This window comes from Macaca nemestrina, chromosome 20 (genome assembly GCF_043159975.1).
Source record: "Macaca nemestrina isolate mMacNem1 chromosome 20, mMacNem.hap1, whole genome shotgun sequence".
In the NCBI taxonomy this organism is placed as follows: Eukaryota; Metazoa; Chordata; class Mammalia; order Primates; family Cercopithecidae; genus Macaca; species Macaca nemestrina.
Window position 1 is genome coordinate 56,440,157 of NC_092144.1, and position 121,896 is coordinate 56,562,052.

At 49.3% G+C, this 121,896-nt stretch overlaps 2 protein-coding genes, 1 long non-coding RNA gene, 1 other non-coding gene and 1 pseudogene across 16 annotated transcripts; 3 read left to right on the plus strand and 2 right to left on the minus strand.

Moving 5' to 3' along the window:
* The first annotated feature begins 18,827 nt into the window (after positions 1-18,827).
* On the plus strand, positions 18,828-22,095 carry LOC105478572 (large ribosomal subunit protein uL11-like; annotated as a pseudogene).
* A 5,893-nt stretch (positions 22,096-27,988) lies between these two features.
* Positions 27,989-33,078, minus strand: LOC139360359 (uncharacterized). The gene is made up of 3 exons (XR_011617690.1): positions 32,961-33,078; positions 31,331-31,463; positions 27,989-29,484 (listed from the first exon to the last, which is right to left on the minus strand). It is a non-coding gene; the product is annotated as an uncharacterized lncRNA (long non-coding RNA).
* LOC105478571 (IGF like family member 1) lies at positions 31,463-34,570 on the plus strand. 2 transcript variants are annotated; one of them, XM_011736026.3, is made up of 4 exons: positions 31,463-32,460; positions 32,775-32,828; positions 32,941-33,184; positions 33,498-34,569. In XM_011736026.3, exons 1-4 carry the CDS (start codon positions 32,436-32,438, stop codon positions 33,499-33,501), a joined length of 327 nt encoding a protein of 108 aa, XP_011734328.1. In that variant the 5' UTR covers positions 31,463-32,435; the 3' UTR covers positions 33,502-34,569. The 2 variants fall into 2 exon arrangements, with proteins under 2 accessions (XP_011734328.1, XP_011734327.1); XM_011736025.3 differs by lacking the exon at positions 31,463-32,460 and having other exon boundaries at positions 32,475-32,828; positions 33,498-34,570.
* A 36,677-nt stretch (positions 34,571-71,247) lies between these two features.
* Positions 71,248-121,550, plus strand: LOC105478682 (hypoxia inducible factor 3 subunit alpha). 12 transcript variants are annotated; one of them, XM_071087201.1, is made up of 16 exons: positions 71,824-72,699; positions 78,139-78,329; positions 79,458-79,603; positions 82,547-82,631; positions 82,972-83,084; positions 83,479-83,687; positions 87,059-87,165; positions 87,404-87,551; positions 95,562-95,680; positions 96,896-97,086; positions 100,444-100,548; positions 104,843-105,114; positions 107,946-108,063; positions 112,014-112,095; positions 116,724-116,882; positions 117,832-121,550. In XM_071087201.1, exons 1-15 carry the CDS (start codon positions 72,074-72,076, stop codon positions 116,840-116,842), a joined length of 2,631 nt encoding a protein of 876 aa, XP_070943302.1. In that variant the 5' UTR covers positions 71,824-72,073; the 3' UTR covers positions 116,843-116,882; positions 117,832-121,550. The 12 variants fall into 12 exon arrangements, 11 of the variants coding, with proteins under 11 accessions (XP_070943307.1, XP_070943306.1, XP_070943309.1 ...); XM_071087200.1 differs by having other exon boundaries at positions 116,724-116,876; positions 117,832-117,937; XM_071087206.1 differs by lacking the exons at positions 71,824-72,699; positions 116,724-116,882 and adding an exon at positions 71,248-71,298.
* Positions 80,688-80,793, minus strand: LOC112426080 (U6 spliceosomal RNA). Its single transcript, XR_003017349.2, has one exon. It is a non-coding gene; the product is annotated as a U6 spliceosomal RNA (small nuclear RNA).
* Positions 121,551-121,896: the final 346 nt, after the last annotated feature.

Below are 121,896 nucleotides of genomic sequence, written 5' to 3' on the forward strand. Positions count from 1 at the left end.
CTGAGGTCAGGATCTTGCACTTACTCGCCAGAAAAACAGAACCTCCTTTCACTATGGGCAGAGTTCAAGTTCCAAACCCTGAGGATCAGTTCCACCAAGACAGAGCTGGGCTCCAGTGCCAAAGACAGACCTGTCCCCAGACAGTGGATAGGATAGGGTGGGGGACTCCGTGGGGCTGGTGGAGGGATTGGACAGCGCTGTGTGCAAAGGCTTTTTTGACACCTGGAGAAGGAGCAGGGACAGGAGCTCTGGACTGGCCCTGACCGCCCTCCCTGCTTCCCAGCCTCTGAGAGCCCCCTGTGCTGTCATGATCTCCCTCCACTGTCTCACCCCGGGCCTGACTCAGCCACCTGAGAGACCAGGCTCAGGCCAAGGAGGGTTGGCTGGACTCCTCTCTCCTCGGGACCCAACCCTAATCCTCACCCAAGAAACCTGCTTTCTCCCACCAGTGTCTAGGGCTCTGCCTGCCTTGAGCCATCCCAGGAAATGCCTGGAACCATGGTTTGAGAGATGAACCTCATTATTGGAAGATGTGTTGGGGCATCTAAGTCAGTAGCACTTAGGCAAGAAGGAAGCCAGGCCATGCCTGCACCCTTCTTCATTCCTTAAAAAAATTTTTTTTTTAATTGAGACGGAGTCTTGTTCTGTTGCCAGACTGGAGTGCAGTGGCGCGATCCCAGCTCACTGCAACCTCCGACTCCCAGGTTCAAACGATTCTCCTGCCTCAGCCTCCTGAGTAGCTAGGCCTACAGGCATGTGCCACCATGCCCAGCTAATTTTTGTATTTTTAGTAAAGACAGGGTTTCACCATGTTGGCTAGGATGATCTCGATTTCCTGAACTCGTGATCTGCCCACCTTGGCCTCCCAAAATGCTAGGATTACAGGCATAAGCCACCGCGCCTGCTCTAAATTTTTTTAATTTTTATTTTTTATTTTTTGAGACAAGATCTCGCTCTGTCACCCAGGCTGCAGTGCAGTGGTATGATCTCAGCTCACTGAAACCTCCACTTCTCGGGCTCAGGAGATTCTCCTGCTTCAGCCCCTGAGTAGCTGGGTCTACAGGCCCATGGCAGTACGCTCGGCTAATTCTAATTTTTGTATTTTTTGTAGATACGGAGTTTTGTCATGTTACCCAGCCTGGTCTTGAACTCCTGAGCTTAGGTGACCCACGTGCATTGGCCTGTCAAAGTGCTGGGATTACAGGTGTGAGCCACCACACCCAGCCCATTTCTTTTCTTTTCTTTTTTTCAGGGTCTCACTCTGTTGCCCAAACTGGAGTGCAGTGGTCTGATCATGGCTAATTTCAGCCTGGAACTCTTGAGCTCAAGCAATCCTCCTGCTACAACCTCCCAAGTAGTTGGGACCACAGTTGTGTGCCACCATGCCCAGCTTTTTAAAAAAAAATTTTGTAAAGACTGGATTTTGCCATGTTGCCCAGGTTGGTCTTGAACTCTTGGCCTCAAGCAATTCTTCCTCCTCGGCCTAAGTGCTGGGATTACAGGCATGAGCCACCATGCCCTGGCCACGTCTTCATTCTTGTTGGCTTTGCTTCCCTGGAAAAATATAAATTCTGCCTCAATATGTGACTCACCACAGTCACGAAGGAAGATTTCACAAGGCAGTTCATAAAAATCTGTGCAGTGCACACTAACCCATTTTTGTGTCCATTTTTTGAATTAAAAAAAAATTGTCTATGACGTACTCAAGGAGTTATACCACCCAATAATACGTTGCCACCCTTAGTATGGAGGACAGTAATCTTTCCCAAGCTGCAAACGGGCAAGCCAGGAGAGCAGGGAGCAATGGAGAAAGAGAACACGCTGTCTCCTCTCCACAGGGGAGGAGGGGACTGCAGGCCCCTCATGACTGCACCATTACCCAGCTGCAGGCTCAACCCTCCTCTCCAACCTCCTCACAAGAGAGATGCAGGGATGTTCTACAACCATAAATCCGATCACTTCCATCCCCTGCTTAGGCCTGGGCCATGCTCAGTGCCCTCAGGATAGACTCTGGAGTTTTCCAGGGGCCCATAAATGCCCCAGCCTTGCTGCCCACTCCAGTCTCCTCTTCCTGCCTTGCATTCTGGCCTCTCTGGGTTCAGCCTCACCGAAACAGGCACAGTTCCCATTCATTCTTGAAACAGTAGCTCAGACGTCTTCTCCAAGAAGACATCGCTGGCCTCTCAGGCTGGGTCGGGCAACCACTGTGGGCTCCCAAACCTTTCCACTTCCCCAACCCAGCCCTGACTCTCTGAGTCATCAAGGCCTGAGGACAATCTGTGTTCCCAGTGATGGCACATGGCCCGCTATTATGTCTCTGCTGCATCCTCAGCAGCACGTCAAGCAGGGCTGGGCCCACAGATGGCCCTCGATGACTGTTTATTATTAATACCAGGTGGTTAAATATGTCACCTCTTGTTCATCCAGAAGACAATAGAGCCACAGGGCCTGGTGAGCTCCATTTTACCTGGAAGGCACCTGAGGCTCACAGAGGCCAAGTCTCTCCTCCTGTTGCACCCAGCGATTATCTGAGACCCAAGCCTCTCTGGTTGCAGAGCTGGACTCTCAGCCAGCCCCATGCTGGGGTGGGGGGTGGGGAGCTTGGAGGTGGGGAGCTGGGTGCCTTGGCTGTTTGCTATATAGGGTGATCATCCCCTATGGTGCAGAGAGTGTGGTCAGGTGTGGGAGAGGCCAAAGGGACCCTGGCAGCACTTGTGCATGGTACAAAGCCTGGGAACCACACATGTCCCCCTGGCAAGGAACAAAGGGGTTTGTTAAAGGCCATTAGACAATCCTGGAATCTCTGAGCAGGGTTTGGGGTGGAAGGAGAACCTTGTGTGTGACACCAGTGCAAACTTCCACATCCACCCCCGGGGCTGGGCTGATGATGATGCCTCAGCTTCTACCTGGGAGACACCAGAGCTGGCACCATGGGCAACTCGGGAGCCAACCATGGAGATTTTCCTGAATCCTCAACTCCTGGTGGGTCTGGACACCACGTGGCTCCCCCATCACAGGATCACAGGATGGTCTCAACACCTCACCTGCTGGACTGGGCCCTCACACTGATGCACATCTAGAAGGGGACCAGGTCGTGGAATAGCCCCAGGCCTGTGCCTGGGCTCAAGACTCACAGGGTCAGATATAAAGCTGTGTAGACATGTGAGTGTGGGAGGTAAGGACCCAAAAGCGTCCTGCAATTTCCTGTTTTCTTTCTTTCTTTTTTTTTTTTTTTTGAGACAGGGTTTCACCCCTGTTGCCCAGGCTGGAGTGCAGTGGTGCGATCTCAGCTCACTGCAATCTCGATCTCCCTGGTTCAAGTGATTCTTATGCCTCAGCCTCCTAAGTAGATGGGATTAAAGGCATGTGCCACTACACCCAGCTTATTTTTGTATTCGTAGAGACAGGGTTTCACCATGTTGGCCTGGCTGGTCTTGAACTCTTGAGCTCATGCCATCCATCCACCTTGGCCTTCTAAAGTGCTGGGATTACATATGTGAGCCACCCCACCTGGCCTCTGATTGAAATTTTTTATTGAAATTCGGGCCGGGCACGGTGGCCCATCCCTGTAAACCCAGCACTTTGGGAGCCCAACACAGGTGGATCACAAGGTCAGGAGTTCAAAACCAGCCTGGCCAAGATGGTGAAACCCCATCTCTACTAAAAGTACAAACATTAGCTGGGCATGGTGGTGGGTGCCTGTAATCCCAGCTACTCGGGAGGCTGAGGCAAAGAATTGCTTGAACCCAGGAGGCCGGGGGTTGCAGTGAGTCGAGATCGCGCCACTGCACTCCAGCCTGGGTAACAAGAGCGAGGCTCCATCTCCAAAAAAAAAAGGAAAGAAAAAGAAAAGAAAGAAATTCAAATGTGGGGTTACTATGGTATTCAGTACATCTATATTGTGTATGCTGGATAGTTTTCATAAACACATTGTGATAGATTTCCCGTGTTATGGCTCATTTCTAGGGTCCCAGCATAGAGGCACCTCATGGACCCCTGCCAGATGTCACGCGAGTCCATGTGAAGAGAGTCCACCAACAGGCTTTGTGTGAGCAACAAGGCTGTTTATTTCACTTGGGTGCAAGTGGGCTGAGTCCGAAAAGAGAGTCAGTAAAGGGAGAAAGGGGTGGGGCAGTTTTATAGGCTTTGGGTACGTACTGGAAAATTACAGTTAAAGATGGTTATCTCTTGTGGGCAGGGGTGAGGGTCACAAGGTGCAGGGTGGGGAGATCATGAGACTCATTGTCCAGGGGAGGAATGTCACAAGGTTGGTTGATTAGTTGGGGTGGGGCAGGAACAAATCACAATGATGGAATGTAATGTTTTGTAGTTCTTCAGCTGCCTCAGGCCATCTGGATGTATATGTGCAGGCTTGGGCTCAGAGGCCTGGCATTCCCGTCTTCTTATATTAATAAGAAAAACAAAACAAAATAATGGTAAAGTGTTGGGGCAGCGAAAATTTTGGGGGGTGGTATGGAGAGATAATAGGCGATGTTTCTCAGGGCTGCTTTGGGCGGGGTTAGGGGCGGTGTGGGAACCTTGAGTTGGAAAGATTAAACTGAAGAAAGATTTTGGAGTGAGGGGTGATATTGTGGGGTTGTTAGATGGAGAATTTGTCATATAGAATGATTGGTGATGGCCTGGATGTGGTTTTGTATGAATTGAGAAACTAAACGGAAGACACAAGGTCTGAATAAGAAAAGGAGAAAAACAGGTTTTAAAGGACTAAGAATTGAGAGGACCCAGGACATCCAATTAGAGAGTGTCCAAGGGGAGTTCAGTGTAATTATTTGCTTGGTTGGCGAGTTTTTGGGCTCTATCCTTGAGTTTTTTTGTGTTGTCATATACCAGGCCAGATTGATTTAGGTAAAAACAACACTCTTCATTTAAAAATATAGAGTCAGCAACGGCAGCAAAAGCCAAAATTGACAAATGGGATCTAATTAAACGAAAGAGCTTCTGCACAGCAAAAGAAACTACCATCAGAGTGAACAGGCAACCTACAGAATGGGAGAACATTTTTGCAATCTACTCATCTGACAAAGGGCTAATATCCAGAACCTACAAAGAACTCAAACAAATTTACAAGAAAAAAACAAACAACCCCATCAAAAAGTGGGCAAAGGATATGAACAGACATTTCTCAAAAGAAGACATTCATACAGCCAACAGACACATGAAAAAATGCTCATCATCACTGGCCATCAGAGAAATGCAAATCAAAACCACAATGAGATACCATCTCACACCAGTTAGAATGGCAATCATTAAAAAGTCAGGAAACAACAGGTGCTGGAGAGGATGTGGAGAAATAGGAACACTTTTACACTGTTGGTGGGATTGTAAACTAGTTCAACCATTATGGAAAACAGTATGGCGATTCCTTAAGGATCTAGAACTAGATGTACCATATGACCCAGCCATCCCATTACTGGGTATATACCCAAAGGATTATAAATCATGCTGCTATAAAGACACATGCACACGTATGTTTATTGTGGCACTATTCACAATAGCAAAGACTTGGAATCAACCCAAATGTCCATCAGTGACAGACTGGATTAAGAAAATGTGGCACATATACACCATGGAATACTATGCAGCCATAAAAAAGGATGAGTTTGTGTCCTTTGTAGGGACATGGATGCAGCTGGAAACCATCATTCTTAGCAAACTATCACAAGAACAGAAAACCAAACGCCACATGTTCTCACTCATAGGTGGGAATTGAACAATGAGATCACTTGGACTCGGGAAGGGGAGCATCACACACCGGGGCCTATCATGGGGAGGGGGGAGGGGGGAGGGATTGCACTGGGAGTTATACCTGATGTAAATGACGAGTTGATGGGTGCTGACGAGTTGATGGGTGCAGCACACCAACATGGCACAAGTATACATATGTAACAAACCTGCACGTTATGCACATGTACCCTAGAACTTAAAGTATAATAATAATAAAAAATAAATAAATAAAATATATATATATATATACAGTCTTTTTTTTTTTTTTAAGCAGTGAGTAAGTCAAGCCCTTTGCGTTTTTGGAGGAAAGAGAAATGCAAAACCAGCAGTTGTTTGTTAAAAAAGGATTAGAAACGACTAGGAGAGAGTGAGTGAGATTGATAGTGTGATGGAGATAGCTGGGGAGAGGTAGAGGGAGGCACAAGAACAGGAATGAGAATAAGAGTGAGTATAAAAGCAAAGACTAGGACTTTATCGGGGGAAAGTATTGGAAGGTGCCCTGTCAGCAAAGATTATCTATCCACTCCAAGAGGGAGTCAAGATTGGTGGATTGGGGATAATACTAGGAGATATCCGCTGTGATGGTTTGGAGGGTAAGTGTAAACCGGCAGTGTAAACAGGGGCACAGCATTTATGAGTAGTTGAGAATGGTGAATAGGAGTATGACTAGACAGAAGATAGCAGGAATGACAAGTTTTGAGGGCACAGTCCAAGTAGTGGGGGTGACTGCATAAAGCCCTGTTGTAAAGCATAGGGTAAGGAAGAAGAGACCTTAATAAAAATGAAAAGATATATTAGGCTTATAAGGATTACTATTATCCTTTAGGAATGCGGGTGAGTTTAAGGGAAGTAGGGGTGAGTACTTGCTACTTCCAGGAGGAAGAGGAAAGATTAGACTGGCTGTCTGACAGGCACAGCTTTATTCTGGAATGGTGAACCCAATGGGGAAGGTCCTGCAGATGGACAGCAGTTGGGGTGCTATAGATGACTAGATAAAGTCCTGCCCATCGAGGTTGTAGAGTTTGAGGCATCAGATTCTTAACAAGAACTGATCATACAGCTAGGGTGTCTTCATATGGCTGGGAATCTGGAGTAGGCAAGAGAAGATTAGCAGCCTGGCAAATTTCATGTCTAGCCTGCTGGAGGACTGGAAGATAGCTGCCTAGAGAGCTGGTGTCTGGGATAAGGTTGGGGCCGAGCAAGAAAGTGCGTCCGTCTAAAAGTTCAAATGGACTGTACCTTACAGCATCTCAAGGACAGGTTCTAATTCTGAGAAGGGCAAGAGGTAAAATTACTGTCCAGTCCTTTTTAAGTTAGAGGCTGAACTTGGTGAGGTGTGTCTTTAAAAGACCATTAGTCTGTTCTACCTTTCCTGAAGATTGAGGACGGTAAGGGGTATGAAGGTTCCACTGAATATCAAGAGCCTGAGAAACTACTTGGGTGATTTGACTAATAAAGGCTGGTCTGTTATCAGACCATATAGAGGGGGGAAGGCCAAACCGAGGAATTATGTCTGACAGAAGGGAAGAAATTACCATGGTGGCTGTCTCAGACCTGTGGGAAAGGCCTCTAGCCATCCAGTGAAAGTGTCTACCCAGACCAAGAGGTATTTTAGTTTCCTGACTCGGGGCATGTAAGTAAAGTCAATTTGTCAGTCCTGGGCAGGGGAAAATCCCCAAGCTTGATGTGTGGTGAAGGGAAGGGGCCTGAACAATCCCTGAGGAGTAGTATGGAACTCTACTATAGCAGATGGAACACTGAGAAGTGATTTCTTTGGGATAGATTTCCACGATAGAAAGGAAATGAGAGGTTCTAAGAGGCAGGCTAGCAGCTTATAACCTACATGGAAGAGGTTATGAAATGACGACAGAGTAGAATGGGCCTCTGAGGCTGGAAGGAGATATTTTCCTTGGTCCAAGAACCATTTGCCTTGAGTGGGGAGGGATTGATAGGTGGAAACTTCAGTGGAAGAGTAAGTAGGAGTGACTGATGAGAAGGAAGAAAACTGGCCATGAGGGACAGAAGTAGGAATACTGGCTGCTTCTTTAGCTGTCTTATCAGAGTGGTGGCAGCTGCCACATGCAGACATAAGGGCCAGCCTAAAACAGTAAGGTCAAGTTGTTTGAACAAAAAGGCTATGGGGCACAGTCCTGGTCCTTGTGTAAGAATTCTGACTGCACAGTCCTAAACTTTGGCTGTGTGTAATGAAAAAGGTTGGGATGAGTCAGGGAGAGCTAGTGTGGGAGCAGTCTCTAGAGCTGTTTTCAAGGAACAGAAAGAGGAGTGGGGAAAGGATTTAGGATCTATGGGGTCAGCTAGGTTTCCCTTTGTGAGTTTATATAATGGTTTTGTTAGGATGGCAAAACCAGGTATCCAAAGGCTGAAGTATCCAACCATGCCCAGGAAGGAAAGGAGTTGTTGCTTTGTAGAAGCAGTTGGGGTTTGAGAGGTCAGCCAGACATGATCTGCAGGGAGAGCACACGTGTTTTCATGAAGAATTATGCTGAGGTAGGTAATGGATGGAGAAGACATTTGAGCTTTGGAGGGGCATACCTGATGTCCCTTGGAGAATAAATGTTGAAAGAACAGGAGGGTATCTTGTTGAGAAGATTCAAAGGAGGGGCTACAAAGTAGAAGGTCATCAATATATTGAATAAGGTGAGAAGAAGAGGGGTGGAAAGAAAGTAAATCATGAGAAAGAGCTTGGCTGCAGTAATGAGGGCTGTCCCTGAAGCCTTGTGGCAGTACAGCCCAGGTAAGCTGCTGGGACTGATGGGTGCCAGGGTCAGTTCAGGTAAAAGCAAAGAGAGGCTGGGACAAGGGGTGCAGGGGAATCATGAAAAAAGCATCTTTAAGATCAAGAATGGAATAGTGAGTTGTGGAGGAAGGTATTGAGGACAAAAGAATGTACGGGTTGGGCAATACAGGATGGATAGGCAAAGCAATTTGGTTCATAAGGCACAGATACTGAACTAACCTGTAAGACTTGTCCAGTTTGGGGACAGGTAAAATGGGGGAATTGTAAGGAGAGTTTATAGGCTTTAGAAGCTCATGCTGTAGCAGGCAAGTGATAACAGGCTTTAGTCCCCTTAAAGCCTGTTGTGGGATGGGATACCGGAGTTGAGTGGGGTAAGGGTGATTAGATTTTAATGGGATAGTAATGGGCATGTGATTGGTTTCCAGGGAGGGAGCAGAGGTGTCCCATACTTGTGGGTTAAGGTGGGAGGATACAAGAGGAAGACATGAAGGAGGCTTTAGGTTGGGAAGAAGGGCAGCAATGAAATGTGGCTGTAGTCCAGGAATGGTCAGGGTAGTGGATAACTTTGTTAAAATGTAAAGGAAAAGGAACATTAACCTTGACTATGCCTTCAGCTCCAGCCACATCTCTAAGAGGAAATTGTTGGGCAGGTTGGGGAGGGCTAGTCATGGAACGAAACTGTAAGCCAGACCAGATGTGAGGAGGTGATAGAAGGATTATAGGGTGGGAGAGCGGAAGCTGAGGAAGAATTGGGACTTGGCTCAGCCTGGTGAGGAGCAGTCTGGGGATGAGGGGAGAGGTCACATGGGTTCACAGAATAGGAGGATTTAACAGACTCAGAGCTTGGGGAGGAGACTGAAGGAACAGATGGGAGAGAAAGAAGAAAGATTTGGCATGAGTTGCATTGAGCAGAGACTAGGGAGGAACTGACGTGTAAAAGAATGCCTGGACGTCAGGCACCTCAGACCATTTGCCATTTTTCAACAAAATTATCTAGATCTTGTAGGATGGAGAAATCGAAAGTGGCATTTTCTGGCCATTTAGAACCATTGTTGAGTTTGTATTGATGCCAAGTGCTGTTGCAGAAGAAAAGATACTTAGGTTTTAGGTCAGGCAAGAGTTGAAGAGGTTTTAAGTTTTTTAGAACACAGACTAAGGGAGAAGAAGAAGGAATGGAGGGTGGAAGTTTGCCCATAGTAAAAAGGTAAGTTTAGAGAAAAGAGAGGGTAGAGACACAGGGTGGGTGGTGGTGCTTGCCACCCAGGGGAGGTGGTACTTGCCACCAAGGTGAAGGATCAAGGCAGGCATCCCTGCAGTGATCAGACACCTCTGGAATGTGGGTGAATAATCAGGCAGGCATCCCCGCAGTGATTAGACACCAAGGGAAGACCATCTTCCCAAGTCCGTGACCAGTGCTGGAGTTTTGAGTTCATGGATAAAACGTGTCTCCTCTGTCTCTACGAGAAAGGGAAAGGAACCAAAATTAAGGAAGGGAGAGATTGAAGGGTGAAGGGATAGCAGGGATAGCAAGAGAGGCTGGAGAAGAGAATAAAAAGAGGCCACTTACCCAATTTAAAATTGGTGAGATGTTCACTGGGCTGGGCCAAGGACCCAAGGTCATGGGTGGATCTCACGGAGAGAGGGTGAGGACAGTGTACCGGTCTCCTGAAGAAGTCCTCCTGTCCTGTCCTGGGTCTTCAGCACCAAATGTCATGTGAGTCCATGTGAAGAGAGTCCACCAACATGCTTTGTGTGAGCAATAAGGCTATTTATTTCACTTGGGTGCAACTGGACTGAATCCGAAAAGAGTCAGCAAAGAGAGAAAGGGGTGGGGCAGGTTTATAGGATTTGGGTAGGTAGTGGAAAATTACAGTTAAAGGTGGTTATCTCTTGTGGGCAGGGGTGGGGGTCATAAGGTGCAGGGTGGGGAGATGAGACTCATTGTCCAGGGGAGGAATGTCACAAGGTTGATTGATTAGTTGGGGTGGGGCAGGAACAAATCACAATGATGGAATGTAATGTTTTGTAGTTCTTCAGCTGCCTCAGGCCTCATCTGGATGTATACGTGCAGGTCACAGGGGTTGTGACCAAGCTTAGCTTGGGCTCAGAAGCCTGACACCAGAGAGTTGGCCAACACCCCAGTACAGTTGGCCAGCTGCGCTAGAACTGCTTTTTTCTCCTTGAGTTTCAGTGGTTTCTTCTTCTTGAAGTTTTTGCTGGTGCTGCTGCAGAGCATTTAAACAGGAAGGGATCCAGTCCAGCCATCCAGGGACTTGCCCCCAAGTCCTTGTTGTGGGTAGCAGGGACTGGCTTCCAAGCTTGAAGTGTGCAGATGGAACACAGAGCACTTCACCCATCCAGGCAGATATCAGAGGATGGGTCCTCAGACACTGGTGAGGCCCAACCCTCTCCCTCAGTGATATCTGCATTCCTAGCATTCTGGGTTTTTGTTTGTTTCTTTGTTTGTTTGTTTGTTTGTTTGTTTTTTGAGACAGAGTCTCTGTCGCCCAAGCTGGAGCACAATGGTGCAATCTCGACTCACTGTAACCTCTGCCTCCCAGGTTCAAGCAATTCTCCTATCTCAGCCTCCCAAGTAGCTGGGATTACAGGCACCTGCCACCATGCCCAGCTAATTTTTGTAATTTTAGTAAAGACAGGGTTTCACTTTATTGGTCAGGCTGGTCTCGAACTCCTGACCTCAGGTGATCCACCCGCCTTGGCCTCCCAAAGTGCTAGGATTACAGGCGTGAGCCACCGAGCCTGGCCCTAACATTATTTTTGAACATCTGAAATTCTACCAAATTCCTGCCTGTCACCTGAGAGAGGCTCTCTGAGGCCAGGTGGAAATCATACCCAGATGCCACCAGAATAATGATTGAGCTCTTTCTGTGCTTGTTCCAGAGGGGAAGCCCATGAAAGGAGGAAAACTCAGTGCTCTCCTGTGTGCCATGTTCCAGAAGCTCAGGTCTCCCACCAGCACCTGGGGTTGTGGAAAAGTCTTCCCCGAGTCTTCCCAGGGTGCCTGGGATCAGGGCCTGCTTGCCTTTCTGGAGGAACTGGGCCCGGGACTGACAGGCATTGCTGGGCTGGGACAGGGGTACCTGGGTCCAGTCTAGATGGTGTCTGTGACCTGCAGGGGCCCCTCATGCCAGGGTGTTCTTTACATAGGGGGAACTAGGGTGAGAAAATACGACCAATAGGTGTTGGAGTTTACTCTTATTTCCCAGGAAGCCGTGAGAATCTTGTGACCCTGGAAAGAGACAGGGTTCCTAATAACTAGGGACATGTCAGTGAGTGATACAGCCCTGCTCCCTGTCCTCAAACAGTTCTAGGTCCACTGTCCGTAGACAGTGACAACCCATAGTGGGCAGCTCTGGAATGCAGAATGCACAGGCGGCTGCTTTGGGAATTTTGATATAGAGTTTTAGTGGCTCCTGCTGCTTGCTGGGAAAAATCCCCCACCAGGGAATTGTAATGGACTTCAGGAGAAATGACACAATTTCTGTTGTGTTGTTTTGTTTTCTTGTTTTGTTTTGTTGTTGTTGTTTTTGAGACAGTCTCACTCCATCGCCCAGGCTGGAGTGCAGTGGCATGATCTTGGCTCACTGCAACCTCCGCCTCCCAGGTTCAAGCACTTCTCCTGCCTCAGTCTCCCAAGGAGCTGGGATTACAGGTGCCCACCACCACGCTCAGCTAATTTTTTTTTTTTTTTTGTATCTTTAATATAGACGGGGTTTTGCTATGTTGGTCAGGCTGTTCTTAAGCTCCTGACCTCAGGTGATCCACCCGCCTTGGCCTCCCAAAGTGCTGGGATGACAGGCATGAGCCACCATGCCCAGCATGAAATAAATTTTATAACCTAAATAGGACCCAGTGATATAGGAGTTAAGAATAAATTATTTTAGGCAGATAGTGAGGGTAAGAAAGTCCTTGGTAAGGTTTTGCTTTTAATGAAAAGCACCCTCCAAATCATATTATTTTCTAAAGAGCAGCCATTAAAATCGAGTTGCAGACATAGAAGGCAGGCTAGAAGCTTCCACAGATGAATGCCAGCAGTTGTGCCAATAGGAAAAGGCTACCTGGGACTAGGCATTTTCAAAATGGTAGCTCCATCTTCCCTTTTCCTTTCCAACTGCATGCACAGTAGAAAGCAGACAACATGGCATCCACCAAGTGGAAAGTCCATTTGCATAATAAGATTAGGGTGGGGTGACCCAGCTTCCTTGAGCACTATGTAAATGTCAGCTGGTCCAACCAATCTGTGGGCCCTATGGAAATCAGACACCGCCTCCTCAAACCTGTCTATAAAATCCAGTGCACTCTGCTGTGGGCTGGAAGTCCCATTCAGGTGCCGAGAGAGAGAGAGAGAGAGAGAGAGAGAGAGAGAGAGAGAGAGAGAGAGAGAGAGAGAGAGAGATGCAGTTTTTCTGTCTGTGTACTCAGTTTTCTTGGTATTAGACAATGAACCTTGCATATTTACCCCAGATGATGACGCCGCTTTGCCAGTGTCAGCACTCCCCAGGAAGGATTCAGGCTTGGTCCAGTGTGAAGCAAGTGGGCAGTTAAAAGCGGGTGGCTTTGGCTAGTTTTTGAGCATGGGGCTATGGTGAGGGTTGCTGTATGTGGGCTGGGGCTTGAGTAGTTTGAACGTCCTTCTGCTGCCAAGACAGAAAGCGCGTGGTGTGCCCAGATGTGCACTGGATGTGAGTGAGGAAGGGCTGGGAAGCTGACAATATCCAAAAATCGAATGTTCTTGTCGTACAGGGAGATGAACAGGGCTACTGGAAAATAGCTTATCTGACCCTTTGAGAAAATATAGAGAGAAGAGTCCAAGCCAGGGCTATTTGACCCCTAAGTCTCAGGATTGCTGGAAGAGGGACTCTTGCATCCACAGAGTCCTGGCCCTGCCCCGCTGCCTTCCCTCTGACCCGACTTCTGACACCCTCTGCCCCGTCATCATCTCCTACTGCTGCTTTCTCTCCCCGGCCTGTGTGTCATTTCTTCTGAAGTCCATTACAGTTCCCTGGCGGGGGATTTTTCCCAGCAAGCAGCAGGAGCCGCTAAAACCCCATCTAGGTGAGAAAATGTGACCAACAGGTATTGGAGTTTACTCTTATTTTCCAGGAAGCCATGAGAATCTTGTGACCCTGGAAAGAGACAGGGTTCCCAATAACTAGGGACATGTCAGTGCGTGATGCAGCCCTGCTCCCTGTCCTCAAACAGCTCTAGGTCCACTGTCCCTAGACAGTGACAACCCAGAGTGGGCAGCTCTGGGATGCGGAATGCACAGGCAGCTGCTTCGAGAATTTTGATATAGTGATAAATTGATTCACAACCTGAGTGTCACAATCCCCATGTTGGAGACCACTGCTCTACACGGCAGCTGCAGGAGAGGGGAGGTCAGAAGACAGAGTGAGAAATGGGGTCGGGGATGTGAGTGCTTATCTCATCCACCCATGGGAGCAAGTGGGCCTGCAGGACTCTGGAAATTGCATGAGAATTTCTGCTCTATGAGTCTCCTGCTTGGTCTCCTACTCCCATCTCAATCCTCTGACCCACCCTCCTCCCAGCAGAAGGACACACATATTTTCCTGAATCACAATCTGATCACTTCTGTTCCCTGCTTAGGACATGTCTGTAGCTCGAGTGCACTGAGAAGAACAGTTCTCACCAAGGCTCATAAGGGGAGATGGACAGGGGAAGCTATGGGAATGGTGGGAACTTCCATGGCCTCCCTGGACACCCCATCCTCTCAGCACCTCCACATGTTCAGCAACTGGGAAGTTCAACTCTAGTTTTTCAAGAGTTTTTATAAAGTTTGGTCTTTATCGCCTCGCCATTGCCACTTTTCTTGGAAGTTGGTGGGTAATACTGAAAGTTTCCACCCTCTAATCCTCAAATCTTTTGGTCTTTCTGGTGACTGGCATGACACTGAGGCTATCAGGGGGCCCTTCCCTAAATCACATTTTTTTTTTTTTTGAGAGGGAGTCTCACTCTGTCACCCAGGCTGAAGTGCAGTGGCATCATCTCAGCTCACTGCAACCTCCGCCTCCCAGGTTCAAGCAATTATCCTGCTTCAGCCTCCCAAGTCGCTGGGACTACAGGCGTGCACCACCACACCCAGCTAATTTTTGTATTTTTAGTAGAGATGGGGTTTCATCATGTTGGCCAGGCTGTTCTCAATCTCCTGACCTCAGATGATCCACGCACCTCGGCCTCCCAAAGTGTTGGGATTACAGGGGTGAGCCACCACACCTGGCCCCTAAATCACATTTTTAGCATGAACTCAGCTGGTGTGATCTGAAAGAGGCTCATCTGGAAGAACAAAAGACATTCCTATCACTCAGGAAATTCCAAGGTTAGCTTCATGGTAGGAACAAGAGTCAAAGAACAAACACTTTCATATTATAACACGCCGAGTAAGCCGTGAGTTCATCAGATTGGACTCTCCTTGCTCTGCCAAATTGGCAGCATTTGTGAGTTACCAATCCCAAGGGAGGACTCCCACTGCAGGGAGGATGGCAAAGGTCACCACTGCACTAACCACCCAGAATAGGGATCTGAACACTTCAGCCATTGCAACTTGGGCTGCACTCTGACTACACTGAGTGTGGTGAACAGAACACCCACAACCACAGCCAGTTCGACAAAGCAGGTTAATTACTTACAGACAGGCAGCGAGGGACAGCAGAAGCCTAGGCTTCATGACTGTTCATCTCTCTGTACCACAAGAACATTCGATTTTTGGATATTGTCAGCTTTCCAGCCCTTCCTCAGTCACATCCAGTGCACATCTGAGTACACCATGTGCTTTCCGTCTTGGCAGCAAAAGGACGTTCAAACTGGTCTCCCGAGGCTCACGAGCACTGCCCAGGGCAGATGGAGTCTCCCATGCCTGCCCCACTTGCACCACAGCTGAGGACTCAGCAGTGAGCTTTGGGTTTTATATGTGGTGGACACGCCCTGGGCTATTGTGGCAGGACACCCCCTCTAGGAGGGATGGGAATGAGACCAGGGCTGTCCTGGGCAGTTTCTCTTTAGCTCAAGGTGTTGCATTCTCTCGGAGGAATAGAAACCAAGCTTGGGCACTTTCAGGCAGTTCTTCCTTACTCAGGATGGTGTATTCTTACATAATTTGGCTCTGTCTTCCCACATAAATCTCATCTCACATTGTAATTCCATGTGTCAAGGGAAGGACATGGTAGGTGACTGGATCATGGGGGCAGTTTTTCCCATGCTGTTCTCATGATAGCGGGGGAGTTCTCACGAGATCTGGTGGTTTAAAAGTGTGTAGAAGTTCCTGGCTCACTCGCTTTCTCTCCTGCCACCATGGAAGATGTGCCTTGCTTTCCCTTCACCCTCAAACATGACTGTACATTTCCTGAGGCCACCTTGGCATGCAGAACTATGAGTCAATTAAACCTCTTTCCTTTATAAATTACCCAGTCTCAGGCAGTGTTTTTAGCAGTGTGAAAATGGACTAACACACATTTCTAGTGCATTCTACAGTGATTCTGGGAACTGTGGGCAAGAAGAGAGGCGGGAAAGCCAGAGCTCTCCAATGCTTGTCTTCTGGTGCCCTCCTCCAGGAAGCCATTCCTGGTGCCCTGGGTGCTACTTCCAGCCTTGCTCACCCTGGGTCATCACTGCTTTTGGAGGGGTCTGTGTCCCCCCCAGACTATAAGACCCAGAAAAGCAGGGCCTGGAGCTAAGTCACAGTCGTGTCCCCAGCATCCATTGACACAGAGTAAGTCAAGTGCATAGCGTGTGTTAAATGAACGAATGAAAAAAGTGAAAGCATGATGAAAGCCCTGTGTTCAGGGTGTGTCTCACTCAACCTGTCTGTCCTGTCCTGGTGACTTGGTGAGAATTGTTGCCTGAAGGTCTTTAAACCTCTCTCCCTTCCAGGGCTTTCGCATGGAGCTGCTTCTCAGCTGTGCCCTACAGGGTCAGATGCACTGGGGAAGAACTAAGGCTCTTCTCCACAGCCCACCTTCTGTCCCGTTAGCCCTCCCAACACAGGACACACCACATCCAGGGCTGCAGGAGCCCAGGCTGCCAACAGCATCAGCATCCTGCTAGAAGAGGGTAGGGATGGCCGGGACTCAGAAGAGCCTTCTAGATTCCTAAGTTTAATAATCCTTTCACTGCAACTACTAGGAAAAATAGGTGTGACATCATTACGTGGGTTACACACAGTCACACACAAAAAAAGAAAGCGAAAGCAAAAATTGGCAAGAATATGTCAGCTTCCCTCAGGGGAGTGGCTCCTTCAACTTCGATCCCAAATGACTTCTTTCAGAGGAAACTTCCTCCCCTCTCCTCAGAACAAGCACATTCACACAGGAAGGAGATTAAATTCCTGCAAAGAAGAAGAGGGAAAACCTTCCACTGGTCCTTTGGTCTTTTTTTTTTTTTTTTTTTTTTTTTTTTTTTTTTTAATGTTAGGAACTTAATTTTAATTTTGAAATACATAATTTGAAATTTTTTTTTTTTAATTTATTTGGACTTAACTGTCTTGGGGCCATGATGTGTCTGAGTCTGGGAATGACTGTGGACTTTTTTGCTCAGAATATCACAGATGATTGCCAAACATCGTGAAATACCACTGAATTGCACACTTGAAAACACACACATACACATGAAAAGTTAAGTAAATACATATACTTCATTGTGGGGCCTCAGGAGGAGAGCAGAAAGAAATGTCCAGACATCCGGTGGTAAATATTCTGCTCTGGTTCAGCTAAAAATAAAGCCCTTCATCAATCTGGTCACTGGAAGGACTTGTTCCCCTTCTTGTTGATGATCAGAAACCTTAGTAGGAACTGATTCTCAAGTGTCTACCTTAACAGAAAAGCCACAAAGAACCATGGTAAGAGGGTGGCAGATAACATCCACAGTGCTGTCAGGAGGTGACAGGTGACTGACCTCAGCCTTGGTGTTCAAGAAGATTCCAGAGGGTGGGTGACATTTAAGGGAAAAATGAAAAATGAAGAGGGATTGGGGAATTGGAGACAGACGCCAGAGAGATGCTGTGGTTCTTCCAAGGAGCTGTGCTAAGTCCTTGTGGTCTTCTAGAACATTATAGAATGTTCTACACTGTAGAATGTTGTGAAATCCCAACATTGTGTTTGGAGAAAATGACTCATACAGACTCCTCCTTGTCAACCAGCAGCGGAGGGGCCTCCGGCCTGGGGAAACCCGGCCTTCCTTCTACATACCTGACATACTTGCACACCTAAAATTCCACCTCATTCCTGCCTGTTTCCTTGCAGGGCTTCTCTGAGGGCAGATGGAAAGGCCACCCCAAAGCTGCCAGGAGGGAGATTCCTTCTATTTTTTCCTGGAGTGAAAAGCAAGCTGTGGGGGAGCTGCTGACAGCAGGAAATGCCAACATCCTCTGGGGTTTCACATTCCAGAAGCCAAGATCTGCCAGCCCTGCCCATTCTCTCACCGCACTTCCTGGATCCAAGCAAGACACGGGCTGAGGTCCTGTTGCTGGTCAGTGACACAGGCCGGACAAGAACCCAGGTGTCCTGACCTCTCACTCATGGGCTTCCCAACTCCCCAGGCCTGGTCTCTCTGGGAAGGGCAGGCAGGCCCTATTCATAGACACTCCTGAATGATACCCAGGTTCTCGGGCCAGGCTGGCAGATCTTGGCTCCTGGAATGTGAAACGTCCAAGGACTTGGCAATTCCTGCTGTCAGCAGCTTCCCTACTTCTACTGCACAATAATATAATATGATAGAATGATAGAATGATATTCTGCCATTACGTGGAATACACACAGTTCCAATAAGAGTGTCATAAACAATCTAGCACAGCATTCTGGTTAGTGCACGCTGTCCCATTTCTTAATCCATTTTGTTCAATTAAAATACAACATTGTTTGTGCCCAACTGATGGTTTTCCATGTTATCAGCACGTCCTAATCTGTGTCCTGGAAAACACCACTCTACCCCACAGCAGCGAGGCATGGAGACCAATGTAGCAGCCAGGGAGATGGTGCTGGAAGCAGGGTCCGCTCTGCCCCAGGGGAAGGCGGGTGCTTAGCACTCTGGTATTTATCATGAGGTCATTTCTGCTGCCGCCTCTTCCCTTGTCTCCTGCCTCCAGAGCTCCAGAGAGAAGCCCCTGTCCATGCTCCACAGAAAGACAGATATAGGATATTCCACACACACAAATCTGACCGCATACATCCCCTGCTGGGACTAACCCTGGGGAGAATGGCTTGTCCATGCCAGGTGTGGCCTGTGAACTCACAAACTGAGGAAATCCTGCAGAAGCTGAGAGCGGCCCACAGAACTGACTCAAAACAGTTCCTTCCCCTCTGTTTTCTCATCGTGACCCCAAGATGACTCTTCTGGGGGGAAATCACACACTCCACCCTCTGAAAAAGCACGTTAAGGAAAAATGTCCTTGAAAATCTCTGGAGGGCTGTGGAATTTCTCCACCAGAACTTCACAGTGACAATGACACTAAACGCAAGCACCACAATAACCAAAATCAGGAGTTTTATTCTCCTACCTTCTCTCTCTTTCTCTCTCTCTCTTTCTCTCTCTCTGTCATGAACTTCATGAAGACACTGACTTTGCGTTTTCTACTCAGCACTGCATCACCAGTGTCTGACACAAAGAGCGTGGGACATGTGGGCTTCCAAGTGCTCCTGTCCTGGGTAAATGACCATTAATGAGACAGAGAAGGAGTTGAAGAGCCCCCAGAGGAATGTGAGTCCCAGAGGTCCCGCCAGATCTACTCCCACCTTCCAAACCTGTGAAAGTCAGGTGCCTGAGTCACACAGTCTCACAGTCTCTCGCACCCAAATACCATGAGCTGCAGGTGAGTGAGCAGTTACTGCGTCCTGGGCCATGGGCTTGGGTTTGGAGGTCGGGACCTGATGGGAGGATGTCAGGGGTTAGCAATGTACCAAGGAAAGCGGAGAGAGCCATAGCTCAGTAGGATCCTGTGGAATCACTGTGTGGCTGTGTGAGTGGGGGAGGGCGATAACCCCAGAAGCATGCTGCACCTTCCTGTTTGCCAAAGAAGGGGCACGTAGGGCAGAGAAGGTGAAGGGTGCACCACTTCTCCCCTGGTTCTCAAAGTGTCTGAGATCAAATCTTCTATCCCACATACACTGCCTGGCTCCTCTACTGCCCAACGACCCAGCCTGTCTCTGCAGGAGGGCCAGACATGCCGTGACATCACCAGCTCCTCTAGGAAAATGGGATACAAGGAGTGGCTAAGATCGGCTGATCACCATTCACGCAGCTGCAGCCGCCCCAGAGCAATTGCTATACGAAGCCGCGTTCTGGATAAGGAGGACAGGACCCCATTCCCGCCTGAGCCCATCTCCCATCTCAGCCACCACCAGGGCTCGCTCCACATCCCAAACTCCCTGTTCCCTCATCCCTGTTCCCATGCCCAGCCAAATTTCTGCAATTCCCCATCCACAGCACCTGGGTCAGCCCCATTCACAGCCCTGTCTCAGTTTCTGAACTGCCTAAAGCCATATCGAGCCCTGGTTCCACCCAGTCTTCTAAATGTCAGTGCCAGCCGTATCTGTGGCTGTCCACTCACCCCGTCTTCCCCTTCCTTCTCCCACAGCGGTCTGGTCGTGTGCTGGGAGATGAGTTCTCAGGCAAGGGCAGAAAACATATGAACATCAGAAGACAGGCATGGAGTGAGGTTCCTCCCACCATCCAAGAGTTTCCATTATTGGTTTCCTTTTAAGCTATTCACCGGGTAACAAATTTACTTGTCATCCTATATCGCCAAAGTCATTGTACAAAACATCTTTCACAGGCTTTTCCACACAGGCCAGGAATGGACACTCAGACCATGTGTAGACTCAGCTGAGTCAAATGTCATCCTCTGCCTCCTGCTTTATTCTTAAGCCGGGAAGTTTCTCTTCATTCATTCACTTCTTTATAGATTCTCCCTTGAGGTCTTGTGAATCCTTAATTTTTCATGACTAAATACTTCCTGTTCTTTGATAACACATAGTATCTGATTTTCTGGGAAACTTTCTATTTGGCAAATATGGGACCAGGGATGTCAACATGAGTTCTCCATGGAAAGGCTGATCTCACTGATTTAGAATTTGTAGTGGTTCTTGTGATAAGATACCTGAAGAAAATATTGCTCTTATGTGACGTTAAAGAAGAAAAATGTGACACTTAAGGTAAGTAAAAAGAAGGTGTGCGGTTCTCTATTCCCTGGGCATTCGTATGTAGGAACTGGATGCTAGAAAATCTTTGGTTTCACTTTCAGCTCTTGGCTCAGAGGAGGCCAAGGTGCACATTTCTTTGGTCATCCCAAATCTGGGTTCACCCAACACCAGCCGCCACCACTAAGCCCCCAGTGAGATCAAAGTTCTATACCTCAGGTGCACTGGGGGTGAAATTGGTGCCACTTCTGTTCTGGCCCCCAAGATTAGCCCCTTGGTCTGTCTCCAAAAAAGGTTGGTGATGACATTGACAAGGCAATGGGTGACTGGAAGGGCCTAAGGATTACAGTAAAACTGAACATTCAAAACAGGCCCAGATTGAGGTACTGCCTTCTGCTTCTGCCCTAATCATCAAAGCCCCCCAAGGAACCACCAAGAGACAGAAAGAAACAGAAAAACATTAAACACAGTAGGAATATCACTTTTGATGAGATCGTTGACATTGCTCGACAGATCCAGCACCGATCTTTAGCCAGAGAACTCTCTGGAACCATTAAAGAGATCGGGGGAATGCCCAGTCTGTGGACTGTGATGTTGATGGCCGCCACCCTTATGACATCATAGATGACACCAACAGTGGTGCTGTGGAATGCCCAGCTAGTTAAGAAGCACAAAGGAAAATATTTCAATAAAGGATCATTTGACAACTGGAAAAAAAAAAAAAAAAAAGAAAATCTTTGGCTTCATCTTGAGGGAAAGGCAAAAGACGCTACCAGCCACTTCCCCAACACTACCTCATCACATCACTGTTGTAAAACCTAAAGAACTGGTCTTTGAGGGATTTTTCAGATTTAGCACTTCAGCAGACCCAGGGCTGTCACCTGGTCCTGAGACTCCCTGAGTATTGCTCCTGCCTGCTGTGCTTGTTCCACCCACTCGGCTTGACTGCACTCCGACCACACTACCACGCCAGATCCCACACCTGCCACAGGCAAGCCAGGCATGGTGTGTGAGCGAGCAAGAGTAGGGTCTGGCCACTGTGCGCAGCCAAGCACTCTGGCTGCTCGGTGGAGTGGGCAGTTCCAGGAGCTGGCATAAATGCCATCTCCATGCAAGGCTGTGGCTGGACCAGATGTACCGCATACAGCTTCTGCTGCAGGCACCTGCATCTGGACAAGGGGAACATGGCAGTGCCTGGAAGCTTGGAGACACCAAGAACCACAGAGCCTCAAAGAGGATGTCACAGCTCTGACTTGACAAACCCCTCGGTCTCTGGTCCTCAAAAGGCTGCAGCTTTTCTCTGCTTCTTGTTACTTGTAATGTGCAGTGTGGGAGGTCATGTTTCAGCCCTGTTTGTGTTACGGTTCTTTCAGGGGCTGGCACCTAAGTTCTTGTTGCAGGTAGCAGGGCCAGCCTGCGTGTGTGAAGTGTGCAGGTGGAACACAGTGCACTCCACCCACCCAGGCGGATATCAGAGGATGGGCCCTCAGGCACCGGTGAGGCCCAACCCTCTCCCTCAGTGACATCTGCATTCCTAACGTTCTTTTTTTTTTTTTTTTTTTTTTTTTTTTGAGACGGAGTCTAGCTCTGTTGCCCAGGCTGGAGTGCAATGGCCGGATCTCAGCTCACTGCAAGCCCCGCCTCCCGGGTTCACGCCATTCTCCTGCCTCAGCCTCCCGAGTAGCTGGGACTACAGGCGCCCGCCACCTCGCCCAGCTAATTTTTTTTGTATTTTAGTAGAGACGGGGTTTCACCGTGTTAGCCAGGATGGTCTCGATCTCCTGAACTCGTGATCCACCTGTCTCGGCCTCCCAAAGTGCTGGGATTACAGGCTTGAGCCACGGCGCCCGGCCTGCATTCCTAACGTTCTTTTGGAACATCTGACATTCCACCAAATTCCTGCCTGTCATCTGGGAGAGACTCCGTGAGGCCAGGTGGAAATCACACCCAGGTGTCACCCGGATAATGATTCCATCTCTTTTGCACTTATTCCAGAGGCAAAGCCCACGACAGCAGGAAACCCCAGTGCTCTCCTGTGTGCCGCGTTCCGGAAGCTCAGTCCCCCAGCAGCACTTGGGATTGTGGGAAAGTCTTTCCTGAGGCCAGCCTGGGGCATCTGGGATCAGGGGCTGCTTGCCTCTCTGGAGAGGTTCAGCTCAGGACTAAGGGGGATTCTGGGCTGGAATAGGGGTGCCTGAGTCCCGTCCAGATGGTGTCTATGACCTGCAGGGGGCCCTTATGCCAGAGTCTTTCTGTCATAGAGAAAACTAGGGTGACAAAATGTAACCAATGAGAGTTGGAGTTTACTCTTATTTCCCAGGAAGCCATGAGAGTCCTGTGACCCTGGAAAGAGATGGGGTCCCCAATAACTAAGGACATGGCAGTGAGTGATGCAGCTCGGCTTCCTGTCCTCAAAGAGTTTCAGGCCCACTGTCCCTGGACAGTGACAACCCAGAGTGGGCAGCTCTCGGATGGGGAATGCACAGGCTGCTTCTTTGGGAATTTTGATATGGGGTTTTAGCGGACCCTGCTGCTTGCTGGGAAAATTCCCCACCTTGGAACTGTAATGGATTTCGGGAGAAATGACACACAGTTGCTCGTGGATGTAAAATAAATTTTATAACCAAAATAGGACCCAGTGTCAGCACTCCCGAAGAAGAAGGATTCAGGCTTGGTCCAGTGTGAAGCAAGTGTGCACTTACCTAGGTGGCTTTGCCTATTTTTGTGCATGGGCCCATGGTGAGGGTTGCTGCATGTGGGTTGGGTTTTAATTGGTTTGAATGTCCTGCTGCTGCTGAGACAGGGAGCACATGCTGTGCCCAGATGTGCAGTGGATGTGACTAAGGACTGAAAAGCTGTCAATCTCCAAAATTGAATGTTCTTGCCATACAGGGAGATGAAAGGGCTGCTAGAAAAGAGCTTATCTGACCCTTTGAGAAAATGAAAAGATCCCAACCCAGGTATGTGTGACTGCAAAGTCTCAGGATTGCTGAGACAGGAGCTCTTGCATCCACAGAGCCCTGGGCTGGTCTAGTTGCCCTCCTGCCCACCCAGCCTCTGACTCCCCGGCTCTGTCATCATCTCCCTCTGCTGATTTCTCTTCCCAGCCTGACTTAACTGCCCTGAGAGACCAGGACCAAGGCCAAGGACGGCCGGCTGGGCTCCTCCCTCCCCAGAGACGCCAACCCAACCCCACCCTGAGGAATGTGCTTCTCCTTGGCACTGGCTAGTCTCCAGGCCTAAATTCAACCCTCTTTGTAGCAGGCCAGATGCCAAGCCCAATCTCAGCCTGCCCAGGAAGGACCTAGGACTGAGGCTGTGAGCTCTCAACTTGTTTTTCTGGAGCAACATACTAGGGCAGCTAGTCAGTGATTTTAGGAAAGACGAGGTGAGCCTGTGCCCAGAGGATTTTTCCTTCCGGTGTTTAGTAACTGTTTGGCTGTGACTCACTAGGAAAAACTCACATCACATTCTATATGACTGACACACAGCCCAAAAGAAAGTTGAATTAAACACCGATGAATAAGATACTGTAGTGTGTACATTCCTCTATTCTTTATTGATGCTAGTTTAATGTCTAAGATACCCATGGTGACAAATAAATTGGTTCACAACCTGAAAAAGTGTCACAGTCCCCATGTTGGAGATCACTGCTCTACACGGCAGCTGCAGGAGAGGGGAGGCCTGAAGGCAGAGTGAGAAATGGGGTCGGGGATGTGAGTGCTTATCTCATCCACCCATGAGAGCGAGTGGGCCTGCAGGACTCTGGAAATTGCATGAATATTTCTGCTCCATCTGCCTCCTGCCTGGTCTCTTGCTCCCATCTCAATCCTCCCAACCAGCCTCCTCCCAACAGAAGGACACACGGATTTTCCTGAATCACAATCTGATTACTTCTCTCCCCTGCTTAGGGACTGCCTGTAGCTTAGGAGCACTGAGAAGAAAGACTAGATCTCGCCGAGGCTCATAAGGGGAGATGGACAGGAGAAGTGATGGGGATGGTGGGAGCTTCCATGGCCTCCCTGGACTCTGGGTCCTCTCCACATCTCCATGTGTTCAGCAGCTAGGAAGTTCAATTCTTCTTGTTCAGGAGTTTTTAGGCCAGGTGCAGTGGCTCACGCCTGTAATCCCAGAACTTTGGGAGGCTGAGGTGGGCGGATCACCTGAGGTCAAGCGTTCAAGACCACGCTGGCCATAATGGGGAAACCTTGTCACAGAAATTAGCCGGGCATGGTGGCGGGCACCTGTAATCCCCGCTACTCGGGAGGCTGAGGCAGGAAGAATTGCTTGAACCTGGACGGTGGATGTTGGAGTGAGCCAAGATCATGCCACTGCACCCCAGACTGGGTGACAGAGCAAAACTCTGTCTCAAAAAAAAAAAAAAAAGAGTTTTTATACTTTGGTGTGTATTGCCTCCCCATCATCACCTTTCTTGGAGGTTAATGGGTGACACTGAAGGTTCCTTCCCTCTAATCCTCAAATATTTTGGTCTTTCTTCTGGTTACTGCCCTGATGCTGAGGCTACCTGGGGGCCCTACCCTAAGGCATATTTTTAGCCTGAGCTCCTGCTGTGTGATCTGAAAGAGGCTCATTGGGAAGAACAAAAGACACTCCTATCACTTAGGAAGTTCCAAGTTTAGCGTCATAATAGGAAGCCAAAGAACAAACATTTTCATATTACAGCCCACCTGGTAAGCCATGGGTTCGTCAGATTGGATCCCCCTTGCTCTGCCAAAGTTGCAGCACTCATGAGTTACCAATCCCAAGGGAGGACTCCCACTGCAGGGAGGATGGCAAAGGCCACCACTGCGCTAACCACCCGGAATACAGGTCTGAACACTTCAGCCACTGCATCTTGGGCTGTACTCTGACTACACTGAGAGTGGTGAACAGAACACCCACAACCACAGCCAGTTTGACAAAGCAAGTTAATTACTTACAGACAGGCAGCAAGGGACAGTGGAAGCATAGGATTCATGACTCACTGGTCCCCCAAGGCTCAGGAGCACTGCCCAGGGCAGACAGAGTCTCCCGTGCTTGCCCCACTTGCACCACAGCTGAGGACTCAGCAGTGAGCTCTGGGTTTATGTGTGGTGGACACGCCCTGGGCAAGTGTTACCGGACACCCCCTCTAGAAGGGATGGGAATGAGGCCAGGGCTGTCCTGGGCAGTTTCTCTTTAGTTCAAGTTGTTGCATTCTCTGGGAAGAATAGAAGCAAAGCCCAGGCACTTTCAGGCAATGATTCCTTTCTTAGGATGGTGCATTCTGATATAGTTTGGCTCTGTGTCCCCAAACAACTCCTCTCAAATTGCAATTCCCATGTGTCAGGGAAGGGATCTGGTGGGAGGTGATTGGATCATGGGGGCAATTTCCCTATTGTTGTTCTCGTGATAGTGGTCGAGTTCTTATGAGATCTGATGGTTTAAAAGTGTGTAGCATTTCCCTGCTCCCTCTCTTTCTCTCCTGCCCCCATGGCGTTCCCTTCACCCTCTGCCATGATTGTACATTTCCTGAGACCTCCTTAGTCATGAAAAACTGTGAGTCAATTAAACCTCTTTCCTTTATAAATTTTCCAGTTTCAAGTCATTCTTTTTTTTGAGATGGAGTCTTGCTCTGTCGCCTAGGCTGGGGTGCAGTGGCACGATCTCGGCTCACTGCAAGCTCCGCCTCCCGGGTTCATGCCATTCTCCTGCCTCAGCCTCCCGAGTAGCTGGGACTACAGGCGTCCGCCATCATGCCCGGCTACTTTTTTTGTGTTTTTTTTAGTAGAGACGGGGTTTCACTGTGTTAGCCAGGATGGTCTCGATCTCCTGACCTCGTGATCTGCCCGTCTCGGCCTCCCAAAGTGCTGGGATTACAGGCATGAGCCACCATGCCCAGCCCAGGTCATTCTTTATAGCACCATGAAAACGAACTAATATGCATTTCTAGTGCATTCTACAGTGATTCTGGGAACTCTGGGCAAGAAGAAAGGTGGGAAAGCCAGAGTCATCCAATGCTTGTCTTCTGGTGCCCTCCAGGAAGCCATTTCTGGTACCCTGGGCGCTGCTCCCAGCCTTACTCACCCTGGGTCATCACTGGAGAGGTATCTCTGTCCTCCCTGGACTATGATAACCAGGAGGGCAGGACCTGGAACTAAGTCACAATTGTGGCCATAGCATCGACTGGCACACAGTAAGTGTACAGGGTGTATTAAATGAATGAATGAAAAAAGTAAATTGATGATGAAAGTCCTATGTTCAAGGTGTGTCTCACTCAACCCGTCTGTCCTGTCATGGTGACTTGGTGAGACTTGCTGCCTGCAGGTCTTCAAACCTCCCTCTCTTCCAGACAGCCCCAGGGCTTCCCTGTGCTGCTGCTTCTCAGCTGTGCCCTACGGAGTCAGATGCATGGAGGAATGTCTGAGGCTGGATTCCACAGCCCACCTTTTCCCCGCTTAGCCCTCCCAACACAGGACACAGCCACATGCAGGGCTGCAGGAGCCCAGGCTGCCAACAGCATCAACCACCTGCTAGGAGAGGCTAAGGACAGGTGAGACTCAGAGCCTTCCAGCTTACTACGTTTATAAATCCCTTGGCCGAAACTATTAGGGAAAACAGTTGTGACATCATCACGTGGGTTACACACAGTCACAAAGAAAAGGGAAAGCAAAAATTGACAAGAGTGTGTCAGCCTCCCTAAGGGGAATATCTCCAGATTTGGATCCCAAATGACTTTTTTCAGAGGAACCCTCCTTCCTTCTCCTCAGAACAAGCACATTCATTCACACAGGAAGGAGATTAAATTCCTGTGGAGCAGAGGAGGAAAAACCTTTTCACAGGGGAGATTCTGTGGTTTTAACTGTCCTGGGGCCGTAATGTATTTGAGAGTCTGGAAATAATTATACAGTTTTTGCCCACATTATCACAGATAATTGCAAAATATTGTGAAATGCCACTAAATTGCACACTTGAAAACACGCACACATACACACATGAAAAGTTAAGGAAAGGCCGGGCGCGGTGGCTTAAGCCTGTAATCCCAGCACTTTGGGAGGCCGAGACGGGCGGATCACGAGGTCAGGAGATCGAGACTATTTGGCTAACACGGTGAAACCCCGTCTCTACTAAAAAATACAAAAAACTAGCCGGGCGAGGTGGCGGGCGCCTGTAGTCCCAGCTACTGGGGAGGCTGAGGCAGGAGAATGGCGTAAACCCAGGAGGCGGAGCTTGCAGTGAGCTGAGATCCGGCCACTGCACTCCAGCCTGGGCGACAGAGCGAGACTCAAAAAAAAAAAAAAAAAAGAAAAGTTAAGGAAAAATATGTATTTTACTGGTGGAGAGTGTTGGGCGAGAAGAAAAAGAACAGTCCAGACGTCTGGTGCTGAATAGTCTGCTCTGGTTCAACTAACAATAAAGCCCTCAGTCAATTTGGTCACTGAAAAGACTTGATCACTTCCTGTTGACGATCAGAAACCACAGCAGAGACCTGACTTTTGCGTGTCTGCCTTAACAGAAAAGCCACAAAGAACCATGATAAGGGCATGGCAGATGACAATCATGGTGCTATCAGGAGGTAACAGGTGACTGATCTCAGCCTTGATGTTCAAGAAGATTTCAGGGGGTGGGTGACATTTAAGTGAAAGATGAAGAATGAAGAGGGATGGAATATTGGGTGCAGAAGCAGGGGTGACGCTGTGGCTCTCCCAAGGAGCTGTGTTAAGCCAAGGGCAGTGAGAGCCAGGGAAGGGGTGCAGGATGTGGGTGTGGACACTTGGGATCCAGCTTACATCTTCAGGACCTTCTGGTCTGCAGAGGCTGGAAGCTTCATGCTTTCCTTCCGAGAAGACCTTGAAGCTGGGGTTCTGGATGCATTTGAATCTCTGGACAGCACAGCCATAGTGTCTCTCGGTGTAGCCACAGGAACATCTCATGTCCGGGTGATGGCCCTGAATTGCTGAGACACTATTCTAGCCACAGAACCGGCATCCGGATCTTGAGTCTCCGCTCGGTAAATTGTTCTAGCTTCATTCCTGGCAGCAAATCCTGGGGCCTCTCCTCCAGCCCCTCCTATGACATGGAGGCTCTTAATTCACTGGTCTGCATCATGTGAAGGATCCTGCCAGAGCAGGGATCAGGCTTTGGTCAACAGAAACCCCCTTGCAGGGAGCTTCTGAAATCCCAACATCCTGTTTGGAGAAAATGACTCACACGGACTCCTCCTTGTCAACCAGCAGCAGAGGGGCCTCCGGCCTGGGGAAACCCAGCGTTCCTTCTACATACCTGACATACTTGCACACCTGAAATTCCACCTCATTCCTGCCTGTTTCCTTGCAGGGCTTCCCTGAGGGCAGATGGAAAGGCCACTCCAAAGCTGCCAGGAGGGAGATTCCTTCTATTTTTTCTTGGAGTAAAAGGGCAAGCAGTGGGGGAGCTGCTGACAGCAGGAAATGCCAACATCCTCTGGGGTTTCACATTCCAGAAGCCGAGATCTGCCAGCCCTGCCCGGGAGCCCTGGGAACATCAGACCTGGGTGTCCTCTAAGAGTGTCTGTGAACAGACACTTCCCAGAGGGGCCAGGCCTGGGGAGCTTGGCAGCTATTGGGTGGGAGGTCAGGAGACCCGGGTTTCCTGGCCCAGCCTGTGTCACTGACAACCACCAGCAGAACCTCAGCCCGTGTCTTGCTTGGATCCAGGAAGTGGGTGAGAGAGTGACAGTGAAGGTCATTTGAGGTCAGGGTTTACATTGACTGTCCAGACACCTGGGATCTTCTCTAGACACTTGAGAACAGGCTTCTTCCGGGAAATCCTGGTCCCGCCTCACATAGCTGGCCCCTAGGCAGAAGACAGACCCATGGCCAGACATGGATGCCCCAGACTGGGCATCTGAGGGGGATTCTGAGGGACTGGTGGCGGGATCGGACATGGCTGTGTGCACAGCCTCTTCTCACATCTTAGGAAGGGGCAGGGACAGGGTTTGAACCCAGGGCTGACTGACTCTAAAGCCTCATCATGTCTAGTCAGGGGCTCTTAGTGTCCAGGGAGCCCCGGATGGACGCCCACTGGCCTCACACTGTCCCAGCCTCTAAGGCCCCCATGCTCTGCTAAAATCTCCCTCCACCTTAGAGACGTTGGGCTGACTCAGCTGCTCTGAGAGACCAGGCTCAGGCCAGGAAGAGCAGCTGGCCTCCTCCCTCCTCAGAGATGCCCACCCTGCCCCAGCCCCAGGGAAGGTGGTCTACTCTCTCACTCTGGCTCATATGCAGGCAGCCTTGCCTCTTCTTGGTAGAGACAGTAAGACCTAGTGCAGGGCTCCACTGCAGCCTCCTAGAAAATGCCTGGAACCAAGGACCTGAAAACCGTACCCCTTTATGGACAACATCAAAGGGGAGACATGTCAGTGACTCTTAGAGAAGAAGGAGATGATCCTGGAGGCTTCTGTGCTCCCAAGTGTCTTAACCATTTGGCTGTGACTCCCTGCAGAAACTAGATATCTAGTTCTAGATATATGCTATGCTATCATGTAATAATATCATGACAGAACAATATAATAATATTCTATCATTACTTGGAATACACACAGTCCCAATAAGAGAGTCCTAAATAGGCTGGGCACAGTGGCACACACCTGTAATCACAGCACTTTGGGAGGCTGAGGTGAGCAGATCACTTGCGTTCAGAAATTCAAGACCAGCCTGGCCAATACGGTAAAACCCCATCTCTATGGAGAATACAAAAATTAGCCGGGCATGGTGGCGGGCATCTGTAACCCCAGCTACTCAGAAGCTGAGGCAGGAGAATCGCTTGAACCTGGGAGGCAGAGGTTGCAGTGAGCCAAGATCGTGCAACTGCACTCCAGCCTGGGTGACAGAACCAGACTCCATCTCAAAAATAAATAAATAAACTTTTTTTTTTTTTTTTTAAGAAAAGAGTGCCATAAACAGTTGAGCACAGCATTCCGGTAAATGCACACTGCCCCATTTTCTAACCCTTTTTTTAAAAATTAAAAATGACATTGTTTATGCCCAGCTGCACTGGTTTTCCACACTACTAGCACATACTAATCTGTGTGCTGGAAAACACTGCTGTACCCACAGCGGCAAGGAATGGAGGCCAATGGAGCGGACAGGGAGATGGTGCTGGAAGCAGGGTCTGCTCTGCCCTGGGTGAAGGTGGTGCTGAGCACTCTGGTCTTTATTGAGGTCATTTCTGCTGCAGCCTCTTCCCTTGTCTCCTGTCTCCAGAGAGAACCCCCTGTCCATGCTGCCCAGGAACACAGATGCAGGATCTTCCACGCACACAAACCTGATGACATCCATGCCTTGCTGGGACCCAGCCATGGTGCCTAGAGGGTGACAGGTCACCTTGCCTGGCCGGGAGGAGAATGGCTTGTTCATGCCAGGTGTGGCCTGTGAGCTTGAGCTGAGGAACTCCTGCAGAACCTCAGAGGGGCTCACAGAACTGACCCAAAACAGCTCCTTCCCCTCTGTCCTCACATCCTGACCCAAGATGGCTCTTCTCAGGGAAAATCACAACCCATCCCTCTGAAAAAGCACACTAAGGAAAAAGGCCTTTGAGAATCTCAGGAGAGCTGTGGAATTTCTCCACCAGAACTTCAGAGTGCTAATGACACTGAACACAGGAACCAAAACAACCAAAATCAGGAGTTTTATTCTCCTACCTTCTCTCTCTCTCTCTCTCCTCTCACTGTCATGAACTTCATGAAGACACTGACTTTGCGTTTTTTACTCAGCACTGCATCACCAGTGTCTGACACAAAGCCTGGGGCATGTGGGCTTCCAAGTGGACCTGTCCTGGATAAATGACCATTAATGAGACAGAGAAGGAGGTGAAGAGCCCCCAGAGGAGTGTGAGTCCCGGGGGTCCAGCCAGCTCCACTCCCACTTTCCAAACCTGTGAAAGTCAAGTGCCTGAGTTTCACAGTCTCTCCCACCCGAGTGCCATGAACTCCAGGTGACTGAGCAGTTACTGGATTCTTTTTTTTTTTTTTTTTTTTTTTTTTTTTTTTGAGACGGAGTCTCGCTCTGTAGCCCAGGCTGGAGTGCAGTGGCCGGATCTCAGCTCACTGCAAGCTCCGCCTCCCGGGTTCACGCCATTCTCCGGCCTCAGCCTCCCGAGTAGCTGGGACTACAGGCGCCCGCCACCTCGCCCGGCTATTTTTTTGTATTTCTTAGTAGAGACGGGGTTTCACCGTGTTAGCCAGGATGGTCTCGATCTCCTGACCTCGTGATCCGCCCATCTCGGCCTCCCAAAGTGCTGGGATTACAGGCTTGAGCCACCGCGCCCGGCCAGTTACTGGATTCTTGACCATGCATTTCGGTTGTGAGGTCAGGACCTAATGGGCCCCCTTGGAAAGATGTCATGGGTTAGCAATGTCCCAAGGAAATTGGGGAAAGTCATAGCTCAGTAGGATCCAGTGGAATTGCTGTGCGGACGTGTAAGTGTGGGAGAGTGTTAATGCCAGGAGCATCCTGCACCTTCCTATTTGCAAGAGGGCTCAGTGTGGGGAATGACACTGGGGCACGTAGCACAGGGAAGATGAAGGGCACACCGCTTCTCTCCTGAGAACAAAGGTGAGATCAAAGCTACAATGGCACGTACCCTGCCTGGCACCTCTCCTGCCCAAAGACCCAGCCTGTCTCTGCAGGACTTGCAGGAGGGCAGGACATGCTATGACATCACCAGCTCCACTAGAAATATGGGATAAAAGGAGTGGCTGAGATCTGCTGATCACCTGCTCACTCCACTGCAGCCACCCCAGATCCATGGCTTCCCGAGGCTGCGTCCTGGGTAAGGAGGACAGGACCCCATTCCTACCCGAGCCCATCTCCTATCTCAGCCACCATCAGGGCTCGCTTCCCACCCCAAACTACACCTCATCCCTGCTGCCATGCCCAGCCAAATCTCCAGGCGTGAATTGCTCACAGCAATTTCCCATCCACAGTTCCCAGATTAGCCCCATCCACAGCCCTCTTTCAGTTCCTGAACTGCTCAAAGCCATACCGAGCCCTGGTTCCACCCAATCTTCTTCTAAATGTCGGTGCCAGTCATATCTGTGGCTGTCCACTCACCCCATCTTCCCCTTCCCTTTCCCTTTCCCACAGCTGTCTTTGCCATTTTCTTCATCTCCAGGATCCTCTGCTCACACGGAGCCCCAGGTGAGCCCAGGAGGGCTTGGGAAGCTGGGGGAGGGGTACACCTTCCAGGGGACCCCAGGCTGGGACCCACCTGCCACCACCACCTGGATCTCACCAGCTCTGTCTCCTCCAGTGGCCCCCATGACTCCCTACCTGATGCTGTGCCAGCCGCACATGAGATGTGGAGACAAGTTCTACGACCCCCTGCAGCACTGTTGCTATGATGATGCCGTCGTGCCTTTGGCCAGGACCCAGAGGTGTGGAAACTGCACCTTCAGAGTCTGCTTCGAGCAGTGCTGCCCCTGGACCTTCATGGTGAAGCTGATAAACCAGAACTGCGACTCAGCCCCGACCTCGGATGACAGGCTTTGTCGCAGGTGAGTCCTGTCCCCTCCATGGGGTTGTGGGTGTAGGGGAGCTGCATGCCTGTTCTGCCCTGGGCGGAGGCCCCATTCTCCTTGTCTCCCTGTCTCTGCCCTCTGCCTCTATTCAATCCACCTCTCCCTTTCCCTATGCCTGTGTCTCTTCCTCCATCTGTTTTTATTTCCCTCTCAGAATCTCACTGTTTCTACCCCGCTGTGCTCTCCTTCTGGCTTTCCTGTCCTCCTTTCTGCCCATGTTCAGTCTTGCCCTGATCTCCGGCCATCTCTGTCCTGCTCAGTGTCTCTCTGTCACTCTCTCCATTGTCAGCTGATGGAACATCAGGGGAATGATGACTCCTGGATTCTCCTTCCTGGATGGGCCTGGAGAAAGAGGCTGGTGTTACCTGAGATCTGGGATGCTGAGTGGCTGTTCTGGGGCAGGAGAAACACACACTCAGCTGCCCACCTCATTCTGTGACCTGTCTGAGGTCCACCCTGCGGCTGCCCTGAGGAGGCCCACAGGTCCCCTTCTAGGATTCTGGACAGCGTGAGATGCATGTGCTGATGGGGGCCCAGGGACTCTGACACCTCATGACGACCCCTATGGCTAACATCAACCAGGCACCACCCCAAGGCTGGCTGGGGAACCCTTCACCCTTCTGTGAGATTTTCCATTCCCTTAAGTTCTCTTCCATCCAGGAGCAAAGCACAGGACCATAATAAATTTATGTACATTGTAAATTAATGCTGTAGAATTCATGAATTAGAGAGTTTGGATGGTTGAAAGGGGTCACAAAGGGTGATGTGGGGCCCCTTCTCTCTGTCACCCTGTGGCATCTTGGCCTTTCCCTTTGTTCTGCTCATGCACACACTTATTTTTTCTTTCTCCATTTATTTTTTAAATTTATGATTTTGTTATTCGTGCTTGGTGACTAGGGCCCTGGCCACCCCTGGGACAGAGGTCACCCTACTACACTAGCCTCCACCACCCCATGGCTCCCTGAACCCAGTCCCAGGATCGGGAGCAGCCCAGGTTGGGTGGGGAGGAGGTGGGGATCGAGGGAGGGCTTCGGAGAGGCACTCCCTGTCCCACACGAGTTCTGGGACAGAACAGGATCTGGCTGTTTATTCTCGATGTCCATTAAGGAGATGCAGACAGACTGGGAAAGAACGGAGGTTCTTTCTGTAACCAGTTATGGGGAGAAGGTCGGAGTAGCTTACCAGACCAACTCAAAGTTACAAGCTTCTTTTTCTTTTTTCTTTTTTCTTTTCTTTTTTTTTTTTTTTTTGAGACGGAGTCTCGCTCTGTCGCCCAGGCTGGAGTACAGTGGCAGGATCTCAGCTCACTGCAAGCTCCGCCTCCCGGGTTCACACCATTCTTCTGCCTCAGCCTCCCGAGTAGCTGGGACTATAGGCGCCCGCCACCTCGCCCGGCTAGTTTTTTGTATTTTTTAGTAGAGACGGGGTTTCACCGTGTTAGCCAGGATGGTCTCGATCTCCTGACCTCGTGATCCGCCCGTCTCGGCCTCCCAAAGTGCTGGGATTACAGGCTTGAGCCACCGCGCCGGGCCACAAGCTTCTTTTTCTAGTGCTTATATACATTCTAAGCTCCATGCCTATGTGCGGAGTGCACCTGCAAGACAGCATATTTCATTCTATCAATATCTAAACATTAAGTAGTGACTAGGGTCTGGAAAGCTTTCTCCAGAGTCTTGGAAAGTTTCTTAATCTTGAATGGACCCTAGTATGAGGAATATGTGTAAGAATGCTATTATTATTTGATCAGACTTTAGCATCTGAGAAAACCCAGCTGGTGTTTTAATGGGCTTGTTTTCTCATTCTCGCCCTAGTCCCCAGGCACTAGTTTTTCCAGTTCTATAATGTTTATTGTGTTAATGCATTCATAAAATTAAAGTTTAGTGGAAACTGACTCTTCTGGTCGCTAACAGAAACCTGACCTGCCAAACACCTATCCCAGGCATGCGTCCCTTGGGATCCTGGAAAACTCACTGGGCAGGTCCAGGGCCCAGAGATGCCACACTTAGTCTGACTTTGGGCCAAAGCTGGAGCCTGAGCAGGAGTGGGTGGGGCAGGATGCAGAGGGTGTGGGCCATGGAGGAGCCCCTGGGGTTGGAAGGAGGAAGCAAAGGCCAGCCAAGGCACCTGAAGCACATTCTTCAGGCCCCGTGCCAGGGACAAACCCTTGTGCCCAGTGCTGATGTGGAATAGATCGCAGGGAGGGGGCCACGCTGCTGTTTAACCGACCCAGAAGCAACTTCCTTAGGGAAGGTTCAGCCCTAGGGTCTCCATCAACCTGGATTCCCTGAAATCAAAGAAGCCACCACCTTTCTGGGTCCTGTTTCCCAGGGCCAGGGGATCTGCACAGCGCCCAGACCTGCGTCCATGGGCTTCAGTCACCCGAGGCCACCCCAGGCTCCCAGACTGCCCCATGGCTTCCGGGGCAGATTCTGACTCAAAGGGTTCCATCATCGCCCCACAGGCGGCAGCATCGCCTCAGTGGCCCCAGACGGGCCCAGTGGCCAGGTGTCTGCACCTGCGGGAACTCTGGACCCAGCACATAAGGATGGCAGCAATCTGGCATCACAGGGCAAATGCCCTGTCTCACAGGCCTAACCCTAGCTCAGGGCTTATCAGTGGGCGCACACCCACTGCTGGGTGAGCTCTGCCTCCCCATACTAGGATTCTGCAGGGCGTAAGGGCTGTGCTGACGCCTAGAGAGCGACAGACCCACACCACCTACAGGGCGGCTGCTTCCTCATCCTCCACAGTGAGCGTCCTAAACCTTCACCCTGTCCACATGTGACTCTCCCTACCTCCATTCTCCCCACCCATGAAATTATCTCATCTGGATATTTTAGTGGAAAACTAAAAAGTTTTAAGTGACTGCAGGAGAACAGGACAGAGGCGGGTCTCCCAGCTCAGACCCCGCCCTGGACGCCCCCACGGAAGCCGCACAGCATGATGTAGGTGCCCAAGGCACCTTGTGTGCGCGGAGAGGCCTCGTTCAGCCCCGCCCCTCTTAAACCCGGTATCCTCAGGTGTCTGGGTCCTGCCCCATACGGGCCCTCTAGACCACCGGTCCAGATCCCCCACCTTCTCACAACACGAGGTATTGACATCAAAGCATCACCTCATCTGGTACATGAATCTGAAACACAGACCACACCTTACACCAACGTGGTGAATCCCTCCTTGGACCTCAGTCCAACAAGCCCAGAGTCGAAGCTCTGGGTTTCCGCCCAAATGTCGCGCATGCGCACAAAAGACACCTGGCGTCTCCTCTAAGGGACAGGAATCTCAGGCTTCCCAGAATCACTAGGTCTGATTTAAATAGCATCAAATAAATTGGAAAAGAAAGAAAGTGCTATAAAGTTCGGCTAAGGTGATGAATTTTCAGAGGTTGTATCAGTCCTGTCTCATGAAGGGAGTGAAGGAGTTTTCTTTGAACATCCATGAGGATGAAGAACAGTCACTGAGGTGACAGTACCAAGTCACCAATCACCTCCCAGGGATCCTCTCATCCGGTCCTCACAGCAGTGCTGCATGGTCGGACCTCATCACCCACATTCCACTAAGAGGAAGCTGAAGCCCGGGGCCTTCATCCACTCATGTCCTCCAGATCCCTGGCACCCATCCTGGGCCGCACCCCATCATCCAGACCTTGGACCTTCGACCTGGGGAGGGTCCCTGTCTCCTCCATGAGCCGTCCTGGGCCTGAAGAGGTATCCAATAAACAAGAAAGCAGAACAGAAAGAGCTGTGATGGAGTGGATCTTATGTACTAAGAATAAAATTATTTTGAGAAATTTCTGGGTCATGTATTTACCCACAGAAAAACAGAAGCTAACACACACACACACACACACACACACACACAGGCTGTCACGTGTCCTCAGCACAAAGTGCCTTGAGCAAGACCATTGCTGACCCCACACTTAGCCTGACTGTGATCTTGCTGTGATCAGCACATCCCATCAGTGTGGCAACAGGTGTGGCCAGCATGGAAACCAGGTCTCTTCTTCAGATTTGCTCTGTTTCTGAATAGCCACCGTCAGAACAGGCACCCTCCTAGAAGTCACTTGATTAAAAATTTCCTTTTGGATATTTAGGTTGATGTTCTATCAATCAGCTAAAGTGTAAATGTGTATTTAATATAAAAGTGTAACTTACAGCTCTAATTAGTGATTATGGTGAATTTTACTAACTATAGCTATTAAAATATTCCAATAGATAAAAATAGTGCTAAAATGTACAGTTATCACGGGAGTAATTACTTTAAGATAAATTTTATAATTTTTGGTCTAATAAATCTTCATAAAATATACATGATCATGAAGCACACCAATAGAATTAATCCTAATATTTATAGCAATACTTGGTGTGCTATCTCTCATAAAAAATATCATTGATAGTAAAAAAAAAAAAAAAAAAAAGAAAAGAAAAGAAATCGTCCAGGCGCGGTGGCTCACGCCTGTAATTCCAGCACTTTGGGAGGCCGAGGCGAGCGGATCCCAAGACCATTCTGGCTAACACTGCGAAACTCCGTCTCTACTAAAAATATAAAAAAAATTAGCTGGGCGTGGTGTCAGGCGCCTGTAGTCCCAGCTACTTGGGAGGCTGAGGCAGGAGAATGGTGTGAACCCGGGAGGAGGCGGAACTTGCAGTGAGCCGAGATCAGCCACTGCACTCCAGCCTGGGCGACAGAGCGAGACTCTGTCTCAAAAAAAATTAATAATAATAACAAAGAGATGATGAAATTTGGCCGGGCGCGGTGGCTCACGCCTGTAATCCCAGCACTTTGGGAGGCCGAGGCGGGCGGATCACAAGGTCAGGAGATCGAGACCACGGTGAAACCCCGTCTCTACTAAAAATACAAAAAATTAGCCGGGCGCGGTTGTGGGCGCCTGTAGTCCCAGCTACTCGGGAGGCTGAGGCAGGAGAATGGCGTGAACCCGGGAGGCGGAGCTTGCAGTGAGCCGAGATCGCGCCACTGCACTCCAGCCTGGGCGACAGAGCGAGACTCCGTCTCAAAAAAAAAAAAAAAAGATGATGAAATTTAAAAATTCTATTTAATTTTGGGTTGTTTAATTTTCATTTAGGGCATGACTATCTGAAGTAATAAATTTTGGGGGGCATTAATATGAGATGACTTATGTCTCCCCCTAAATTCATGTGTTGAAGTCCTAACCCCAGTATCTCAGAATATAACTGTGTTTGGAGACAAGGCCTTTGAAAAGGTGATTACGGTAAAATGACGTCATATGAGTGGGACACAATCCAAGCTGACTGGCGTCCTTATAAGAGGAGATTAGGCCAGGTGCCGTGGCTCACGCCTGTAATCCCAGCACTTTGGGAGGCCGAGGCGGGCGGATCACGAGGTCAGGAGATCGAGACCATCCTGGCTAACACGGTGAAAGCCCGTCTCTACTAAAAATACAAAAAAATTAGCTGGGCGTGGTGGCGGACGCCTGTAGTCCCAGGTGCTCGGGAGGCTGAGGCAGGAGAATGGCGTGAACCCGGGAGGCGGAGCTTGCAGTGAGTGGAGACAGCGCCACTGCACTCCAGCCTGGGCAACAGAGCGAGAGTCCGTCTCAAAAAAAAAAAAAAAAAAGAGAGAAGATTAGAGCACACACACATGCCGAGGCCATGTGAGGACACAGGGAGAAGCTGGCCATGGATAAGCCAAAAGATAGACCCTAAGAAGAAACCATCCGGCCAACACCTTGATCTCATACTTCTGGCCTCCAGAACTGTGAGGAAATGAATGTCTCCTGTTCAAGCCACACCTCTGGCACCCCTGGTTATGGCAGTCCTGGGGGATTAACACAGGCATAAGGAAAATGAAGGATGTAAGAGTCAGAGAAAGGAAGAAAATCAAATGTACTTTCTCCTCATACAATTTTCAAAATTTTGGATGTTAGGAAAACACTTTTTGGGAAACTATTCTAAACTGGGTGTTTAGTGACTAGGTACTTTCTTTTCTTTCGTAACACATGGTATGTGATTTTCTGGGAAACTTTCTATTTGACAAACGTGTGATCAGGGATCTCTACCTGAATTCTCCACGGAAAGACTGATCTCATGGATCTAGAATTTGTGGTGGTTCTTGTGATTAGATACCTGAAGGAAATATTGCTCTTATGTGACATTAAATAAGAAAAATGTGACACTTAATGGCAAGTAAAAAGACGGCGTGTGGTTCTATACTCATCGGGCATTTGTATGCAGGAACTGGATGCTAGAAATCTTTGGCTTCATCTTGAGGAAAAGGCAAAACTTTGAGAATGTCTGTGGAGGGGCCAGAGGACATGAAATGGCTTTAAGTGTTTCCATCACACAGACATCATGTCAGGGATAAAACCTATCATTGTCATGCTGACAAGCACTAAAAACAGAAGTATGTCATAGCCCTGTTCAGATTCTCATCCCAAAATCATCTTAGATTCACATCCCAGCTCTGCCAGACACTAACGGGGATAATGGGTGGCCCGTCTCCATAAATTCCCTCGTACTTCTTCAGAATTCATGCCACTTCCTTTCCATGTGCTTCCACTTCCCTACTTGTACGGGAAGGATCCAAATAGTCTTGGGCTCATGACATTTTAGAAAAGTTCAAATGGATACATGTATACACAGTGCTGAGAATAGGGCCAGGGCCAAGGACTGCTCAGAGGTGCCCGGTGTTATCACCCTACCTGGAGCTCAGTCCTGAGGGATTTAACCCTCTGCCTCTCCACACCTCCTGCCTCTCCTCACCTCACCCCAGTCTCAGTGCCTCTCTCTGTCCCACGACGTGATCACTGCTCTCTGCCTCAGGGCCTTTGCTTTTGCTGTTTCTCTTGCCTGAAATTCTCTCCATGGGCCAGGCCACAGATGGTTCTGAAGGTCTCAGCATCAATGTTGCCTTCTCCAAGGGACCTTCTAGGACACATCGCTCTCCTACCACCAACTGCAGGTTTCTACCTCTGTAATTTTTCCCAGTACTTTACACAAACATGGATTGATTGTGACAGACCTGTTTCCCGCTCTGTATTGTGAGAACTGTGAGGTGAGGAACTCAGCATGAGTAACTCGTAGCTGAGAAGCGATGCCTCAATTTTCTCATCTGTAAATAGAACAAACAATGGCATGGGACTCCCGGGGCTTTGTAAAGTCAACGCTGATGATGTATTAAAGCTCGTTGTCGCGGTGTCTGGCAAATGGCACACTCTGGAGATGTGGTGTTGGTTCTTAATGGTATTAATGTTTATCATGTGAACCCAGCACTGGCGACGTTTCTCTCCCCAGGGCGGGGGACTCCTCTTAGGTTCACACTCAAAGCAGCCTCACTCCACCCGGCGCTGTGCACCACGCCCACCAGGAGGACGTATGCCCCAGTGTCCCTGCATGGGGAGGGGACGGGCCTCAGGCTCATGGCTGAAGCCACTTCCGTCCTTAAGGAGGGCAACTTGCTCCCTGTCCCACATTCTGGTGGGTTTGCTGCAAGTACCTGGAGTCCTGTGATTGTGACGGGATTTTTATGCAGTGATTCCTGGAGAACCTGGGTGTTAATGTGGAAAATTGCATATATGGGGCCAATGGATATGACATGCTGCCTCTGGATGCCAGAGAAGGGCCCCATAGCCTCACTGTTTTCCACTCCCCAAACTCCAAGCTCCTATAACTGCTGTAAATACAACATACAACTTGGAAAACTGCTTTCTGCTTTACCTCCCGATAGTGATAAGGGCCCAAGGAGATGAAATTTCTCTAAGAGGGCACAGAGGGTGAGCCTGGGAATTGTGCCTGCTCGATATTGGCATAGGGATAATGGGTGGCCCATCTCCATAAATCCTGTCATACTTCTTCAGAACCATAACAAGAGGACCAGGCAGGGCGCAGTGGTTCACGCCTGTAATCCCAGCACTTTGGGAGGCCGAGGCGGGCAGATCACAAGGTCAGGAGATTGAGACCATCCTGGCTAACATGGTGAAACCCCGTCTCTACCAAAAACACAAAAAATTAGCCGGGCATTGTGGCAGGCACCTGTAGTGCCAGCTACTCGGCAGGAGAATGGAGTGAACCCAGGAGGCGGAGGTTGCAGTGAGTCGAGATCGCACCACTGCACTCCAGCCTGGGCGACAGATAGAGACTCCATCTGGAAAAAAAAAAAAAGAAGAGGACCAGTCACCCTACTCAGGGCAGATCCAAGCTGGCTGTTAAACAAGAGAGACAAAGAGGAGCTATATTGATCAAAGGGATTAAAATTTTATAGTACCCTTTCCTTGCTACATTTTTTTTTTTTTTTTTTTTTTTGAGATGGAGTCTTGCTTTGTTACCAAGGCTGGAGTGCAATGGCATGATCTCGGCTCACTGCAGCCTCCATCTCCCAGGTTCAAGCTATTTTCCTGTGCCAGCCTCCCAAGTAGCTGGGATTACAGGCGCCCACTACCACGCCCAGCTAACTTTTGTATTTTTAATAGAGATGGGGTTTACCATGTTGGTCAAGCTGGTCTCGAACTCCTGACCTCAGATGATCCACCTACCTCGGCCTCCCAAAGTGCTGGGGTTACCGGTGTGAGCCACTGCGCCCGACCCATATAGTATTTTTTAACTAAAACTCCAAGCAGGTATCAGATACGAAATCCAACTGCAAGATTGTTGTAATTGGCTATGACGTGGACTTGTTGCTTACATTGTTTTAAAGTCATCATTTATACAGTTATTTAAAAACCATACGCTCTATTGGGCAGAAAACTAAAAATACATTTGTGAGAATTATACTTCATAGCAAATACCTAGGTAGTTATGCTGAATTATTGTGTCACTGAGAATCTTAACCCTACTCTAGGACATCTTGAGATAACGGGTGACGATCACTTTTTTGGAGACATTTTTGATATTTTGGTCAAGTGCTGAAGGGATTCTACTCCAAAATCTAGGGTTAGAATTCAAACTTCCAACACTCCCATACCCAGGTAACACAATTACGAATATTCAGAAATTAATACCTCTTAGATCATCAACGTTTCAGAGCTATGCCTGATAAATGACATTTGAAAGGTAATAATATAGAAATAATCAGCTGTATTTATACTGCTGAAGCCACTTCATCTTCAGGCTTTATATTTACAATGTTGTCCAGGAGGAATTAAAAAAAAAGTTACATTAATTATTTGTCAAGCTCTATTCCAGATGTCTACTTAAGACTTGCAGTTTATGCAGAGGTGAACCATTATCCTCTAAAATCAGATTGAGTCTGAGTCACTCCATGTCCTGGATCTGAGTCAACGCCAGACCCCTCTTCCCAGGCTCATCCAGGATGCAGGTAGTGGCCATCATCGGGTCGTTCGATCTTCCATCAGTTGGCACTAAAGAAAGAAACACAGATAATCCAGAGATGAGGGAAAGACAGAAAGATCGTCAGAAAAAAATAGAAAAGAGAGACAGTCAAAGAGTGAGAGCCCAAGCTAAATAAACATAAGAAGAAATTAAAAAATAGAAAAGAGAGACAGTCAAAGAGTGAGAGCCCAAGATAAATAAACATAAGAAAAAAATAAAAAAGAAAAGAGAGAGAGAAGAGAAGACAGAGGATAGGAGAGAGAGGGGAAGCAGAAGGAGAGAGGTAGACACGGAGAGCAAGGCAGGGGCACCATCTTGGGTAGAACAGGCATCCAGCCCTCCCCATTCCCCTGCATTCCTAATCTCGTAGAGAAGACAGGATGGCACCTCTGACAAACCATGCCATCCAAGGGCCAAGGGGCACTTCTGGCCCTTCGCCTTCACCATTAGGGACTCCAGAGAGCTAAGAGACCAGAAGCAGCACTGCTTGAAGCAGAATCTGAAGGTGCAGTTTCCACCCTTGTGGGTCCTGCTCAAGGGCACGACAGCATTGTCATAGCAACAGTGCTACAGGGGGTCATAGAACTTGTCCCCACATCTTGTGTGTGGCTGACACAGCAACAGGTGAGCACCTGTGAGCGCCACTGGAGAAGACAGAGCTGATGTGGTACAGGCATCTGTCAGTGGACACCCCTATAACCACCTTGTGTAGGTCCATTTTTTTCTTATCTGCATGTAAATTGAGAAGTCACATGTTTGTGTCACACATTGAAGCAGGAAAATCAATATGAACTTGCAGCCTGTAGCTCATGGGCAGAATCGTTTTCAGGGACATGTGAGGTGCTGTCAGATAGGCCATAGAGGCTGGGTAGGTGACGACCTTCCTGGATGCCCAGCACAGCTCAGCCTCGGCTTCCAGAGAGAGACAAAAACAAAAATAAAAACTCCTGAGGCTCATAAGTTTACCTGCACCACCTCTGGAGCCCAGGGTGCAGGATGTGTGTAGGGGACCCTCTGTCATCACCTTCAGGAAATCAAACACTCTTCATCGATACAGACACTTTGTTCAATGTTATAATCACAACTAACAACGGTAATAAAAATACTAAATGAATAACAACCATAATAAAAAATAGTGACTGTTGTTGACCTTGATGGTCTGAGCTCACTGTATAGAATAAGAATACTGAACAGGTCCAGTTTTGACAATGCTTTGCGGGTAAAATGGGCTCCTGCAGAAGAAATTAAGGATCAGGCCTCCTCACACCCATCTCTTAGAATTAGAGATGTCCAGCGTTGGCCCTGATGGTGCCGTGTGATTGCTAAAATCTTCCATCACCAAATAAACCCCTCACCTACATCCAGGTGCCTGCACTTGGCAACTGTCAGATTTTCTAAGGGAGCAGGAGTGAGGGCCTGATGAGACCTGGAATCTTCGCCTCCCCCTCATTGCTCCGATCCCAGGCACCCCTAGTGTATCCTGTCTAGCCTGGGAAGGAGGCACAGTCAGCTCTGGGGAAGGATGGCAGACACAGGGAAATTGAGCTGAGCTGGCAGAGAGAGAGGAACAGCCTCACAGAGAAGAAGGGAACGGAAAGAGAAAGGGATAGAAGGAAGAAATTCCAGCAATCAATGACATTGAAAGAAAGAGGGGTGCAAATAATCTTGTACTTCCCAACTAGATATCATGCATTTTGTGGGTGACTATGAGACATAAGCACAATTATACATGGATCTGGATGCAACGAAAAGCCAATGACAATATGCAGTACTTTGATTTTGGGGAATAACATTATAAACATGAAAAGTTAGCAGGCACGGTGGCTTATGCCTGTAGTCCTAGCATTTTGGGAGGCCAAAGTGGGTGGATCACTTGAGGTCAGGAGTTGGAGACCAGCCTGGCCAACATGGTGAAACCCTGCCTCTACTAAAAATACAAAAATTAGCTAGGCATGGTAGCACGTGTCTGTAATCCCAGCTACTTGGGAGACTGAGGCAGGAATCGCTTGAACCTGGGAGGCGGAGGTTGCAGTGAGCCGAGATCATGCCATTGTGCTCTAGCCTAGGGACAAGAGCAAAACTCCATCTCAGGGGGAGAAAAAAAAAAAAAAAAAGTCAGAGGAGAGACACAGCTCTGGGGCACTGGATGAGAACTGGTGAATCTAAAATGTTATCAAATTTATAAAAATTAATATGTTTTGTTGTGGCTGTGATTAGTACACAGTTTTCAAGTTTGAAGTTGTTGGGCAGATCGGGAATTCCTCAGTGTTGACAGCTGCTTTGTGTCCCTTTTTGCACACAAAAAGGGACAGACCTTCTTAAAAGGCCACATTGCAGAAGGTCACTCACTTGTCTGTTTCTAGTCCCTGGCAGTTTTTAGTAACGTGTTCTCAAGAAGGAAACTTAGCCGGGAGTCACGATATGGTCAGATTTCAAATATTTTTTCTGCTCAATTATTCCAATAGTAATAATATCAATAGTAGTGAGAGTAGTGATAGTAGAGTGATGTGATTATCTGAAAATAGTGGGAATAGTTGCACAACATTGTGAAAGCACTCACTGCCTCTGAATTGTACATTTTTAGAAACTTAATTTTACGTTATATGAATTTTACCTCAATTAAAAAAATACCATTCTGGACATAAGGCAGTACCAGCTTTGCCCTAACTCCTCTTCGCACAGCACTACCCCCTTACTGCCCTCTGCATTATTCACAGGGTTCTAACCCAACTCCCTTCAGAGCTCTACTGAGATGTCACCTTCTTAGGGCAGTCTCACATACCATTCTCTCTAAAATAGCATCAGCCATCAACCTATGCCTTCATAATATGTTTCTTCATTATAGAACTATCGCCACTGAAACTATCCCTATTTCTTTCATTTTTGGTGGTTTCTTTTTTGAGCCAGAAGCTCACTCCATCCCTGAGGCTGGAGTACAATGGTACAATCATGGCTCGCTGCAGCCTCCAATTCTTGGGCTTGGGTGATCCTCCTGCCTCGGCCTCCTGAGTACCTAGGCACATGCCACCACACCTAGCTAACCTTTTCATTTTTTGTAGAGATGGGAGTCTCACTCTGTTTCCCAGGCTGGTGTCAAACCCCTGGCCTCAAGCAATCCTCCCATCTTGGCCTCCCCAAGTCCTGAGATTACAGGTACCAGCCACCATGCCTGGCCTTTTTTCTTTCTAATTTTTGAAATGACCAATAGCATTTGAGATTATGGAATTAACATCTTGGTTCAGTGCTGGGTTCTCAGATGCCAAACAGCAATAGGCACACCACACCTTCTCAGCAAATAGCTATTGACTTAATTAACCAAACTAATTAAAGGAGGAAAGTCATATGATTGTATACGTATATAATTATGAATAAAGAATTTGATGAAATACCTTCAGCAGAAATTTCTAATATGAAAGTAGACTAAGTAAAATGGGATTTTTAAAAACTTTATAAATTGGAAGATGTTTATTATAAACCAACAGAAACCATCATATTTTTCTCCTTAATATCCACATAAGAGAGATATGTCTTCTTCAATCTCTATTATTGGGTATTACTTTGGTGTTGCTAACTATAGCAATACAATAACATATAGAAATGAGTTAGAGCTGGGCACAGTGGCTCACACCTGTAATCCCAGCACTTTGAAAGACTGAAGCGGGCAGATCACCTGAGGTCAGGAGTTCAAGATCAGCCTGGCCAACATGGCGAAACCCCATCTCTACTAAAAATGCAACTGGGCATGGTGGTGGATCCCTGTAATCTCAGCTACTCAGGAGGCTGAGACAGGAGAATCGCTTGAACCTGGGAGGCGGAGGTTGCAGTGAGCTGAGATTGCGCCATTGCACTCCAGCCTGTGTTACAAGAGTGAAACTCCATCTCAAAAAAAAAAAAAAAAAGAAAGGAGCTAGGAACACTGGAAGAAAATATATTATTATTTTTAGACAATATGTTTGTATATCCAGAAAACCCAAAAGATTTGCCTTAAAAGAAGATAAATGGAGTAGGAGTATTTAATATTATGACTGAATATAAATTAAATATACGTAAATTGGCCGGGCGCGGTGGCTCAAGCCTGTAATCCCAGCACTTTGGGAGGCCGAGACGGGCGGATCACGAGGTCAGGAGATCGAGACCATCCTGGCTAACACGGTGAAACCCCGTCTCTACTAAAATACAAAAAAAAATTAGCTGGGCGAGGTGGCGGGCGCCTGTAGTCCCAGCTACTCGGGAGGCTGAGGCAGGAGAATGGCGTGAACCCGGGAGGCGGGGCTTGCAGTGAGCTGAGATCCGGCCACTGCAGTCCAGCCTAGGCAACAGAGCGAGACTCCGTCTCAAAAAAAAAAAAAAAAAAAAAAAAAAATATATATATATATATATATATATATATATATATATATATGTAAATCAACAGATAGTGTTATACGAGCAATAACCAGGGAAAATGAAATGGAAAAAAAGTAGAGTATTGCAAAAGGCTATGTTACACAGGAATTAATTGTATGAAGAAATATGTAAGGTTTGTGGTAAAGAAACCATGAAGTGATACTTAAGAACATAAAACTAGACCTAATTTTTAAAAGTATGTAAACCTGGGCCAGGCACGGTGGCACCCAGGCTGGAGTGCAATGGTGGCATCTTGGCCCACTGAAACCTCCAACTCCAGGCTGAAGCGATTCTTGGGCCTCAGCCCCCAGAGAGCTGGGATTACAGGCTCACAACATCATGCCCTGCTAATTTTTGTAGTTTTTGTAGAGATGGGGTTTCACTATGTCGCCCAGGCTGGTTTCAAACTCCTGAGCTCAGCTGATCTGCCTGCCTCAGCCTCCCAAAGTTCTGGTATTACGGGCGTGAGCTGCTGCACCTGGCCACTTCTTTTTTTTTTTTTTTTTTGGAGACAGAGTCTTGCTCTGTCACCCAGGCTGGAATGCAGTGGCACGATCTCCCCTCACTGCGAGCTCTGCCTCCCGGGTTCACACCATTCTCCTGCCTCAGCCTCCCAAGTAGCTGGGACTACAGGTGCCCGCCACCACGCCCGGCTAATTTTTTGTATTTTTTAGTAGAAACGGGGTTTCACCGTGTTAGCCAGGATGGTCTCGATCTCCTGATCTCATGATCCGCCTGCCTCGGCCTCCTAAAGTGCTGGGATTACAGGCGTGAGCCATTGCGCCCGGCCACCTGGCCACTTCTTCATTCTCGTTGGCTTTGCGTGGCCAGAAAAAAAATAAATTCTGCGTCCTTATGTGGCCTATTGAATCTAAAATTACTTGTTGACTAGTTTCATCCCTTTTCTTCTGATGTGTAATGTCACCTTTCTCATATATCAGTTTTCCATTATTAGCTTTATCTGTTGATGGACTCCTGACAGGCAGGAGTGAGCAGCTCTGCCACACCGGCTGGAGACCCTGCCCTCGGTGCTCAGCTGCCACTGCTTCATGACAATGATGCCAAAGAGTGAGGTTCTGAGAGCGAAATCAAAACAGATGGAGGAAGAGAAACAAGTGGAGGGAAGAGGAGAGGTGGATTGAATAGAGGCAAAAAAAAAAAAAAGTAAATAAACCTCTGGGACAGGAAGTATTAAACATTTCGATCATTCTTCCCAAAGCCAAACAATATTTACAAAAAATTTTCATCTCAATGGGCATTTCTGAATTTTGCTATTTATCAAGAGGAAGCTTTAGAAAATTACTTTGGAGATCTTAAAGCTAACTGCACAAACATTGTCAAGTAAAATTTGATAGAGCGCAATAGGGAGAGAATATATATATATATATATTTTTTTGCCTATTATTAAAATTTAAAACAACTCCATTATAAATGAAGATGACACCACCTAGAGGTGGGAGGACAGAGACAGGGAGACACGGAGAACGGGGACTCCACTCAGGGCAGAGCAGGCATGCAGTCCCCCATTCCCCTGCACCTGCAATCCCGTGGAGAGGACTGGATCTCACCTACGACAAAGCCTGTCACCCGAGGTCGGGGCTCAGGAGCACTTCTGGCCTTTCATCTTCACCATGAGGGACACCTCGGAGCTGAGGGACCGGGGGCAGCACTGCACGAAGCAGACTCTGAAGGTGCAGTTTCCACACGTCTGGGTCCTGCCCAAGGGCACGACAGCACTATCATAGCAGCAGTGCTGCAAGGGGTCGTAGAGCTTGTCCCCACATCCCACGTGCCCCTGGCAGAGCATAGACAAGCACTCATGGGGGCCACTGGAGGAGACAGAGCTGGTGAGGTCCAGATGGTGCTGGCAGGTGGGTCCCAGCCGGGGATCCCCTGGGAGCCACACTCATCCCCCAGTTTCCCAGTCCCTCCTGGACTCCCCTGTGACTCCGTGTGAGCCGAGGAGCCTGAGGATGCAGAGAGAGGCCAAGACAGCTGTGGGAGAGGGAAGGAGAGAAGGGGTGATCGGGAAGCCACGGGCCATCCTTGGAAACCCAGCCTGGAGAAGGCTGGCTCCGAGGGAGTCTCTGCCCTGACTGAGGCTCAGGAAAGGGCTAGAAGCTGACCTTGCCCTGCCTTCCTGCAGAGACACGCTGGGCCCTGGGGTGACAGAGGTCCCAGACAGGGTATGTGTCATGGTGGATCTGATGCCAGGTCCTTGGAGAGCCAAGAGGGGACTGATGCCCTCTCCACCCTCAGTCTCTCTGTGGTCAAGGGGTGCAGGCAGGACTCTCGGAAGAAATGGTTCAGGTAATGTGGTTGTTTCCTGGATTTGGAGGAGTTCAGAGCTGGAGGCTCAGCTGGGGTCAGGGAGGGAAGGGGCTGCGCTGGGACTGGTGCTGTGCTATGGGTGTGACTGGCACCAACATTTAGAAAAAGATGGGACTGGGATGGGAACCTGCGCTAGGCAAGACTTTGGGCAGTAGTTAGGGACCGAAACAGGGCTGTGGAAGGGGCTGACCTGGGGACTGTGGATGGGAAATTGCTGTGATGGAGCCATGTCTAGGGAGGAGGCCGGGCATGGGAATGGGGATGAGGTGTAGTTTGGGGTGGGGAGTGAGCCCGGTGGTGGCTGAGATGGGAAATGGGAGTGAGCCCGGTGGTGGCTGAGATGGGAAATGGGCTCAGGTGGGAAAGGGATCCTGTCCTCCTTACCCAGGACGTGGCCTCAGGAGCCATGGCTCCGGGTGGCTGCAGTGGAGTGAGTGGGTGACCAGCAGATCTCAGCGACTCCTTGGCTCCTATGCTCCTGGAGGAGCTGGTGATGTCGTGGGATGCCCTGCCTTCCTGCAGAGACACGCTGGGCCCTGGGGCGAGAGAGGTCCCAGACAGGGTATGTATCATGGTGGATTTGATGCCAGGTCCTTTGAGAGCCAGGAGAGGACAGATGCTCCCTCCACTCTCTGCCCCTGTCTTTTCCAGAATGGAGGCTTCTTTGGCAAATAGGAAATTGCAGGACTCTCCTGGGGGCTTCCTCGCCCTCCCACACTCACGCATCCACAGTCTTACAGCTGACCCTGGGAGGCTAGAGCTGAGACATGCACCAAAGGTTGCTCCATGGCCTGGTCCCCTTCTAGACGTGAACTGTGCAAGGGCCCAGGCCGGCAGAAGAAGCGCGAGGCCATCCTGTGACGGGGGAACTACGGGGTGTCCAGACCCAGCGGGAGCCGAGGATTCAGGAAAATCTCCCCAGTCGGCTCCAGAGGTGCCCACGGTGTGAGCTTTGGTGTCTCCCAGGTAGGGGCCAAAGCGTCTTCACCTGCCCAGCCCTGGGGATGGAAGTGGAGTAGACGGCACTCCTGTCTGGGCAACCGAGTGAGACCCTGTCTCTAAAGAAGTACATACACTTGGCCGGGCGTGGTGGCTCAAGCCTGTAATCCCAGCACTTTGGGAGGCCGAGACGGGCGGATCACGAGGTCAGGAGATCGAGACTATTTGGCTAACACGGTGAAACCCCGTCTCTACTAAAAAATACAAAAAACTAGCCGGGCGAGGTGGCGGGCGCCTGTAGTCCCAGCTACTCGGGAGGCTGAGGCAGGAGAATGGCGTAAACCCGGGAGGCGGAGCTTGCAGTGAGCTGAGATCCGGCCACTGCACTCCAGCCTGGGCAACCGAGTGAGACTCCGTTTCAAAAAAAAAAAGTACATACACTTATTTAGACTCCTCTGTCTTTGTCATATATATACATATATGTCATATATATGACATATGACACATATGACATTTCATATATATATATTTTTACATATAAATATATATATAGCCAAAGACTATAGACAAAGAAGGAGACATTTTTATCAGGATTACAACATTTTTTCATACAAGGCTGGCACACGGTTACAGCAATTTGCTTCTAGGCAATGTTTCTTTTTGAGAAGGGCACATTGAACATCTTTTACAAAGGGTGTAATAGTCATGATTTTTCTCTTATTTGGTCTAAGCAAAGCAGGACAACAAAGGGGAACTTAATGGATAACAAGGGTCATTAATTAAGAAGGCACCACTGGGTGGACGCTGTGGCATCTGTAGCTCCAACACCGTGGGAGGCCGAGGCAAGAGGATCGCTTGAGCTCAGGAGTTCAAGATCAGCCTGGGCAACGCGGCAAAACTCCACCTCTACCAAAACATACAAAAATGAACTGGGCACAGTGGCACACACCTGTAGTCCCAGCTACTCAGGAGGCTGAGGTAAGAGAATGACTTGAACCCGGGAGGCAGAGTCGAGCTGAGATCGCACCACTACCTGCCAGCTTCGGTGACAAAGCCAGACCCTGTCTAAGAAAAAGGAAAAAAACCCCAAAAAACAGAAGACAGTGATTTTTGCCCCAAAGTGATTTAATTCTCCCTAGTCATTATACAGAACAAGAAAAATAAGAAGGTGAATTAGGCTGGGCGCAGTGGCTCATGCCTGTAATCCCAACACTTTGGGGGCTGAGGCAGGTGGATCACTTGAGGCCAGGAGTTCAAGACCAGCCTGGCCAACATGGGGAAACCCCATCTCTACTAAAAATACAAACATTAGCCAGGTGTGATCCCAGCTACTCAATATCTGAGTAGCTACTGAAGCTTGAATTGCTTGAACCCGGGAGGTGGAGGTTGCCGTGAGCTGAGATCACGCCACTGCACTCTAACCTGAGCGACAGAACGAGACTCTGTCTCAAAAACAAACAATGAAAAAAAAAAAGAAAAGAAAAGAAAAAGAAAGTGAGTTAACCTGTAATGTGAGAAACGGAAGTTGTAATTGTATGTGACTCAGATCCCAGTCATATCACTTAAAGTGCTGTTGTGGTTCCAGTGGCTTTTAAATAATATTTATTTCCACATTGGTCAGACCACATCCCTACCCTGGTTAACCCCACTTCATGAAGCAGAGCGTTTGCAGGAGGAGGATGGGAGGAGGAGAGAAGGAACTCAAAACCCTCACGTGGCTGCTCTGCTCAGCAAACAGGAAACACCATCAACTTATTTTGATACAAATCCCTATGACCCCTTTTTATTCAAGAATTCTGTCACCTTTGGGCCGAGCGCAGTGGCTCAAGCCTGTAATCCCAGCACTTTGGGAGGCCAAGACGGGCGGATCACGAGGTCAGGAGATCGAGACCATCCTGGCTAACACGGTGAAACCCCGTCTCTACTAAAAAATACAAAAAACTAGCCGGGCGAGATGGCAGGCGCCTGTAGTCCCAGCTACTCAGGAGGCTGAGGCAGGAGAATGGTGTGAACCCGGGAGGTGGAGCTTGCAGTGAGCTGAGATCTGGCCACTGCACCCCAGCCTGGGCGACAGAGCAAGACTCTGTCTCAAAAAAAAAAAAAAAAAGAATTCTGTCACCTTTGGCTGTTTTTCTGAGGTTTCTCCATAGCACCTTATCCTGAAATTTTCTTTTTTTTTTTTTTAATTTTTTTTTTTTTTCTTTGAGCGAGACAGAGTGTCACTCTCGCCCAGGCTGGAGTGCAGTGGCATGATCTCAGCTCACTGCAACCCCTGCCTCCCAGGATCCTCGTGCCTTGCCGTCCCAAGTACCTGAGTTTACAAGCATGCACCACCATACCCAGCCAATTTTTGTATTTTTAGTAGAGATGGGGTTTCACCACGTTATCCAGGCTGGTCTGGAGCTCCTGACCTCGAGTGATCCTCCCCACCTCATCCTCTCAAAGCGATTACAGGTGTGAGCCACCATGCCCAGCCCTGCTCCTGGAATTTTCTTATAGAATCAGAGCAGACACCATTCCTAGAGGTAGAAAATTATATCTGCAATTGGCTGTTCTGGAAGCCAGAAACAAAGGACCAGCCAGGAACCCATCTCCCCTGACAATTGTGGAGGAGGAAGTTGAGGGCTTTCAGGATCCACGATGCCAGGCAGGAGGGAGCAGCTCTGCCACACACGATGCTCAGCTGTCACTGCCCCGTGCTATCAAGTCGTCACATCCTTAATGGTTTAATGCCCAACCCCAGAGCTGCTTGCTCTACCCGCACTGGTTGATTATTCTGGAAAAATAAAACTCTATAATATTTTGATCTAGGGAGCCCAAGGACCATCTTACCAGCTCTCTCGAATTACAATGCAATCCTCATCCTAACTCCACTAGATTGCCCTGGTTAATGGGGTAATTCTGTAAGAAAACACAGCATCAATATTGCAGTGTCTTTTACAGAAGCGCTGAGAGTAATGCTATTGCTTTAGTTGGGGTCCTTATAGAACATGTGATACCTCATAGAATTTTCTAGGGCTTTCCAGTACCTCAATTGATATAATTCAGATCCGGCCGGGTGCGGTGGCTCACGTCTGTAGTCCTAGCACTTTGGGAGGCCGAGGAGGGTGGATCACCTGAGGTCAGGAGTTCAAGACCAGCCTGGCCAATGCAGTGAAGCCCCATCTCTACTGAAAACACAAAATTTAGCCAGGCATGGTGGGGCACACCTGTAATCCCAGCTACTTGGGAGGCTGAGGCAGGAGAATTGCTTGAACCCAGGAGGTGGATGTTGCAGTGAGCCAAGATGGCGCCACTGCATTCCAGCCTGGGCAACAGAGACAGAGTGAGACTCCATCTCTCCATATATCTATATATCTATATAGATATCTCAGATCCTCTAGTGCAAAGTCACATATCTGTATGGAAGCTCCAATAAATTGGAATGCAGAGGTTAAGGGTTAATCAGTCAGCTACACCTACTAGGAACTTTCTCTGTTACCAGAGGTGGTGCCCATCAGGGACGGGTCCCATGGCCAGTTCTCACATATAATCTAACCCTGTATGGGATTTTAGAAGGTGGGAACAGAACCTGGCACGGTGGCTCACGCCTGTAATCCCAGCACTTTGGGAGGCCCATTCGGGTGGATCACTTGAAGTCAAGAGTTTGAGGCCAGCCTGGCCAACATGGTGAAACCCTGTCTCTACTAAAATTACAAAAATTTGGCTGGGTGCAGTGGCTCACGCCTGTAATCCCAGCACTTTGGGAGGCCGAGGCGGTGGATCACCTGAGGTCGGGAGTTGGAGACCAGCCTGACCAACATGGAGAAACCCCATCTCCACTAAAAATACAAAATTAGCCGGGCGCATGCTGCAATCTCAGCTATTCAGGAGGCTGAGGCAGGAGAATCACTTGAACCTGGGAGGCGGAGGTTGTGGTGAGCTGAGATCGCGTCATTGCACTCCAGCCTGGGCAACAAAGAGTGAAACTCCATCTCAAAAAAAAAATTAAAAAAAAAAATATTAGCTGGGTGTGGTGGCACCCGTCTATAGTCCCAGCTACTTTGGAGACTGAGGCAGGAGAATCACTTGAAACTGGGAGGTGGAGGCTGCAGTGAGCCAAGATCGCGCCACCGTACTCCATCCTGGGCGACAGAGCGAGACTCCATCTCAAAACAAAAACAAAAAAAAAAAAAAAAAAAGAAAAAGAAAAAGAAATCAGGCTACTAAAATATGTAGCCAATGTGACCTTTATATGTAAGTATATTATCAGAGTCATCCTAATTTCTGCCACGAGAGGGCGTGTCAGGCTTAGTTAGGGCTTGGCTGCCACAGCGGCTCCCAAATGGTGGTCTCAGAATTCCTTTATTTTATTATTATGATTACTATTATTAGTATTATTTTGAGGCAGGTTCTCGCTCTGTTGCCCAAACTGGAGTGCAGTGGTGCAGTCATGGCTCACTGCAGCCTCAAACTCCTGGACTCCAATGATCCTCCCACCTCAGCCTCCTGAGCAGCTGGACTATGCTGCATAGGCCACCACGCCGGCTAATTTTTTCATCCTTTATAGAGATGGGGGTCTCACTATGTTGCCCAGGCTGGTCCTGAACCCCTGGTCTCAAGCAGTCTTCCAACTTCAGCGTCCCAAAGTGCCGGGGTTGGCCGGGCGCGGTGGCTCAAGCCTGTAATCCCAGCACTTTGGGAGGCCGAGGCGGGTGGATCACGAGGTCAGGAGATCGAGACTATCCTGGCTAACATGGTGAAACCCCGTCTCTACTAAAAATACAAAAAAGTAGCTGGGCGTGGTGGCGGGCGCCTGTAGTCTCAGCTACTTGGGAGGCTGAGGTGGGAGAATGGCGTGAACCCGGGAGGCGGAGCTTGCAGTGAGCCGAGATCACGCCACTGCACTCCAGCCTGGGAGACACAGCGAGACTCCGTCTCAAAAAAAAAAAAAAAAAAAAAAGTGCCGGGGTTACAGGTGTGAGCCACCACCCTCAGCCACGTTTGGATTTCTTCAGTGACACACCTGCCAGGCACAGTGGCTCACACCTGTAATCCCAGCACTTTGGGACACTGAAGTGGGAAGAGCGCTTGAGCTCAGGAGTTGGAGACCAGCCTGGGTAACGGAGCAAGACCCTGTGTCTAAAAAAAAATTTTAAAATTAGCTGGACATCATGGCGTGCACCTGTAGTCCCAGCTACTGAGGAGGCTGAGGTAAGAGGATCACTTGAGCCCAGGAGGTTGAGGCTGCAATGAGCCACGATCGCACTGCGCCACTGCACTCCAGCCTGGGTGAGAGAGTGAGACCCTATCAAAACAAAACAAACAAACAAAAAAAGTACATGTCTATGGCACATACAATGTAACACCCCAGCTGGGTTCAGGATAGTTCCTGGAATCAAACACATCAACATTCATGCAATGAAATGAGGGCTATTTACAGGAAAGTGGAATAAATACAGAAGAGTGCCAAAATAGCCTTGTGATAGTTCGGGTCAAGTTTTGCCACCAAATAAGTTACACAACAATCTCTCCCTTTTCAGAGTTATTTGGACCTTGGAATTGTGTATGGGGAGGGGAAGGTTTGTTTTGTTTTGTTGAGAGGGAGTCTCACCCTGTCACCCAGGCTGGAGTGCAGTGGCGTGATCTCAGCTCACTGCGACCTCCACCTCCCAGGCTCAAGCGATTCTCTTGCCTCAGCCTCCTGAGTAGCTGGGACTGCAGGCATGTGCCACCACCTCCGGCTAAATGTCATATTATTAGCAGAGACAGGGTTTCACCATGTTGGCCAGGCTGGTCTCAAACTCCCGACTTCAGGTGATCCACCCGCCTCGGCCTCCTACAGTGCTGGGATTACAGGCATGAGCCACCGTGCCTGGCCAGAATTGTGGTTGATGAAGGGTGAGCCTCTCATTTCTCATAGATGAGAGGTGTCCTGCCAGGTCAAAGCTTGAATGCAATTCTACTCGCAGACATACAGAGTCAGATATCCCTTCTTTTGATGAGTTAAAAGTTTGTATTTAAGGTGAATAAGACAATATTCAGTCAAAAGTCTGTTTTTCTTTAGAGTCAACATTTTGAAATAAGAACTAAATAAGAGCATTCCTCTGTCTATGTAGACTACAGCAGAAGCCAAAGTTGAGTGATCAGCATAGATCATCTGAGATTCAAATCCCAAGAGAGGGGTAGACGTGGGCCATACAATTCTCTGAAGTGGGGAACTTTCCCAATACCAGCTTCTGCCCGAAAGAGGGTGCTGTCTTCCTTTGATCCACATGTAGTTGCTTTCCCAGAAAAGTCAGAGTGTATTAAAATGCTACAGGCCGGGCACAGTGGCTCACGCCTGTAAACCAGGCACTTTTGGAGGCTGAGGCAGGCGGATCACTTGGAGTCAGGAGTTCGAGACCAGACTGGCCAACATGGTGAAACCCCATCTCGCCTTAAAAAAAAAAAAAAAAAAAAATTAGCCGGGTATGGTGGTGGGTACCTGTAATCCCAGCTACTGAGGAGGCTGAGGCAGAAGAATCACTGGAACCCAGGAGGCAGAGGTTGCAGTGAGCTGATATCGCACCACTGTAGTCCAGCCTGGGCAACAGAGCAAGACTCCATCTCTAAATCAAATCAAATCAAATCAAGTAAAATAAAATAAAATAAAATGCTGCAGCCAGGTACAGTAGCTCACACCTGGTAATCCCAGCATTTGGAAGTCTGAGGCAGGAGGATGGCTTAAACCTAGTAGCTTTGTTTATTTTCTTTGTTTAAGACAGCAGAAAAAGTTATTTGTTTATTTTTATTTATTTATTTATTTGAGAACTACAGGTGCAGACTACAGGAACGCACCACCACGCCTGGCTTTTTGTATTTTTAATAGAGATGGGGTTGACTCCTGACCTTGTGATCTGCCTGCCTCGGCCTCCCAGAGTGCTGGGATTACAGGCATGGGCCACCACGCCCAGCCTAGTTTATTTATTTATTTATTTTGAGACAGAGTCTCACACTGTCACCAGGCTGGAGTAAAGTGGCATGATCTCAGCTCACTGCAACCTTCGCCTCCAAGGTTCAAGCAATTCTCTGGCCTCAGCCTCTCGAGTAGCTGGGACTACAGGCATGCACCACCATGCCTGGCTAATTTTTTTTTTCTTCTTCTCATGCTTGTTTCCTATCAGCTAATTTTTGTATTTTTTGAAGAGACAGGGTTTTGCCATGTTGCCCAGTCTGGTCTCCAACTCCTGGGCCCAAGTCATCCACCTGTTTCAGCCTCTCGAAGTGCTGGGATGACAGGTGTAAGCCATCAGGCCCAGCCAGAGCCTAGAAGTTTAAGTCTAGCCTTGGCAACATAGTGAGACCACATCTCTACAAAAAAAAAAAAAAAAAAAAAAAATTTAAATTAGTTTGGCATGATGGCCTGCGTCTGTGGCCCCAGCTACTCAGGAGGCTGAAGCAGGTGGATTGCTCGAGCCCGGGAAGTTGAAGCTGCAGTGAGCCATGATCACACCACTGCACCCCAGCCTGAGCAACGGAGTGAGAAACCATCTCAAAAAAAAAAAAAATTGGTGCAAGATTCTTGCTGTTTCTATGTAAGATGGCCTGCCATGATTGTTAACAGATTCTTCCTGTACCAGAGGACTTGAACAGGATACAGGAAACCCCTCCTTGCCAGAGCTATGCAGTGCGTCGCACGATGCCTGGAGTCCCTGGCTTCAGCCACTAATGACGGGAAGCTCCATAAGTTTGCACATGCCTCCCAGCTTCCAAGCGCTACTCATTGAGCACTGAGAAAGGTGCCTGCAGGAGAGGTGGGGGTGCAGAGCCCTGGGAGGGGCCCTTTGGCCACCCAGAGTCTGGAGAGAGTTTCTCCTCCTGGGAGATGCTGAGGCCACCAACAGGGGACTAGGACCACAGTCTCTGTCACACCACTGTCCAGGGCAGTCACCTGCATCAGCATCAAGTAGACATCAGCATCTGCACAGGGAACCATGATATATACGAGACCTTCGCATACATGCATGTGATGACTGTAAACATGAGTTCAGCATTCAAGGTTTTTTTGTTTGTTTGTTTGGTTGGTTGGTTTTTGAGACGGAGTCTTGCTCTTGTCACCCAGGCTAGAATGCAGTGGCGCAATCTTGGCTCACTGCAGGCTCCGCCTCCCGAGTTCAAGTGATTCTCCTGCCTCAGCCTCCTGAGTAGCTGGGATTACAGGCGCACACCACCACACCCAGCTAATTTTTGTATATTTAGTAGAGACGGGGTTTCACCATGTTGGCCAGGCTGGTCTCGAACTCCTGACCTCATGATCCGCCCACCGCGACCTCCCAAAGTGCTGGGATTACAGGTGTGAGCCCACACCCGCCCCAGCACTCATGTTTTATTAATGGCAGTTGCTCTTCTTTAACGACCCCCAGTGTGTACAGGAGTCAGTATCCGTCACTATTGGCACCAAGATGCGTCCACGTGCTGTCATCGGCAACCGTGCTACTATCAAGGCACGCCTAAGGCTAAGACACAGATCTTAACACGATGGCATGTACTGACATGTGTAGTTGTCAGAATTCACATGGGTGGATACTGATTCGTGTGTTGATGGCAGCTAGTGACATGACACCTGCCTGCGTGCCATTGACACGTGCATAGGCATATATAGATGTGGGCACACACACCTTCGCTGGGTGTGAAAGCACCCGTCTGAGCCCCATCCATCCACCCTCCAGGCTGGAGCCCCTCAACGGGCTGAGGCAGTTCTGATTAAGTTGTGTACCTGTAGCTGGCAGAGAACAGATGCATCGTAAATGCTTGAATGAGGCCACGCTCGATGACTCACGCCTGTAATCCCAGCACTTTGGGAGGCTGAGGCGGGCGGATCACCTGAGGTCAGGAGTTGGAGACCAGCCTGCCCAACATAGTGAAATCCCATCTCTACTAAAAATCCAAAAATTAGCTGGTCATGATGATGGGCACCTGTAATCCCAGCTACTTGGGAGGCTGAGGCAGGAGAATTGCTTGAAGCCGGGAGGCAGAGGTTGCAGTGAGCTGAGATAGGGCCACTGCACTCCAGCCTGGGCAACAAGAGCGAAACTTCATCTCTAAATAAATAAATAAATGCTAGAATGAGGCTGTGTTCAGTGTCTCACACCTGTAATCCCAGCACTTTGGGAGGCCAGGGTGGGAAGATTACTTAAGTCTGGAGTTTGAGGCCAGCCTGGGCAACATAGTGAGATCTCTTCTCTATCTAATTAAAAAAAAAAAAATTAGGCCGGGCGCGGTGGCTCACGCCTGTAATCCCAGCACTTTGGGAGGCTGAGGCAGGCGGATCACAAGGTCAGGAGATAGAGACAACAGTGAAACCCTGTCTCTACTAAAAATACAAAAAATTAGCCGGGCGCGGTGGCGGGCGCCTGTAGTCCCAGCTACTCAGGAGGCTGAGGCAGGAGAATGGCGTGAACCTGGGAGGCGGAGCTTGCAGTAAGCCGAGATTGCGCCACTGCACTCCAGCCTGGGGCACAGAGCGAGACTCCGTCTCAAAAAAAAAATAAAATTAAATACTTGAATGAACGAATAAATGGCAGCAAATACTTTGAACAGACCAGGGCCAGGCACTGTGATAAGCACTCACATGCCTGATCTCATTAATCCCTACCACAGTCTGTATAGGTAAGAACTAATGATCCCACTATACAGATGGGAAAACCTGAGTCATAAGGACAGGATGTAGCTTTCCCAAAGCCATACGATGTGTAAGTGACAGAGCCTGGATTTGACCCAGGTCTCTCAAACTCAAAAACTAATGTTCTTAATCACCACCCCATCCTCGTTATGATGGCACAACCCTCTCTTCCAATTCCTGGGACACACCACCAAACTCCTTCCAGTGCAGGCATTCAGCAAGCTATGAGAAGGTAAGGCAGACTTTCATCATCAAAACAGAGGAGAAAAGAGAGAGAAACTTTAAACCCAACGAAGCTCAGAAGTTCTGTATCAGGGTTGGGTGAGGTGACTCACGCCAGTCATTCCAACACTTTAGAGAACCAAGGTAGGAGGACTGCTTGGGGCCAGGATTTCAAGACCATCCTGGGCAAGATACCGAGACCTCGTCTCTACAAAATAAAAATTTAAAAATTAGCCAGGTCCAGTGGCATGCACCTGTAGTCCTAGCTATGTGGGAGGCTGAGGTGGGAGAATCACCTGAGCCTGGGCAGGGAAGGCTGCAGTGAGCCATGATCACACCACTGCACTCCAGCCTGGGCAACAGAGTGAGATGCTGTTTCAACATAATAATAATTATTATTATTACAAAGAGCTACCTGAAAAAATAAAAATAAAAAATTCAGTTCCACAATCACACTCACCACATTATAGGTGCTCAGTAGCCACATGGACAATTTAGATACAGGTCATTTCCATCATCATAAAAAGTTCTACGGGACAGCACAGTCTAGCATGGGTGTCCAACCCTTTAAATGCAAGGACTCTTTTGCTTATCTTTTGTTTATTTGTTTGTTTTTTGAGACAGGGTCTTACTCTGTGGCCCAGGCTGGAGTGCAGCGGTATGATCTTGTCTCACTGCAACCTCCGCCTCCTGGGTTCAAGAGTCTCTCCTGCCTCAGCCTCCTGAGTAGCTGCGACTATAGGCATGCACCACCACGCCCGGCTAATTTTTGCATTTTTAGTAGAGAAAGGGTTTCTCCATCTTGGTCAGGCTGGTCTCAAACTCTTGGTCTCAAGTGATACGCCCACCTCCTTTTTTGCTTATCTGTGATAGTAGAGATCACGAAAATTAGACACAGACCTTTTTTTTCTTTTGAGACAGAGTCTTGCTCTGTCGCCAGGCTGAAGTGCAGTGCCGTGATCTCGGCTCAATGCAACCTCCACCTCCCGGGTTCAAGCAATTCCCTGCCTCAACCTCCTAAGTAGCTGGGACTACAGGTGCGTGCCACCATGCCTGGCTAATTTTTTGTATTTTAGTAGAGACAGAGTTTCACCATGTTGGCCAAGATGGTCTCCATCTCCTGACCTCAGGTGATCTGCCTGCCTCAGCCTCCCAAAGTCCTGGGATTACAGGCATGAGCCACTCTGCCCAGCCATGGACCTTGGACCTTTTTTTTTTTTTTTTTTTTTTTTTTAAAGCTATCACCTATCGTTAGTGTTAGTGTATTTTATGTGAGATCCAAGACAATTCTTCTGATTCCAGTGTGGCTCAGGGAAGCCAAAAGTTTGGACACCCGGGATAGTCTACTCCAGTCTATATATGATTGATTCTTCTTTATGGCATTGTTTAACATATTCCTCTCTTCCCTGCCTTTCCTGTACACCAGTAGTTACACGTGGGAGCCAAATAAATTCAGGTTCAATTATTTTGGTGAAAATACTTCCTAGGTCTGTGTCCTTCCACCAGGAGACACATCAGGTCTCGTCTTTATTGCGTGAGACTCACATCCTATTGGCCACAGGATGTCACATGACCAAGCCTGACATCAGTGGGTCAAGGAATGTATTTGACATACTCAAGAGGACCTGTAAAGTCACATGGTACAGTCATGGATGTATAATTCTATAACAAGGAGGAAGTGGAGATTTGGAAACAATAATTCAAGCTACCACGAGGGCGTGTTTGTTTGTTTGTTTGTTTGTTTTAATCAAATGCACTTTTCAGAAATGCCTTGGCCAAGCGTAGTGGCTCACGCTTATAATCCCAGCACTTTGGTGGGGCTAAGGCAGGCGGATCACCTGACGACAGGAGTTCAAGACCAGCCTGACCAACATGGAGAAACTCCATCTCTACTAAAACTACAAAATTAGCCGGGCATGGTGGGACATGCCTGTAATCCCAGCTACTCGGGAGGTTGAGGCAGGAGAATCGCTTGAATCCAGGAGGCAGAGGTTGCAGTGAGCCGAGATCACACCACTGCACTCCAACCTGGGTAACAAGAGTGAAACTCCGTCTCAAAAAAAAAAAAAAAAATGAAATGACGTATGCCTGTAATCCTAGCACTTTGGGAGGCTGAGGTGGGAGGATCGCTTGAGCCCAGGAGGTCCAGACCAGCCTGGGCAACATGGCAAGACCCTGTCTCTACAAATAATTTTTTTTTTTTTTTTTTTTTTTTTTGAGACGGAGTCTCACTCTGTCCCCCTTGCTGGAGTGCAGTGGCCGGATCTCAGCTCACTGCAAGCTCCGCCTCCCGGGTTCAGGCCATTCTCCTGCCTCAGCCTCCCGAGTAGCTGGGACTACAGGCGCCCGCCACCTCGCCCGGCTAGTTTTTTTGTATTTTTTAGTAGAGACGGGGTTTCACTGTGTTAGCCAGGATGGTCTCGATCTCCTGACCTCGTGATCCACCCGTCTCGGCCTCCCAAAGTGCTGGGATTACAGGCTTGAGCCACCGCGCCCGGCCGACAAATAATTTTAAAAATTATCTGAGTGTGGTAGTCTGTGCCTGTGGTCCCAGCTACTCAGGAAGCTTAGGCAGGAGGATCACTTGAGCCCAGGTCAAGGCTGCAGTGAGCTGTGTTCATGCTACTGTACTCCAGCCTGGGCAACAGAGCAAGATCCTCTCTCACAAGAAGGAAATAGGCTAGGTGCGGTGGCTCACACCTGTAATCCCAGCACTTTGGGAGGCCGAGGTAGGCAGATCTCCTGAGGTCAGGAGTTCGAGACCATCCTGACTAACATGGTAAAACCCTGTCTCTACTAAAAATACAGAAATTAGCCGGACATGGTGGCACATGCCTGTAATCCCAGCTACTCGGGAGGCTGAGGGATGAGAATCACTTGAACCCGGGAGGCAGAGGTTGTAGTGATCTGAGTGACTTGACTTGTAGTGAACAGAGATCGTGCCATTGCACTCTAGACTGGGCAACAGAGTGAGACACCATCTCAAAAAAAAAAAAGGGAAACAAAAGAAGGAAGGAGGAAGGAAAAGAAAGGAAGGGAAGGGGAAGGAAGAGAGACAGAGAGAGAAGGAGGAAGGAAGAAACGAAGGAAGGAAGAAAGGAAGGAAGGAAGGAAGGGAGGGAGGGAGGGAGGGAACTCTATGAGTCACAGAGCGGTTAAGTAATTTGTTCAAGGTTATGCAGCTGGTAAATGATGGGATTAGAATGCAGGCAGCCTGGCTCCAGAGCCCAGGATCCCAACTACTACAATATAGGAAAACATTGGAGCCCACTTAATGGGGCTGCTGTGACATTCCAATGTGAACAGGAATGCAAAGGACTTAGGACAGCGCTTGGCACCGGACTTGTGCATCATGCTTGGAACTGGTGCTGTTTATTTCCATCACCTGATTCCGGGTTGGCCTTGGCTTGAGTTTGGAGGGATTTTCTGCCCCTGGCAGTGTTCCAGGGGTAGCAGCTGGACTTTTTAAATCCAAGGACCTTATTAGGAGTCAGAGTTGGGCAAGGGGAGACTGGAGATAAAATCCAATCACAAGAGGTAGCTATGAATAGGTCAGAAGCAATTCTCCCCAGCCTTGAGCAGTAGGGAGGATGAGTCAACAGTAGTGAACTCACCCTTCCTCCTTGTTATAAAGTTATACATCCATGACTGTACCATGTGACTTTACAGGTCCTCTTGAGTATGTCAAATACATTCCCTGACCCACTGAGGTCAGGGTTGGTCATGTGACTTCCTGTGGCCAATAGGATGTGAGTCACACACAATAAAGACAACCAGACCTGATTGTAAGTAGAATATCCATGAAGATGTGCAGGAGACCGTGGCCAGCGACATTGGCTTATCAGAATTGGGTTCGTGCACAGTTCTGAGTTTTTGTTGCTGAATCTTCTTTCCCCGTCAATAAGGCAAGCATGTATTCCCTAGTATCCCAAGGCCTATGACTTCCACCTCCAGGCTTCTGCTCATAGGTGGAGCTCACCTGGGCCCTGTGGCTGGAACATCTACTTATGACCTTTCCATGTGGCTGCTTGGGCTTCCTCAAATCATGGCAGCTAGGTCCCAGGGGATACAGGACCTAGCTAGATATGGTGCTTCATAGCTAGATACGGTGCTATGAAGAGTGTGGCAGATGACATTTCCTGGAAATTGTCACAGTAATATTTTGAGTCTCACATGCTCTCCCTTGTGGTAGCTTGCCCCTCCCATCAAAAGGCAGAGTATTTTCCTCTTCTTGAAGGTGGGCAGAACTTTGTGATTGCCTTGACAGAGGGGAAAAAAAGGGTGGGGTGGGGGGGCAGAAGTGACACTGCATGCCTGCGTGACTTCCAAGGCTAAGTCATAAAAGCAGACACAGCTTCTGCTTGTCCTTTCCCTTCCCTTCCCTTCTCTCTCTTGTCCTCCCTCTCCCTACCCACTCCCCACCACTGACCTCTGGGACCTAGCTGCCATGATGTGAGGAAGCCCAAGCAGCCACATGGAAAGGTCACAAGTAGATGTTCCAGTCACAGGGCCCAGGTGAGGTCCCAGCTGATAGGCAGCATCAACTTCCAGACAGGTGAGTGAGAAAGCTTCAGATCATTCCAGTCCACAGTCTTTTAAGCCACCCCAAGGGGTTTCAGGTGCAGCAAAGATGAGCCATTCCTGCTGAGCCCTGCCCAGACTGCAGATCCATGAGCAAAGCAAATCTTTTCACTGGAGTGGTTCGTAAACTAGGGAACTTCCAGCTCTTTCCTAGTTGAAGACTTTTCCCTTCATTAAAACCTAACTCAGGCCTGGCACAGTGGCTCATGCCTGTAATCCCAGCACTTTGGGAGGCCAAGGCAGTTGGATCACTTGAGGTCAGGAGTTAGAGACCAGCCTGGCCAACATGGTAAAACCCCGTCTCTATGATAAATACAAAAAAATTAGCCAGGTGTGATGACGCACACCTGCATTCCCAGCTACTCTAGAGACTGAGACAGGAGGATCGCTTGAACCAGGGAGGTGGAAGTTTCAGTGGGCCAAGACTGCACCACAGCACTCCAGCCTGGGCAACAGAGTGAGACTCTGTCAGAAAAAAACAAACAAACAAAAAACACCTAACTCAGATGTTGCTTTCTTGCTTAAAAGCCTCCCATGTTCCCATCTCCTTCAGAGTAAAAGCCAAAGTCTACACTTAATCTAAAAGATCCTTCCTACATGATCTGCCCATACCATGGTTTCCTGTCAATATTGACTCTCTGACCTCTTATCCCACTATACCCATCCACCCCTCTGCTCCAGCCACACTGGCCTCCTTGTTGATTCTTAAACTTACCAAGCAAGTCCCACCTCAGTGCCTTTGCACTTGCTGTTCTCCGAGCTCAGAAGGCTCTTCCTCCAGAACTCTATATAGCTCCCACCTCATGTTCAGGTCTTTGCTCAAATGTCACCCTCTCAATAAGTCCTTCCATGACCACACTATTTAAAATTACAACTCCCCTTCCCTCCCCAAAAAATAAATCACTTCCCATCCTTATTCCCTGGTTTCCATTTCTGCAGAGCACTTAGCATAATCTAATGAATTGCATATTTCACTTATGTTTCTTGTGTATACTCTGTCTGCCCAACTAGAGTGTAAGTTCCATGAGGGCAGGTGAGGGAACTCTGTCTTGGTCACTGCTGTATCCCCAGTGTCTACAACAGTGTCAGGCATATGTTCACCACTCTGTGAATACTTGTTGGTATAAATGGAAGGAATGAATGGATTAATGGGTGCATATATTGTTGGAAGAATAGATCCAAGGGAAAGGAAAGAGGAGGGTGACAGGAAAAGAGCCCAACTCACCTTAAAAACATGAAGGCTTCCATTTGCCAAAGGCAGAAGACACTTAAAAAAAAAAATCTTATCTCCACAACCAAATAATCAACCAACTAATCAATCACTCTTCAAACCATGTCCCTCTTGCCTCCTAAACATTTCTTGTTTCTTCCAACATTTCATTATGAGCAATTTCAAGCATGCAGAAAAGTTGAAGAATTTTACAATGAACTCCCTTATCCCAATCACCTAGACCCCACTCTTAACATTTTACTGTATTTGCTCAATCATATTTCTATACATTTATCCATCCCTCCATCCATCCATCCCTCCATCCTTCCATCCACCCATTACTCCATCCATCCATTCATTACTCCATCCATTCATCCATCCATCCATTACACCATCCATCCATTACACCATCCATTCACCCACCCACCCACCCATCTACCCATCCTTCCATCCATTACACCATCCATCCATCCATCCATTACACCATCCATCCATCCATCTATTACTCCAGCTTAGTTTTTTTGTTTGCTTGTTTGTTTTTTAGACGGAGTCTCACTCTGTCACCGGGCTGGAGTGCAGTGGCGCGATCTAGGCTCACTGCAACCTCTGCCTCCCGGGATCAAGCAATTCTCCTGCCTCAGCCTCCCAAGTATCTGGGATTACAGGCGCAGGCCACCGCGCCTGGCTAATTTTTGTATTTTTAGTAGAGACGGGGTTTCACCATGTTGGCCAGGATGGTCTTGATCTCCTGACCTCGTGATCTGCCCGCCTTGGACTCCCAAAGTGCTGGGATTACAGGCGTGAGCCACCGTGCCTGGCCCACTCCAGCTTAGTTTTGATGCAGTTCAATGAAAGTTGCAGACACCAGTACCCTGTCTCATAAGTCCTTCAGAGTGTCTATCAGTATTTGTTTACCATTCTTTATTTTCTATTTTGAAGTAAAGTTTATATACAAGATGAGCATATCTGAAGTGTGCCATTCACTAAGTTTTGACAAATTTATATACCGGTGTAACCCAAATTTCTGTCAAGATAAAGAAGGACTCCCCTGATGTTTTTCCCACTTGTACATTAGCCTTACTTGTTCTGGAACTTCATTTAAATGAAATTGCATGATACATTCTTTTCTGTGTCTAGCTTCTTTCACTCATCATAAGGTTTTCCAGAGTCATCCATGATGTATGTGTATCAATAGTTCATTATTTTTTTTTCTTGCTGATAGTATTCACTGCATGGGCATACCACAATTTGCTTATCCATTCTACTAATGATGAACCTCAATATCTCTTCAGTCTATCCCCTTTCCTTCATCTCCATGGCCCCTTCCCTGGCCCAGGCATCTCTTATTCACACCCAGGTCACCACCCCAGCCCAGCCTCCTTCTTGTTCTCTGATCTCTAATATCACTCCCTCTCATTCACCTTCCAGAGGAATTTGTTTTGTTTTGTTTTGTTTTGTTTTTTAATACAGGGTTTCTGTCACCCAGGCTGGAGCATATGGCAGGATCATAGCTCACTGCAGCCTCAACTTCCTGGGTTCAATCAATCCTCCTTCCTCAGCCTCCTGAGTAGCTAAGACTACAGGTGCATGCCACCATGCCCAGTTAACTTTTTAATTTTTTTCAGAGATGGGCTCTCACTATGTTGCTCAGGCTTGTCTCAAACTCCTGGCCTCAAGCAATCCTCCTGCCTTGGCCTCCCAAACCTGGAATTACAGGTGTGAACTACCACATCCAGCTCCCAGAGGAATCCTTAGTGTTGTGTTCTGTCCTGCTCAAAACTCTGCCATGGCTCCCCAGTGCTCCCTGGGGAATGCCCGAGATTCTCTAACGGCTTTCAGACTTGGTGTGATCTCATTCCCATGCACCCCTCCACCAACACTTCCCATCTCTTCTCTTTATACTCCAGGCTGCAACCACAGTCTACCTGTCAGTTCCCTCAATGTACCAAGCTCTCTTTTGCCTCCACACTGTTATATTCTCTTCCCTTTGCCTACAGTACTTTCCCCCAGCCCTTTCATTCATGTATTTATTTATTTTAGAGATGAGGTCTCACTCTGTTGCCCAGACTAGAGTGCAGTGGTACAATCATAGCTCACTGCAGCCTCCAGCTCCTGGGCTTGAGCAATCCTCCCGTCTCAGCCTCCCAAGTAACTGGGACTATAGGCGCACATCACCATGCCTGGCAAAGTTAAAAAAAAAAATTAAGAGATGGAGGCTAGGTGCAGTGGCTCATGCCTCTAATCCCAGAGGCATGAGATGGGAGGCTTTGGGAGGCTGAGACGGGCAAATCACCTGAGGTCTGGATTTTGAGACCAGTCTGGCCAACATAGTGAAACCCTGTCTCTACTAAAAAGACAAAAATTAGCCGGGTGTGGTGGCAGGTGCCTGTAATCCCAGCTACTCAGGAGGCTGAGGCAAGAGAATTGCTTGAACCTGGGAGGCAGAGGTTGCAGTGAGCCAAGATCACGCCAGTGAACACCAGCCTAGGCGACAAGATTGACACTCAGTCTCAAAAAATAAATAAACACATACATAAATAAAATAAAAATTAAGAGATGGGATCTTGCTATGTTGCCCAGGCTGGTCTCAAACTCTTAGCCTCAAACAATCCTCCCCGCTTAGCCTCCTGAGTCATTGGGATTACAGGTGAGAGCCACTGCACTCGGCTGTACCCAACCCTCTCTCTTCTTGCCTCACTGTTATTCCTCCTCAAGTCTGCATCCAAACGTCCCTTCCACAATAAACCTTTCTGACAACCCTGACAGGAGGGTGAGGCGCTGCAACCAAGCTCCCACAGTTCCTGGCAGCTCAGACCACTCTACATTTTAATATTAAAAGGTCTTAAATTCCCCCTTAACTTCAGTTCCAGGTACAAAACTTGTCTCTTCAGACAAACAAGAACACATCCTTTAGCAAAAATTGGAAACCATTTCAACAGACACATTTCCCTTATTGCCTTAGCTGCTAGGAACCTCCGAGTGAAGTTTAACGCTATCCTACATCATAGAGAGACACCTGTTGCATCTCTATATATAAAGTGTTAGTTCTATTTTAATGTTTGTTGAACTAGTGCCAGCTTTTCTTGGGCACTGTAAATCCCTCCGATTGGCTCTCTGCTACGACTCCCTCATGCCAAAATCAGTGAGTTCTTCTCTTCCACTCAACCTATCATCCAACGACTGCCCCCTCCAAACTCTTCCAACACACTCACTGGAACTCTTGATGCCTTGTTAACAATCACGCCCCTTCCTCGGTTTGTCCCTTGAACACTTCTTCTACTCCGTGTCTTTACCTAAACCCTGACAAGCTCTAAGAGCATTGGTTCCTCTGCAGCCCCTTCTACTATTTATTTACTAAGAGACAGAGTCTCACTCTGTCACTCAGGCCAGAGTGCAATGGCACGATCTCGGCTCACTGCAACCTCTGCCTCCTGGCTTCAAGCGATTCTCCTGCCTCAGCCTCCCAAGTAACTGGGATTACAAGGGTGTGCCACCACGCCCGGCTCATTTTTGTATTTTTAGTAGAGACGGAGTTTCACCATGTTGGCTAGGCTGGTCTCCAACTCCTGACCTCAGGTGATCTGCCCACCTCAGCCTCCCAAAGTGCTGGGATTACAGGCATGAGCCACCATGGTCGGCCCCCCTTTATAATTCAGACTGCTCCTTTTCTAACATCCCACATGCCTCCATACTGAGGGTTGAGAGTTAGTTTCTCTATATATCAAGATTCTCTTGGGAGCAAGCATCTAAAATCCATTCAAACTAATCTAAGCACAAAGCAAAAAAGGCAATAGTGAATGAAGCAATATTTAACAAGAGCAACAGAAAAAAAAAAAAAGCCCATCGTGGGTTTCATTTGAAAATCCAAGAATTAAACTGGAGTTCAGGTATGGCTGGATCCAGGCACTCAAGTACTGGGGTCAAAACTGCCTTTCACAGTCGCTCATTTCTGCACAATCTCTTTTGCACTGAACCTCATCTCATAAAGCCTCTCTTCTCTTTGTGGCAGTGTGAGCCCCATCTGCTCCATCTGCTCCATCTGCTCCGTCTGCTCGGCAATTCCAGCAGAAATAGAAAAACCTGTTTCCTGATGGTTGCAGCAAATGTCTCAGGGTTGATTCTCATTGGGCTAAATTAGGTAACGTGCCTTCCCTGAACCAATCACTGTGGCCAGGGAAGCAGACTCAACTGATTAGCCAGGTCTGGATCCTGTGTCCATCCCTGGAGCTGGTGAGGGCGGAGCAGTGGCTAAACCCTATTCAAATTAAATAGATGAAGAGGAGAGAGAAGTGGTTTCCCAAAAGAAAACAGAGTGGGGTACTGGGGTGAGCCGGGGAGCTGTGTGGATTCCTGGAGGAAGAGTGTTCTAAGCTGTGGGAACAATAGCAAGTGCAAAGGCCCTCAGGTGAGCAACTTGCCTGGCAAGTTCAAGGTTCAACAAGGCCACTTCTGCTATAGTATCCTCTTCCCTGCCAACCAAATGCAGAATAGTGGTCCAACACACACACACACACACACACACACACACACACACACACACACAGTTCCTTATCCAACTGTAATTCTTTCATTATTGCTAGGTAACTTTGTACCTCTCCCTTCATAGTTGACTAGTTAAACAACAACAACAACAACAACAAACTATTTCTCGGCTCTTTTTAAAGTAGGTGTGATTGAATTAAAACATATTTACTTGACATAAGCTTAATTATTCATCAGTGGGGACCTGAAAAGGGAGTCAGAAAGGCCAAGAGGTTAGGGTGGAGTAGAGGGGGTGGGGGAAGGCAAGCTGGGGTGCAGAGGGTGCAGACTGGAGGAACGGGGGCGAGGTGGGGTATGGGACAGGGGCGGCAGGGAGGAGCTGGGGAGTGACAGGGAAGGGGAGGTGCCAGAGGGCCAGGGATTGTGTAACTGGGGTGGGGTTGGGAGTTGGAGGGTGGGGAGGGGAAGTAGGGTACTCTGTGAATACCTTAGAAGGGATAGAGGAGGCTAGGGGGTTGAAAGGGGTGGAATTGGGAGGTCGGAAGGGCCCAACTGGGGTTAGGAAATGGAAAGGTGAGAGGAGGTGGGGGTTAGAGGCTGGGGACTGGGGTGCAGAGAGCAGAGTGAACTGGGTGAGTTCAGAAGAGTACTGGCGTTGGCACTTTAGAGGCTGGGCCAGAGAAGGCGCGGCCAGGCGACGGTGCGGGCTCCACTGTCTAGGAAGTCCGCGGCGAGAGGCGTGGTTGGGGGGTGTGTATTACACGGTATCACCCCCTTTGCCTTTCCAAGTCTTTTCCCCTGGTTCCTCCTCCTTTTCAGGAGTGACATACCCTTCGCCCAATCAGAGCTGCGGGCCTGGCGCGGCACAGCCAACCGCACGGCGTGGGGAGGAGCTGGGGAGGGGGCTCGCAAGGCCAGGGGAGGGGGCTAGGGGCCTCCGAGGGCTCCGGAGCGGCGACCTGCGAGCCATGGCGCTGGGGCTGCAGCGCGCAAGGTACTGAAGTTCGGGGGCAGGAGTTCTGGGAATTGGGGGGGCTCTCCTCCTGGAGACCCCTGAGCTGGATTGTGGGGAGGCGGTTCGCGGGTGCGAAACAAGAACGCCCCGGGACGCGCAGATGGAGGCACATCCCCGCCGCACTCTCCACCCTTAGAGACTGCAGGGGTGGGGGATTCCCTATGTCTCTGGCTGCCCCGCCCCTCTGGCCAAGAGCGGCTTCGGGGTCCCCGATTTTTCGTTACCCAAGGCTCGCTTACCCTTCCGGTTGGGGGTGGAACTTGGGATTCCTGATAAATTAGGGGTGATTGCATTTGAGCAGTCCCCAGGCGGGAGGTATTCTCCCGCCACATATTGATCCCTCTGGCCTCTGAACTCCCCAAATTGAGGGTGTTCTTTTCCACCAGGTCCCTGGGATCCTAGGTGATATGGGATACCCCTAAATTGAGCCTTCCCACATATAGGGAGTCCCTTGGAATGGCATTCTTCTCCTGAGTTCAAGAGAGGAGAGATCTCCTCTGATAGTACCCTTCCTGACACAGTCTCCTAAATGTTGGGTTTCCCTAGAAATGGGCAGAGGGGAACCCCTTTCAGAAGCCATCTGGGACCCTTCCTAAGAGACGTTTTGTATCCTTTCAAAAGCCAGAGTCACTCCCTTAAATAACAGGGAAACAAGCTGGACCCACGTCCCAAAGTCCAGCCCCTCATCTCACCCCTCCACCCCCATCCTGAGAGACAGGGGAGCCTCATTCAAGCTTTATTTTGGGGAGATTCCATGGCGGGGTGCTGTGAGCCTGCAGGCTGTGATGGGGGCGCCCCCTGCCGCAGTGCTCAGCTGGGGTCTTCCCGGGCAGACGGTGGGTTTCTGGGTTCACCTCCCAGCAGGTGCAGCTGTGCTGGAACACAAGGAACCTGTGCCCTGGGGCCGCTGCCATGGGGTCTTATCTGGCCATGTTCTCATGGGACTCTGGAAAATGTTCTAGGTCCTCAGCTTTCCCTGTCCAATGTGAGGCACCCAGTAAGCCTCACCTCCTTCTCTCCTCCCTGGTTTCTCAGGCCTGATTGGATCCGTGCACACCCCATGTTTCTAACCCCCCCATCCTCTCCCCCCTCCCCCACTCTATTCCAGGCCCTGGCTCTGGGCCTACCAGGGAACTCCATCCCACCCTTTTTGGGCCAGCTGTCGTCCCGCCCTTCTCAGCGCCCCCTCCTGGCTGGGTGGGGGCCCCTCTTGGCTGAGCTGGGGTGCTCCCCCCTCCCCACCCAAGGCCGGCCCTTTCCTGTGGAGTCATCTCACCGCCGCGCGCCACCCACTGGTAACTCGCACCCGGGTCCTGGCTGCGCTGCGTCCCCTCCTGCATCCCCTGGATGGCCCTTCAGCCAAAGGGGGCCTGGGCGATGGTGAGTGGGCCCCCCAAACCCCTTTTCCCCCTTCCCTTCCTCTAGCTGGGGCTGGCTGCCATCCCACTGTGGGCAAGGATGCTCTTGGGAAGTCCCTGGTGGGTACGGCTTGCAGCCCAGAGTGTCTAGTGAGGTACAAGGTTCCTGGAGAAGATAGGATTTTGGGGACCGGCACCCCACCAGATTACCATGTCCTTGGGAACAAGCAGAGTCAGGGGACAGAGAGACTCCCACAGACCCTCATGCCAAGTCCCTTTGCAAACCCAAACCCTGCGTCTGGTCTGTCAGGACAGCTCTGGGCAGTGCCAAGAGGCATCCTTGCCCAGCTACAACCTAGGCCCCCACCCACCAAATCCTCTGTGCTTTTCGTAAGACCCCCCAGTACCCAGCTGAGTGTCAGAAGAGAAAAGCCCAGAAGTAGCCCTGAATGTGGAGCAGGGACTCCCTGCTTTTATTACGCCTTCCTCACGGGTGGCAAGTTCTTTAGGGCAGGGAAGAGGTGAACTTCTCTCCTTCCTGGTTGGAGGGGGGCACTGGGCCCCAACCCCCATTCTCAGGCCTCACCCTGAGCCTTCCAGGCCCTGGCCCCACCCCCTGTTCTTGGCTGGAACACGGACGAAGGGTGGCAGGGTTCCAGCTGCACGTCCCAAGCTGGGCAGAGTGCCAGGGGGCTGGACCAGGGCTGGGCATGGGGCCAGCTGGGGCGATCTGGAGGCAGCAGGGGTGTGATGGGGGAAGGGACTGAGGCTGCTAGGCAAAAGAGGGGCAGGGCAGGGGCCCCTTGGGCGGTGGGCACACCTACCAAGAGCACAGGCCCCAAAGTCAGGGTTCAAATCCCTTCTCACCCACTTCCTGGTGGCGTGGACTTGTATCAGTGACTGCTGCTCTGAGCCTCAGTTTCAGGTCCTGGAAATACGGGGAGGCCGGGCGCAGTGGCTCAGGCCTGTTATTCCAGCACTTTGGGAGGCTGAGGTGGGCAGATTGCTTGAGTTCGAGGCGGGCCTGGGCAATATGGCAAAATCTCATCTATACTAGAAATACGCAGATCAGCCAGGCATGGTGGTGAGTGTCTGTAGTCCCAGCTACTCAGGAGGCTGAGGTGGGAGAATGGCTTGAGCCTGAGAAGCAGAGGTTGTAGTGAGCCAAGATCAGGCCACTGCACTCCAGCCTGGACAACAGAGCCCGACCTTGTCTCAAAAAAAAAAAAAATCAAAGAAAACTGGGGATCACACTCCCTTTCCACCATCCCAGATCAAGATGAGGAGCCAGTAGTGAGGCAGCAGATGGTCGGGGGCAGAACACCCAATAGGTGTGCCACAAAGTGAGTTCAAGTCAGAGTAGACAGACCTGGTTTGAATCCTGGCTCTGCTACTAAAAGCCGTGTGGCTTCAGGCAAGTTTCATCACCTCTTTGGGCTTCCTTCCTCATCCAGAAAATGGGGAAAGTCATTGCAGGAACATGGTCAGATTCACTGAGAAGTGGTTGAACATAGTTCAGTGTCGATGGAGGGCGCTGGGTTACTTGGGCTGGGGATACCATTGCTCCGACTCTCGGTTTCTGCCTGTTTGAAGGAGAAATCACTTCTCCTGCTCAGTAGGGTTGTAGTAAGGACTTAATGGGGTCTCTAGCTCCGTGAGTGTTCAACAAACCAATGCTATCATTATTACAGTATCACTGTTATTCAGTCCTCCTTTTAAGATGCTTGCGTAAAAACCATGTAGGTAATTGCATGCACATACCACACTATGGGGAGGGTAACCCACAGGTTACTCTAAAGCCCAAGAAGCTCCTCAACCCATGCTTTCCACCTCTGACATACACAGAGGGAGAATAATAAGTCTAACCTTGGCTGGGCGCGGTGGCTCACGCCTGTAATCCTAACATTTTGGGAGTCCTAGGCAGGCAGATCACCTGAGGTCAGGAGTTCGAAACCAGCCTGGCCAACATAGTGAAACCCTGTCTCTACTAAAAATACAAAAATTACCCAGGCGTGGTGGCAGGCGCCTGTAATCCCAGCTACTCAGGAAGCTGAGACAGGAGAATCGCTTGAACTTGGGAGGCGGAGGTGACAGTGAGCCGAGATCGAGCCCCTGCACTCCAGCCTGGGCGACAGAGCACGATTACGTTCACACAGCTTATAAGTCGTCACACACCTTATAAATAGTGGAGCTTGTAAGTAGTGGAGCTTGTAAGTAGTGGAGCTTATAAGTAGTGGAGTTTATAAGTAGTAGAGTCAGGATTGGAACCCTGAGCCAGAGGAACTAGCCTCCAGTCTGTGAGATGGGAAAGACCCACACTTCCCAGTAGAACATCCAGAGGGCAGGCTGGGAGTTAGAAGGAGGGTCCCTCCGCAGCCACCAGCTGGCTCCTTCTATGGAAGAAGCAGCCCAGCCACAGAGGATTACAGAGCCCAGCTGCCTAGGAGGTGAGGCGCTGGCCCCACCTCCCTGCCGGTTCCCACTCCCTGTTCCCTCTGTCGGGCCCCCAGCACCGTGAGGCCCTCTCGCCCCCACCCTCTGGGCAGGAAGACAAACAGGGCTGGAACAGAACAGGACGGCATGTCCTCTCAGGCAGGCAGGACTGAGGCCCCTGCCCCCACCAGCCAGGAGGGAGGGGGCGGGGACAGGGGCAGTATCTCCCCTGCTCCAACCCTCCATCCAGCCTGCCCTCTTCTGTGCCTCCCACCCTGCTGTACTGAGGATTTTATTTTCCTTCTGCCTCCAGACAGGAAAATATCCCCTCGCCCTGGGTGGTGGGGCTACAGGTCTCTTGCCCGAGGCTGGGGTTGATGCCACCCCAGAAGCCGCCTCTGCTCTTGAATTTAGGAAGGGACAGTGACCCCTCCTAGAGGTTCTGCTTCCCTCAGATGGGTCCCAAGGAGGGGATGAGAAAAAGCCTGAAACTCACTGCCCAGATTCAAATCCCAGCTCTGCCAGTTGTTGGCTTTGGGGCTTCTTGGGCAAGGACTTCACCTTTCAGTCTCAGTCTCCCCATTGTAAAGTGGAAGTTTAAAATGTCCCCCTCCGCCGGGCACGGGGGCTCACGCCTGTAATCCCAGCACTTTGGGAGGCTGAGGTGGGCAGATCACTTGAGGTCAGGAGTTCGAGACCAGCCTGGCCAACATGGCGAAACCCCGTCTCTACTAAAAATACAAAAATTAGCCGGGCATGGTGGCAAAGGCCTGTAATCCCAGCTACTCGGGAGGCTGAGGGAGGATAATTGAACCCGGGAGGCAGAAGTTGCAGTGAGCCGAGATCGTGCCATTATACTCCAGCCTGGACGACAGAGGGAAACTCCATCTCAAAAAAAAAAAAAAAAAATTAAAAATTAAAAAAATAAATAAAAAATAGAATGCCTCCCTCCTAGGGGTCCCCTGAGGATTGGATGAATACATATAAAATACATAGTACAGTAGCAAGCACACAAATGCTTAGCAAATGACAGCTGCCTCTTACTAATGGTAATATTTATCAATATTATAAATGTGGATGAGACTATATATATAATATACTACACTAGACTATATATACAATATACTAGATGTAATACATCATGGAATAATTTTTTATTTTTTCTATTTTTGCTAATTTGTTTTTTGTCTGTTTTGTTTTTTTCGGTTTCTGTTTTTGTTTGTGTTTTTGTTTTTTGTTTTTTTTTTTGAGACGGAGTCTTGCTTTGTCATCCAGGCTGAAGTGCAGTGGCAAGATCTTGGCTCACTGCAACCTCCGCCTCCCAGGTTCAAGCGATTCTCCCGCCTCAGCCTTTCCAGTGGCTGGGACTACAAGGCACCCGCCACCATGCCCGGCTAATTTTTCGTATTTTTAGTAGAGACAGGGTTTCACTGGTTAGCCAGAATGGTCTCGATCTCCTGACCTCGTGATCCACCGGCCTCGGCCTCCCAAAGTGCTGGGATTACAGGTGTGAGCCACCGCGCCCGGCCTGTTTTTTGTCTTTTTTTTAGAGACAGCTGTCGCCCAGGCTGGAGTGCAGGGGCACAAGCATAGCTCACTGTAACCTTGAACCTGGGTTCAAGTGATCCTCTGTCTCACCCTCCAAATTATAGCCGCTTCCGGCTGTAATTTTATATGAAAGTAAAGAAGCCGGGCGTGGTGGCTCACACCTGTAATCCCAGAATTTGGAGAGGCCAAGGTGGGAGGATCACTTGAGTTCAGGAGTTCAAGACCAGCCTGGACAACAAAATGACACACTGTCACTACAAAAAATACAAAAATTAGCTGGGTGTGCTGGTGCACACCTGTGGTCCCAGCTACATAAAGAGGCTGAGGCTGGAGGATGGCCTGAGCCTAAGATGTTGAGGCTGCAGTGAGCCATATTCATGCCATTGCACTCCAGCCTGGGCAACAGAGTGAGAGCCTGTCTCAAAAAAAAGAAAGAGAAGAAAAGAAAAAAAAAAAAAAGAAAGGAAAAGAAAAGAAAAAAAAAAAAACTTTAGGTTCAGACAGACCTGGAGTTTGATTTTGAAGACAGTGGCAGAAACAGGGAGAAGAGCTAAAATCCTGGACATAAACCCAGGCCCATAGAGAGAGAAAATTTGAGAGTTTAGGTAGACTATTGTTTAAAGGTAGGCTTCCCTATTTGTGGGCAGGCACTGCACCTGTCTGATCCTCCGTGTCCTCATCTGTTCAATGGGGCGTTATCAACTTCCTTCTGGGTTGACTGAGCATTAGACGGGTTAACGTAAGTTTCACGCTTGGCACCAGGAGTGACAAAATAGTAAAAGCTGGATAAGTGGCAGATATTTCTCATAAAACGACACTTATTCTTCCAACCCCACATGCAAAATGTAGGTATTTGAAGTGGATTACAGGGCAGGGTGAGTGGTAAACAGAACAGGTTGCTTTGCTGTGTCACCCTGGCGGGTCCCTGCCCCTCTTAGGGCCCCTGTTCGTGGTTCGTCGTTAGACTTTGAGATCTATGTTCCAAGATTCACAGGATGGCTCAGTTGAAGTGAAAGGGCAGAGGAGGAGATTCTGGGAAACTGTAGGGCAGGGGGCCTGGGAGGCTTTAGGCCTCTCCTTCGTGGGCCCTCCCTTCTCTGGCCCTGGGCCAGCTCAGCCAGCCCCCTCCCAGCAGGGGCCCTCCCTGTCCCCTAGGCGTCCCTAGCCCGGGAAATAAACTGCAGATAAGTCAGGGAGGGGACAGAGCGGCTCTAGGCGCGCCACAGAGAGGAGCGAGGCGCAGGAGGCAGCATGGACTGGCAAGACCACAGGTAAATTCAGGGCTAGGAGGGCTCCACAGTGTAGCCGTCCCAGGCCCAGAAAGCGCCGCGAACTCGACAGGGCCACACATCGAGGCCTGCGCAGCTGCGGTCCAGCCCTCCACGAGCCCCAGCCCCAGGTGGCAGCTCCCCAGGTGCTCGTCCCGTCCTCCTCTTGTCTTTCCCGAGTCACCACCAGTGAACGCTGCCCATGCTCTCAGGTCGACCACCGAGCTGCGCAAGGAGAAGTCCCGGGATGCGGCCCGCAGCCGGCGCAGCCAGGAGACCGAGGTGCTGTACCAGCTGGCCCACACGCTGCCCTTCGCACGCGGCGTCAGCGCCCACCTGGACAAGGCTTCCATCATGCGCCTCACCATCAGCTACCTGCGCATGCACCGCCTCTGCACCGCAGGTGAGCCCCGCCCGTGGGAATACCCGTCTTGGCCAGGCCCCGCCCACATCCCATGGAGGCCCCTCCTCTGGGAAGCAGCATTCTGACAAAGCCCCGCCCCCTGGTGGACGTCTTCTCGGCGGAGCCCCACCCCCCTGGAATCCCACTTCCCAGGGGATACCCCGCCCCCTTTGAGTTACTGGCGTGCTGGGAGTCCCACCCCCTTAGAAGTCGATCACTTGTGAGGCCCCGCCCTCTGGAACGCGCCCTTTGGAAGCCCCGCCTCCTTAGGACTCGCGGAGAATCCCCTAACCCTTCAATCCTTAGGATTTCATCCTCTCGGGGACTCTCCCAGATGGATAGGCCCTGGTCTCATAATACATCCACTGGGAGGCCACGCCGCCCAACTTTTCATTGCTGAACCTGAGAGTCCCTTGTCCCTTCCCCACCCCTCTAGTTCTACATCACTTGTTCTTTTAGTAGGCATCTCCTTGAATTTCCACCCAGTTAGAATTGCACCGTGCAGCGGGCTTTGCCACGCACGCACACACACACATACACTCACACATAAACCCCATGGAATCCCAGGACCCTGAAAGCGGGGGAGGTAGTGTTATTCTCTGGGAGGCTCTGCCCATTTGACTTGCCCCATAGAATTTTACTTTTCTTGGAGGCTTTACCCCCTTAGAAGTCTGTCCTCTGGGAGCCCCTGCTTCTCTGGAGTTCTGTCCCTCTGGAACATCCTGCCCTCCATGAGTGTTGAACCCCTTCGAGGCTTCCCCATCAGCTCTGTATTACAATTCCCCCTAGGCCCTGGCCCCTTCATATTTTGACCCTGGGGAGTTCCATCCACTTAGAATTCTGTCCTCCTAGGAGGCCCACCCACATCCTTAGAATTCCGTTCCCTTGGGAGACTCCTACTTCCTTAGAATTCTGCCCCCCGGGAGGCCCTGCTTCTAATTCCAGCGCTTCTTAGTCCTGCTTTCTTCCTTGGGAATCCAGGTCACTAGGATGTACCCCCACTCCCTCGGGGGTGCATGTAAGTTTCTCTGAATGAGGCAAGGCAGAGGGAGGCTAGCCCAGGGTCAGTTCATAATTCAGTCCATAACTGACTAGAGATGCCCCCATCCCCCCTGCCCCGGGCACCAGGGGAGTGGAACCAGGTGGGAGCAGGGGGAGAACCACTGGATGCCTGCTACCTGAAGGCCCTGGAGGGCTTCGTCATGGTGCTCACCACCGAGGGAGACATGGCTTACCTGTCGGAGAATGTCAGCAAACACCTGGGCCTCAGTCAGGTGAGAGGAGCTCCTGGCTCTGTGCCTGGCCCTGTACTGGTGATGCTGGGGATACAGTGGTGACCAGGACAGCCATAGCCCTACCTTTATGGGACTCACAGTACAAAGGGGATATAGGTATGTCACTAGACAGGAAGACCCAGAATGGTCAGGTCTGGGATGGGACAGTCTAGGGGGCTGTGGGAGCACAGGGGTGGGGTGTACCTGACCCAGCCTGGGTGGGAATGGAGGGCTTCCTGGAGGAGAAGACGTCTGAGCTGAAATCTGAAGAACTTAGCTGGTCAAAGGGGTATGGAGAATGGATGGGATCAGTGAAGGTCAGGAATGTACATGGCAGAGGGAACAGAGGAGGCAAAGGCCAAGAGGTGAGAAAGAAACAGGATAATTTGGGGAAATAAAGAAGTTGGCCATGGGCAGTGGCTCACACCTGTAATTCTAGCACTTTGAATGGCCAAGATGGGAGGATAGCTTAAGTTCAGGAGTTCAGTGTTTCACCTGGGCAACATGGCAAAACCCTGTCTCCACCAAAAATACAAAAATTTTGCCAGATGTGCTGGCACACGCCTGTGGTCCCAGCTACTTGGGAGGCTGGGGTGGGAGGATCATGTGAGCCTGGGAGGTGGAAGTTGCAGTAAGCCAAGATTGCACCAGTACACTACAGCCTGGGTGACAGAGCAAGATCCAGTCTCAAAAACAAACAAACAAACAAACAAACAAACAAGTTTATCCTCCTAGGTGCGGAGTGCAATAGGAGAAGCTGAGAGACAAAAGGCTAGAGAGGTCATCAGGGTAGCCTGTGGCCAAATGTAAGGCCAACTTAGCTTTATCTCCAGGACCCTGGGGAGCTATAGAAGGAGTTTAAGCAGTGGAGAGGTTGTGCCAGAGAGGTAGAATCAGATTTACATTTTTGAAAGATCCTCTAGGTACAGCATGGAGGTAGATTTGGAGGGGGTGAGATCAGAGGTTGAGAGATCAGCAATGGGTAGATGCCAATCTCAGGTGGGAGAAGAGGAACAGTGGCAGGGGCCATGGGGATGGAAAGATAAGAACAAGAGACATTTAGAAAGTAAAATTTACTTTTTTAATTAACATGGAAGGCTTCATGCATTTGCATATCATCTTTGCACAGAGGCCATGCTAATCTTCTCTGTGTTATTCCAATTTTTAGCATACGTGCTGCCTAAGCGGGCGTAGAAAGTAGAACTAACTTTAATTCATCCTTACAGCAAGGCCTACAAGACAGTTCCCATTCTTTTTTTTTTAATCTCAAATAAATGGGCGCAATAGTTGGTATCTGTTCCTTTTCTCTGCCTGGTTACCCCACTCCTGGTACCAATTTCTCTGTCAGTGTGAGTGAGCTTTTTGGACCCAGAGAGATGAATGTCCTGAGGTCCCAAAGCTAGGAAGTGGCACAGCCAGGATTCGACTCCAGCTACAAGAGATGTTGTCAGAGGAGCGAGATCGCCCTCTTTCCCTATTCACCAGCACCAGCACCATTCACATGGTGAGCCAATAGGGTCCACCTTCATCTGTGTCCCCTCCCAGCACCAGGCTCATTTCCTAAACTGAAATGAAGAGTTGGGTTTTCGGCCTGCCAGACAAGTGTGATTTGAATGGAGTCTCATCTCAGGGCCTTGCGCTTACTGTTCCCTCTTTCTGGAATACTCTTACTGCAGGGGGCCACAAGGCCTCCTCACTTGCTTTGTTCAGCAGTCTTTTTAAATGTCACCTCTTCAAAGAAACTGTCTAGACCACTGTCTCTAAAGCAGCCTCCCATCATTGCGTCACCTTGTCCTTCTTTTGTTTTCTTCGTGTTACTTGTTATATTGTTATTATCTGTTCTTTCATTCACTGTCTGTCTCACCCCACTGGCCAGTAAGCTCTTCAAGGCAGGGATTTGTGTGTGTGGTCACTGTGTCCATACCACTTAGAAGAGCCAGGTGCGGTAGCTCCCACGTATAATTCCAGTACTTTGGGAGGCCAAGGTGGGAGGATTGCTTGAGCTCGGGAGTTTGAGACCAGCCTGGGCAACATGGTGAGACCCCCATCTCTACAAAAAAATTTTTTTTAAATTAGCCGAAAGCTGGATGTGGTGGCTCACGCCTATAATCCCAGCACTTTGGGAGGCCAAGGCAGGCAGATCACTTGAGTCAGGAGTTTGAGACCAGCCTGGCCAATATGGTGAAACCCCACCACTACTAAAAATACAAAAAGTAGCCGGGTATGGTGGCACATGCCTATAATCCCAGCCACTCGGGAGGCTGAGGTGGGAGAATCGCTTGAACCAGGGAGGCGGAGGTTGCAATGAGCCAAGATTGTGCCATTGCACTCCAGCCTGGGCAACAGAGCGAGACTCCATTTCTATATATATATATATATATATATATATATATATATATATATATATATATATATATATATATCCAGGTGTGATGGCGTGTGACTGTAGTCCCAGCTACTGAGGAGGCTGAGGTGGGAGGATCAGATTGCTTGAGCCCAGGAGGTTGAGGCTGCAGGAAGTTATGATCGCACCACTGCACCACTGCACTCCAGCCTGGGCAACAGAGCACGACCCATCTCAAAAAATAGATAGATAGATAGATAGATAGATAGATAGATAGATAGATAGATAGATAGATAGATAATGGATGGATGGATGGATGGATGGATGGATGGATGGATGGATGGATGGATGGATAGATAGATAGATAGATAGATAGATAGATAGATAGATAGATAGATAGATGAGGGCCTGGCACTTGGTACGTGCTGAATAAATGCTTGCTGAGTGGATGGATGGATGGATGGACAAATGGATGGATACATGAATGGGGAGACTGGTGAAATCAATCAGGCCGGCGAACTGGAGCAGGGGAATGAGGATGGGATGGAGGAGATGGGTGAGAGGCCCTGGTAGACCCCAACCCCTCTCATCCCCGGCAGCTGGAGCTCATGGGACACAGCATCTTTGATTTCATCCACCCCTGTGACCAAGAGGAGCTTCAGGACGCCCTGACCCCCCAACAGAGTGAGTTCCCCAGAAGCGTCTGTCCTCACCACACAGAGGAGGAAGCTGAGGCTCCACCCCTCCCTCAGCATATCCCCTCCTCCTCTGGAACACCAGACAAAGACAAGTAGGAAGAGGAGAGATGGCCCTGCCCTGGGGGGTCTGACGGGACACAGCCCTGCCCTGGGGGGTCTGAGGGGACACATACTACCCCTGGGGGATCCTCTCTGGTTCCAGAGAGGGTCTGAACCCTCTCTGGAAGGTTCAGACCTTCCAGAGGCCTGAGCAGCCAGGGTGCCGGAGGGCACTGGGCCTGTGTGCAACTGCCTGTGACCTCCCCCCTGCCCCCGGGCCTCCCCAGCCCTGTCCAGGAGGAAGGTGGAGGCCCCCACAGAGCGGTGCTTCTCCTTGCGCATGAAGAGTACGCTCACCAGTCGCGGGCGCACCCTCAACCTCAAGGCGGCCACCTGGAAGGTGCGCGGGGCCGGGCCAGAGGAGGGCGTGGATGCTGGGGCTGCCAGGGCTGCTGGGGCTGGGTGTGAGCCCCGAAAGATCTCGAAGGGTGCTGGAGTCCAGGCATCTCCTGGCCTGGGGACTGTGCGGGGCTCACTCAGGTCAGGTCTAGTGGGTCCTCAGTGCATCGAGGAGCATGGGTGTCTGTGGAGTTGGGACCTGGGGCTCCTGTAAACTCTCTTAGGAGGGGTTCCTATGGGCCTGGGGCTGGGGATCCTCAGCCCCTTTGAACCTGGAGTCTTCATGGGGTTGGAATCTCAGCTCCCTGATGGGCCCACAGGATGCATCTTTCAGCCTCATGGGTGGTCTCAGGCCCGGAGGCACCACTGCCTTGTCCCCGCTTCTCGGCCCCCAGGTGCTGCATTGCTCTGGACATATGAGGGCCTACAAGCCCCCTGCACAGACTTCTCCAGCTGGGAGCCCCGACTCAGAGCTGCCACTGCAGTGCCTGGTGCTCATCTGCGAAGCCATCCCCCACCCAGGCAGCCTGGAGCCCCCGCTGGGCCGGGGGGCCTTCCTCAGCCGCCACAGCCTGGACATGAAGTTCACCTACTGTGATGACAGGTGGGCAGGGGCCCACTTCCCTCTGCCCAGGTTCAAGTGTGCTGTCCTCCCCACCTCCACACCCCCACATTTCTCTCACTCCTCTGTCTCTCTCACTTCATCCATCTTTCTCTCTGTGTGTGCCTGCCTGTCTCTGAATTTTCTGTGTGTCTTTTATATCTTTTCTTTTTTCGTAAAAATGCTGTCTTGCCATTTGCCCAGACTGCTCTCAAACTCCTGGGCTCAAGCCATCCTCCCGCCTCGGCCTCCCAAAGTGTTGGGATTACAGGCATGAGCCACCGCACCCAGCCTCCTTTTATCTTTCGTTCTCTCTCTGTCTCTGAGTCTTTCTCTTAGGGTCTATCTCTCTTTGTCCCTTTTCTTAAATGAGTCAATTTGTGTCAAGCAGTTAGTATGGTGCCAGCGCACAGGAAGCACTCGATAAATTGTCATTAAGCCAGGCCCAGTGGCTCACACCTGCAATACCAGCACTTAGGGAGGCCAATATGGGAGAATTGCTTGAGACCAGGAGTTCAAGACCACCTTGGACAATATACGGAGACCCCGTCTCTACAAAAAAATTAGCCAGGCGGGGCTGGGCACGGTGGCTCCTGCCTGTAATCCCAGCACTTTGGGAGGCCAAGGTGGGTGGATCACCTGAGGTCAGGAGTTCAAGACCAGCCTGGCCAACATGATGAAACCTCGTCTCTACTAAAAATACAAAAATTAGCTGGGCGTGGTGGTGCATGCCTGTAATCCCAGCTACTCGGGAGACTGAGACAGGAGAATCGCTTGAGCTGGGGAGGTAGAGGTTACAGTGAGCTGAGATTGCTCCTTTGCACTCCAGCCTGAGTGACAGAACAAGACTCCGTCTCAAAAAAAAAAAAAAAAAAAATTAGCTTGGCGGGTGGCACATGCCTTTGGTCCCAGCCACACAGGAGGATGAGGTGGGAAGAATACTTGAGCCCAGGAGGTTGAGGCTGCACTTAGCCATGATTGCACCATTGCACTCCAGCCTGGGCAACAGAATGAGACGCTGTCTCTAAAAAAATAATAATGAGGCCGGGCGCGATGGCTCAAGCCTGTAATCCCAGCACTTTGGGAGGCCGAGACGGGCGGATCACGAGGTCAGGAGATCGAGACCATCCTGGCTAACACGGTGAAACCCCGTCTCTACTAAAAAATACAAAAAACTAGCCGGGCGAGGTGGCGGGCGCCTGTAGTCCCAGCTACTCGGGAGGCTGAGGCAGGAGAATGGCGTGAACCCGGGAGGCGGAGCTTGCAGTGAGCTGAGATCCGGCCACTGCACTCCAGCCTGGGCGGCAGAGCGAGACTCCGTCTCAAAAAAAAAAAAAAAAAAAAAAAAAAATAATAATAATAATAATAATAATAATGATAAATAAAATAAACTGTTATTTGTTCGCCCTCTATCCTTCCTTTCATCTCTTTTTCTCTTCAACTCTCTTCCTTCTGTCCTTCTCTTCCTTCTTCTGTCTTATCCCTCGCCCTGGTGTCGTGTGTAGGAACGGTGACTCTGGATTCAGCCTGGTTGGGTATTGGTCTTGGCTGCATATCCTTAGCCAAATGACTTCAACTCTCTGTGCCGCAATTTCCTCACCTATCCTGTGGAATCATAATAGAACCTGCCTTGTACGGTCATTCTGAGCAGCTCAGTGAGTTTCCCAGTGCAAAGCACAAGTGTCTAATTTTTAAATCATTATTGTCATCCTTACTTTGTTGTTGTTCTTGCTCTGTCGCCCAGGCTGGAGTGCAGTGGCAGGATCTTGGCTCACTGCAACGTCCACCTCCCGGGTTCAAGTGATTCTCCTCCCTCAGCCTCCTGAGTATCTGGGATCCCAGGCGCCTACCACAATGCCTGGCTACTTTTTGTATTTTTAGTAGAGATGAGGTTTTACGATTTTGGCCAGGCTGGTCTTGAACTCCTGACCTCAGGTGATCCGCCCACCTCGGCCTCCCAAAGTGCTGGGATTACAGGCGTGAGCCCCTGCACCTGGCCTATCATCCTCATTACTCTTTATTTTCATTCTTCTCTTTCTTTTTGTGTTCTTTTCTTCCCCTCTCTTCCTCTGCTATGTCATGCATGTTGTCTCTTTTTCTCTCTTTTCTTAGCTCTTCTTCCCATCTCCATGTATTAGTTCCCTATTACTGCTGTAATATATTACCACAAACTCAGTGGCTCCAAACAATACAAACTCACTGTCTCACCATTCTGGAGGTCAGAAATTTGAAATTAGGCCAGGTATGGTGGCTCACACCTGTAATCTCAGCACTTTGGGAGATCAAGGCGGGAGGATGACTTGAGGCCAGGAGTTCCAGATCAGCCTGGACAGCATAGTGAGACCCCATCTTAAAGAAAGAAAAATAAATTAGTAATGAGTCTTACAGGCAAAATTAAGGCTGTGTTCCTTCTGGAGGCTCCAGGAAAGAATCTGTTTCCATGCCTTTTCCAGCTCCTAGAGCAGGGCCCACCTGCATCCATCTCCCCATCTCAAGACTAAGGCAGGCCGGGCGAGGCGGCTGACACCTGTAATCTCATCTCTTGGGGAGGCTAAGGCAGGAAGATTGAGGCCGGGGGTTCAAGACCAGACTAGGCAACATAGTGAGACCCCATTTCTACCAAAAAAAAAAAATGTAAAAAGTAGCCAGACAGGGTACACACCTGTAGTCCCAGCTACTCAGGAGGCTGAGTCAGGGGGATTGCTTGAGCCTGGGAGGTCAAGTCTGTGGTGAGCCATGATTGCACCACTGCACTCTAGCCTGGGTGACAGAGCGAGAGCCTGCCTCAGAAAACAAGCAACAGCCAGGTACAGTGGCTCACGCCTGTAATCCCAGCACTTTGGGAGGCGGAGGCAGGTGGATCATGAGGTCAGGAGATCGAGACCATCCCGGCTAACATGGTGAAACCCCATCTCTACTAAAAAAATACAAAAAATATTAGCCCGGCGTGGTTGCGGGCACCTGTAGTCCCCTACTAGCTACTAGGGTGGCTGAGGCAGGAGAAAGGTGTGAACCCAGGAGGCGGAGCCTGCAGTGAGCCGAGATCATGCCACTGCACTCCAGTCTGGGTGACAGGGCGAGACTCCGACCAAAAAAAAAACTTCCAATGTCATCATATCTGCAAAGTCCCTTTTGCCATGTAAGATACCATATCTACAGATTCTGGGAATTAGGATGTAGACATCTTTGGGGGTCATTATTCAACCCACCGCACTCCTCTTACTCTGTTTCTTACTCCTTTTCTCTGGGTTACGATCCTGTCTCTTGACATCTTACTGGCTTTGTTCCCGTGTCCTCTGCTGCCACTTCCCTCTACCTACCCTCCCTCTCAGCCAGTAGCATCCTGACCAGACCCCACTCTGCCCCACCCCCAGGATCGCAGAAGTGGCCGGCTACAGTCCCGATGACCTGATCGGCTGTTCCGCCTACGAGTACATCCACGCGCTGGACTCCGATGCGGTCAGCAAGAGCATCCACACCTGTATGTATCCCATTTCCCCAGGCGTGGAGCCAGCTGCCGCATGGCCCCCAGCCGGCACCAGGACCCCCCAGCTCTCCACACCCCAGGATGCCCTCCCTCCCTACCTCAACACCAGCTCCCTGCTCCCCAAGCCCCAGGGAACTGTCTCCTTCCCTACCCCCTCATACCCAGCCCCCAGATCTTTCTCTCCTCAGTTGCCCCCTTGGTGGCTCTGACCCCTCCCAATCCCCCTCCTCAGTGCTGAGCAAGGGCCAGGCAGTAACAGGGCAGTATCGCTTCCTGGCCCGGAACGGTGGCTACCTGTGGACCCAGACCCAGGCCACAGTGGTGTCAGGGGGACGGGGCCCCCAGTCGGAGAGTATCGTCTGTGTCCATTTTTTAATCAGGTAAGCAGGAGGAGGGGTTGGAGTGGCTGTGTGTGGGCCTGATCGGCACGTGTGGACAGGTGTATGTGTGTGTGTGTGCATATGAGCACGCACGTGTATCATGCATAAGTGTATGTGAGGGAGTGTGGACGTGTACACATATGAGGAATGTGTGTCACCATGTAAATGCCGGTGTGTGTGTCTGCATGGACACAGGTATGTGTATGGGTGTGTACTGTTAATTTTTATTATTTTATTTATTTATTTATTTATTGCATGAACCTCTGCTTAAGTGAATCGTTAATTCAAATTAAAAAGGGCTCTTTGTTTGGCCTGGCATGGTGGCTCATACCTGTAATCCTAGCACTTTGGGAGGCTGAGGTGGGCGGATTGCCTGAGCTCAGGAGTTCGAGACCAGCCTGGGCAACATGACGAAATGCTGTCTCTACCAGTAATACCAAAAATTAGCCGGGTGTGGTAACACATGCCTGTAATCCCAACTACTCAGGAGGCTGAGGCACGAGAATCGTTTGAACCCAGGAAGTGGAGGTTGCAGTGAGCCGAGATTAGATTGTGTCAGTGCACTCTGACCTCGGCAACAGAGTTAGACTCTGTCTCAAACAAACAAACAAACAGAAGGACTCTCTATTCAAGTTAAAATAAGAAATGTAACAGAATCATGGGATCTTTTTTGCTTTTTAAAATTTGATGTGTGGCTCACTCCTGTAATCCCAGAACTTTGGGAGGCCAAGGGAGGAGGATTGCTAGAGCCTCAGGGTTCAAGACCAGCCTGGGCAAAGTGGTTAGGACCCATTCTCAAAAAAACCCAAAAAACCTGAAAACAAACCAAAAAAAAAACCCCACACACACGAGAAGATATATATGTGGTTTGCATATGGTAAATTCCCTTTATGGTACACGGTTCTATGAATTTTTGACACATGCATGCAATTGTGTAACCACTATCACAATCCAGCTTTGACCAATTAGTGTGATTGTAATAGTGGTTACACAATTACCACAATTTTTTTTTTTTCAGACAGAGTTTTACTCTTGTCACTCAGGCTGGAGAGCACTGGCACGATCTTGGCTTAGTTCAACCTCTGCCTCCCGGGTTCAAGCCATTCTCCTGCTTCAGCCTCCCAAGTAGCTGGAATTACAGGCATGCAACAACACGCCCAGCTAGTTTTTATATTTTTAATAGAGAAGGAGTTTCACCAGGTTGGTCAGGCTGGTCTCGAACTCCTGACCTCAGGTGATCCACCCACCTCAGCCTCCCGAAGTGCTAGGATTACAGGCGTGAGCCACCGCACCTGGCCCATGTTGTGGTTTATATCAGTAGTTCCTTTGTAAATAGTGAATAGCATTCCACGGTGTGACTGGAGCACAGTTTTTTTATCCTTTCACCAGTTGGAAGACATCGGGCTGTTTCCAAGTTTGGGTGATTACAAAAAACCAGCTACTGTAAACATTCTCATACAAGATTTTATGAGATCACATGTTTTCATTTCTCTTGGGTAAACAGCTAGGATTGGAATGAATGGGTTATACAGTAAGTGTGTATTTAATGTAAGAAACTGCCATGGCTGAGTGCAGTGACTCACACCTGTAATCCCAGCCCTTTGGGAAGCCAAGGAAGGAGGATTGCTAGAGCCCCAGAGGTGAAGACCAGCCTGGGCAAAGTAGTTAAGACCCAATCTCAAAAAAAAAAAAAAAAAAAAAAAAAAAAAAAAAACCTGAAAACAAACAAACAAACAAAAAAACACAAAAAGATATATGGTTTTCATGCAGTAAATTCTCTTTATGGTACACAGTTCTGTGAATTTTGACACATGCATGCAATTGTGTAACCACTATCACAATCCAGCTGTTGACCAATTAGTGTGATTGTAATAGTGGTTACACAATTACCACGATTTTTTTTTTTCTTTTTTTGAGACAGAGTTTTGCCCTTGTCACTCAGGCTGGAGTGCACTGGCATGATCTCAGCTCACTTCAACCTCAACCTCCTGGGTTCAAGCAATTCTCCTGCTTCAGCCTCCTGAGTAGCTGAGATTATAGGTGCCCGCCATCAAGCCCAGCTAATTTTTGTATTTTTAGTAGAGTCGGGGTTTCACCATGTTGGCTAGGCTGGTCTTGAACTCCCGACCTCAGGTGATCCACCCGCCTCAGCCTCCCAAAGTGCTGGGATTATAGGCATGAGCCACCACATCCGGCCATTACCATGATTTTTTACACAAAAATATTCTCTTGTAGTAAACCCCTCCCACACTCCCATGTCCCTGGCAACCACTGTCCTCAGAACCCAGAGTTTTGCTTTTTCCAGAGGGTCACATACAAGGAATCGTACAGTATGTAGCCGTTTGGGCCTGGCTCATACTTAGCATGATATATTTAAATTTCCTCCCTGTTGTGGTTTTTCTTTCTTGTTTTGTTTTGTTTTTTTGAGACAGAGTCTCATTCTGTTGCCCAGGAGTGCACTGGTGCAATCTTGGCTCACTGTAGCCTCTGCCTCCTAGGTTCGAGTGATTCTCCTCCCTCAGCCTCCCAAGTAGCTGGGATTACAGGCATGCACCAACACGCCTAGCTAATTTTTATATTTTTAATAGAGAAGGAGTTTCACCAGGTTGGCCAGGCTGGTCTCCAACTCCTGACCTCAGGTGATCCACTCGCCTCAGCCTCCCAAGGTGCTGGGATTACAGACGTGAGCCACCGCGCCTGGCCCATGTTGTGGTTTATATCAGTAGTTCCTTTGTAAATAGTGAATAGTATTCCATGGTATGAATGGAGCACAGTTTTTTTATCCTTTCACCAGTTGGAAGATGTTGGGCTGTTTCCAAATTTGGGTGATTACAAAAAACCAGCTACTGTAAACATTCTCATACAAGATTTTATGAGATCACATGTTTTCATTTCTCTTGGGTAAACAGCTAGGATTGGAATGGATGGGTTATACAGTAAATGTGTATTTAATTTAAGAAACTGTCATGGCTGGCTGCGGTGGCTCACTCCTGTAATCCCAGCACTTTGGGAGGCTGAGGAGGGTGGATCAGTTGAGGCCATGAGTTTGAGACCAGCCTGGCCAACATGGCAAAACACCGTCTCCATTAAAAATACAAAAATTAGCCAGGTGTGGTGGCATATGCTTGTAACCCCAGTTGCTTGGGAGGCCAAGACACGAGAATCACTTTAACCCAGGAGGCGGAAGTTGCAGTGAGCTGAGATCAGACCACTGCACTCTAGCCTGGGTGACAGAGTGAGATTCTGTGTCAAAAAATAAAAGAAAGAAAGAAACAGTCAGGGAAGAGTGTAATGGCTCGTGCCTGTAATCCCAGCACTTTGGGAGGCCAAGGTGGGTGGATCACCTGAGATCAGGAGTTCAGGACCAGCCTGGTCAACATGGTGAAACCCCATCTCTACTAAAAATACAAAAATTAGCTGGGCGTGGTGGTACATGCCTGTAGTGCCAACTACTCAGGAGGCCGAGGCAGGAGAATCACTTGAACCTGGGAGGCAGAGGTTGCAGTGAGCCGAGATCACGCCACTGTACTCCAGCCTGGGCAACAGAGGGAGACTCCATTTCCAGAAAAAGAAAAAGAAGAAACAGCCAAACTGTTTTCCAAAGTGACTGTATCATTTTGCATTCCCATCAGCAATGTATGAGGGTTCCAGTTGCTCCACATCTGTGCCAGCATTTCATATTGTCTGGGTGTTTGGGTTTGGTGTTACTTTTAGTCATTCTAATAGATGTGTCGTGGGAAAATCACGATGGGGCTTTTTTTCTCCATCATGTGTCATAGAAGCTTTTCACCATTTAGGAATGCAGAGGTATCCATGACAACATTGTGAGGCAGAGTTAAAATTACAGCTTTTCGGTCGGGCGCAGTGAGTGGCTCACGCCTATAATCCCAGCACTTTGGGAGGCCGAGGTGGGCAGATGACTTGAGGTCGGGAGTTCAAGACCAGCCTGACCAACATGGCGAAACCCCATCTCTACTAAAAATACAAAAATTACCCAGGCTTGGTGGTGCATGCCTGTAATCTGAGCCACTTGGGAGGCCAAGGCAGGAGAATCACTTGAACCCGGGAGGCGGAGGTTGCAATGAGCGGAGATGAGACCATTGCACCCCAGTCTGGGCAACAGAGCGAGACTCCATCTCCAAAAAAAAAGAAAGAAAAGAAAAAATAATTATAGCTTTTCTTTGAAGGTTATCCTATAGGACATGCATCAGTTTCTAAAGCCTTAGGGGTTTTTCTAGATGTGGAGGAATGTTCTGAAATACAAATCAACATATATATATGTATATAAATTTTTTTGAGATAAAGTCTTGCTTTGTCATGCAGGCTGGAGTGCATGACTGAGCCTCCCAAGTAGGTGGGACTATAGGCATGCACTACCATGCCCGACTAATTTTTTTTGTATTTTTTGTAGAGATGGAGTTTCATCATGTTGCCCAGGCTGGTTTTAAGCTCCTGAGTTCAAGCAACCCACCCACCTCAGCTTCCCAAAGTGCTGGGATGACAGGTGTGAGCCCTGGCACCCAGCCTATAATTTTTTTTTAAATAGGGATGGGGTCCCACTATGTTATTCAGGCTGGTCTCAAACTTCTGGGCTCAAGTGATCCTCCCACCTCAGCCTCCTAAAGCACGGCAATACAGATGCGACACCACCATGCCAGGCCTCTGAATCAACTTATGCCTCCTGTCTCTGCCCTTCTCAGAGCCCTTCTGAGGCTCCCCAGCATCCTTAGGAGAAAGGCCAAGGGCATTAGCATGGCTCACCAGGCCCTGTGAAGCTCCTGCCTCCCTCCCCTTCTCACTCACCCTCCAAACCTTAGGGCCTTTGCACAGGCTGTTCCTCCAGCCCAGAATGCTCTCCTCTCCTCCCTCCTCCTTTTTCTCCTGAGTCATGCCTGCTCATCCTTCCAGTCTCAGCTCAGACATCACTTCTGGAGACCCTCTTTCCTGAGCCCCTACATGAGCTCAGGTGCCCCCCACCCCCATTTTCTCTCCTGGTATCTTGTACTTTTGCACCAAAGCACTTAAAACCATTTGTAATTATCTTATTAACTTGTGTATTCAGCCAGACCTTCTTTGATTGCCCTTTTCTAAATTGCCAAGTCCCATCACTGCTTTATTTTCTCCGTAGTACTTACCACTATCTTTCTTTGAGACAGAGTCTCGTTCTGTTGCCCCGGCTGGAGTGCAGTGGCACAACGTCAGCTCACTGCAGCCTTTGCCTCCCGGGTTCAAGTGATTCTCCTGTCTCAACCTTCCAAGTAAGGATTACAAGCACCCGCCACCACACCCGGCAAATTTTTGTGTTTTTGGTAGAGATGGGGTTTCACCACGTTGGCCAGGCTGCTCTCAAACTCCTGAGCTCAAGTCATCCACCCACCTCAGCCTCCCAAAGTGCTGGGATTATGGGCGTGAGCCACTGCACCCGGCCCTCCCTAGTATTACTACTATCTAACCCAATGTTGTCCAATAAAAGCATGATGCCAGCCACATATGTCATTTTGAATTTTCTAGTAGCCACCTTAAAAGGTAAACAGAATGCTGGGTGTGATAACTCACACCTGTAATCCCAACACTTTGGGAGGCCAAGGCCAGGAGTTTGAGACTAGCCTTGGCAATATAGGGAGACCCCATCTCTACAAATAATTTAAAAATTAGCCCAGCATGGTGGCATGTGCCTGTAGTCCCAGCTACTCAGGAAGCTGAGGCAGGAGGATCACCTGAGCCTGGGAAATTGAGGCTGCAGTGAGCTGAGATTGCACCACTGCTCCAGCCTGAGTGACAGACTGAGATCCTGTCTCAAAAAAAAAAAGTAAACAGAAGCAGGTGAAATTAATTCATTTTATGTATTTATTTATTTATTTTGAGGTGGAGTCTCGCTCTGTCGCCCAGGCTGGAGAGCAGTGGCACGATCTCGGCTCACTGCAAGCTCCACCTCCTGGGTTCACGACATTCTCCTGCCTCAGCCTCCTGAGTAGCTGGGACTACAGATGCGCACCACCATGCCCAGCTAATTTTTTTTTTTTTTTGTATTTTTAGTAGAGATGGGGTTTCACCATGTTAGCCAGGATGGTCTTGAGCTCCTGACCTCGTGATCCACCCACCTTGGCCTCCTAAAGTGCTGGGATTACAGGTGTGAGCACTGTGCCCAGCCAATTTTATTTTTTTTAATTTCATTTTATTCATTTATTTATTTGGAGTCTCACTCTGTCATCCAGGCTGGAGTGTAGTGGTGTGGTCTCGACTCACTGCAACCTCCACCTCTGGGGTTCCAGTGATTCTCCTGCCTCAGCCTCCTGAGTAGCTGGGATTACAGGCACCCGCCACCACGCCCAGCTAATTTTTGTATTTTTAGTAGAGATAGGGTTTCACCATGTGGGCCAGGCTGATCTTAAACTCCTGACCTCAAGTGATCCACCCGCCTCAGCCTCCCAAAGTTCTGGGATTACAGGCGTGAGCCACCGTGCCCGGCCTAATTTTAATAATATATTTTATTTTCATATTCAAGATCACACCACTGCGTAAGTAGCAGAGCTGGGATTTGAACCCAGGCCACTGACTACAGAGTCCTTGCTATGAACCACTACACAGTAGTGCTTGACGAGGAGATGTTTGTGGAATGATGAATAAGTGAACTGAATGTGTCACATGTGCACATATTCGAGCCCAAGTGTATGGAGCGTGTGAGCATATCTGCCCTTGTATGCGCTCAGGTGTATGCGAGCGCTCCCATTTGTGCCTGTGTGCACCGAGTGTGTGTACGAGTTCGATTGTGTGTGCTTGTGTCTTTCAGGGGAATAAGGGTGGCCTTGATCCAGCCTAAATTGGGATGTTTCCAGCCCAGGGAGGGTTTAATGAGGATAGGGAGAGGTCATAGCTTCTCAAGGAGCTGGTGGGAAAACCAGGCCCACCTACATCCTGTCCTGAAGCGGGTTATGCAGATGAGATGCAAATGAGGGCCTGATCCTCAGCCCCACCCAACTCTCCAAAAGCCAACTTGCCCAGCGAGCATTTAGATTGTCTCTGCAGCCACAGACTGTGTGAAGGGAGGTGGCAGGGACATAAGGAAGTATTTATAAACCTGTTCCCTTGAATATGAAAAATATCTATGAATAGAAACAGCATAAATAAAATCTTATTCATAAAAATTACAGCCCTGTGAATTCTTCCTATTTGGTAATGTAACGAAGACTATATTAAAAATATATTTTTTCATCAATAGCTTTCTAAGAATATGTTTATAAGTTAAAATCTATAAAGAGAATATTTAGGTATTCTGAAGCCTTTTGCTCACCCCTCTCTTTGCCCCTGGGCGTCCCCTGTCTGTTCCTAGGCCTCTTCCCACTTCTGTCTTTCGGTGCCGCCCTACCCGCTTCCCTCAGTCTTCCTCCTCTCTGCCCAGGCTGTGCTAAATGCCAGCTCTTTTTTCTGCCTTTCCTTTTACAGAAGGAGCTTGGGAAGGGACAAACTTAACTTTCTTTTTAAAATGTTGTCAGAATAGGCTGGGCGCAGTGGCTCATGCCTATAATCCTAGCACTTTGGGAGGCCGAGGCAGGTGGATCACCTGAGGTCAGGAGTTCAAGACCAGCCTGGCCAACATGGTGAAACCCCATCTCTACTAAAAATACAAAAATTAGCCAGGTATAGGGGCGTCCACCTACAATCCCAGCTACTCGGAAGGCTGAGGTGGGAGAATCGCTTGAACATGGGAGGCAGAGGTTGCAGTGAGCCAAGATCGTGCCACTGCACTCCAGCCTGGGCAACAGAGTGAGACCTTGTCTTAAAAAAAGAAAAAGAAAAAGAAAAAAAAATCGCTGTCAGAATAAAAAGCAGTCAACAAAAATCAAACCCTTATAGGAGACAAATAAATGTGGGTAATTATTTTCTGTGAAACGCCCTCCAAGCCCCTGGGCGCCATTGCCTTCTGTAATAGGACATCACCTGAACAGGCTACCTGGGCTGGAGCCAAGGACCCTCCCTGACTCGCACCTCCCTTTCTGTCTTGTACCCCAGCCGGGTGGAAGAGACCGGAGTGGTGCTGTCCCTGGAGCAAACGGAGCAACACTCTCGCAGACCCATTCAGCGGGGCGCCCCCTCTCAGAAGGACACCCCTAACCCTGGGAACAGCCTTGGTATGGGGCAGGGCTGGGGCTGGGAGGGGTTGTGTCCCCAGGGCCCTTGGGAGAAAGCCCAAGCACCTTAACATGGCTCACCAGGCCCTGTGGGACCTGCCTCTTGACTCCCTTCCCTGCGCACTCCGCCTCCAAACCACACAGCCTCCTAAGAGCCCTTGGAACACTCCAGCCTCGTGCCTCAGGGCCTTTGCACGTGCAGTTTCCCAGAATGCTCTTCTCTCTCCTGCCCTCCCTCCCCTCCTGTGGCTATGGCATGGTTGCTTCAGTCTCTTGCTGGCCTCTGCTCTAAATCCTGCTGTGGCTCCACATTGTCCCCATGCTTCTGCCTCTTCCCTATTCTGGCTTTGCCGCTCTTTGGCTTCCAGTAATCTCGATCCTCCTAAGTCTGGCTCCTTTCTCCCTCTTCCTTCCCTCTCCTGCCATCGTGGATGAGCCTCCCTCCCGGTTTGTCCTTCAAGACCTCACCTTCTCCCTGCTGTTGCTGGCCACCCATGCTCCTGGGTGTGGGGTGGGATTGCTGATATAATATCCTTTCCTTTTCTGGCTCAGAGCTGGCTCTGGGCCTTGTCTTAACCTCTGGGGACCTTACAGCCTCCTTGAGGACTTGGGGCCAGTCTTTTCTCCTAAGGTGCAAGCTCCCCAGAGCTGAATGGAATGGCCAAATGCTGATCTGAGCCACCAATCCCCTCCCCTCGGAGTTTTCGGAGCCTCACCACAATCTGGCCACTAAAGTTCACACCCGGGCTGGGTGCAGTGGTTTATGCCTGCAATCCCAGCACTTTGGGAGGCCGAGGTGGGCGGATCACTTGAGGTCAGGAGTCTGAGATCAGCCTGGCCAACATGGTAAAACCCTGTCTCTACAAAAAATACAAAACTTAGCTGGGCATGATGGCAGGCACCTGTAATCCCAGCTACTCCAGAGACTGAGGCACAGAATCACTTGAACCCAGGAGGCGGAGGCTGCAGTGAACTGAGATTATGCCACTGCACTCCAGCCTGGGCAACAGAGCAAGATTCCATCTCAAAAATAAAAATAAAGTTTACACCTGGCCGAGCAGGGGTCCTCCAGGCCCCTTCCTTACTCCCACACTAAGAACAGTGGCCATCCTGACTTGCTGATGTCGACTGTGTTCCTGGGGTTGGTGTGGAGGGCTCTGGCCCTTGGCCTTTGGTCACCAGCCTGTGTCCTCCCCGTCTCCATGTGTCCTGCAGACGCCCCTGGCCCCCGGATCCTCGCCTTCCTGCACCCGCCTTCCCTGAGCGAGGCTGCCCTGGCCGCTGACCCCCGCCGTTTCTGCAGCCCTGACCTCCGTCGCCTCCTGGGACCCATCCTGGATGGGGCTTCAGTAGCCGCCACTCCCAGCACCCCGCTGGCCACACGGCATCCCCGAAGTCCTCTTTCGGTAAGCCGTCCCACCCACATGAGCCCTCAGCATCCAAGGCTCCGTCCCTCAGGTGGTCTTGGCCTGTGACTTAAACCTGACTGTTCTCTGGGCCTCAGCTTCTCCATCTGTGTAGTGGGGAGGTTGGGTTGAGATGGGGTTGAGGTTCCTTTAAGACGCAGATCCAGATTCTTCAATTGTTAGGATTCCAGAGTCTGGCTCTGTTAGGGAAAAACTCTCTCAAGCTATGTTTTTCCTCTGCTCTCCTGATAATGCAACGATCGTCAACACAGAAGAAGACTTCTGTGACCAAATGTGGGCAGTTTTTCCCACACACCAAGCAGCGAACACCAGCTGGGTGTCCTCCAATTCAATTCTGGCACCGTCTACCTGGAGGTAGTGTCAGATCTCACAGGTTGGCCCTCAGTTCCCAAGACTGCTCCCTGCTCTTCAGTCACAGTCACAAGTCCGGGCCTCCAGAATTTCTTTTTTTATTTTTATTTTTGAGATGGAGTTTTACTCTGTCCCCCAGGCTGGAGTGCAGTGGGGCAATCTCGGCTCGCTGCGACCTCCACCTCCGAGGTTCAAGCAGTTCTCTTGCCTCAGCCTCCCAAGTAGCTGAGATTACAGGTGTCTGCCACCACGCCCGGTTAATTTTCTGTATTTTTAGTAGAGACAGAGTTTCACCATGTTGGCCAGGCTGGTCTTGAACTCCTGACCTCAAGTGATCTTCCGGCCTTGGCCTCCCAAAGTGCTGGGATTACAGGTGTGAGCCACCGCACCTGGCTCTTTGGGTTTAATTCACTGGAACAGCTCACAGTAATCAGGATAACACTTATTTAGGTTTACTGGTTCATTGTCAAGGATATTGCACGGGATACAGATGAAGGGATACATCAAGTGAGGTATGGGGGAATGCAGGGTCTCAGAGCTTCCATACTGTCCCTGGGCATCACCCTCCAGAAACCTCCATGGGTCAGCTATCTGGAAGCCCCTCAAACCGAGTCCTCTTGGGTTTTTATGGAAGCTTCATGATGTCAGCATTCTTTCTCCCAGGGTATTGGGCAGGACCCTCTCTGGGTACAGTTTTATGACTCGCAATCAGAAAGGTGGAGGAAGATTAGAGACCTGCCTTGGGGCAGGTGAAAGGAGGGCAGAAGAAGGCTGGAGAGGTTGTTTTATGAGGCCTAACACACCCAATGTTCTAACAAAAAGACTGTTCGAACTGTTTTATTAGACTGTTCTAATAAAAGACTGTTCTAACAAAAGACAAGGGCCATGGGAGTTTGACCCAGGAACCGTGCCCAAAATCATGTCTATATAAAAATATATATTTTATATTAAAAATAAATATATAAACATATTTATATATGCAAATATACTTATTTATATATGCATATATATTTATTTACATATGCAAATATCTATATATAAGTGTATTTCTATTTATACATATTTGCATATATGTAAATAAGTTTGCATGTGTGGATGTGTTTGCATATATGTAAATATACATGAATGTAAATATATTTTTATATATTTATGTGTGTGTGTGTCTGTGTGTATATGTATATAAATAAAATAACACCATAGGCCCTGTATTAGTCCATCTTCATGCTGCTGCTGAAGACATACCCAAGACTGAGTAATTTATAAACAAAAAAAAGTTTAATGGACTCACAGTTCCACATGACTGGGGAGGCCTCACAATCATGGTGGAAGGTGAAAGGTACGTCTTACATGGTGGCAGGCAAGAGAGAATGAAACCAAGTGAAAGGGGTTTCCCCTTACAAAACCATCAGGTCTCATGGGACTTACTCACTATCACGAGGACAGTATGGGGGAGACCGCCCCCATGATTCAATTATCGCCGACCAGGTCCCTCCCACAGTGTGTGGCAATTACGGGAGCTACAGTTCAAGATGAGATTTGGGTGGAGACGCAGCCAAACCATATCAGGCCCCTAACCTGGGTTGTTTGGAACTGGCACAGATGACCCTCCTCCCACTCCAGCTTGTGACTAAGCATCCAGTTCTCTGAACTTTGACCTCAAAGAGTCAAAATGTCTAATGTCCTGATTTATACAGACCTGGATTCAATCCTAAATCTGCCATTTATCAGTGGCATTACCCTGGCTGGGCAGGCAAGTTCTTGAGGCCTTAATTTCTTCACCTATAAAAGAAAGATAATAACATGTCACCACATCATTGGTTATTCTGAGCATTAAATGAGAGTATTCATGAGAAGCACTCAGTAGGGGCCTGGCACCTATTGGTGCTCAACAGATCATACCTGTTACTATCACTATTTGTTGTGAAGATAGTCTGACCTTTGACCTCAGTGAGTCTATATTATCCAGTGTTGACTATCCCCACTCACCACCCCAAGAAAATATCTTCTCTCCAGAGAAATACAGACTGTGACCTTTGACCTCATCCTTTACTCCTGAGACAGCTGAACTCGCCATTGTTTCCCCCCCAAACTCCAGGCTCCAAGACCTTTAACACCAGAGGATTTGTTTGAAAATCTTGGCCTCAGGCTGGGTACGGTGGCTCACACCTGTAATCTCAGTACTTAGGGAGGCCAAGGTGGGGAGATCATCTGAGGTCAGGAGTTCAAAACCAGCCTGATTGACATGGTGAAACCCTGTCTCTACTAAAAACACAAAAATTAGCCATGTGTGGTGGCGGACGCCTGTAATCCCAGCTACTTAGGAGGCTAAGGCAGGAGAATCCCTTGAATCCGGGAGGTGGAGGTTGCAGTGAGCCGAGACCACACCATTGCACTCCAACCTGGGTGACAGAGTAAGACTCCCTCTCAAAAAAAAAAAAAAAAAGTCTTTCGGATTTTTTTTTTTGTTTTGCGACAGAGTCTCACTGTGTCACCCAGGCTGGAGTGTGGTGGCACAGTCATAGCTCAGTGCAGCCTCCGCTTCCCAGGCTCAAGCCATTCTCCTGCCTCAGCCTCCCTAGTAGCTAGGACCACAGATGTGTGCCACTAAGCCCAGCTAATTTTTGTACTTTTAGTAGAGACGGGGTTTCACTATGTTGGCCAAGCCGGTCTTGAACTCCTGATCTCAAGTGCCACCCACCTTGGCCTCCCAAAGTCCTGGGATTACAGGTATGAGCCACTGAGCCTGGCCAGGCTCTGATCCTTCTAACTGGAACTTTCATGTTTGCTCTGTTGATCTACATACACTCAGGCATTCTGACTTTTGAATACCCAGGCTCAAAACTCATTGCATTTGCCATTGGACCCCCTTTGTCCCCAGATGCCGGGCATTTGATCCCCACTTCTACCTTTGAGCTGCAGACTGTCTTACTGTTGACACCTCCCAGGCTCAAGATTTCCTGAAGTCTCTACTCCATCTCTCCACAGGCTGATCTCCCAGATGAACTACCTGTGGGAACAGAGAATGTGCACAGACTCTTCACCTCCGGGAAAGACACTGAGGCAGTGGAGACAGATTTAGATATAGCTCAGGTAAGGGCTGGCATGGAAGGAGTAATCCTTAGCCCTGCATTCTGGGGATTCACATATGTGGCTTTAGAGAAAGTTAGTGGGATGGCTAAAGGAATGAGTAGATGGATGGATGGATGGATGGATGGATGGATGGATGGATGGATGGACCATTGTATTCATTAGGTGGATGATGGTGGATGAATGGATGAGGTTTAGGCAGATATTCTAATGGATGGATTGATGGGTGGATGAGTGGGTGGGTGGATGAATGTTTGGGTGGATATTTTGATAGCTGGATGAAAAATGGATGGGTGATATTTGGATGGATGATTTACTGAGTGCATAGATAAAATGACAGCAGCATGATGTATTAGTTATTACTGCTGTGTAACAAATTGTCTAAAAACTTAACACCTTAAAACAACAACTATTTATTATGTCACATGGTGACTGGGTATCAGAAATTCAGGAGCAACTTAGCTGCTGGTTTTTGCTCAGAGTCTCTCATGAGGTTGAAGTCAAACTCTCAGTCAGGGCTATAGTCATCTGGGGTTAGAAGGTTTTCCTCCAAGCTCACACACACGAGGTGGCTGGCAGGCCTCAGTCCCTCACTTTGCTTCGGCTGGAGGCCTCAGTTCCTCATCACATGAACCTCTACATAGACTCCCTAAGTGTCCTCACAACATGGCAGTTGGCTTCCCTAAGGCAAGCAATCCAACAAAGAGAGGAAGAGACAAATGGGGAAGCAGAGAGACAGAAAGAACAAGTCCCAGACTGAAGACACAGTCTTTCATAGCCTAATCTCAGAAATGACAAACCATCGCTTCTGCCATATTGTTCTGGTCATATAGATCAATCCTGTACACTGTGGGAGGCAACAACACAAGAGTGTGAACATCAAGAGGCAGGGATCATTGGGAACTTCCAATGATTGATGTCTCTCTCTCATGCAAAATACACTCACTCACCTCTCAAGGCCCCCCAAAGTCTCCCAAAGTTTCTTCCCATTACAGCATCAGCTTGAAGTCCAGAATCTGATCATCTGAATCTGGTCTGGGTGCTGGGGAAACTCCTTGAGTACAGTTCCTCTCAACATTTTGGCTTGTGGACTAATGGAGATGAGTCATCTGTCACCCACATACTCAATATATAGTGGTGAGACAGGAATAGACACTATTATTCAAAAAGGACGGGGAAGAGGAGCATGCATATATCCCTGGTCCATAGCAGTTTTGAAATCCATGTGGGCAAATATCAGAAGTTCTTTCATTAGGACTTAAAAAAAAAATTGGGGGCCAGGCACGGTGGCTCACGCCTATAATCCCAGGACTTTGGGAGGTTGAGGCAGGCAGTTCACGAGGTCAGGAGATCAAAACCATCCTGGCCAACATGGTGAAACCCTGTCTCTACCAAAAATAAAAATAAAAATAAAATTAGCTGGGCGTGCTGGCACATGCCTATAATCCCAGCTACTCGGGAGGCTGAGGCAGGAGGATCACTTGAACCAGGGAGGCAGAGGTTGCAGTGAGCTGAGATTGTGCCACTGCACTCCAGCCTGATGATAGAGCAAGACTCTTGTCTCAAAAAAAAAAAAAAAAAAAAAAAAAAAAAAAAAACAATTACAAAAATAGAGACAGGGTCTCACTATATTGCCCAGGCTCATCTTGAACTCCTGGGCTCAAGTGATCCTTTCACCCTGGCCTCCTAAAGTGCTGGGATTAGAGGTGTGAGCCACTGTGCCTGGCCCGAGGGTGCTCTTCATTGCTCAGAGACCACCTTTTTTTCTTTCTTTTTTTTTTTTTTTGAAACGGAGTCTCACTCTGTCACCCAAGGCGGAATACAGTGGCTTAATCTTGGCTCACTGCAACTTCCACCTCCCAGCTTCAAGTGACCGTCTGGCCTCAGCCTCCCGAGTAGCTGGGACTACAGGTGCCCACCACCATGCCCGGCTAATTTTCATATTTTTAGTAGAGATGAGGTTTCACCAGGCTGGCTCAGAGACCACTTCTTTTTTTTTTTTTTTTTTTTTGAGACAGAGTCTCGCTCTGTCACCCAGGCTAGAGTGCAGTGGCATGATCTCAGCTCACCGCCAGCTCCACCTCCCGGGTTCACGCCATTCTCCTGCCTCAGCCTCCCGAGTAGCTGGGACTACAGGCGCCCACCACCATGTCTGGCTAATTTTTTTGTATTTTTAGTAGAGATGGGGTTTCACCATGTTAGCCAGGATGGTCTCGATCTCCTGACCTCGTGATCTGCCCGCCTCGGCCTCCCAAAGTGCTGGGATTACAGGCGTGAGCCACCGCACCTGGCCTAGAGACCACTCCTTAATGTTAGCATCATTTCCCATCTGGAGGGCTCCTCCAGTCAGCCAAACTCAAGGTTAATGGCATGGTTCTCCAGACTGCGGAGTCTGCCCAAGACTTCTGACATCAGCCACAATTTTGAGGGCCCCCAGGGCCACCCTCACTTTAGACCAGCTGCCTACCAATGTGGAGATTCCCAGACTCCTGTAGACTCCCTCAGGTTTGATAATTTGCTAGAAGTGTTCATGGTACTCAGAAAGTGCTATAGTTAGGATGGTGGTTTTATCATAACAAAAGAATACAAATCAGAAACAGACAAAGGAAGATATTCATAGGTGGAATCTGGGACTGGAGGGTCCCAAATGGAAAGTTTTCTTGTCCTCAGGGACATGTTATCCTCCCAGCATTGATATGTAGCAATATGTGCAGAGTAATGCCAACTCAGGAAACTCACCAAAGCATCGATGTTGAGAGTTTTTATTGGGGTTTTATTGCATAGGCATGATTGCGCAAATTACTGCCCATGTAATTGAATTCAGTCTCCAATGCCACGCCTACCTTCCCTGGATCCAGCTGATTTTGTGTGGACCAAAGCCCCAACCCTCTAATCACAGTGGTTGTTTTTTCTGCATGGCCAGCCTCCATCCTGAGTTATCTCATTAGCATAAACTTTCTAGGGGCTCACCATGAGTCACCTGGTTAGCACAGATTATCCAAAAGACCCACAGTGAATAGCAAAGACACTCCTATCACTCAGAAAATTCCAGAGGTTTAGAGGTTACCTTCCAGGAGCTGGGACAAAAGCCAGACCTCTCTTTGGGTACAGTTAATTATTCACTGCACAAGGAGGTTGAGAATATTCAAAACCTTCAAGTCCTATCTCCTTCATGTTTAACATCTCTTCCTTTAGGAGAAATATTTTTTATCTCTCTCTCCTCTTAACCTTTTACTGTAAGTAACAAGAAGAAATCAGGCAGCCCCTTCAACACTCTGGCTGGGAGTCTTAGCTGGACCACCTAGTGTATTTGTTGTATTTTCTACTTTCTACGTAACTGCAAGCAGCAGTGTTGCTAAACTTTCAGCCACTACAGGACAAAAATTCCCTTTCCTCTGGTTTCCAGTATGTTTCCCACTTCTCTCTAAGCCCTCACTGAGTCTTCTCAATGTTCAGAATTTTTTTTTTTTTTTGAGACAGAGTCTCGCTCAGTCGCTCAGGCTGGAGTGCAGTGGTGTGATCTCGACCTCGGCTCACTGCAAGCTCCGCCTCCCGGGTTCACGCCATTCTCCTGCCTCAGCCTCCCGAGTGGCTGGGACTACAGGCGCCCGCCACCGCGCCCGGTTTGTATTTTTAGTAGAGATGGGGTTTCACCGTGGTCTCGATCTCCTGACCTCACGATCCACCCGCCTCGGCCTCCCAAAGTGCTGGGATTACAAGCATGAGCCACCACGCCCGGCCGCAATGTTCAGATTTTGACCAGTAGTTTCTCTGAGGTATTTAGGATTTCTTTTTTTTTCTTTTCTTTTCTTTTTTTTCTTTTCTTTTTTGAGACAGTGTTTCACTGTGACACTCAGGCTGGACTTCAATGGTGTGATCATGACTCACTGCAACCTCAAACTCCTGGGCTGACACAATCCTCCCACCTCAGCCTCCTGAGTAATTAGAACTGCAGGCATGGGCAACCACACCTGGCTAATTTTTTTCTTTTTTGTGTAGGTGGGGGTCTCGCTATGTTACCCAGACTGGTCTCTTAATTTCTAGCCTCAACTGATGCTCCCAACTCAGCCTCCTAAAAGCTCTGGGATTACAGGTGTGAGCTCCCATGCTTCTGACCCAATTTAGGATTTCTCTAACATGCTCTTCAGGGAGTCCTTATACCCATTTACAGATGAGGAAACTGAAGCTCAGACTGTTGGCCACAGTCACAGAACTCAGAAGTGGTGGTGCTGGGACGTCAGCCAAGGTCCACCCAAGTCCAAGGCTTATGCTCTTACCTCCCTCCTGCCCTCCGCAGGATGCCGATGCTCTGGATTTGGAGATGCTGGCCCCCTACATCTCCATGGATGATGACTTCCAGCTCAACGCCAGCGAGCAGCTACCCAGGGCCTACCACAGACCTCTGGGGGCTGTCCCCCGGCCCCGCGCTCAGAGCTTCCATGGCCTGTCACCTCCAGCCCTTGAGCCCTCTCTGCTGCCCCGCTGGGGTAGTGACCCCCGGCTGAGCTGCTCCAACCCTTCCAGAGGGAACCCCTCAGCATCCTCTTCCATGGCTGGGGCTCGGAAGAGGTGAGCCACAGTAAAGGGGGGACATCAAGGGAGCATCCCCTCACCCCGTCTTGCCCCTGCCTCCTGCTTCAGCCTCATCCCTCACCATTTCTCTAACCCTGATCTCTGCTCCAGCCAGGCCCTCAGTGGGCCCAGCACCTGCCAAGTTTGTGCCAATCTCTATGCCTTTGCCTAGGCCGTACACCCCTTCTGGAGTGCCCTCCACTGCTCTCACCATTTATCCAAATCCTGTCAACCAGAGCTCTCACCTGTCAACCAGGGCTGTCTCCTTTGGAACAAAGTTATATCTGATCTAGTGACAATTTTTGTCAGAGTTTAGAAGACATTGTTGCAGTGTCAGAGAAACTATTAAGCTGGGTGTGGTAGTGCATACCTGTAGTCCCAGCTACTTGGGAGGCTGAGGTGGGAGGATCTCTTGAGCCCAGGAGATCGAGGTTGCAGTGAGCTGTGATTGTGCCACTGCACTCCAGCCTGGGCAACAGTGAGACACTGTCAAGGAAAAAAAAAAAAAGATGAAAGAAAGAGAGAGAGTGGAGAGAGAGGAAGGAAGGGTGGAAGGAAGGAAGGGAGGGAGGGAGGGAAGGAAGGAAAGGAAAAAGGAAAAGAAACTGTCTAGAACTAAATTGCAAGCATGTGCTCATTTCGAATCCAGAGTGGTCTTATCCTTATGGATACGTCTTGGTATCTTCCAAGGCTCCCAGCTTGGTACTGGCTATAAAGTGGGTGCCTGATAAAGACCTATTAAATGAGGGAGGGAGGGAATTATTAATGAATATAGTTGGCACTTCAATGGGTGGACAGGTGGATGGATGGATGGATGGGTCGATGGAAGGACAGATGGATGGATGTGTAGGTGAAAGGGTGTATGTATGTATGTGTATAAGTGTGGATGGATGGATGGATGGATGATAGATAGATGTCCGGGTAGACAGAAGGATGGATGGATGGGTCAATGGATTGATGGGTGGCTGGAAGGATGGATGGATGGATGGATGGATGGATGGATGGATGGATGGATGGATGGTGGATGGATGGCAGATGGATGGTGGCGGATGGATGGATGGATTAATGAATGGATTAATGGATGGATGCATGGATGGTGGATGGATGGCGGATGGATGGCGGATGGATGGATGGATGGATGGATGGCGGATGGATGGATGGATGGCAGATGGATGGATAGATTGTGGATGGATGGCAGATGGATGGTGGATGGCGGATGGATGGATAGATTGTGGATGGATGGCAGATGGATGGTGGATGGATGGCAGATGGATGGATGAGTCAGTGGATTAATGGATGGATGGATGGATGGATGCATGGATGGTAGATGGATGGCAGATGGATGGCAGATGGATGGATGGCAGATGGATGGTGGATGGATGGATGGCAGATGGATGGTGGATGGATGGCGGATGGATGGATGGATTAATCAATGGATTATGGATGGTGGATGGATGGCAGATGGATGGGTGGGTGGATGGATGGATGGATGGTTGGTGGGTGGATGGCAGATGGGTGGTGGATGGATGGCGGACAGATGGATGGATGCGTGGATGGTAGACAGATGGCAGATGGATGGTGGATGGATGGTGGATGGATGGATGGATGGACTAATCAATGGATTAATGGATGGTGGATGGATGGCAGATGGATGGCAGATGGATGGATTAATCAATGGATTAATGGATGGCTGGATGGATGGATGCATGGATGGTAGATGGATGGCAGATGGATGGTGGATGGATGGATGGATGGATGGATGGATGGATGGATAGATGGTGGATGGTGGGCAGACAGATGGTGGATGGACTGCAGGTGGATGGATGGATGGATGGATGGATGGATGATGGCAGATGGATGGCGGATGGATGGATGGATGAATCAATGGATTAATAGATGGATGGATGGGTGGATGGATGGTGGATGGCAGATGGATGGAGGATGGATGGATGGATGGATGGATGGATGGATGGATGGATCAATGGATGGATGAATGGATGGATGGATGTTGGAAGGCAGATGGATGGAAGATGGATGGATGGATGGACGGATGGATGGATGGATGGATGGATGGATGGATGGATGTTGGAAGGCAGATGGATGGAGGATGGATGGATGGATGGATGGATGGATGGATGGATGGATGGATCAATGGATGGATGGATGGATGGGTGGGTGGATGGATGGATGGATGGTGGATGGCTAGCAGACAGATGGTGGATGGATGGCGGATGGATGGATGGATGGGGGATGGATGGATGGATTAATCAATGAATTGATGGATGGTGGATGGATGGCGGATGGATGGGTGGATGGATGGATGAATGGATGGATGGTGGATGGATGGATGGATGATGGCAGATGGATGGCGGATGGATGGATGGATGAATCAATGGATTAGTGGATGGATGGATGGATCAATGGATGGATGGATAGATGGATGGATGGATCAATGGATGGATGGATGGATAGTGGATAGCTGGCAGACAGATGGTGGATGGATGGCGGATGGATGGATAGATGGGTGGATGGTAGATGGCTGGGTGGAAGGATGGATAGATAGATGGAGGACAACTAGGTGGATAAATAGGTGGATGAATGGAAGGATAAATGGATAGAGGTTGTTTGGGTGAGTGGGTGGGTGATGGATCATTGGATAAATGAGAAGGTGGATTGGTGGATGAATGGATGGATGGACTGGTGGGTGTGTGAGTAAAGGAATAAATAGGTACTCAGAGGACTGAACGAATGCTCATCACCTGCTTACACTGTTACCCACACTTGCCCAGGTTTGCTGTGTCCTGAGATTCTTGCCTGTTTTCCTCCAGGACCCTGGCCCAGAGCGCAGAGGACGAGGACGAGGGAGTGGAGCTGCTGGGAGTGAGACCTCCCAAAAGGTCCCCCAGCCCAGAACCCGAAAACTTTCTGCTGTTTCCCCTCAGCCTGGTGTGTTGGGGGATTAATGGGATTCTCTGGCCTTCATTACCTAGCCTGCTTAAACCTCCTGTTTTATAGATAGGAAACCAGACAGGGGCAGGGGCTGGTTGAGGGTCGTACAAAAAGTCAGTGGGCCAGCTGAGACTGAAGCCTAATCTTCTAGTTTCACTAATGGGTATTAAAAACCTCTGCAGTGAACCGAGATCGCGCCACTGCACTCCAGCCTGAGCTACAGAGTGAGACCTTGTCAAAAAAAAAAAAAAAAAAAAAAAAGGCCGGGCGCGGTGGCTCACGCCTGTAATCCCAGCACTTTGGGAGGCCGAGGCGGGCGGATCACAAGGTCAGGAGATCGAGACCACGGTGAAACCCCGTCTCTACTAAAAATACAAAAAAAAAAAAAATTAGCCGGGCGCGGTTGTGGGCGCCTGTAGTCCCAGCTACTCGGGAGGCTGAGGCAGGAGAATGGCGTGAACCCGGGAGGCGGAGCTTGCAGTGAGCCGAGATCGCGCCACTGCACTCCAGCCTGGGCGACAGAGCGAGACTCCGTCTCAAAAAAAAAAAAAAAAAAAAAAAAAAAAACAAAAAAAACCTCTGCCAATATATGTAAGATGGCAGTAAGTCAGCTGGGCGTGGTTGCTCATGCCTGTAATCCCAGCACTTTGGGAGGCCGAGGCAGGTCGATCACCTGAGGTCGGGAGTTTGAGACCAGCCTGACCAACATGGAGATACCCCATCTCTACTAAAAATACAAAATTAGCTGGGCATGGTAGCACATGCCTGTAATCCCAGCTACTCAGGAGGCTGAGGCAGGAGAATCATTTGAACCCGGGAGGAGAAGATTGCGGTGAGCTGAGATCGTGCCACTGCACTCCAGCCTAGGCAACAAGAGCGAAACTCCCTCAAAAAAAAAAAAAAAAAAAAAAGCAGTAAGTGCAAAGAAGGAAAACTAAGCAGCGTAAGGGGAGAAATGGCATGTGGCTGGTATCTGCAGGAAGCTTCTCTGCTCCCATGGGACCCCCTCCCCAAACTAGAACAGGTCTTGGCCTTGGATTACTAGTGCAGAGTTCAAAGTGCAGACACTAGAATCAGACTGACCTGGGTTCAAGTCCCAGGTCTGCCACCCAGTAGCTGTGAGACCTCGGGCAGGTGACATCACCACGTGGAGCCTCAGTTTCCTCATCCAGAAAGTGGGAATAGTTACATCTCACGGGACTGCCATGAGGATTAAACGAAATTAGGCCCTTAGCTGACACTCAGTGGGCTGACCATAAATGGTGTACAAAAACAAACCAAACGGCCGGGCCCGGTGGCTCATGCCTGTGATCCCAGCACTTTGGGAGGCCAAGGTGGGCGGATCACCTGAGGTCAGGAGTTTGAGACCAGCCTGGCCAACATGGTGAAACCCCATCTCTACTAAAAATGCGAAAATTAGCCAGGCGTGGTGGCACATGCCTGTAATCCCAGCTACTCTGGAGGCTGAGACAGGAGAATCACTTGAACCCAGGAGGCGGCGTGAGCCTGCTGCTGCACTCGAGCCTGGGCGACAAAGAGCAAAACTCCATCTAAACAAACAAACAAAAGCAGCCTCCCACAGTGTCCCTCCTCCAGTCTCTCCTCAACTATTCATTCTGCACAATGGCAACCACAATACCCTTTTTAAAAGCCGGGACCAGGTACAGTGGTTCCCGCCTGTAATCCCAGCACTTTGGGAAGCCAAGGCAGGAGGATCACTTGAGCCCAGGAGTTCGAGACCAGCCTGGGCAACATAGTGAGATGCCGTCTCTACAAAAAAAAAAAAAAAAAAAAAAAAAAATTAAAAAGTTAACCGGGTGTGGTGGCATGTGCCTGTAGTCCCCACTACTCAGGAGGCTGCGGTGAAAGGATCACCTGAGCCTGGGAGGTCAAGGCTGTAGTGAGCCATGATTGTGCCACTGCACTCCAGCCTGGATGACAGCACAAGACCCTGTCTCAAAAAAATAAAAATAAAAAAGCCAGACTGGACTATGTCACTTCTGCAAGGCCTCCCTCTAGGAACTTTCATGGCTCCCTAGTGCTTCCAGCAGTGCGTTGGTTCTTCACTCTGAAAAGGGTTGTTTGAATATGAGATGTGGTTGATAATATAACGGTTTACAGGCCAGACGCATTGCCTCACGCCTGTAATTCCAGCACTTTGGGAGGATGCGGCAGGAGAATCACTTGAGGTCTGGAGTTCAAGACCAGCCTGGCCAACATGGTGAAACCCTGTCTCTATTAAAAATACAAACATTAGCCGGATGTGGTGGTGCACACCTGTAGGCCCAGCTACTGGGGAGGCTAAGGCACAATAATTGCTCACCCGGGAGGTGAGCCGAGATCGCGCCATTGCACTCCTGCCTAGAGGACAGGGTGAAACTCTGTCTCAGAAAAAAAAAAAAAAAAGTCCCTCTCTATGTGTAACAGCTTACACTTATTAAGTGCCTACCATGTGCCAGACACTGACTGCTCTAAATTCCTTGCATGATTAACTTATTTAATCCCCACAACTACTATTGAAATATTCTTGTCACTGTTATACACGCTTACACAGAAGAGGTTAAACAACTGTATCAGAGTCTGCACAGGAAAGGTAGCACACTCACATGGAGTGTTGAGGAGAATTTAATAACAGGACTGTTGAAAAAGGTGTTAATATAGCGTAGGGAAATCAGCAAGGCTGGTGCAGCACCCTGGGGCACAGCATGGGAAGTGGGCACCAGCCCTGGCCTGAAGGTGCAGGGTGGGGTGGTCACCAGATCCTGCAGCGAGTGGAGTCCAGGTAATGAGGGCTGAAACCTTCCAGGGAGGGACACCGCCAACTCACAGGGAAGAATGAATACCCCACCTGCTGGTATCTCCCGTGAGCTAACCAGCAGGATCACACAGAGCAAAATTGCACGCTGTTACGGTCCCTGTGCACAGGTCCTCCGGAGAAGGAAGAAGGAGGAGGGGGAATGAGGCTCTGGAAGAACACAAGTAGGATGACTGAACAGGAACTGACTCAAAGTCACACCACGGATGGGTGGCCACTGGACCCCAGTAGCCCTTAATCACTGCGCCATCTTGTCTTTGGATATATATTTTTTTTTCCTTCCTTCCTTTCTCTTTTTCCTTTCCTTTCCTTTCCTTTCTTTTCTTTCTTTTTTGAGATGGAGTCCACTCTGTCACCCAGGCTGGAGTGCAGTGGCACAATCTTGGCTCACTACAACCTCCTCCTCCCAGGTTGAAGCAATTCTCCTACCTCTGCCTCCCAAGTAGCTGGGATTACAGACATGCGCCACCACACCCTGCTAATTTTTGTATTTTTAGTAGAGATGGGGTTTCACCATGTTGGTCATGCTGGTCTCAAACTCCTGACCTCGAATGATCCGCCCATCTCAGCCTCCCAAAGTGCTGGGATTACAGGCATGAGCCACCGTGCCCAGCTTCTTTCATTTTTAAAATTTTTTGTAGAACTAGGGTCTCGTTATGTTGCCCAGGCTGATCTCAAACTCCTGACCTCAAGTGGTCCTCCTACCTTGGCCTCCCAAAGCACTAGAGTTACAGGCATGAGCCCCTGTGCTTGGCCTTATTTTTATTTTATTTTATTTTTATTATTTTTTTAGAGATAGGGGCTCTGTCGCCCAGACTGGAATGCAGTGACACGATCATAGCTCACTGCAACCTCAAACTCCCGGTCTCAAGGGATCCTCTCACCTCAGCCTCCTAAGTAACTAGGGCTACAGGCACTTGCCACCACACCCAGCTAATTTTTAAATTTTTGTAGAGATGATATCTCACTATCTTGCCCAGGCTGGTCTCAAACTTTCAGACTTAAGTGATCCTCCCGATCCTCCCGCCTCAGCCTCCCAAAGTGCTATGATTACAGCCACCGAGCCCGGCCGTTCCTGGGATACTAAGGATGATGATGATAATGGTGGTGGCTTTGTCTCTCTCTCCCACAGAGTTTCCTTCTGACAGGAGGACCAGCCCCAGGGAGGCTGCAGGACCCCAGCACCCACCTCCTGGACCTGAATGAGCCCCTGGGTGAGTAGCAACCTGGGTATCCAGAGTCCCAGGGCACCCTCTCCCCTGGGAGGTATGAGAGGGATGGAGCCATTCCAAAGGTGCTGAGGGACTGTCAGTGCTTGGAGATGACCTTGATGGAAATGGCAGCTCCTGTCTCTTCTGTCTTCTCATGGGCACTGCGGAGAAGAGAGGAAGAGAGACCCTAAGGGAGGCAGGGGCTCTCCAAAGCTGCCCTTTGGGGTGGAAGCCCGAGCCTAGGTCTCTGGAGCCTGCACGCCTATGATCACACTTTATTTATTTATTTATTTTTGAGATGGAGTCTCACTCTGTCGCCCAGGCTGGAGTGCAGTGGCACGATCTCGGCTCACTGCAAGCTCTGCCTCCCGAGTTCAAGCTATTCTCCTGCCTCAGCCTCCCAAGTAGCCGGGATTACAGGCGTGCGCCACCATGCCTGGCTAGTTTTTTGTATTTTTAGTAGAGACAGGGTTTCACCATGTTAGCCAGGATGGTCTCGATCTCCTGACCTCATGATCCACTTATCTCGGCCTCCCAAAGTGCTGGAATTACAGGCTTGAGCCACCGCGCCCGGCCTATTTTTTGTATTTCTAATTTTATTTATTTATTTATTGAGACGGAGTCTCACACTGTTGTCCAGGCTGGAGTGCAGTGGTGCAACCTCGGCTCACTGCAACCTCTGCCTCCCAGGTTCAAACGATTCTCCTGCTTCAGCCACCTGAGTAGCTGGGATTACAGGCACATGCCACCACACCTGGCTAATTTTTTGTATTTTTAGTAGAGACGGGGTTTCACCATGTTGGCCAGGCTGGTCTCGAACTCCTGACCTCAGGTGACCCACCCGCCTTGGCCTCCCAAAGTGCTGGGATTGCAGGCATGAGCCACTGCACCCAGCCTAAAAATGGTTTAAGATGAACAACAACAACAACAACAACAAATTAAAGGAAATGTCTTCCCATGTGGCTATGGTGGTGATGCTGCTTCCCACAGCCCCTCCACAGAGCATGAGACAAGCTGTCATTTCCTAGTGCACAGCTTCACTTGAAACCTCCAGGTATCAGCCAGAGGGATCTTTTCAGAGCCTGAATTGGACCCTGGCCCTCCTCTGCTCAAAACCCTTCTATGGCTCCCTAGTGCCCGTCAAAGAAAGATCAAGCTCCTCATTTGGATTCAGATCCCTGTAGGGTCCAGTCTTTGCCACATCTCAGACCATGCTGTGCTTCACACCCTCTGTTTCAGCCACAGTCACTGTCGTTCAGTTTATTCTTTCCTTCATGCATGTAACAAATATTTATGGAGCACGCTGTAAGCACCAGGCATGGTTCCGGGGGCTGCGGACTCACTGTGAACAAATTACACAGAAATCTCTACCCTCGCGGAGCTGACATTCTAGTGCAGGAGACAGACTGTAACAAAGAAACGAGTATGAGAAACTGTGCAAGAGGGAGGCTGGGCAAGGTGGCTCTGTAATCCCAAAGCTTGGGGAGGCCAAAGTGGGAGGATCACTTGAGGCTAGGAGTTTGAGATCAGCCTGGAGAGTATAGCGAGACCTTGTCTCTACACTGCCCTTTCGCCCAACCTGGAGTGCAGTGGTGAAATCTTGGCTCACTGCAGCCTCTGTCTCCTGGGTTCAAGCGATTCTCCTGCCTCAGCCTCCCAAGTAGCTAGTACGTGCCACCGTGTCCAGCTAATTTTTGTATTTTTAGGAGAGACGGGATTTCACCATGTTGGCCAGGCTGGCCTTGAACTTCTGACCTCAGGTGATCTGCCTGCCTTGACCTACCAATGTGCTGAAATTACAGGTGTGAGCCACCGCACCTGGCCTAAAAAAATTTTTTTAATTGGCCGGGCATAGTGGTGCATGCTTATAGTTCCCGCTACTCTGGGGGCTGAGGTGGGAGGATCACTTGAGCCTGGGAGTTCAAGGCTGCAGTGAGCTATGATGGTGCCACTGTACTCCAGCCTGGGCAACACAGCGAGACCCTGTCTCAAATAAAAAAGTGCAAGAGGGCTGGGTGAGTGTTTTATGCCTGTAATCACAGTGTTTTGGGAGGCTGTGGAGGGGAGGATTACTTGAGACCAGGAGTTCGAGACCAGCCTGGGAAACATGGTAAGACCCTGTCTCTGCAAAAAATTTTTTAAAACCAGGTGGGTGTGGTGGCACGCACCTGTTGTCCTAGTTATGGGAGGCTGAAATGGGAGGATTGCTTAAGCCCAGGAGTTCGAGGCTGCAGTGAGCTGTGACTGCACCAGTGTACTCCAACCTGGGTGACAGGGCGAGATCCTGTCTCTATTTATTTCTTTTCACATTTTTATTTTCTTTCTCTCTCTCTCTCTCTCTCTTTTTTTTTTTTTTTTTTTTTTTTTTTTTTTGACATGGAGTCTCACTCTGTCACCCAAGCTGGAGTGCAGCAGCACGATCTCGGCTTGCTGCAGGCTCTGCCTCCCGGGTTCACACCATTCTTCTGCCTCAGCCCCCCGAGTAGCTGGGACTATAGGCGCCCACCACCTTGCCCAGCTAATTTTTTGTATTTTTAGTAGAGACGGGGTTTCACCACGTTAGCCAGGATGGTCTTGATCTCCTGACCTTGTGATCCGCCTGCCTCAGCCTCCCAATGTGCTGGGATTACAGGCTTTCTCTTTTTTTTTTTTTTTTTAGAAGGGTCTCGCTGTGTCACCCAGGCTGGAGTGCAGTGGCGTACTGTCTGCTCACTGCGGCCTGCGTGCCCCCAGGCTCAAGCGATCCTCCCACCTCAGCCTCCCGAGTAGCTGGGACCGCAGGTGGGCACCAGCACACTTGGCTTTTTTTTTTTGTATTTTTAGTAGAGACAGAGTTTCACCACATTGCCCAGGCTGGTCTTGAACTCCTGAGCTCAAGTGATCCGCTCATCTCAGTTTCCCAAAATGCTGGGATTACAGACGTGAGCCACCGCACCAGGCTCCTGTCTCTATTTAAACAAACAGGCCAGGTGCGGTGGCTCATGCCTGTAATCCTAGCACTTTGGGAGGCTGAAGCAGGCGGATCACCTGAGGTGAGGAGTTCAAAACCAGCCTGGCCAACATGGTGAAACCCTGTCTCTACTAAAAATACAAAAATCAGCCAGGCGCAGTGGTGGGTGCCTATAATCCCAGCTACTCGAGAGGCTGAGACAGGAGAATCACTTGAGCCCAGGAGGCGGAGGTTGCAGTGAGCCAAGATCACACCACTGCACTCCAGCCTGGGCAATACAGCAAGACTCTGTCTCAAAAAATAAAAATACAAACAAATGAACAAAAAAAGAGTGGGAGATAAAAATAAGCGTAACAGGGGAAATGATGCATGCAAGGAAAAAGAGTTTGGAGTAGGGGATTTCAGTTTTAAACAGTATGATCAGGGTGGTTTCATTGAGAAGGTGATAGTTGAGCAAAGACCTGGAGTGAGTCCTGACGATATCAGGGGGAAGAGTGTCCCAGGCAGAGAGAACAGCAAGTGCAGAGGCCCTTAGGTGGAGACTGTATCTGTCTTTTTTGGGGGTGGAGGGACAGGGTGGGTCTTGCTCTGTTGCCCAGGCTGGAGCACAGTAGTGCAATCACAGCTCACTGCAGCCTTGAACTCCTGGGCTCCAGCGATCCTCCCATCTCAGTCTCCCGAGTAGCTGGGACTACAAGTACACTTCATCATGTCTAGCTAATTTTTAAATGTTTGTAGAGAAAGAGGTCTTGCTGTGTTGTTCAGGCTGGTCTCAAACTCCTGGGTTCAAGTGATCCTCCTGCCTCAGCCTCCCAGAGTGCTGAGATTATGCCTGGCTGTCTCTCTCTTATTTGGGGAAAAGCAAGGCCATTGTAGCTGAAGCAGAGAGGAGAGAAAGGTGAAGGCTGACTGCATGGAGACTCTGTGGGGCATTGTGATGGCTTTAAAGTCACCTTGCTCGAGGAGGCTGCCTCAGGGCCTTTGCATATCCTGATCCTTCTGCCTGGAATACTTTTCCCTCTGTTCTTTGCCATGTTACTACATCCTTTAGATCTCAAATCAAATATTACTCCTTACACAAAGCCCTCCCTGATTTCATGTGCTAATGGTTTGTAACAGTCCATAATTACACAGGCCTTTGGGTCATCATTTGATGACTGTCTGTCTTCTCCTTTGGGTATGAGGCCTTCAAGGGCGGGGGCCAGGGGTGTCTGGGTCCCTGCTGTACTCTTCTTTGTGCACATGGATGGGCAGTGGTTGAGCATAGAGGAAGTTCACAGCACGTATTTGTGAATGAGGAGCTAAGATTCACGTACTTGTGCTGTGTCTAGCTTTGTGCTAAATCTTGTATGTACCTGATCCAATTGGTGCTTCTCACTGGAATGTCGGTCCTACAAGAGCAGGGAGATTCATCCATCCTGGTCACTGCTGTCTCTCTAGCACCTGGCACAGTACCTGACACAAAGTAGGTGCTCAGTAAATGTGTCGGGGTTTTTTTGTTGTTGTTGTTTTTAAGACAGGTTCTCACTGTGTCACCCAGGCTAGAGTGCAGTGGCACAAACATGGCTCATTGCAGTCTCGACCTCTTGGGCTTAAGCAATCTTCCTACTTCAGCCCCCACAAGTAACTGGGACCACAGCCATGTGCCATCATGCCTGGCTGATGTTTGTATGTTTTGTAGAGACGAGGTTTCGCCATGTTGCCCAAGCTGGTCTTGAACTCCTGAGTTCAAGTAATCCACCTGCCTTGACCTCCCAAAGTGCTGGGATTATTGGCATGAACCACCGCGCCCGACAGTAAATATGTTTTGAATGAATAAACTCTCATAAATGAAGTACGTGTGAGTATCCTGGTTTCCCAAGTAACAACAGCTGACTTAACTGCTTTTTCACCAGTACTAGTTATGGTTCAAAGCACCTTCCATAGATTTACTCATTTATTCCTTACAACAGCCCAAGAGGGAGGTGCTGTTATTAGCCTATCTTACAGATGAGGGAACTGAGGCACAGAGAGGTGAAGTCACCTGCCCCAGGTCACACAGCAAGTAAATATCAACACCTGGATTCAAACTAGGGCAGTATCTGGCTCTGGACTCGGGTTCTTCACTGCAGTCCTGAACACCCCAGAGAGGTTCAAAGAGCGGAACGTGCCCAAGATGTCACTGCCGTTTGAATCCAGGCAGGCCTCCCTCACCACCCAGGCTTTTAAGTCCCAGGAAGGGGAGACGGGTTGGTGTGGGATCTGATGAGGTTTCTCTTCAAATAATCCAAGCAATCTTTTATTCTTTCATTCATAGTACCTCTCCCCACCGCCTTTTTCCCTTTTTCTCCTTTTTTCCTTTTTGCCTTTTTTGAATGCCCAGACACGCCACAATACCAGGCGTTATCAATACCAGCTCACGTTCCTTTCCTTATTTAAAAAAAGGACTAACTTTCTAACTCATTGCGGACACCGCTTCCCCTTTCCTCTCCGCTTTCTTTAACGTGCCCATCTTATCTAAACAAATCAAATGTTTAGCCAACCGAAATTAGTTTAAATTGTATAACCCGACCCCAGCCAATAAAAAAAAAAAGTACAAAAGCAAGACTTGCGTCAAAACTAAAGGCTCTCGTGCCCCTTTGTTCAAGCGTGCTCTCCTGGTAACTAGCCAAAGAGGCACCCCTCTGTGCAAAAGTACAATTACTTTACTAAAAATCCTTTGTTCAAGTGTTCTATTTCCTTCAGATTTTAAACACTATTTCAAACATTGGGGTTATGGTTGTCCTCTGATTTATCTTTCATCTTTGCAGGCCTGGGCCCCTCACTGCTCTCTCCGTACTCAGACGAGGACACTACCCAGCCCAGGGACCACTTCCAGCCAACGGCAGGCTCGGCCCAAGCCGACTGAGCCGCCTCCTCTCCCCATCTGCCTTCTCCTCCCCCAGAGAGGACCTCAACCACACTCCAAGCCGGCAGCCAACGCACAGGATGGGGATGCCAGGAGAGGGGCCCCTCTCCTCTCTATGTGCCCCCTGCCCACCTCGGGCCTACCTCAGCCCTCACCCCTCTGCCTGCTCCCAGTCTGGGGGCTCTTTGGGGTAGTCTCAGCTCAGTGACCTCTGGGAGGGGGTCCCTGGCTCCCTCCTCCTCCTCTCAGGATTTCTCTTGGGGTTCTCAATACTTGGTTACCTCATTATCCCTTTCTCTGCCTCTCTTGGCTTTATTTTGGGGAATTAGGGGTGGGGAGGGTTGGCAGGGGGTCATATCTGTGTTTCCAGGTTCTGGGGAGAACAATGATCCACAGGTCAGTGTGATCACGTTTCCTTCTATCCTTATGTTATTATTTTTATTTTTGTCAATTTCGTGATATGGTTTTTAATCATGATGAATTGCCTGGGGTCTGTAAGAATGTGGGACTCTGATCTTCCCCCCCTCCTCAGGTGTCAGTGGGGGGAGGCCCTGGGCCAGACGTTACTCCCAGCGACTTCTAATTGAGGCCAAAGCCCCCCAAGCCCTGCCTGCCAGCCCTGCCTGCCCCTTCCACTCTGGGCTTCCTGCTGCCCCCAGCTTTGCCTGGACACTGACTTTATTCATGGTCCTCCTACTTCAGGAGCAGCCTTCCACTTCCTCTGCTTCCAAACTATGCAACCTCCAACCTGCTCCAGTTCCAGACTGTATAACCTCTGACCTGCACTGGTTCTAGACCACACAACCTCCAATGTGGTCTGCTTTAGACCTCCTCCTCTTCCTCCTCCTTCCTCTTTCTCTTCCTCTTCTTCCTCTTCCTCTCTTCCTCTTCGTCTCTTCCTCTTCCTCTCCTTCTTCTTCTTCTTTTTTCTTTTTTTTTTTTGAGACAGAGTTTTGCTGTGTCACCCAGGCTGGAGTTCAGTGGTGCAACTTCGGCTTACTACAGCCTCCACGTCCTGAGTTCAAGTGGTTCCCCTGCCTCAGCTTCCCAAATAGCTGGGACTACAGGCATGTGCCACCACGCCCAGCTAATTTTTGTATTTTTAGCAGAGACGGGGTTTCACCACGTTGTCCAGGCTGGTCTCGAATTCCTGACCTCAAGTGCTCCACCTGCCTCAGCCTTCCAAATTGCTGGGATTACAGGCGTGAGCCACTGTGCCCAGCTAGGACTCACATTCTCTAAAATCCCTCTGCTTCAAATTTCACCATCTTCAGCTCTTTCTAGTTCTGGACCTCACCAACCTCTCATTCTGCCTGTTTTCAAACCTCACGGTCCCCAAAAATTGTCTGGTTCTGGGCCTCGCAACCTCTAATTCCCTCTGGCTCTACAGTCTATGACTCCCAGATTCTTTTGGTTCTAGAATTCACTAACTTCCTCTGGTTCTAGACCTCTTCCTATAAATTAATCTCTCTTGTTCTAGATCTCACACCCTCCAACTCCCCCTGGTTCCAGATCTTATATTCAGTGATTTCCTCTGGTTCTGAACCCCACAACGCCAAGCTTCCTGTTGGTTCCACTCCTCCTGATTGGTAATATATTTGGTTCCAAATCCAGACCTCTTAATATCTCTCTTTTTTTTTCTTTTTTTTTCTTTTTTCTTTTTTTTTTTTTTTTGTCGTCCAGGCTGGAGTGCAGTGGCAGGATCTCGGCTCACTGCAAGCTCCGCCTCCCGGGTTCATGCCATTCTCCTGCCTCAGCCTCCTGAGTAGCTGGGATTACAGGTGCCCGCCACCATGCCCGGCTAATTTTTTGTATTTTTAGTAGACACTGGGTTTCACCATGTTAGCCAGGATGGACTCGATCTCCTGACCTTGTGATCCGCCTGCCTCGGCCTCCCAAAGTGCTAGGACTACAGGCGTGAGCCACTGCGCCTGGTCAGTCTCTCTCTCTCTCTTTTTTTTTTTTTTTTGAGACAAGAGTCCCACTTTGTCATCCAGGCTGGAGTGCAGTGGTGCAATCTTGGTTCATTGCAGCCTCCACCTCCTGGGTTCAAGCGATTCTTGGGCCTCAGCCTCCCAAATAGCTAGGATTACAGGCGTGTGCCACCATGCCCGGCTAAGTTTTATATTTTTAGTAGAGACAGTGTTTCGCCATATTGGCTAGGCTGTCTTGAACTCCCGACCTCAACTGATCCACCCGCCTCAGCCTCCCAAAGTGCTGAAATTACAGGAGTGAGCCACCACGCCTGGCTGGACTTCTTAGTTTCTAAATCACTTTTGTTTTAGACCTTATGAGGTTCAGCTTATTTTTCTGCAGTTCTCTATACACAAGACTCATTTGCCCTCATCAAAAACAAGTACAGAGAGTTTGATGTGTTTATCTTTTTTTTCTTTTTTTTTTTTCTTTTTTGAGATGGAGTCTCTCTCTGTTGCCCAGGCTGGAGTACAGTGGTGCCATCTAGGCTCACTGCAACCTCCGCCTCCTGGGTTCAAGCGATTCTCCTGCCTTAGCTTCCCAAGTTGCTGGAATTACAGGAGCCCACCACCATGTCCGGCTAATTTTTTTTTTTTTTTTTTTTTTTTTTTTTAGTAGAGACAGGGTTTCGCCAAGTTGGCTGGGCTGGTCTTGAACTCCTGACGTCAAGTGATCTGCTCACCTCAGCCTCCCAAAGTGCTGGGATTACAGGCATGAGCCACCATGCCCAGCCCTGTCCTTACCTTATAATAACCAGTTCTTCTAGAACCAGACAATGCTCCAGTTCTCTTAGATTCTGAACCTCATGACCTGCACCACTCACTAGTTCCAGACTACACAACTTCTAGACAGTGCTACCTCCAGGGTCCTCTGATTCAAGATCTGGTGATCTGCTGTTTCTCTGGTTCTAGAACTGACTTACAAGTGCCTTCTGATTCTAGACCTCATTCCGTAAGTTCCTTTGGCTCTAGACTTCATCATTTCCAGCTCCTGCTCACTCAAGATCTGACTCCAAATTACCCTGGGTCTAGAATTCAGCCTTCAAATATCTTCTGATTTTAGACTTTGCCTTATACAGTTCTCTGGTTTTAGATCTTACCACCCTCAACTCCTTCTGATTCTAGATCTTATGGTCCCCAAATCTCTCTGGTTCTAGAACTCAAGATTTTAGGCTTTTGTTTTTCCTTTTTTTATTAAAAAAAAAAAAAATAGAGACGGGGTTCTGCCATGTTGCCCAGGCTGGTCGCGAACTCCTGAGCTCAAGCAATTCTCCCTCCTTGGCCTCACCAAAGTGCTGGGACTGCAGGCATAAGCCACTGAGCCCAGCCAGGCTTTTTCTGATTCTGTGCCTTATTCTATAAATTCCTCTGCTTCTAAGCCTCACAGCTTCCAGCTGTCTTTGATATCAGATCCAAATTCTTCTGGTTCTATAATTCAGCCTCCAAATGCTTCTGATTATGGAATCTAGACTTTTCCCTAAAGATTCCTCTGGTTCGGAATCTTATAACCTTAACTTTCTAATTCCAGACCCCACCCTCCTAAATCTATTCTGGGCTTCCCGCCCCACTAAACTTACCCCAATTCCTTCCTTCAGTCTTAAGTCTTCCCATTCTAGACCCCTACCCTCTAGGCTGTGCTGCTCCTGGACTTCATGCCTCTCCATTCTCATTGCCTACAATCTCTGTGCCCCAGAACTGCCTCCACTTCCCACCCCAGCCCTCCAGACATGCACTTACCTTGACTTTACCCCACATGGTTCGGGGCACCTGGGGCTCCCTCACCTCTTGGGTGGTTTGCAGTCCGAAGACTTCTCCAGCCGCACAGGCACACGCACAGGCACACGCACAGGCACACGCACAGGCACGGCACTGTCTGCATATTGCCGGGTGGGGAGAGAGGCCAGGACCCCTCAGCTCTCTGCCACCATCTATGTGCCTCCCTTACCCCCCAGCTTTCTTTCTGCAAATGGTGCTACTCTTGGTCTCCCACAGGA

Coding starts and splice junctions, on each gene's coding strand:
- LOC105478571 (XM_011736025.3), top strand. CDS start 32,705: ATGTCGGTGCCAGTCATATCTGTGGCTGTCCACTCACCCCATCTTCCC. Junction 32,829..32,940: donor CTGCTCACACGGAGCCCCAG/GTGAGCCCAGGA, acceptor TGTCTCCTCCAG/TGGCCCCCATGACTCCCTAC.
- LOC105478682 (XM_071087201.1), top strand. CDS start 72,074: ATGGCGGGGTGCTGTGAGCCTGCAGGCTGTGATGGGGGCGCCCCCTGC. Junction 83,688..87,058: donor TTCACCTACTGTGATGACAG/GTGGGCAGGGGC, acceptor CCCCACCCCCAG/GATCGCAGAAGTGGCCGGCT. Junction 95,681..96,895: donor TAACCCTGGGAACAGCCTTG/GTATGGGGCAGG, acceptor TGTGTCCTGCAG/ACGCCCCTGGCCCCCGGATC.